Genomic DNA, 144179 nt, shown 5'->3' on the forward strand with positions numbered 1-144179 from the left:
TCCAACTCATTTCATAGTGTAAAAAATAAAGGAATAAATAAATGGAGTGCATTTTGCTCTCACACCTTGCCTAAACTATATTGCAGACACTACAAGATGTTACTGCTAATTTGGAGGCTTTACAGGGAAAAAAAAATTCCAGTTGATTCCCATCATAGCAACATAGCACCAGAGGCATCTTAGGAATTTCAATTAGAGCCTGAAATCACAGTCCACACAGCTGTGGAGCTGGAGAGGCAGGAGCTACAGGCAGGAGTCCCTTCACTCTGGGGTGCAACCAACCTAGATACCAGATATCAGGCGTCAACTGTCTGTCTAGTCAGGGCATCTACTATCAGGGATAAGACGTGTAAATATGTCCTTTGTCCCAGGTGCAATAAATCTGCTAAACTTGCACTCATTGTAAAATGCTGCTCTCATATCTCTTTGCATATTTGTACATTTTAGCACTGTATCTTACTGGGTTTTTTTTGTTTTTTTTTTATCTATTTCCCAGCATGCACTGTTTTATCACCTCTTACATCTGCTTATCATATGGACTCTCATTGTAATGTTGTGTTTGTACTGGGTCACTGAGTGTTTTACTGTTGCCCTGGTGCAAAACCAATTTCCCCTTATTAGTCCAGTAATTTTAGGCCAAAATTGGGGTCAACCTAGGACAGATTGCAAGAGAAGCAAACTCAACTGATTTTGTATCCTCAGTACGTCCTGAGTGAGGGAAAAAAAAGTCCCAAGAAATCCCATTGGTGGAAAGTTTTGAAAATCACCTATTTATGACCACATATTACCAAAAAACAGTTTTTAACACACGGGAAAGAGGTTCAAAATTTTACTTTCAGATATCACTATAAAAATTCACAAGATGATTACACACACAAAGACAAGAAAAAAAGTCAATTACAAGTTCTTTGAATTATTCTGTTTACACATGCATATCACACATTATCTGATTTGATATGCGCTAATAAGGAATATAAGGAATAAATGCCAGAAGAGACATTTAAACAGTGAATTAAAAGGTATATATTATATACTATATATATAGTAACCTTGAATTAAAAGGTTACTATATAACAGTGAATTAAAAGGTTACTATATGTATAGTAACCTTTTAATTCAATGTTTAAATATCTGTTCTGGCATTTATTCCTTATATTCCTTATTAGCGCATATCAAATCAGATAATGTGTGATATGCATGTGTAAACAGAATAATTCAAAGAACTTGTAATTGACTTTTTTTCTTGTCTTTGTGTGTGTAATCATCTTGTGAATTTTTATAGTGATATCTGAAAGTAAAATTTTGAACCCCTTTCCCGTGTGTTTTTTGGTAATATGTGATCATAAATAGGTGATTTTCAAAAACTTTCCACTAATGGGATTTCTTGGGACTTTTTTTCACTCACTCAGGACAAACTGAGGATACAAAATCAGTTGAGTTTTTTTCTCTTGCAATTTGTCCTAGGTTTTTTCATAAAATGACTGGACTATATAGAACAAAGGTCTGAACTGAAATGTAACTGTAATGTAAATGTAACTGAACTCAACATTTCATAGATAATAGTACAGTACAGTTGGGTAACAAATAACTGCATATCAATGCAGCAAATTAAAAATAAAAGAAGAAATACTCTTCATCCTCTTGAACCTTTCTACCCAATGGAAAAATGGCAGGCATCCTCTCATTCAGATAACCCTAACTTCATTATTAAAAAATAGTAACAAATGTCCCCATCATATTGACATTGTTAGTTAAAGCTTTATAAACTGACTTTATCAAATAAAATAAACTAGGATTTTATTTAGAGCACTGGACAGGCTGGAAGGAATTTCTGGCCCAACGCTAGATTTTCAACAGAGCTACCCGTTACACTTATAAAAGCAGAAGCCAGGAGAAATAGTCACTTCAACTCTGATGAAAGCCACAATTCAATTCCACCAGGTTCTACATCAGTGAAACCAAAGAAATCACAATTATCTGACTTCATTAATTCCTTTATTTTAAAAATGAATTCATATTAGCTAATGAAGTGTAAGAGTACAGTGGAATGTGTGCCAGAGTCCAAAGCAAAGCTAACATGATAAGAATGAATGAATACAGCAAAGAGCAAATATATTTCCATTCTTTTTTTAATATATAGGTTTATTGAAAATTAAAGATAGGACAGGGAAAGGACATTATCTGGATGGAAATGGTTTTCAGACATAAGTGTTGTAAAATGAAAAGAAAGACTGACCATACAGAACTCTTATTTTGCTGTGAGCAAAGGCCGTAAAGACAAGCAACACAAGAGATTAGCAGATGACTTGAACAAAGTCAGAGTGATCAGCTGGACTGCTGCTCTGGAGTTGTTTCAGACAGCTGTCTTTTTCTGGGAAAGGTTGATCTTGTCGCCCAGGCTCAAAGCCATGCCCTGTGAAAGGAGGGATGCACATCGGATACATTCCATTAACAATGCTGCTTGATATCCTAATGTCAAAACTACTTATTGCATGGATTCATCTTTTTTTTTTTCATTTGAACAGATTCACTTCACATGGAAATAAATTGAATGTTTTCCTTTAATAACAAAAAAGTGTTTCGTCACATCACTTAGCCATGGGCACATTTTTAACCCGTTTTTACTTTGCAGATGTGTAAGAGTATAAGGAGAGTGGTAATGTGCAGGGGATGTGACCCACCTGACTTTTGGCTCTGATGCGTATATGTCCATTGACAGGTGCGTCGGGCCCCAGGTGGATGGGCTTCTCGATACTGACATTAGCCAGGGCATCTTCTCCAAAGATAGAGCGGGCATACAGGTTGGCAGCCATGAAACCGCAGAAGCCAGATAGTGCCTAGTTTATGGGACAAAGGAGGAGTGAATGTCAGAATACTGCACCATATATGCCACAATTCTGAAAAAAAAAAAAAAAAAACTTATGCATCTAAGAATATGATGCTCAGATAAATAACCAAAGGAAACTAGATATGTATCACTAGTAGCTTTAATCAAATTACTACAAAGACCATGGACCAGGGCAAAAAAGTTTCACATTTGCTGCAACTATTATTTTAAGTCCTGCTAACTCTTAAACTTCAGCTGCCGATGTTCTCTTGTTCTGTGATAGTTGACGTACCTTCTCAGGAGTCAGGCACTTCATGTTAGTGGAGCTGAGGATATGGTGGAGGTATTCGTTCAGATCTGTGATGTTGGTGTTCACTGTCACCTACAATAAAGCAAGTTAGCTTAAGAACCAGCTATTTGGATTTTTGTTCCTTCAAAATATTGCTCTTGTTGTGCATCAATCAATGCAATGCAATCATGTCAATAGGTTCCATTCAGTGTTTCTAAAATGCAGAAGAGGAAGCTGAGAAAACCACACAATGACAAGCCAGATAGACAACTGTGACTCATGATAAACCAATTCCTATGACAACAGACACCGTTTCCTGGCATAAGCTGAAGAGTAAACTGTAAAGTTTACCTTGTTCTCCCACTCAAACTCTGCCCACATCTGTCTGAACTCTGCGTCAGTGCATGACGCTGGCTGGATGTAGTCCATGATGTCAATGTGGATGTCGCTAAGGACAACGCAGTTCCTGTCGCTTGCAGCTCCTGACACGTCATAAACTACAAGATGGACATATGTACATGAACGTTGAGAAAATGCTCTGATGTTGGAGTTAAACAAATATGGCATCAGTGACACTGCTTAATACAACTGCCACAAACAGGTTCTCTTACCAATGTTGCCAAATATAATGCCATTTTCCGTGGATGCCACCTTGACGTTGGCCTTGATGTTAGCAAAATCATGAGGGGCCAGAGTTAGAGGGGAAGGCTTCTCAACCAACTTGAGATCACCTATAGAGTAAAAAAAAAAAAAAATTTGTGAGATGCATACATAACAGCAGTATGGCAATACTAATTTCAGCTCTCGTAAACATATCTTGCGCAGAGGACATTTTTTCCCCAAGAAGGTGCCAACAAGTTAAGACTCACCTAAAGTGGCCAGCTCAAGGGTGCAGTTCTGGAGGGTATCACTGGTTTGGTTGACCACCAGCACATCCAAAACAATGTCATACTGGTTGACATGAACATATGCTTCGGCATAGACTGGGTCTGAGAAGCCTGTCAGTTGGGTCACCTACATTGAAAGAAAATGAATTACACTTGTTTATAAACTGTAATATACAACAACAATACCCTTGAAGTGCTTGATTTCTTTCTCTTCACTTTGTAGCACAGACCAGCGGCTCCTAACTCTCGTCCTCAGGGGCCTGAGTGCTGCTGTTTTCATTCTAGCTGTCTAATAGGGACTGGTTTGTACGTGGGATGCCAGGTGAATGTAATTAACTGCCTGGGGCAAAAAACAGCAGCACTCTGAGTCCAGCCTGAGGACTGGAGCTGGGAACAACTGGCACAGACATGGCTATTGAGTTGCCCCTTTGTGGCAGCTGAATGCTGTACTTTTGGTACCCTCTGTTGGTAGTTTCTTGGAAAAAAAAAAAAAAAAATCTGTACCGCAATGAAATGATTGCAAATGAGTACCCACATAAAATACAATAACAATGGTGTGAGTGGGAACAACAGAGAGAGGGAGAGAGAGAGAGACCCTCGTGTACAAATGCATGTGTGTGTCTCAGCAGCTTCCCTTTGATTAATAAGGTAAGTCTGAAGCCAGAGCTGACCTGACTGTATTTTCTGAATCTGGACTCCAGTTTTAGCGAAGGCAGAGCTACGACACTGTGACCAAAAAGGTTGTATAGCAAATCTTTTCTTTTTGGAAAGTGCAAGTTCATATTTGACTTGTCTACATTCAAGAGGGTCCGCCTAGGAGGCAGCACATCCAAATGACTGACAGGCAAAACATTTGTATTTGGTAGATTTTTAAACTTCAACGGTGCATATAAAAACTTTTTTTTATATATCCTTAATTCAGTCGACTTGGGTGCTGCAGTCTTCTAATGGCAGGGAAAACACTGCGTGGTTTGTGTTTTTTTAAAAAAAAAAAAAAAAAAAAAAAGAGCAGCAACACACAAAATGAAATTCATTCTCAATTTTGTTTAGGCTATTATAGTTGGGGCAATATCACTGACTGAGGATGAATACAAAGCCCCATTTCTTTTAGATACACGGGCACAGACATAATCATAATCAGCTGTTCTTAATCCAGCAAAATGTTTTCAGTTTTTATTTATATAATATCCTCTACTCATTCTCTCTAATGTACAGCTAGTAGTATTGTTTTTTTCAATGTCTGCAATACATTTTAAACAACATCATATAAGCCAACTATTACCCAAAGGTCGGCTACATCATTTGCCCATGCAGCCTTCACAGAGATGCACTGATCAAATGTTTTCCTCACTTTTCTGTCCTGTGGCATTTGCGTTAATCTGTTCCACAGTGCTACCAAGTGGGCCATTCAATGTCTACACGTATTGCTAGCACAGGAGAAAATTTATGGACCCCAAGAAAGTACTTCAGTGCCCTGTTATGAACAGAGTAACCTTTTAAACTCCTTTTGTATTCCCATACCTCTGACAGATTATCCATAATGGTACATACACTGATCTGATATAAGTTAGTAGAGCAATAATAACCTATGCATCCAGTTTTTGCTATTATGCCAGCAAGGGCTCCACCAGCAGACTCAGCAGTACTGAAATACCATGATCAAACGACTAAAGTTCACTATGAAACCCAGCGGTTTGCTGATTTCTTCTTCTTCTTCTTCTTTTTTTGGTTACTAAATATTTATCCTAAATATTTGTAATTGTCAATATATACACTAAGTTAGCTTTGAGTAAACTTCAGCTTTGGAGGATTTATCTGAAGGAGCTCTTGTCCTGTTCACAAGTTAGACTAACATTCAAGGAGCCGAAAATGCTAGGAGTAGTATGAATATGGTTAAAAAAAAAAAAAAAGGGATTAGACCTGATCTTCAAACAAGAAGCACATTTACAGCCGCAAAATTCAGCCTTCCAGTTTCATGCTCATCCATTTTAGCTGAGCAGTTAAGCTGCATTGTGAGATTTCTACTTGTTTTGTTATGTACCTTGTTGAGTTTTGAAGCCAAAGGATCAGCAGCCTCCTTCCTCTGAGTGTTTCCCATGGCAGCGAGCAGACTGAGCTGGAACTGGTCCTCCTTAGAAGTCATCTCATTCTTGGCTGTCAGCTGCATGAAGGAGATGGGGTCGTCGGCCTGCACTGTAACGTTACGCTTCTCAGATTCTTTCTGTGGTCAGAAAAAAAGACAAAAACACAGTCAATTATTTAATTATCCTCACGCGGTTAATGGTTTGGAATAGTTCAGCCTACACTTAGCAACACAACAGCTTAATATCAAACAGAACCTGACCGATCTTAATAGCTCTATCAGCAGCAGGAAGAATGACAGAAAAAGAATGAGTTATATCATGAGACTAATTTAGGGTGTGTAACATTAAGAGACAAGAGTACCTCTTAATATCTGATAAAAACAAACACCATACATTTATTCACTTTAGTCTCACTCATACATTATGCTCCAACATGTTTAGGCTCTGCATACCTGCCAGGAGGTTAAGCACTGAATTCAGCCCTCAGAGTCAAGTGCCATTACCTTCTGTGACAGCTTCTCCTCCTCCAGTCTGACAGTGAGCATGTGTGACAGCGATTTGCGGCACTCCTTGTTGAAAATGTCGTTCATGAGTGGCGAGCACTCTGACAGGACCTTGAGGCACAGCGAGATGCGGTCCACGTCATCGTCTGTGATGGGCTTCTTGGGCAGAGAGGACTTGCCCAAGTGCAGCACGGTGACCATGATCAGCATGGCCTCTGCAACAAAAGACTGAGGCAGACAAGAGGACAGTGTGGATTAGACGAACAGGCAAAATGGGGTCGGCTGTTTTGAAAAAGGAGTTGTCTTTCAGTGAAGCGGGAGAGGTCGACTTACATTTTGTTTCTTTTTGTCTGGAACAATCGCAACATAACGCAAGGCCACTTTAGTCAGTGTGGTGGCCAGGGAAGCTGCCACGTAGAAATCTCCATCCATCAGGAAGCCTCTGAGTGGAGGCCTGGGACAACACAAAACAAGCGTCACTGTGTGAGCTCACTGAACACAATGAACCAAACTCACACACATCCACGGAATGCCATGGCGAAAAAAAAAAAAATAAAACCCTGATCCAAAGGTGCCTTTAATACCTGTCCTCCTCTTTCTTGGAGGGCCGGGAGGAGCTGAGGGCGCTCTGGGTCACGTAGGTGCCCATCTCTGTCACCAGTTTCTGGGCTGGAGCTGCGCTGACCTCATCCTCTGGCTTCACCTCTCCTGCCTCTTTCTTTATCTCGTTCTCCACTATGGGGATCTGAGGAGCCACATCACAGACAGATGTTAAGGTGCTGTTAAGGTTGTGAGACCGTTCCGTAGGCCTTGTTAAATTTATATCTTTCAAGTCATAGACAAACGTACATCTCCCAAGGATCTGCGGACTTCTGTCATCACACTCTGAATATCTTCCTTGGTGCTGCAGTATTCTCCCAAGATCCACAGTGCTCCCCTGTAGATCCTGAAACATTACAATGGTCAAATGTCACAAGATTCAAACACATACGTAATATTCATTAAAAAATGTATTTCATTACACCACTCCTGTCTGATTTTCTCCAATATTGCAAACATTTTTTTTCTTTGATCACCTCAGTACCAGTGTCAAAAATTAGCCAAGTCTCTTAAACACTTTAAAAACATCACCAGACAAAGACCAAATGACTCCCAAGCAAAACAGTAAAAAACATAAATTCAAATGTATTCGGCAATTCATAAATATAACCCAGTATTTTCTTAAAAAAATAAAATAAATAATGGTTATAATGCCTCGGACAGCAGCAACCCACTGAATCAAATGTATTCTGCATGTGATCTGAATGATATCATATACATAGGTCAGCTGCTACTAAGTTCTGAAAAAGTGTGAAGGATCAAAAGTGATTTATTCTTGAAAAGACGTGAGAAAGACGTTGAACTGAAGCAGACAGTTTGCATTTGCATTCATGGAGCAATATTCATCCTAGTTCATTCATTCATATTCAAGAACAAAGACAGCTCTGTAGGTATCGCTGTCTATGACCTTTTATTTCACTTTTCGGTTTCTGAGGAAATGGCCATGTACTGTAACATCCGTTTACCTACGACAACAATCTCGCATGACAGATTAATTGCAGGAGTGAAACAAGTGATTTAATATCAGAGCAGAGCAAATGTAACTTACCTCATGTGAAATACTACTAAAGTGTATAATTACCTTATCATTACCAATATTTCTCTTCTTTCTAATAGTGACATACTTTTTCCCCATAGTGCCTAGAGTGCCTCATTGGGCTTTATCGATATGATAAAAGCGGAGAAGGTGCCCACACAGATATTTGGCTGCCGGCTTCACATTCTCCTTATGAACAAAATGTTGGTTTCTCATTAGTCACTTCAGTACTGAAGCATTAGACTGTCAAATCACTGAATAAATGTTCTAATCAAAGGACAATCCTAAACAACCACAGCAGCAGCACAGAGTTTGACCACAACCGCACCAAATTACACTAGCAAGTCATAGTGGCACCAGTGAGAGCGTTTATTTAAAAAAAAAAAAAAAAAAAAAAAAAAAAGCTAGGTTCCTGCATAATAAACCCAACCATGTGCTTGGGAGGCCTTACTTGACAGTTTTGATGGCGTGGAAAACTTCCAGCATTTTCTCAATGATGAGGGGTCTCAAGTTGTCAAACCTCTGAATGGCCTCCCGCACAAACTCCAGCACATCAGCAGCAGCTGCCTCATTAGTGTCACTTAAGAATTCCATCAGCTGAAATTCAAACACACACACACACACACACACACACACACACACACACACACACACACATACAGAGTCCTTTTAATATAAAACCGACTTTTGGATCTTTCACAAGAAGCTATGAAAATAATCATCTCAACCATATCCTTTACACTGTGTTAATAGGCGGGCTTACCACAGGAATGACATTGGCCGCCATGTCAGGGAAGCGCACACTACAAGAGTGCAGAGTGCGCACCAGCAGCTGCCTGTATTTATCAGTGTCCTCGTGCTCTGTGACGTTGTTGGTCTTGATCACCTCTTTCTTCAAAACAATCACCAACTGAAAACAGACAGATGCCGTTAGACTCAGAGACTCCTGCCTTTCCTGTGCTGGGAACAAGAAACTAAGAGCTAAATTATAGACATGTAACACACCTCCTCAACATTTCGGGATGAGACAAGGTCCAGTGCCAGCTGCAAGGTCTTCTTCCTCACTTCCAGGTCAGGTGTGCTGAGAACACGCAGGATGTCCATGACCAGGTCCTGGTTAAGGAAGCACACATGAAGACAGACTAAGTCCACGTATGTGCAATGAAACGAACAAAGGATTGTGTATCTGTTCTGAATCCTAGGATGTTATTAAGAAAAAAAATGTGGACACGCAATAAATGGAACTCCTCTATTTTTTTCAAGTTCAACTATAATTTTTGCTGGCATTTTTTTCTGAAAGTCATTATAGGCTATGGATGTAAAGCCTGGATTTAAATTTTGGGTTGAATCGTAGAATTATCAAGAATAAAAACAAATAAAAAGTAACAAAAAAGCTCTAAGTTAAATTTGTGAATTGCGGCATCAGACTAAACACAGGCACAATTCAGCATACCTGAAGTACACGCTCATGAGTGGGATGCTCCTTCAGTTCGATGAGACGATCAAGAACAATCAGCTTCACGTTGTTGTCACTTTCCTTGATAATCAGATCAATGTAGCACTGTGCAGCAGCCTGGAGTCAGACAAAGATACAGGATTCAGGAGGAGACGATACTCAGCCACAAACTTTTAACACTATCGGATCCTACACGCGGACTATCATCAAGCATAGTGCAATAATGACACTCGTTTGTTATAACAAGTGAGCCCTGGAACGCTGGTTCAGAGCCCAGAAACATACACAACACTGACAAAACCTTGGTGATATACCTTGATTGCAGTGGGCGCGCTGGAGAGGGTGACAAGAGTGCCGGCAGCCTCATATTTCACGGCTGGGCTGGAGGACTGCAGCAGGTTGTAGATACAGCGGATGAAGCGGGCACGTTCAGAGGGGTTAGCGTGACACACCTAACAGAGCGGAAACATAAATAGGAAGAACACAGACGTCAAACTGGCTGTTCTGGCAGTGTTGTTGTGCTGTGCAGCTTAAATTACACTAATAAATGGGGCTGACTCACTTTGTAGATCAGCTCCACAATAACCAGCTGGAGAATGTCGCCGAAAGTATGGACTTGATCGATACACGTGCTGAGGTAATCCAGAGCTCTGTCCTGTACGAACAAAATTACACCGAGTTAAGTCTTGGAGGAGGACAGGCCATGGCTTGTGGCACACAGCAGCAGTAACAGCAGGAAAGAGACAACAAGCTACAGACCTGATCTGCATGAATCAGCATCATGAAGGCATTTCTCTTACAGCTGGCATCTTTCTCATTGACAAGGAAATCATGGATCAACTCTGGAGCATCTGGGATGAGATGTTCAAAGTTCCTGAGCAACAAGAAAGATAATCAGGTCAGTGTTCTCTTAATGAATGCAGCAAATGTCCATGTTGAAGGGCTGTTTTATTTATCTGAGGCCATTAACCATTAAGTATTAATGGCATGTACCTATAGATGGTGTAAATGGCCAGGACGGCGTTGCGGCGCACGTAGCTGTGTCGGTGCTCCAGGCACGCCCGGATGGCTGGCATGAGAGGCTCCAGCAGCTCAGACTCCTTCAGCTTGCACAGGAAGCGCAGGGTGGAGCCACGGATGAACTCATTGGGGTGCTGCAGGTCCTGAAAGGGGAAGTCAAATTTCACATACTGAGACAACTGATAAACAAACATTTAAGAATATAATAAAATGAAATCATCACTTTCCAGGGAAAGGTGTTTTACGAGCCTGGCTAGCAGGTCAATGCTGTTTTGATGACACAAGCTCAAAATCTGACCTCTGGGCCTGAAACTGATGAGGACATATTGAAAATGGTATGCCGACGGCAGCAAAGTAACCCTGTATGTTTCCACACCTGACCCTCCTGAGGATTTGTTATTACATTTGGGAACTTGTCAGGAACCTGCTATGAGATTCTAAACACTAAAATGTATGTCTCCATTGCCAAGAGGTGTCTTTTAGTGTTTCTCTTTTAATGTTCCACATGAAACGATAACTATGCAAATGGATGGGTTCTTCCATGTGACTGAAGTAACCAAACAAAAAAAAAAAAAAAAAAAAAGAAGAAATCAGCAAACTGATTCACTGGCAAATGCTTGTGTTGCATAATGAGAATAATAACAAGGACTGGCAAAATATCAAGGTAAGTTAATCTCTATTAACGGAACTACAGAAGTACTTGTTAGGAATATTTTGTTTGAAATGGCTAACCTAAGAAATAAGCACCCTTTTCTTAATGTTACACATAGTATTTTATATTCAAAAGTATGGCTTGTAGTAACAAAACAAATCCAAAGATATAGTATGGGATGCACACAGACTTGCTTTTTCTTCTATGTTTTTTTTCCTTCTATTTGCAAACAGATGCCCAAAGTTTCAGGCTCCCAACTTCATCAGGGGCAAAACATGTTTGACGTTGAGGTGCGTCTTTCCCTTTACAGTAAAAACTAATTAATTAATATAGTCACTGTGGTAACACCCAAAACTCTCAACACAATTAGCATCAATCTTATCTGTCTGTCAGGTCTATTACTCAACATACCTTTCTGTAGGCATCACAGACCAAGATCATCTCCTGAAGCAGCTTGCCGTCTGGGGTAGTTTTGGGGACAATCTCCCAGAAAACCAGAAGCAGCTTCTTGATTGTGTGGTCTTGAAGTGGCAAGACGAAGCGAATGATGGTCATCAGCAGACCCGGCAACTTCTCACCATTCAGGATCATGATGATCACCTTTTTCAAGGCTTCTGTCTTTGCCTTGATCTCCCCCTTTTCTGTGGAGAGGTGGTTTATTAGTATGATTGGTACAAATATTGACTTTACTTCATAGCCTAACAATACAATCTGTGAAGTACATCAGGGTCAGCAGGTTTGTGTGAAAACAGGCGGATAGTTACCTAAATCAGCTTTCAGGCTGACTTCAGACGGGGGCTCCGAGTCATTTGGTACATTGATCAGGGTGTAACAAACATTCTCTGCAGCTGTCATGTCGCCGCTGGGTTGGATGCCTCGTAAGAATCCCAATGAACGTCACAGAGTGGAGAGTACCTGTGAAGAAGCAGCATGAGAGTCAGTCAAATGGTGAAAATATTACTCCATCACAAATTTAGTTTGGTGGTTGATATTCATGAATTAATACTGAAATATACATAGCCATGGTATTAAAAATAAACAACTCTGAAGCTGAGGAATGAGAATGTACATGCATAAACCACGTGTCAATAAATCTACTGTGCAGCATCAAGTGGGTTCAAGGAAACACAGACGAAAGCACTGTGCTGTGGTTCTTTTTAAATCCTTCAGAGCAGCACACAAAAACATGCAGAGGTATGGTTTGCAGAACTGTATGATGGGAATTAGATCTCTTTGACAAGAACCAGCTCATATGGCTCGGTTCCTTTTCAACAGCTGCTCAGAAGAGTAACTCTTGTTCGTTTGTTTTTTCCCCAGGGGTTGGGCGGGGGCAGGTGTGCAAAATACAAGCAATTCAGCACCGATATTAAGGTGAGCTTTACCACGGTGATTCATTTTCATTTTTAGCTAATTATTTAATTTTATATAATTTTATTAGTCTGTTATTCTGTTTTATTTTTTATTTATTTGACGTTTGTTCCCATATTAACCCATATGGGCATAAAGAGTTGTTCCTATGCTGCTGAAATATGATCAGCTTTACAGGCACAGAGGCTGTTTAATTAGCCTTTTTTTCTCTCCTTAATGCTCTACTCTGTTTAACTGTAAACAACACAACACTACCAAACTGTCCAGCAGGATAGTGCAATGATGTGCACAGCTGAGGCTTATGACACTACTCATAACAATACTGTGTATTTGCCAACTGTAAAAGAAAAAAAAAATCTAGACAAAAAAAAACAAAGCAAATTACAAATAAGTGAACAATTGCTTAGAGTTTTTTTTTTTTTTTTTTTTTTTTTTTTTTTGCATCCTCTAGTCAGCATCCAAGATCGGGAAATCCACTTGCTATGATGCATATGTGCAAAAAGTATTCATACACTACTCACAAAAAGTTAGGGATATTCGGCTTTCGGGTGAAATTTCAGGATCAACCTAAAATGCATTATAACCTTTACAGGTGAACTTAATGTGACCTTCTGTAAACTTTTGAATGCACATATCCAACTGTTCAATGTTTCAGTACTTTTTGCACAAGTTGCTGTTCTCTAACAAGGAGTTTAACGGCAAAATTCACATCAGGTGTTTGATGCTCCAGCTCATCGAGGTCGTATCATTAGGGAACGGCTGCTGGAGACTGGGGTACCTCAAATGGAGTGGCCTGCACTTTCTCAGACCTGCATCCCATAGAAAACCTATGGGATCAGCTGAGTCGCCGTGTAGAGGCTCGGAGCTCTGTACCCCAGAACCTCAATGTCCTGAGGGCCGCCCTTCAAGAAGAGTGGGATGCCATGCCTCAGCAGACAATAAGTCGACTTGTGAACAGCATGAGACGTCGTTGTCAAGCTGTAATTGATGCTCAAGGGCACATGACAAGTTATTGACACTGACATTTTTTGTTGTGGTATATCCACCACTGTTGTTGGCTTTTGTTTCAATAAATTGTTTGAGATGAGGAAATCACCAGTGTATGCTTCTACTTAAATGCCCTACTTTCATGATATAATATCACTGTAGCGTGAACATTTTACATTTTCCATAAATTTCACCCAAAAGCCAAATATCCCTAACTTTTTGTGAGTAGTGTATGCCACTTTCAACACAAAAATTGTCCTTTATAAAATAATAACAGAAGAGAAAGTGTGCACATCTACATATCTACACACCAAGAATACACAAGGATTTAAGGCTGATTAGACTGCAGGGGAGCCATAGGACCCTTGTTTTTTTGCGCCCATTAAGAGCCTAGCTGCTGTATTTTGAAACAGTTACAGCAAGTAATTGTTTTAACTCCACAATAGAGCAAGCTACAATAACCCAGTCTCCAAGAAATAAGAGCGTGGATATTTGTGGATGTTTCCCAAGTTGCTAAAACAAAGACCATCTTTGTAAGGTTTCTCAGATGGAATAACAAGACTGCCGAGCTCTCTTTACCTGTGCAAAACCAACCACACAGTCAAAGGAAACACACAACAAATGAAGAAAAGTCAGTGAAATAAAAATAGAATGTAATACACACAAGGATGAAAATAAATATGAAAGCCAATGATTGAACTGAATAACTATGGCCGTACCATTAATCCAAGATGACAGCCAGATTAAAAAGACAGGTGTAAAGTCAAAACAGCCTCACCAGTACTTGTATGGGACACATAGGGAACATTTAAAAGATAAGTTGTTAAGGATCTTAGTGATCTGACCGGAACATTAAATGAAAGAAAATCTCTGATGTAGCGAGGAGCATTTAAAGCTTTATAAACAAATGAAAGATCTTTAAAATCAGTTCTTAAAGATACAGGCAGCCGGTGTGGGGTCTTTCAGCAACGGGGAAATGTGATCCACTTTCTTTGATTTAGTCCAGATTCTGGCCGCTGCATTTTGGACCAGCTATGGAGCAGCAGTATTTACAGGGAAATAGGTTTGCAAAGCTTAGCAACTCATCTTACCAAATGTTTTTTCCTGAATTATTGTAATTAACCTATACAAAGCTCAGTTATGACATACTCGTTAGTTTTTCAGTATCTGTTCAAAACAGACGTATTAAACTTCACGATAGTATTTGATCGCGCAGACATTTTCAAGACACTTGCATTGTATTATCTAAATTAAAGATTTAAGTCGATTTTAAAGCCTCAAACTGCCGGCAAACTAAAAGCAAACGCACTTTTTACGAAACCAAAAATTAAAGTTTTGAAGAGCAGAACTTTCAGACTGAGAAAAATGGACATGAAAAGTCAAAGCCCTTATGCCAAAATGAAGAACAGTGAATTCCTGCTGAGCTAACTTGTCTCCGACAAGCTACACATCAGGTGCAGCTCAGTGTGAGCTAACATGTCACGACTGTGAGATTTGTAGCTATATACTACGCAATTTCTTTTGATTGTAAAACAAAGACACTACCCTCACACGCTGAAAATAAGAGGAGAAAGGCGGCATGGTAACACGTATCAACAGTATAATGTCAAGTTATGAAGACAGCGAGCAAATTGGGACATGCAACGTCAACTTTCTCAGACATTATAGCTAGCTGTTATTATAACTGCGCCACCTTCACCTACGCTAGCGCCAAGCATTACATAGTTTAACGTCAATAAAATGCAAACAACGTTTTTATAGCGTGTCGAATAATCTGTTTTATTGGAGCACATATGGATGACATTTCGTTAAAGCAGCTAGCATCCGCTAGCTAGCTAACGTTAACTTAGCGTCTGTCCAGGCGAGAAATGAAATGGAGGACAGGACCGCTGATTAGCAAAACAAATCATTGCGCGCACGGCGGTTAGAAAACAAAGTTACGTACCTGAATGCAAACCTGTTATCTTCTGAAATGGCCTACAATATCCCAGATTTGCTCTTTACATCTGTGAATTACTCAGAAAATCGCCTTGACGAGCCCTCAACTCGGCACTCCACTACTTCCTAGTGACGTGGAGGATTGCTTTCTCAGCCACATCACTACTACCGTGCGCCTGAAGGGCCAAAAACGCGATTGTCACAGCCATCTTGTTCGCACCATTGTGAGCAGTGAGGTTGCTCTTTGTACCTCTTACCAAACCAGACAATACACTTTAACAACACTTTTCGCTTTTTAATACTTATTATAAATGCCAAAAGCTTTCCAAAATGCACACAAAAACATATTTTTAATGACATGAAGGAGATACTAGTTAAAGGGCTTCATTTAAGGCCTAATATACACAACTTGAAAGCACTGTTTTAGTTATTTTGATATTGGGTCCCAGTGTTGTAGTGCACAGGAAATCCATATAATATAGCAACCTAGACATGAAACAGGGCAAATAAACTTGTGTTATTGTAATGAAGTCATTAGTGAGTGATGGTGTGAAAGAGAAGGAAAGACACGCTGAACGTGGAAATAATAAATACTGGGGGGAAAAAAGGAAAACATGTTGCAAGCAGTGTGGTTCATCAAAGATGCCAGGTGTATATGGGAGGTGGAAAGATATGTAGTCATATGCAAACATGAATGTAACTATTTCTCAGTCAAGTAGCTGCTCAAGGCCTGACAATGATAATAATGAGGGAAGTATCATGTGTTGGAAGTACCATGTGTCATGTTTTGACAACAGCAGGCTATGGCAGCCAACAACTATATACAGGTTCCACTTCTAGGAAAACAAATGGAAGTTGCAGATGCAGTGGAAAAAAACACCACACTGGGAATTTGGAAATGAATAAGATGGCTAAGTCCCAGTACATGGAAGACAACAAGCAAGCACATTGTACTGTCTTGACATAAATCAGTAGCACATATACATTAAAGCGGTCATGTATCCATCTGACAGTGGATCTTTTAAAATTTTAAAAGTGCGATCATTATGGTGCACATCATTGGTGTTAAGATAAAGAAAATGTAAATCAGTGAGAAGAGGGAGATGGAGAGTGCTGGTGTGGAGGGGCTCGACGATGGCCTCGGGGTGTCATTCTGTATGAGTTGCAGAAAAGGTAGAGAGCAGGATTTTGCTGGTTGGCAGTGTCAGAGACAGCTGACTGGTCTAGCAGGATGACGACTGAAGAGAAAGAGAAGAGAGAGCAAGGAGAGCAGCACATGCACTTAAATGTAGATGTAATACAATCATATGAAAATGAAGTGCATAAATTATATGCATCAATACAAGACACTGTAGTACTGATACAGTATTATGAAAAATCATATTCACAGCTATTCAACTATATTTCAATTTTATTGTATTTTATTTATTTATTTATTTATTTATTTATTTATTTTGCACAGCCCCAATATGGAGAGACTGGTGTGCATTTCCTGATGGTAGATGGGCTGGTAGGTTTTGAATGTGGCGTATGAGACCTTCAGATGGGGACACTTTGATTGCCATACGGTATTTTGCACAACTTTCCATCCTGTAACAGATCATTTAGAGGTCATGGGAATTTGCTAATCCTGTGTGCATATGTTTTGTGGATTTGGAAAAGTCTTACAGCTGTGGTCCCCGAGGTATACTGTGAGAGCTGCTGTGGGAGTGCGGGGTGCCAGGGTAACTGCTGTGAGCAATTTGGCTCCTCAACACTCTGAGCAAGAGCTGTGTTTGCATTCTTGGCACTAAGTCAAGCTTATTCAAGGTGGGCATTGAACTCCAACAGCCCCTCTCCTGTTTGTCATATCCACCGCCAGGGTATCAAGGTACAGACAAGGTCTGGAGACTGTCCCGTCAAATAATGTCTCTGTTTGTGGATGATGTCATCCTTCTGGTTTCAGTGGACCAGGATGTCTGATGTGCATGGTGACAGTTTTCAGCTGAGCATGACATGTTTGGGATGAGAATCAGACCATGTTTCTTTCTTGGAAAAATATGGCTTGTCTTGTCCAGGTGGGAGGCGAGAAGCTGCCCCCCATGTAATAGTTCAGGTACTATGGCATAGTATTCTAAAGAGAGGAGAAGGTTTGAGACTGTTGGCTGCTTTAATCTAAGCATTTTATGAGAGACCAATGGCACAAAGCAAAACTTCTGACCCTAACCTATAGCCACAAGCTCGGGATATATGGATATAAGGAATGAGATTCATGGAGGTGACTGAAATAAAGTTTCTCTACAGGGTGGATGGCCTCACAGTATCCAGGAGGACTCCTCCAGCAACTGTGAGAGAGAAAATAGTCCCAAACTCTTTCTTACCGAGTGATGGGAAGATTTAGAATACCTCTTACCTTGGCTACTTTTCCTCGGTGGCCAGACAAGACGGTGACACATCTAGACTGCTACACACCCATGTTGATCATCACCCTTCTTCAAACAGCCATGTGTTTAAATACGAGATTATTTGGCATAAGGACTATGTGGTGTCATAATCCTTACTACCTTAGGAGAATGCCGGGATGATTGTGGTGACACCACTGTTACAGTTAAAATGGGTAAACAAATTTCCAAGTAATACTGGTTATGCACTACACATATTATTAAAAGTTAAGTAAAGAGTCTTTTTTACAAGGATACAAGGAAGTTTATTGGTCATTATACAACAGATTGTATAATGAAATTAAGATGTGGTTCCCTCTTGATTGATTAATATTTGTATAATTTTACATGTTTAATGTTACTTATGTAAAGCTACATTATTCCTATTGTCCTGTGCTAATGGTACCACAAGAGTGTTTGTGTATATTTGTGTTTATGTTTACCACTTATTTCACCTACAACCTTAGTATTCCACAGCTTTTAAGATGTGATTCAAAGATGAGACCAATGTAGAGTAACAGTGCAGTGACCCCATTTCCATTTCAAGGTTTGGTTGTGGAGAAGAGAGAGAAACTAGGTCTTTTCTTTAACCACATTTATATCTAACCACACAGATACTGTTTACTTCACACACACAGCTGAATGTGGTGGAACTTAATTCTACAGAAATAAAATAGTAGGCAGTAGAAACCACACAAAACCTAAACCGGTTACATCTCATAAGCATGGGAATTTGCCTTGTCAGGGTAAGGAGTGCACTTATAAATCTTCACTTTTTTCAAGCCTCTGAGAGCATTGAACGTTGCATATTAGGGATGGGACCTACTCCACTTAGCCTGTTGTGAAAACAGCTTTCCCAGAAGAACCCAACTCTGTTTATAGTTGTCTTAGATCTTTTGTCCTGACCAGCTGAGACAAATGCAAGAAAATCCTTACACTTACTAGTCACAAGTTCTGTGGAGAAAAGTAATGGCTGGAGTTAAGGTATCTGCAATGTTTAACTACCTAAAGCTTAACCTCTGCACTGGATCAGATGCATATTATTTTAAGGTCATCTTAATATAGTCTTCATTAAAGTCTTCATTAAAAATTTGTCCGATAAAGATCTTAGAAAGCATTAAATTGAAAGTGTATGACACCTGTAGATAACCTGACGAGAGTTTGAAGAAGTTTGAGCAAATGCAGAGTCGCAATTATTTGTTAGACTTGTCCCGATGATAGGATTTGTAATATCAAAGATGTTAAGCCTATACATGTTCATCTTGGTTTTGATGCCTCTGGTAATGAGCGGTTTTGCCAGCATGTCCCAATCAAAGACCCTCGTATAGCCCTGTTGCACCTGCCATCAGCGAGAGAGCAGTATAATGTGTCAAAAATGCAAAACGCAGAAGATCTAAATGTGCTTGACGATGTGAGGGATGGTAAGAAACAAGTTGCCTTCTTCGATCTCCATTACCTTGTGTCAAGATTAGATGCTTTTGACCTCTTGAATCCTCCTGAATCTTGCAAAAAGAAACACCAACTCCTTGCTGTGTTGCCTTATAAATATGATACTTGTAATTTCTAATAGTGTTTTCTGATTATTTTGTCTTGCAGGAAACTTCCACCCAGCACTCCAGAGCTCATCGTGCTTGGTGAGATGCACATGTGCTTGTGCAGGCACGCTACCCCGCTGTGCAAGAGAGGATTTTATGGAAGTGATCTTTGTGGCAAAGTTTAAATAAAAATCCCTTGTGTGCATGTGCAGGGCAGGACCTTTCAAAAGCGTCACCGAGCAGAAGTGAAACACAGGCACTTGTTTTAGTAAAAATGTGTGTGTTTGATAAGTCCTGAGCATGCAGCTGGATACTAAAGACTTATGTGATCAAGTAAGTGGTGTTAATGAAAACATTTATGAAAACTAATATCTGAGCTCTCACAAAAATGAAATCCAGGACCTTAAAGGATCACAACCTGGGTGCAAACAAAGCAACTCTGCTTTTTATTACAGATTTAACTAATACCCGTCCCTGTGTACCAGTTGCCAAAATTATCCCATGCATACACGGCATATTGTTTTCATCAGATAAACATGGTATTGCACAATTAACACCAACAGAGTCACAGGAAACAAGCCTCACCCATGGCCTTGTTACCAGCTACCAGGTGTGAAAACAGCTGTCAGCCAACCCTCCTGAAGCCTCTACCCCCCGCAGAGAATGCATTTCTGCTTCACCTGAAAAGAGCTGCTCTGGCAAGTGTCAGTTACAAGAATGCACACATCGCCAAGCCAGGAATTCCCCCCATGCATAGAATTTGGACAGTCTCTGGATGATGGAAATGCCAGCCTGGCCTGAGGAACGGTTCCTGTGCACAAAGAAGGCAGGTCCATGCTGCATAGGCTGCCTTTGCCAGGGACCAGCAACCAAATGCAGCAGGATACCGTCGCTCCACACTGCAACACTTGGGAGCAGTGACAGCAGCAGTGACTCAGAAAATGGCCAGCAAGCAAAAACTGTGTCTGAATCAGCAAATTAACTTAAAGTAGCTGCTATGCCACTACCATGGATACCAAAATTTGCTGGAACACTGGACATTTACATTCAGTGTAGGTTACTTGTTTGCAATCCTTTTCTCATTTTCTAGTTCTGACCAAATGCAGGATTATTTTGTGCTCATCTGCTGTTAATTATGTCATATGTGTGGATGGGAAATGTCAATAAGTAGTTAATAACCAAGAAAATCCATGTCAGACCTAATATTAAAGTGAAGTATTTTGCCTCGATTAATTTTGTTCCTTTAGTTAACAAAGTATGCGATTTTTCATAAAAACAGAGACACTGTCTACTACAAAAATAAGACACATAAAAACAATTGGCTGCCCTTCATCTGTGAGAGTTTCACACTTTGGCAATTAAAGTTTTAGACATATACAGCTAGCCCTCGAGGTAATGGTGCTACAGGTGACTATTTGTACTGACCAGACATGTTTACATGCTGTATTTCTGCTGTATACCAGCCTGGTGCATCGTAGTAGTGATGCCCAGCAGGTCATGATGTCACCAAAGTTGACAAGACTCCTCAAATTTCATGATTTGCAGTGATGCATTGAAAAACACTGCTAATTGAGGAGTAACACAAGGGTCAGGAATGCTGTGAGAACAGTGTCCTGGGAACATTTTATTGCGAGAGGCCTCAGCTCTTAGAATATTTTAAATATTTTATGTAATTACACAAAGATGTTCTCAGAAACAAAAGAGCTTTTTTTTAAGGCATCAGAGGACATGATCTTGTCACATATGTTGTACTCACATAGAAAGCCAAACAACCTTTAGTTGCTCACGATTTCACGGCAGGTCCGCTAACCATCTCAGATATTACTATTACCATATTAGCATTAGCTGCCTCTTGATATTATATTTGTCTTCTGATGTCAAAATATTGTGGACAGTGATCACTGCAGCAAAAATGTATTTTTATTGGTGGTTAAAGAGATGTTCAAAAATTCCTTATTATAATGGCAAAAATAAACAAACATTTTACATGTAGAAAATAAAGGGGTGGAAAAGACCATTCACAGATACAGAGAACTGTGTTTGTAAGATGAATGCTTTAGGTATGAGTGGAGCAACAGTTAAGGAGAAACTGTACAATAAATGATGAGTTTTTTTTTGTTTTTGTTTTTTTTTTTCAACTTTTCAGCAGCGGGCAGTAACTTCAGCCTCACAGTTCCATTGGTTCATCTGGCCTCTCTGCAGCAGACTCCTCTTCAGGCTGGGCCACCTGTGTCACCAAGATAAACAGAAACGCACTGTCATCCTGAGCCTTTGTGCATTGATGGAACCATAGCCTTCATGAATTTGATGCACAGCCAAGCAGCTTCCTGCATGCCCACTGTACATTTAAAAACTGAAGGCAGCAGCACCCTCCTGTGGACAGTAAATATCCACCAAAATGACTCAAATGCACATGAATGAACTGAAACTATTCATTCATCTTAATGGGAATGTTTTAAATTTAGTCAACCATTCTGCTCCATTATATCGATTTCTTCATTTCAGCGAATTTACCAAGACAAAGACATTATATAATCCCTAACAGACAAATATTGAGATTACTGGATTATTTTGCATTTTTCACCATGCTTTTTTTTTTAAATAGCTAAACTTGAACAAATCTTTCACAGCAAACCTGATTAAGTGCAGAAGAATATTTTTTAATAGATGTGTAGAATGATAAATGCTTGAGCAAAAGTCCTGCCTGCCAAGACTTTGTCACTGATGCTGCAGTACAGTGAAATCAAAGTGAGGAAGCCACATACTGCTCTCTACTTGCTGTGATTTAGGTGGCTTCTCTCAGCTACAACGGCTTCCTCAATGTGCACAGTACAGCACAGTAGAGAAAATATTTGCTTCATATTTTAAAATAATTAAATATTTTGCTCATATTTGAGTGAATCACTTTGTCATTGGACTGTTTGGAATGACCTAAAACATTAGATATTGATTTGGGAAAAAGCTTACTGGAAAGCTAAAAGTGAGATGTGACATCACTGACCCTTATATTGTCCGGTATATTTTATCTTCCAAGTTAAGAAGTACAACTCTGACATATATCGCTTCACAACATCTGGAATTGACTGCTGTCTGCCTGCCTATCGTCCTGCTCTTATGCTACTTACCCTCCTCTGTGGCCTCTCCTCAAGGCCTTCAAGGAATGGGGCTACGTCATCATCGTCATAGATCGTGAACTCCATATCCTTGCCAACAATCCCGATGGACACATTCTGCAAGAATGGACAGTTTCGAAAACCAGCTCATCAGCTCAAGATTTCACTGCCTGGTTCAATTCAACAGCAAAGTTGTTAAATACATCACTGAGCCGTATCGGCCACTGACCATTGGCTACACATGCTACAGCTCTATATTCTTGAATTATTCATTTAACCTCTGGACTATCCTTTACCTTTGTGGTGAGATCTTGCTCGGTGGGCAGGGTTTCTCTTAGACCACGAAGACCATGTTGCACCAGTTCATTCAGATTACCTTAAAGAAATTAACAAGTCGATTCTTTAAAACTTAAGCTATTTTTATCAAGTGTAACGTTAATAAAACCCTGATTGCATACATTTATAATGTTCTTGCAAACAATAAAGCAGTTTAAATTTGAAATATATCTTAGCACTTTCTTGTAACACTCATGATAACAGCTGCAGGTTCAGCTACTGTGCCAGCAATGAGGGCAAAATGTGGTGAGTGGAAAGGGTTAGTAATAGTCATGTTTATAAAAACACTGGCTAGCAAGCTGGAGTTTTTTCTGATGTGTTACACTGAGTAAAGGATTACAACCAAACGAGTATCACTCTACACAGCATTTTTTTCAGTAACCCCTTTCCATATATTGCCTCCTTCACAATAGCATTTCTTCCATAAACTTGGATGTGGAAACTAGTATCAAAGAATGAATGATGAACAGAAGAGGGAAGAGACAAATGGCCTACAGTCAAGGAAAGTATCCATGTGTCTCTCCAGGTAGGTGCGTGCAGACTGGGAACGGGCTCCTATTGACATGGCCTTGCAGTCAAAGTAGTTGGCAGAAGGGCAGGTCTGAAAAATATGTGGCCCCATATCCTGAGAGAGGAGAAGGGGGAAAAAAAAAACATTAATGCAACTAATTAATATTATTTATGCACATAGAGGAAGACAGGCAACAACTTACATCATATCCAGCAATAAGCAGCCCCACACCATAGGGTCTCCTTCCATATCTCTGTGTAGGTATTTGGGTTTCTGCACGACATGTCAAGGCAATTTGTCTAAATCACAGCAAGAGTAACAACTAATTCCCATAGATGAGAAATTTTCTATGCTGTGGATTTTCATGGTAAAGACAAATGGAAACAAATGCTGGACAACATAGAGCGTGGCTGTGAAAGGATACTGCTCCCAATGAGTGAAACCAAGCGGGACACAGGAAGAGGCTGGTCGAAGACAAATCTAGAGTCTAGGCACTCTTGACGCATGAAGTTGCTTAGGGTGAAAATGTGGCAGAAAGCATTGTTAGTTTGTACGTCTCAGTGATTCATTGTCAGTACGTTCAGTAACACACTTTATCTACATGTTCCATCTTACCAGAGGAGCCTTGCATCAGCAGTGAGGCCAGCAATGGAGATTCCAACATGATTATCTACATGAAGAATTTTCTTTTGATGAGCGGCCAACTCTGACTGAGCTCTCTGTGGAGATGGAGAATACAACTGATATAAAAGCTGCCTGCCACCAAAACATGTATCACCAAGTTCTTTCCCATATATTTTAAAATGTATCAGCATCTAGTCAAAATCAACAATAGGTACCTTCAAGGCGACCAGAACTGCATGAGTGCGAGATTTAAGACCGACTGTTGCAGACCCTTGCTTTACCGCTTCCATTGCATACTCAATCTGATGAATGCGTCCCTGAAAAACAAGAGATATGATGAGCTCACCATAGAATACCTGATGGTTTAAACTGAGTCTGGTCTGGGAATGGTCTTTTGACACTGTGTGAGACTCGTGACTTGGTCCTCTGGCATATAAACTTAGTCCTTACACAGTTTCCTGAGGTTACTGACCAGCACATTGTACACTCGAATGTTATCTCATCCATGTATTGTGTTGCTGCATGTCTGGATCAGTGTCACTGTGGCAACAAGGCCGTCAGAGCAGTCCAAATGTCTTTTTCCCTACCAAGTTCCTTTAGCTCCTCCTGGGGGATTCTGTGGTGCTACCAGTCTCACGGCGACACAGTCCCCGTACCCTGAACCTGTCCTGGGATCTCCTCCCAGTTGGCCATGGTGTTATATCTGCACTGAGAGACACCTGGGGGGCATCCTTGCCACGTGCCCAGACTCAGCCGACTCCTCTCAAGTAAAATACTTCAAAGAAACGCAGCTCCATTTTAAAGTTCTTCTTCTGCACTCCTCACTGAGCTCCCCACCCTAGTGTGGAAGTGCACTGTGAGGAAACACCAGGCAGTCCCTGGACACGGCAGCGTGACTACATTCCCAGTGAGCTCAGAGTGCCTTGGGGTTCACCAGGAGGAGCTGGAGGACGGTGGTAAGGAAAGCATTTCTGGGCTGCTAGGCTTGCACTGTTCCTATCATGACGCTGACCCAAATACATGGCAAGAAGATGGATGATAGACCAAAGTGGGCTAAATAAAACAATGGGGAGGCAGAGAGTGGTCTAAATCGAAAAGTTTCAAGATGTTGCTGTCACTCATTTGCAATTCCTTGCATCTTGCATTGCAACATGACCTTTTCAAAACCTTGGATGCAATCTTAACGATATATCATGAGTCAAGAAGTAACTGCTTAAAAACCTTCCAAAGGAACACATGTATTTTAATGTGACATCACTCACCTGAACCAATGAAAAAAATCAATTAATACCGAAAGTCAGACCTTTCTTACTGTGTGGATGAGTTTATGCGTGCGTGCTATGTGAAAAGGCTGATACTGTACAAAAAAAGATTTTAACAGGGATTCAGGATCATGAATTAACAACCCCGAGACAGTTGGATGCATCTGCAGGATGCAGAGGGTTTCTGGCATGTATTAGCATCATGAGTGACAGTGGAGCAAAATGCAGCACTTTGGAGTGGCAATATGTCAAACTTTTAAACATAGACTCCAATCTCAGGTTGATATATGGCCACTCCAGTTTCCATTCAACCCCAAGTCTGCTCTCATGCTCTGACATCCACGTATTGCATGTGCCAACCAAACCCAAGAAACAGTTTTACATAATACAGCATTAGAGCCTTGGTATTTGCATATGTAGTCCATGCATCACTCATACTTTAAAATTTCCTCTGAACATGACAGAGCTTCATGTCCTAACCAATGTGGCACACACCACAAGGATTTGGGCATGAAACTTACAAGACCTAGCAAAATCATTTTAACAATCAAATCACACGTTTGAATGTCTGTTTTCCCCATCTATCTATCTATATTGCATATGCTCAAGCGGGAAGCCGTTGCACCAGAACCCGTCTTCGACCTGCCGCATCTTGCCACACAGTATGTGGTCAAGAGTTCCTCCAACAGTTCCCAGTGCAAACACTCTCAGATGAATGACAGCAACATCTTGACACCATTTGTGATGGGAGTGGTCATAGATAAGCTGTTGAGCTCTATGGGCTATATTTACCTATGACAGACCTATGTTTCAATGCAAGGCACAATTCCATCCATCCATCCTTTTTCCATATCCACTTATTCCTATACTGGGGTATGGGGGGCTAGATCCACCCCAGCACGAGTGGGTGGAATGCAGGGAAGCACCCTGGACAGTTTGCCAATCCATAACGAGCCATAACATTGACAGACAAACACTCTCACACATCAAAACTTATAGACATTTTAGAGTCTTCAATTCACCTGATCTATTGGTCTTTGGATTGTGGGAAGAAAGTGAAAGGATGGGAGAAGGAGAAGGAGAGGGAGAGGGAGAGGAAGCAAACTCCATAAAGGAAAAATCAAGACTGAAATTCTAACCCAGAGCCTTCTTTCCAGGTAAATATGCATGGTATTAAAAATGAATAATAATCAGCAACTAGAACAATCAGTACATCAACTCTTTCTGCTGTCATCTTCCAACAGTTACTAAAAACAGCACTTGCTATCTGAAGCATCTGGTCACATTGAGCCCTGAGTTTGTCATCACTTTCGCGGAACTGACGTCTTCTTGAACCAAAATTAAATTAATTAATTAAAAATTAAAATAATAATAATAATAATAATAATAAAAATGAAGCGGTGTAAAGATAAGCTGTGCTGTTACCTGAGGACTCCAGACTGTAACGTCGTTGTCATACTGGTTACGGAACTAAGGGAGAGACAAAAGAGATATTTTGATGAAGATTTTATTTTGAGTTAACAAGGCTGCACCAACAACCATGATGCGAGTTAATGAAGAACTCAAACGAGTTGGCTTCTTCTGGTTATAATGAGCAAACATGTAACTAACAGTCACAACTATTCGCCACTTTAAAAACGTACCCTCACCTACACCATCACAGTTATTGAAATGACACTAAATTTGCTCAAGGTTGGTTGCTCTCAGCCACCAGCGGCAATGTTTGTACCAAATACGTCAGTCATGCTAGCTAGCTTGTCGGCTAACGTTAGCGAGCTGCTTACTCATCCGCATTGGACATCATTAGCATAACATTTAACACTAATATTTGCTTGCCAGTCGTGACATACGCCTTTTCAACTTGCCTTGCTTATCATAACAGATTTGCATCTATTACATTTGCTCATAAGTGTACTAAAACAGAGAATATTTTCCTGGAAATCTTACCATTGCTCGCCTGTTAACGGGCTAGCTAACAGTCTCGCTTGTTCACGTTATCCCGATCAGTTTTGTCGACAATCGCTTACTTTGCCCAAATGTGCTCCAGGGGGAAGTAGGCGATCCCAGAGCAGGATCTATCTGATGCACAGAAGGAACAGGGGAGAAATTAGCTTAAACATAAAGTACCATCAAGACAAAAACATTCACCACTTCTACGGGCGTACATGCATTTTAAACTGAACAAACAAACAGCAAATAAGAGCTCTCATAAACACTAAGGGACTGTTGTGAGCGTGGACTAATGGAGCATCTGACCGAGAGGCAATTTAATTTGTTTTTTTTAGAATATGACTTAAATGAAACTTTTAATTAGATTACATTAATATGGACACTAACCGAGCAGGTTTGGAGTGTATGAACAGGTCACTCATTAAAAGGGTGACCATGTGCATCTGGCATTTTTCTGCCTCATAAAAAACAACAACAACAAAAAAAAAAACAATCACGTTCACAGCGAAGCAGCAGCAACAAGAACAAAATCAGCAGCCAGCTAACAAACACAAAGAGGCTCATGAAGAGCTGTCATCATTTGCAGTGCAGCTCGCAGGAGGGTTTGGTTCAGTGCTGCAAAGGCGCTGCAGTTCCAGTTGTCTGCCTGTAGGCGACGACAGAGAGCCCGCTTTCTGTAAAAACAACATCTCACCTTCTTTCTTTAGTCCAAGTGCTGGAGCACGTTTGAGTGACCATGGAGTGCGTTTGCTGTCATGTAGTCGAGCGTTAACACGGCGTGAATAGCAGAAGAGGGAAACTTTAGAGTGGATACGAGGAGCTCCAGTCGAAACATGGCTGCACGGGAGGAAGGAGAGGTCCTGCACGGCAAAATAAGGCACCACGACGGCTCTGGAAGTGTAAACAGCCCGGAGAGCTTCAGGAACGGCTATGTGAAGAGCTGCGTCACCCCTCTGAAACAGGACCATCAAAGGGGATTTTTGTTCAACGTGTGCAGGTTTTGCAACGAAGACATCCTCAATTCAAAAGTGTTTAAAATCTCTGCCCTGTACGTCGGCGCCTTTGTCATTTTTGCAGTTTCTTTTCTCATTTCCAGGAGCTTGCAAAGTGACTCGCTGTGGGATTTGCGGACTTTTTTGTCGGGCTTCTCTCAGTCCATCAGTCCTTTATTCAGCATAGGATGTGCGTTCTTCTTTTTGACGTTTTATCTGAGGAGGGAAAAGAAAGAAAGTAATAAATGCTGGCTCTTGTCGCTGCCAGCATCGTGCTACCTTGGGGACTTTTTGGTTTTGCGGTTTTTGCAATGGGGAGAGGACCAACACCAGATGCAAATGGTGGGCAGGTTGTTATTCGTGTTGGGATGTGTGGGTCTGCTCACACTGATCCCCACTTTGAAACTCAAACACAGTATCCTCATACTGGTTTTCGCCAGCGTTGTGTGGCTGGTTTCCTTCACAAGTTTGAGTGGTCTGCCCGTGCTGGCCCGACCCTTCTTCGCCTGCTTCGCGGGGGTATCCGGCTCTCTGCTGGGGCTCTGTTTTGACCATTACTACCCATCGAGGGACGCGCCGAGTGGGATTTCCAGCGCGGAGGAAAAGGTCCCAGTGATCCGGCCGAGGAGACGGTCCAGCTGCGTCTCACTGGGGGAGACGTCGACCAGCTACTATGGCAGTTGTAAAATGCCTCGCAGACCTTCATTGCCATGCATATCCAGAGAACAGGTAGGTCCTCAATGCAGGTGTCGTCAGATTGTCGTCAGTCGCAAAAGTAGGCCTAATGCTGCTGCCCATGCCCTGTGAGCACATGTGCACCAGGGAGGAAAACACCTTTTAATCTCATAAAGTAGGCTGCACAAAGCAAATCAAACTGCTGAGCCGCGGATAAACAACTCCTCCACACGTCTATCCATGCATCTTCAAAATTAACATTATATTTGCTCACCAGGATGATCAGAGAAAAAAAAAAAAAACAATCACCCAGGCTGTGCAATCAGTGGACCCAATTCATAAAGAATGAGTCACCAATTATCCAAATGTTTAATGTAAAAATGCAGATAATATTCTTGCCACAAAATTGATACTGGGTCTTGTGTGGATAGGCTATTGCAGTACGGTCTGCTCTTGGTAAGAGGCAACTTAAAATGATTTCTACTCTGTTATTAAAGAGGCCTACATGTGTAACAGCCATTATCCAAATTCTGTGTCAAATAAATTTTTCTGAATTTCAGCTAATTTACAAAAGTATGTTGTGATGGCCTACGAATACAGTGTTATAATGAAATATGAACGCTTTAAAGCTGACATAGACCTATAGGGCTTATGATAACCTTGCCCTGTGTTAACAGTAAGATTGTTTTGCCATAATGTTAATGTGACATTTCTCAGTCTATCAGTGGACCAGTTGCACAGATACCAGAAATCCAGTTTTCACCTTCTCATTTTTGTGGCACAGGCCTGAGAATGAGGTCATTAAAAAGTTTTTAAACTGAAATATCAAGGCTACATCATGCTTCCTCAGTTGCATGGGTATTTCCAGCAGTATGGCAAATTTAGTGGCCTAGGTGAAGTCCTATCTGACTTCAGCAATTACGAAGACAAATGATGTAGCACACAAGCAGAGGTGATTCAGTGTCCACAGTTCACGTTGAGTGTGTGTGTCTTTTCTTTGTTGTGCTGCTGGTGCACTTGGGCCTAGTGTGTAAGCCCGCAATAACCAGCCTTACATAAACACACACAGGAAACAGGTCCACTATAAAAGTGATACTACTTTCTGCTGAAATGAAATATTTAAATGTTACCGCTTTGCGTCAGCCGTGTAAGCAAATACCCCCTGTAGTATATCGAGTAATATCCATACAAAATTCAAAATATCAGGTTGCATACACTGTATCATGTTGTGGACTGTTTGGAAAGCTGATGCAAATTGTTGCCCTGCATCACTTTTCAACAATGGACTCAAAAGCAAAAACATGTCTGCACAATGCAGCTCTTCCCTGTGTGATATGCAAACAATTCACACATAATATTTTTTTGTCATTTGTGGTCAGCAATGATAAGAGAAATATTGTCAAAATGTGTAAGCAGTTATACATTTTTTTTTGTTAGCACTTGATTTTCATTAGCAGGGCACATTGAAATATGCCTTTGACTCCTCCAGAAAATAAAAAATATCAGAATGCACAGCTCAGAATTATTAACAATTTTTTTCAATGTCTATAAATATTACAACAGATCATAAGACAATTATTTGACCGTTAATGCCATTTGCTGTAGCCTGACCTGTCACATAACGGCCTTTGCTCTGTAGTGCACATAGTCTTTCTCTGTGGCTCTATATACTGTAACAGCAAGAAATATCAAATGATAATATATCCCGTGAATAAATTCCTCATAACACAGGGGCTCTGGTGGTGTGATTTAGGCTCAAGTCTGACTCAGTCCCCAGATTTGACAATCTGAGATTGCACTTGGAAGAGAAGGAAATTGGCTTTGAGTTGAGAAATGCTTTTTCTTAAGACCTGAGATTTGAGTTTGACTTGTAATATGATGCTTGCTTTGTCTCCCTTGTTATTTGTGGAATTGTAATAAAACTGTAATCAAGGGGATTTATTCTGTAAAATTAGGGTTTTAGTTCCCGCAATGACATTCACATTTGACTTGATTCATGTTGGACTTGTGACTTGACTCGACCCAGTGGAGCTCGTGACTCGTCCTCAGTCTTGACCTGTTTGACAAGGAAATTGGACTTAAATGCTGCAACAATTAGTTGATTGATCAAATCAATTGATCAACAGAAAGTCAACTACAATTTTGATAAATGAATGATCCTTTTATTTATAATTGATTGTGTCATTCATCCAGGAAATCACTTGCCTTTACAGCCTCTCATACTGTACACAGTATTTGCTTGCTTGTCTCTGTTTCAGGTCATTATAAAATAAATGCTTTTATATTATTGAGCTCTGGTAATGTGTGATGGACATTTGTCCTAATTTTTGGAGTTTCGTAAAAAGCAATCAGTAGATTTATAGATCATTGAAATAATCTTTAGCTGCATCCTGTTGGACTGACTGACTTGAAAGTTGTTGTTATGACTTGAGCAAATTTGACTGGAAGTATTTTACACAAAATTGTGCAAATCTGTTCATGACCTCTGTAAGTAAACAGCCACCCTAGAATACATGCCATTGGTGTTGTCACTGTCATCATCATCATCATCATCATCATCATCATCATCATTACCATCGTCATCATTATGTACTGCTTTGTCCTCAGAAACCTTGTATGGTAAAGGCAGCATCTCTATCAACTAATGTGAAACATAAATGTCAAAGTCAAATATTTTTTCTAGGTGTATTTGTTCTGTATAAACACTTATCCTGGACATGATCTGCACCGCAGGTTAAAAAAAAAAAGAAGGTGGCTAATAAGGACAAACAAATTAGATAAAGAGACTACAGTGTATTATACTGACTTTTTGGTATTTGCAAACAGTTTGTAGGGTGTTATAGGGAGTAATATTCACTGGGTAGCACATAATGTAACAAAACTGTCTCAAGTCTTCAGTAGGTTTCTCAAGGTTTAACAAGGAGTCTGATTTGTAACACCAGTATCTGCATCAAGGCTCAGATGCTTTGTTCTCATGGGGAATTATTATTATTATTATTATTATTTTTATAGATACTTGTGTATTACAGGGCTGTCATTATCTTTTTTTTTTTTTTTGGACAATTGGCATCATTAATCAATAATCCCATAATACAGTCAGCAACTGGATAGGCTGTCTTTTCATTAAAATCACCTCTTCTATTTATTGAGGAGTTATCCTTACAGCAATGGCCACACTCTGTGGCAGTGGCAAACAGAGGCACAAAGCAAGATTTTGAAAGAAGGGGTCACTCAGGGTTCAGCGGTGATATCACACATGTTCTTCATTTTACCTCACATTTTGCACACAGCACAGCCATTCCCCCCGCACTACTGTCTGTTAAGAGCACTGATCCTCTGCCTTTAAGCTACAGAGATTGGATTGTTTTTGTTTCCAGGTTTGATTTTCTACTAAGACATGGCATTATTAGTCTGTCATGAACAAGTAAAAACACCTTTACAGATGAAAATGGAGATGTTCTAATCATGCAAAAATAAAATTAAATAAATAAAAAAAAAAAAATCAATATTGATAAATGAGTGATTATAAACTGACATGGAAATCACCCTGATAAACGAGTTAAAAGCTAAATCTCGTGGAAATTATAAAACGGTGATAAAGCCAGGTATTGGGAGGTGAGCCATTGGCTGCTTGTGGCAACAAGAGCCTCATATCTTATCAGGGGTGTTTGGCATTTCAGGTCATGACCGTTTTTTGTAAAGGAATATCATGAGCTCCAGCAGTTCACCAGCAGCTTTTAACCTTCTACTTAATAGCTTTTACACCAATAGCTCAAATGTAAGAAGTCAGATTTAGTTCAGATTTAGTTCTGAGGATTAATCTGATGGGAAATGTTAACTTCTTCTTTGGAGCTTTTTAGAGCTCACAACATGATCCAAAATGTAGGAGCAGAAGGGTGGCTGGAGGCAAGAACAAATGAGAGTCACAAAAATTCCTAACTTGGTGGGTTTTTTCCCCTGCAAAACAAAGAAACAATCAGTGTGTATCCAAGCTCATGCTCGGCTGAAGTTATTCTGCCATAAATACACAACAGCAAAATTGAGAAATTCACTCTTTGTCACTCAGATTACAAACTCTTTGTATCTGAATGCTCTGGACCAGCATGGAGGCAATTTAAAGCACCATCCTATTCATTCCAATGTAAATGGGAGTTTCCCCCGGGCCTGACAGACTGTTGGGGGGAACTGTGCGCCACCAGGACGCTCAATTTTACCAGTTCAGTCCGATTTTGTGTTAGTAGTGAAGCTGAATGATGACATTTGAACCAAGATTTTTAACTGAGGTTTTATTTACTTGTTTTTTTTCTCGTTGAATTATCTCACAACAAATGCCCCACAGCGCATATAGCAAAAGTTGGACAGAACACAGCATTCTGCATTTGTGAAATGGGAGATGGTATCGGTATGGTTGCCACAGCAGACTCGAGAAGTTTGAGTTGTACCTGTAGTCGAGAAAAATTCAAGAAAACAGGCACCGTGCACTGCACTGACTTTCCTGTAGTTTAGTAGTCAGTTCAGTGTGTGGTCGTTTATTTGGATCTTTATCTATATGTGTTTCTGACAGCGAGTCACTGGCTCTGCACGGGGAGTTTTGCCTAGAAAAAAAATTGAGAAAATATAGGCCTATTTCAAGTTTGCAGCTTCTCCACGTTCAGATATTTTTCTATGAATGTGTGAATTCCAACACTCAAGGACTCAGTTGTGTTTTCCACAGCAATACCCTCGCATAGTTCACCAGACGTCACTTACAGTACGTTGACCGTTGGGATAAGGCCTCCGCCAGTTTTTGGCAGGATACACCTCGCCTTCCGCTTCCTGCTGAGCATTAGCATGTTGTTTAATTTGGTCACTCTATCCTGCAGCAAACTTGCTTTTTTTGATGTCAGGTTAGCACAAGAGAGACAACATATACATACATACACAACAGCATTGTAATTGAGGGCAAGTCGTAAATGGTTTTTAAAGTTTAAATAAAGACAATAAAATCAAATAATCCTGTAAAATAACCCTAAAATAAAATAGCCTGTCCACCCCCCAGATTTTTTTAAACAGGGCCTTTTTACAGAACACTGGTTTAAGTGTTATCCTTTTTAAACCTTTGCTGAGGAGGTGAAACCTTTAACAGGGTATGATCGGCCTTGTCATCCATCTGTGGATTAACTCAAAAAGTTCTGGACAAATGCATGTAAAGTTTGGTAGGAAGGTTGGCCTTGGGCCAGTGAAGTTTCTACCTGTTTTTGCCAGGTGGCGTTAAGGGGGCAGGGTCAAGGGCAGGGCTTAGCACCGACAGCGCTCCAAAATACATTCACGTAATGTCATGAAACCCTTTGAGGAGGTTGGCCCTCAGTCCTGGTGGCACTTAGCACCTTTCTACACCAATTGGCCAAAAGGGGGCGTGGCTTATGACAACAGTGTTGCCTGAAGAGACTGTAGCTTGGCACAAACAGCTGTAACTTCCAGCTGAGACTGTGGCGGAGGTCTCCACTCCACCGACTGCCTTCCTGTTCTGCCTGTTTTTTTGTTTTTTTTTTACTTGCATTCGCATTATCAGTTTTGGCGGACCTTTTGGGCTCATTCACTTCTATTCACTTCCAAAAAGACGAGCCTTCTCTGCAGTGGAAATAGGAGGCACCCTCTGCCAGTGACAGCGCAGTCTAGCCAGCTTCCAAACCAAAGCAAGACGCTCTTGCCAGCTTGTAAAATGAAAGGGAAACTCTGGCTAGATTTTACACAATTACATCTTACAGTTGTTGCCATCTCGATTACTGGGAGTACCTTGTAATAACTAGACAGCAATTGTTTCAAAATATTTACTTACCTAATAACTAAGATGCAGGATAGCAATAGCAAATATCTCAAAGGGAGTGAAAGAAATGCGCAGAAACTGTCACGCAGGAATTGTCCTCTCCAACTGATTGACAAGGACAAGTTTCATTTGTTTTATAATAAACTCACCTATTGGTGGATGAAAGTCGGCAAAGTCATTGTGAAATTGAGCAGCAAGAGAAACCGAGTAGATCAATTCAGAAATTAGAAACATACCCTGCGTAGCGTCTGCAGTGTCCCATCTCTCTCATACAGGGAGGCCGTTGTGAACGTCTGACTCAAACCTTGACTTTTACAACTTTGTGAGGCCAGATACGAAGGCTAAACCAAATGAGTCTGAGGTGTGAAATTCATAACTGACAGCGATCGAGTTCAGGCTCATTTTTAATACGGGCCACTGATGCATTTCTGCCCTCCTGTGGCGCAGAACTGTAGAATTAAATACGGACCAAAGACTGCAGTCCTGCAACACTCACACTGCGCCAACCAGCTAGTGGGGCCTCAATGTTACCACCTGCTAGCCCGTCAGTAAAGTCAGTCAATAAATTCACAAAGCAGCACAAAAAAATTGTATAAAATCATTATTAATTATTTTTTTCACTTGTAGGTAATTCACAGTATATATATATTTTGATAAACACGGGAAGAAGATATAGTAGATGTTTGGATCTGCCAAGAGTATCCAACTTGTTTTTCCTTCGGCTTCCCGGGACTTCTAGGTAGTTCTAGATTGCTTTGAAATTGTGGCTCTAAAAGGTTAACTACATATTTGCAAATTTGTATCGGATCATACATTCATTTTGTAACCTTTTCAGTAAATAAGTAAATAAAATTGAAGTAAAAAAAAAGTAAGTAAAAGTAAGTTTAAAAAATGAGTAAGTAAATTAAATAAGTAAATATTAGTCCACTTTTGAGAATTAAAAAAAAAAAAAAAAAAAAAAAACCATATGATTCAAATGCTAACATTCATTTTTACTGATCACATGCAAATTCACAAAGCATGTTTCATTTTCATTTGTCTGTGGGCACAAACCTCACGCCACACTAGACGGTGTATCTGTCCTTTTCTTAGTGGATGTGCTTGTAATACTCTTGGCGGTTTATTAAACAGCAACATGATGATGTAATTCAGACATTGATAATTTAACATTCTAATCATGGAGTTGGTGCTTAATAGCTTTAATTGTTGGGGCTCATATCATGGTATGGCGATAACAGAATAATATCCAAACTCACTTATATTTTTAATACTTTTCCCTATTTATTTAATTAGTGTAATGTGGAAAAATAAACTTCATTCAATTTTAATCTGTGTCACGGTCTCTGACAGTAGGCCATAATGTAAATTTTAAAATGAAAACTTGTTGCGCATACCAGAAGGATTTTATTTTGCTCTGTTCAGCTGTTATGTTTCCTCTCGTTCACCTGCATCATTTGAAGCGTTTCTTTATCAGTCGCAGCTTTGACCAAGTATTTTGTGATCTATTTTAATTACACTTGAACTGTTCAGTTAATTCAAATGGAACCGAACGCATGATGCATTTTTATGTTTATGTTTTTAAAATTAAGCTGTAAACAAATACTGAGAATAATAAGTCAGCGTTCATAATAAGGCTTCTCAATTTTCCACGGTCACATTGTGGGGTAAAAAGAATGCTTTAGGTCTTGCTGAAAATTGAGCACAAATCATAAGCAAACAGTGAAGCTGCTCAGTTTTCTCTGCAGGAATGCAACGTAGCGCGGCTCGACTGTGACACGCTCCGTGGCCGAGCACGTCTCTGTCATAGGTGTGATCCCTGAATGTGTCAGACTGACTGGGAGGGAAAACCCTCCATGGAGCATGCCATCTTACAGTCCTCACTATAAATGAAACAGTGTCAAGACTGCTGCTGATTCATAATTCATGTAACAGGATGCAGTCTATTGATGTGTTTTTTTGTCCCTGTTAAGTTGTTACCACCATCAGTTGCTACTCATGAAGCACAAAATGTGGTATACCTCCAACAACAATGTGGACGGACGACTGACAGCTTTAATCCTTAATCCACGTTTCCCTGACGTCATTTCTCACTTAGCTTAGTCTGCACATTTTTTTTATGTGTACAAAGTAAGCTCCATCTGTTATAAATATTGACGCTGCCAAATTCTCAGAATTGCAATCCCTAATTTAATCCCATATCTCTCTCATTAAGTGCATCTCTTTATTATTGAGTTATTGTCATATTGTCTCTAAACAGGCCGGCTAAATAAGTCAGTGAACCTGGTGTCACAGTGTAAGGATGTTGCAAACTTTTGTCATGTGTTTCAGAGAAAGAACAATTGATTTGTGCCAGTGTGTCTGGAGGATTTTTTTTATTTATTTATTTTTTTAGTATTTTTGGATAGTAAGATTTCTGTCAGTCTTGCACGAGGAAATAGTTTGTCCACAAGGTACTGACATGCAAATCTAATAACATCATAGGTCTCAACCAAATGAAACCTAGTATTCGGTCAACATTTTTGATGAACTGTTTGCCTCTGAAATTCTTTAGAAAAATTCTTCAGATTTTGATGTTCTGTTGTGGGTCATTGCATAATCGTTTATGCAGCCTTTTATACCTTCTCTGTAACTCAGATGGACAGAAGTGTAATTATTCTGTCAACATAATACTCCTGTTTTCCACAGCTCTGATTTTACCATCCAGCCTGCGTGGTAACCTGTTCTGCCCACAATTCATGTTCACATGACTAACAGTTATCTTTCAAATTAAAGAGAATACAATGGAGATAATTGCTTTTTTAAAGAAGGGTTATTGTTTTTTTGGCTTTCACAGCAGGGCTGTACAAAGCTCTACTTCACAAGAGAGACTGTAGAGGCAATCCTGGCAAGGCAGGGATGAATCCACGGAGTAGGCCCTCTTTTTGTGTGGTTACCCCTCCAAGGGGGTGAGGTTAGGATGCAGGCGGGGGTAAATAATGCTCTTAACTAACCTCTACCCACACCAGAACAGAGCAGCAGGCTGCAGAGAGAGAGAGAGAGAGAGAGGTTGGGAGGGAGAGCGGTGAAAAAGCAGAGCAGCTCTCAGCTGTCACGTTCGCTTGCTGTAAAGCCATGTGGAATGATATAACATTGACGTCACAACCCAGTGACGTACCACAGGGTGACTGCAAAGAAGAAAAAAAGCCAACTTTTGCTAATCGCCCAGTAGAATATAGTGTCTTCCTCCAGCAGTGATGAGAGGGGAAGAAAGTGTCTTTCCTCCGACTGTGTGCACCAGAGAGTGTGTTTAGGTGAAAAAGGAACCGCACAGCATTGTGTTTCAGACTGCCTGGATTGCTCATGTAGAAAATCACAAGGAGCCGTGGGCCTTTCCATTTATAAATTATGTTTATTTTTCAAAATAATTGTCTTTATTATGTTAAACTATACATTTTCATTTTTTATGGAATGTTTATTTCTGCTGAAAGCACACAGTATTTTAGTGTCATCTGATATTTTCAAGCCCACATTTATGTAGGAGAACTGACAGTATAAAACAAGTTGTTATGATTACTGTGATTCAACAAATTATCCACAATAAACACTGAAATATTTTAACATAATAGTGGTGGAGAGAGATAATATTGAGTGTAGAATCTCAGAATACAATATGTTTATGGTTTATAAAATGAGGCTTGCGTGAGGTGTTTCTCAGCTCTCTTCTTAAAATGCTTTTCAGCCAGTGTAGAAACACAATTATGTCAGAAAAAAAATCGGTTATTTTATTATTGTTGTGATGAGACAAAAAATGTGACAGTGTGTTTGTTGTGTGTGGGCCAGCAAGCAGCTAATGCACCTCTGTGTTGTGCTGTGTGCCTTCGCAGCCTCTTCAGCTGTAGCGTCTGTGGAGATGAAAGCCTCGATGCATTTAGTGAAATGGCTCATGTTTGATCAAATTCTTCTGCCCAGACTGTCTGCTGGCACTTTGGCTCAGCATTATCAAAAACAAAACCACTGTCTCACCTCAATACATTTACACTGTGACAAGCTGCTGTGCATTTTTCAGTATTAATGGTCCACAGTGCATGGGAACTTTTTCAAGCTGGTGCGAAAATTTGGACTAAGGAGGCAAGTAAATGCATGAACGGTAATCAAATTAAATTAAATCATTAGGGACACTGCACCACTGTCACATCACACATGCTCAGAGTGTCATGTGAACACACAACACACCACAATCTTTTTTAGTTACTAAAATTAAAATTAGATAATGAAAAATTAATGAAAATTCGCACTTTCTAATATAATAATATAGGATATCAAATTATAAATATAAGCAGCGAAGGTGATTTGTTCATAGAAGTGTGGCACAAATGATGCATGAATAAGGGCTTGAATGCAGCTTTAATAGGCCCTAATGCAACCCTTCAGTCAGCTTAATTTTTTATTTAACATTTTATCTTAATTTTTTTTTTTTTTTCAGGTGTATAATTGTGAAAAGGTAAAGTACAGGCCTGCATACATACACACAGCCAAAATGTTAGAAATCTCAAATCATACTGGACACATCATCTAGGGGAAAAAAAATTGAAATAAAAATTCCGAGCACAAGCTCTGCACAAAAAATTGTTTAAATTGACTGTGGCAAGTAGGCAGTAACCCAGAAATAGTTTACAACAATAAAAGGCAGTAAAGACCTTTAATTCTTTCCATTGTTTTTGGAGTGCAGCTGCAATATTAAACTGGTGACTGCCTCTGTGTTTGAGCAACTAATGTTATTACAAGTTAAAGTGTGATTGTGTACCTGTCAGTGGACCGTCAAGCAAACTTTAATCCTTGCATGATCAATGACACGAACAAGCTTTCTCTGTCCATGTGAAACCATACGCAGCGTGACAGCTTTGACTGTCCTGTGGTTTCTGTGGATGTGCTTGTAATACAGGTGTGCATTTTTACAGATCTGCATAATTTTGGGAACCTTGCTCGAGCTGAAATTTTAAATGGAAACACGGTTCGTCACGTTAAGGCTCCTGCCTCGCAGGTCAAAATCCAGTTTCATCAAATGTGATCGAGGCTCAGCTGAAAGACACTGAAGTGTGAAGTAAACCTCAGCGTTGAGGAGGTTGTGTCAGTCGAGACATCAAGACCAAAAAGTGTCCTAGTTTTTTTTACCTCACAGCTCCACATCAATGCCACAAATAGATGGTAGAGCTGAATCAGCGTGTCTGAATGCTCCCTGTATCTGTCACAAACTTTGTTCAGGTGTTGCGGCTGCATTTATAACCAGATTTGAAAAGTTACTGCTCATTTTTAGTCGTTGTTTGAGTTCAAATTTGGCCCCTTCGTGTTGGAAGCAGATGTTCTGCTGAGTGGCTCTCTGATACTTCTGCGAGCAACATTGCTCCCCGTTTGCTTTGTGGAGGGTGAAAACTAGTTTGTGGAGCCGCTGTTATTTTTTCATTGGCAGCTGCAGGACTCGCAGAGTGAAAGGGTTAAGCGGAGCGAGGTGCTGTGTGTTTGGCTGACTGCAGAGTGAAACAGGATGCAGCGACTGCATTGTCAGCCTGCTGGTGTGAGTGCAAACAGATGAGGAAATGCTGGAGCCGGTACTCCAAAACTTGAGTTACCCTGGAAACGGTTTGCGTCATGATCACTAGCAATTAGCTTGCAGCTCTTGAGTTTTCATGATAGGTCTTACAGGGCTTAGCCTAATGACTTCGCTGTCTGAAGAATTGCCCTCAAAACAAACCTCAAAAAAATATGCCTCGATGGTTTTATTTAGTTTCTTCCTTTTAATTCTTTTTTTCTCTTGAAATAGGCTGTATTTTATTTATTATTACTTGAAATGTAATTTTTTTTATGTTAGTTCTCTCATGCTCTGTTTTGAACTGCCATGAGCGTGCAGTGTGCTTCCAGAAGAAATGACACAGAGTCCATTCTTTATTTTCCTCTGAAGAGCCTTGATGTGATGTATGCTCATCTGACCTCATCTATCTGCCGTGGGTTTGCGTGTGTCTGCGTTTCTGTGTGCGTGTGTGTGTGTGTGTTGAAGCCTATTTGTGTTTGCATGGCTGAATTTGTGTATTCATCATGTTGAAGCACATCAACTCAAAGGACAAAATGCTGGATTGGCAAGGGACGTTGAAACGGTTGTTATCATCCAAGTTTGGGCTTATTATGCTCATTTTTGAGGGGTTCTTTTTTTTTTTTCTTTGGTGTATCTACCTCTCATACCCGAGCCTGTATGCACTCAAGAAAAAAATCCCACATACAAAACGCCTAGATAAGATGAATAAAGACAAGCAGTTCCCCAGACTACTGACCAGACTCGCCACACAATCATCAATACCCCTTGGTTTGCAGAGAAAGCAGGCAATTTCATGCACAGCTCATCTTGAAAGATTTTGACCACACCACAAGGTTTCCAACAATGCAAATATTTCAGGTGGCCAAGCTTTTAAGTTCAGGAGGAGGTTGTTGAACCTTGCATGTGCTGAGTGTTTATTCAGCCCAGTGACAGGGTGAGAGTGGAGGGAGGGAGAGCAAGGCAGCCCATGGCGAGGTTTGGATGAGGGGTGGTGTACTTAAATCAGCTTGCTGTGGTATAGATGCTGGAAGCCCATAACCTGCTGTGCAGCGGCTATAGGGAAATAAAGGTGAAAGATGTAAATGGTAGTTTCAGGGGAAAATAGATGTCGATGTTTATCATTTCATCAGAGCAAGTGTTGACATAGATTCCTGCTCATTGTTGTGATGTAACTGTTGCCTCAAATTTTCTAAAGGCTTTTGGTGATCATTTGCGCAGATTATTTATAATGTAAGAGCTGGCATCTTTTTTTAAATACAGGCATCTCGAGTTTTGGGGCCACTAAAACTGCTTACAATTACATTTTTTGCACTGCACCTCACATCTCGCTGAAAAATTAGTCGGTGGGCAAATGTTTTGTCCAAACTTTTATTCACTCTCTCAACCTGCTTTTCTGTCCCTCGTTTTATTCGCTCTCTCTGTCTCTCTCTCTCTGTCTCTCTCTCTCTCTCTCTCCCTTTCTCATCCTCTCTGAATTTCTCTCTGTCTTTCTCTGTGCGTCTCTTTTGAAAACGGTGTCAGCACTGCTGCTTTTACACCAAAAGGCTGTTGCTAAGTGACGGTTGACGTCAGCCGCAGCTACAGAGGAGGGCTTGTGTGTGTTTAGCAGCTGAGGGCAGATCCCACTGAAAAGGGCAAAACTATGAAGCACTATTAGTCACTGCAATGAAAACCCAAACTTCAACCAGCAGGATAGCCATTTCAAATAATTGAGCACAATCAATTCTGAGAGTCTTAGCGCATAGCAAATCTATGAAAGTGGAATGGTGAGGTTTAGGCAAAATTTTTGGAGTGACTGCACCCAGCCAATCCCCACCCCCTTTTCTTCCCTTTTTCTCTACTCTGTCGCTGTCTCTTTTTCTCTCACTTTAACCCCTTCTGCCCCTCCCTCAACACACACACACACACACACACACACACAGGCTCAAATACCAGACCCCCCTCCCGCCTCCTGCTCCTCATAACGTAAGTGAGATTTTGTAGAGAGGGGAAAAAATCAATCACTTGTGTCTGAGGAAGGTCTCTGACTCTGAGAGCTCCCGTGTGGTATCTCCCCCATCCGGCCAAGGTTGTTCTCGCTCTGCTCACCATTGTTCAGTGTAATCAATTCCTTGGAACCTCTCCCTCTCTCTCTCTCTCTCTCTCTCTCTCTCTCTCTCTCTCTCTCTCTCTCTCTCTCCCCTGACAGTGCAAGAAATTTGACCTGTTGTCGTGGACCAAACAAAAAGCTAGTTATCTCCATTTCAGATTAAAATAATACTCTGGCTTTTCTTCTCACAGCTCACAGAAACAGCATTTCACTGTATTATCATTCTTGGTGGAATTAGTGTATTTCTTTGTTGCTGATTTCTGTTTTGCTTTTTGTTTTTTGTCTTGTGTTACATGAGGCAGAATATTCTTGTTGTCATGGGACAAAAGTTAATGAACAATGAAACATTATTTTATCAGTCTATATAGGAGGCAGTGCATCTATTTATGTCCTGGAATTCTTCAGTGTCAGCTTCCTTATTACTTAAAAACCTGCAAACTAGTAGGCTGGAGAGGGGGCCTTTCTGAACTGATCAATGGGTGTGTGTGTGTGTGTGTGTGTGTGTGTGTGTGTGTGTGTGTGCGTGCATGCGCAATGGCAGTTTTTTATGGCCGATGTGGGCTGCTGGTGGAGATAAACTATCGTCGTCAGACACAGGGGATGTCAGCGGAGCAGAGATAGGTGTTTGCAGCAGTCATATGGACTTCACTGATGGTAGAGAGAGCGAGCAGAGGGCCGAACCCCCTCCCCAAACAACCCCAACCACACACCTCCCTCACCACCCCCCTGCCCCCAACCCTGGCAGCTCATGCATAATATGCTGCTCAGATACAGTCGGAAATGTGGCCCACCCTAACTGTCATTGCTGTTGCCCTCTAAACCAAATTGAGCTCCCTGCGAGAGCCCTGACATAAGGTGCTCTGAAGCATGTTTGAAGCGTGACATTTACTGATTGAGGCCCAATGGGCAGCAGGGTGGCATCACGAGTAGGGAGACTGTCCTTCAGCCAGAAGTCCCGGGTTCACGCCCTTGTGTTGGCAAGCAGCTTCCCCTCTGAAGTGTCTTTCAGCGAGACACGCTGTTAGATCTGTAGCCGAGCCTCTGCGGAGGGAGGCAAACCCAAAGAGAATTTCTCCACCGAGTCCAATCAACTATCACAGTGCTAATGTATCTGCACATGATGCAGTCCCTTGAGAGCTTTGGTAGATTAAAAAAATAAGGTACTTACTTCATCTTTATTTTTTCATTTTTTTCTAAAGGGTTTGAGTGCTTTTAAAACATCAGCTAATGGTAATGCTATTTTGCCCTTTGGCTGCAGTGCATTGGATTGACTGCAGCAGTCACTGTGACCCTCCTTTGCCCGTATGTGTCCTGACCCTGTATCAAAGGATCAACCAGATCAACAGCAGACTTGATGCCACACATCAACAGCAGAGGCCCTGGCATGCTGCAGCAGACAGCGGGCGTCAGGCAGTGGGCGCTGCTGCAGACAGCAGAGCGGAGGTGGCATGGATCAGAGACGCAGCATTTCTGTCAAAAGATCAACTCTACTGTGCATAGCCATCATGTGAACATCCTGTAGGCTAATTCACGTTGTGGATTTTGTAGAGATACATGATATTGGATTTTTTTTTTTTTTCTGATACCTGACATGCTGACATTTTCCAACTCTTTTGAGTGATTGCTGATACTGAAAACATCAAGTTTCTCTTGTAGTAGAATTAACATGATTACATTTTTTTTTACATATTACATTATTACATTATTATGTCTACTCTTATCTTGATGGCCCACTAGCAGATGCAGACATAAAATACCTTGCCAAATAAGAAAACTAAGTGAATTAAACTTTGCATGTCACAGGTGCCAGTGAGGAGGGAAACAACACTACTGTCCAATACGACCACTGCAAATATGCTATATCTTATGGAAGCCATTTTGGTAGATGATTTTTTTTTTTTTTTTTTTTTTTTTTTTTTTTTTTTTTTAATCATTTTCCTGTCTCATCCTTCATGATACATAAACCTACAGTGAGTTCACTGTATCAGAAACAAATGCTGTTGAAAAAATTTAATTTACTAATTCACTACTATGATTTCTGGTGGTTGGCTCAGTGTTTCTGTAGATTCCCTTTTCATGAGGAAAACTTTACAGGATTTTGAACGCAGCTCTGGGCTAGTCTGAAACAAAGATGTGTAGAATATAGCTCTTTTGAGAGTGTGATGTGTGCAAATGGATGCCACATGTGTCTCCAGGATCATGACTTCTTTTTAGAGACTGAACACATTGACTATTTTATATCTCTTCCTTTCTCTTAAAGGACCATGCCAGTGATTTTGAATATTTGGCCCATTTACTGCAATTTATCCACATTTTATAATGCAATTTTTTTTTTCTCCTCATGCATCTAAAAGAGGTTTGTACTTCTCAGATTGTAGGATGTACCGGGAGCATGTAGGCCTCACCTTTGCTCTCCTTACCTCTGTTTAGTAAACCTGCTTCAGCTTTGTTTGTGTGACACTGACTCATCTGACAGCCAGCGTGTTCCAGTGTTTATGCCGGGTGACATCTATCTCAGGTGATGTAAGCAGTTTGCTTGGCTTCACATTCATACTTACGGATGTAGATTTCTGGCGTGTTCAGTTCAGCCCTCTGCTCCGAATCGAATCCTGTTGCAGGTTCCCATTGTTAAAAAACCTTTAATGGGGAAGTAACACTGAGTGACAAGACCAGTCACTGCATGCTCATGATGCATTTGTAACGTGTGGGATTTTTCAGTTGACAAATATGTATTAGTTTATATTAATATAGCAATTACACCTTTTAATTAATTAATTACAGGTTTTATTACCACAGTCTTATCTGCGTACATTTGTCACACTATTTTTTTTTTTTTTTTTTTTTAACAGCGATTCCAAATGCAACTCATACATTTTGATTCACAAACAACACCGGCTCAGGGACTTGTGTTTGTTGAATGGATTAATATCTACAAATAAATTAGATATCCTGCATTCAGCTGTTGAAATAGCCCTGAAGTCATGTGACTGGAGCGTCCTGCGATGAAGGTCACTCCCACATAGTCTTTCTGAAATGCTCACGCTAAAAGGCAGGAATATGTAATGTGTTCAAATTCAAATATCGTTGATGCAATCCAGTCTGAGGGCACGGAGGAGAATTAGAGAATATGACATTACATTAGTTTAGGCCTTCCATTGTCAGTCGCAACATTATTTTAGTCAAATGAAATGAGTGTTTGTGAATCTAATCTGTTTTTTTTCTTCTTCTTCTTTTTTTTTCTTCCATTTTTGGCTGATCATATGTGATAATAATCTCCTACAGGCCTGCAGCATAATTTCAATGGATTTCCTTCAAGCCTTGAAAACACTTCTTGTATGAACCGGAGTGCATCCTTTACATTTGGAGCCGTTCCTCCTCCTCCTCCTATCTCTTTTTGATTCATAAAACCTGTAGCCTAGTTTTAAGCGATGAGTCTCTCTCTCGTTCTCTTGTTTGTTGTTCCAACAGCACATTCGCAGTGTTCCTCACTGGCACAGCCTACTAGCCTTATGGCAGGATGCAGAGACAGTCTTGTTTCATTTCCAGGGTCTCCACCACGTGAAATTTACACCCACCCTTGTACAAAGCCTGGCTATGTTATTCTCATAAAACATTAAGTTATTGCTCTCAGACTTTGCAACCAAAACCATTATGTGGCCTCTCACATTGCTGCAGGATACAGCGGCTACAGGTGTCAGTTGCTTTGTATCTACGACACCTGTTGTTGTAACCAGCTCCTGTTATGTCAGGTGTAAACTCTCAGTAGGGCTGTTGTTAAAGCGTGTCCACATAGTGTAGTGTTGCCTGTGGCTGCACTCGCAGGTTAGATCATGTATGAAAAGAGTTTGTGTTAACCGCTTCTATTTGCCAGTTTGCAAGCTGGTCTGTGAATATATTTACATTCTGGGTGAACAGAAATTGGTTAGAAAAGGCGTGAACATTTTGAGAGATTTAAGTTGAATATTTGTATTTTGAACTGATTCTTTATTCAGTGCTGCAAAATTTTGCTTTCTAATTGTGTTTATTAGTCTAATGCATTATTCATGCCTTTTTTAAATCACTTCTACAAAGCTACCGTAGGGCTTCACACCTTGTAAAAAAAAACCAACAGAAATCCAGCCAGAAGCGGCAGACAAAAACAAATCTTGTACTGGTGAGACATTTTGAACAGTACATGCAGCAGCCCCATGATGCTGACCTTTACCTGTGTGATCCAACCCAGGCCTTCACACCACGATCAGGAGAAGAGGACAGAACAAACTGCAGCATGCTGTTGCTATGGAACACACACACTGACATTCACAACGAATTAACCCAGATAACCGAGTTACATTTGGCGCAATCACACTGATATAGCCATTAAGTTATTAAAGTTTCTTTGCCAATGACATTGTTGTTGGTTTTTTATGTTGTTGTTGTTTTTTGTTACCTCCTGGTCACTTTAGCTTTATCCACTGCTGGGGGACTGTGAAATAAAAAAAGAAGAGAAACGAGAAACTGCCTAGAGCCAGTGTTGGTCATTTACTTGTAAATGATTTACTTGACAACAGACCATTTCTCAGTCGTGGTCTCTCTCTTTCTCCCATTCTTTGTCTGTCTCTCTCACTCTCTCTCTACTTCCCTGTTAACTCCTCCCCCCGCCGCTTGGCTCTGATAGATGGCGTCTGTGTTCACATGCTTGTTATTGGCCAGTGCTCCAGGGCTCAGGCGTTAGGTTATGTTTATGAGAGGAGCCTGCACTGATTCCATGATAAAACCAGATGTTCCCTTACAAGGCTTCAAGCCTCCTTGATCTGACTCTCATGTCCATATCAGGTAGAGCCTTCCTGTTGTACTCACGCCTCCACGGCTCCAAGCTTGCTTGCTCTTGGACTCCGTAGTTGACAAAACAGTTGCTGTGAAGGACACACATCAGATGTTTGCACTGTGATACAGAGGCACTATTTTAGTTAGAATGTGATGGGAATATGGAGAGTTTTATGTGAAAGAGTACTCTGTTCATTATTAAAGGGGAAAAGAATCTCCACCAAATCACTTAATTATCAATCTTATCTCAACAATATCTTATGAGCATGAAAATTTTAACTTTCAAAAATCACTAATTATTGCAAAAAAATAAAAATAAAAATACAATAAAATTAAATCGATAAATAAATAAAAAATGGAATGTCTACATTTTTCTAACATAATATGGGACAAACATATTAGTAAAAACTGTATGTCCTGGATCCACTTGGCCAATAGTGGTCAGATTGTGATGGAGCTGGCATTGGTTGATATTGGCAGATTTATGTTCCTTGCAGTAAGCTGTCAGAAAGTAAATGCTCTCATCATGTCACCACAGGCCTATTACAACATTTACTTCCCTTTCTAGCATCGTGGACAGTGCATCCTCTTTTTTTAATTGTTGTCTATCTAACTCAGCGAATATAGGAAAAGTATGTGGAAGACTAATGCCAAAATGGATTAAGTGGACTCTTAACTGTGCTGTATAAATTTAAAGAATTCAATTTGACTTGATTAACTGTGCACAGCAAATCAATCACATTCAAATGTAGCGTATTGGTTGCTTTGCGTTTAAGCCCTATTCTATGGATGCAGGTGCCGTGATCAATAAGTATAGTACTGATTCAAAGGATTTGGAAGTATGATGATTGTAAGTGAAGGGTCTTGGGCGATTGGTCAAGGATTTTGGATGGTGAAAAACAGACAAATTGAACATGGACGAGATTGTAGATTTGTTTTTTCCCCCACAGTTGGGTATTCCTTTTTCATTTCATGGTGCTTTCTTCAACAGTTGTAAAGAACAAAAAATAAACATATATTCATGTGGATGTGATGTATCTTGCCTTAGACAGTGAACTCCAGGGCTGCCTGGCCACAGAATATATTTGCACTCAGATCACCTTTACCACTATTGTTTACTGAAAGGATGATACTCGTAACTTTGCCATGCTTGTTGGACACCCCTGTCGCTGATTTTATCCACTAAGTTCATTATCTTCTATCTTTTATCTTCTCAGTTCAGAGGACATATGAAGCTGATCCGGTTGCTTTACCCGTTTCACGTCGGGTGCGTCACAAGGCCGACGGTCGTTTTAATAATTACTTGTGTTAACAGATAAACCAAGGATCTTTATACGAACATGCAGATCGGCAAATCAGAGCAGGGAGAAAGGAATTTGAGAAGGACCATTCAGAGTATTTACACTTGGGCTCTCTGCCACCACTCTGCAAAGGTCATAGATGCCTATATTCTTGCCAACCTCCTGTGATACGGTTGCATTGCTGTGGTCCAGGTCAACAGCGAGTATTAAGCTCAGATAAAATGTAACCTGCATATAACCCATACAGCAGGCTGCCTACAACTATTTCTAGGGCCGTGATTTATTGAATGGCTTCCAGTAAACTTGTGATAAAATCCCAATCACAAAATTGAATTGAATTAAATTAAGGTTTTAGTGGGTTATTGGTGAAATCACATTTATTTAGCTGTTTTTGGTATACAAATTTGCCATCCATATTTTAAATATTGGTGTATAGAGAGCATAATATTGTGTTTTGATCAGAGAGACATTCTTCTTCTAGGTTTTGAGGATGTTTGGTTCGGGGTGTGTGTGACCGAGGCCACATACATTTAGTGACTGAGGAGGCCCATGTGAACCCCCAGACTTATACCTGCAGTATATCTGTCTGTGTTGGCTGTGGGTACAGAGCAGCTGTGAGTGCAAGGGACTCAGTTCCAAGCACAGCTTCCAAACAAATCCTCAACAATTGTGACCTATTGTCAGGCATTTTTTTAGGATTAGGTTTTTCTCCTCTTTTGGCATTTGTGATGTAATAGATAGCACATAGCAGTGTTAGACAGGAAAGAGTTTGACAGGAGAGATTGAGGGTGGCATTTGGATTCAGATACAGATTTAGTATGATTTTTTTTCTGGCCTTAATAATGTTTAATAATGTTTTAAAAAGAAAAGAGATTAATGTTTTCATTCTTATGAATAGGGGGAAAATGCAACTGATTTGCCAGCTACATTTTTTCAGTATTGGTATGTGCCTACAGAGCTTTGGTATTGAGTACAGCCAAAAGTTATGGGCCATTTGAGCCAGAAACATGCCATTGTGGGAAAAAGTTCATCATTGACGCACTAGGGTTGACCTTACTCAGATTGTGGCATTTTTGTTGTTCCTGCAAACACGTGTTTGTCATTATGCAGCAAGCTCCACTCTGTCTGGCGAGCAGCCAACGACAGAAACTTCAACTGTGTGAGTCAATGCTGATAGTTGTGCTGAGATTTTCTTCTCTAAGTAAGCTTCACATTCCTTTTTGTTTGTAATACACCTTGTCAGTCACCTCCTGAACCCCTTTTAGCTTCAAAACCTCAAGAGTGCAGCAGTACATCTGAGCAGACTAGTCTCATAAGTGATTGTTTTTCTGTAGTCTGGGTTGTGTAAATTTTCTTTCTTTGAATTTCAGACTGCATCAGGAGACTTCAGAGCAGCATGCATGTCTTTTTCATACATGGTGAACATGCAAGTGCATACAGTCCTATACTGTATGTAGCATTTACAATTCTCTTCAATCCCATGAGATAATAAAACACAGTCAGGATGTTAAGCTAATTTATCTGACACAACACAGGTGATGTAAATAAAGTATGCAGGCTTATATTATGATTTCAGCAGACAATCGAAGACAATGTTCAGTTGATCAAAAATAAGAAACTAATTATTGTAAACATAGCAGTGATGTATACAAGTATGTAACAATTTTATTATTAAACAATTCAGCTACCTTGGCTGTACCTGTATTTATGGAGGGTAAATGAATAGAATCATGATATATCAGCTGTAGAGGCATGAATCAGGTATGAATATTCAGTATAATCAGATCAAATCAGTCTTAAGCACACTAAAGCAAATTATTGTGCTGGATCACTAGACCTTCAGTATGCCTGTGAATTGTGAGGTACTCTTCAGAGTGATTTTTGTGCAGTTTGAAGACGTTGGTAGGCGTAGAAATAATTAAAAGAGTGCAAATGTTAAAAATAAATATTACATAATAATGAAATAACATATATGCTGTATGGACACTAAGTCTTACTTGGCATTGTTCCTTCTGAATGTGAACCTCACCCATCGGGTGGAAGCACCTTGACTTGGCCTTTCTAGGCTGTATGAGCAGTCAGATTCCCCGGTAGTCAGAACACACCTTTTAGTCCAACCTTTTTAAACATGGGACCACCACCTGTTTCTGCTGGTCAGAGGCACTGTCTGTAAAAAGACATGACATGTCAACTGTGACACCCGAATGATAGGGCCAGGGCGTAAAACATTTGGGGACAAATATCAACCCCTGGTGCATTGGCTTATTTATCTCAGGGAACTCTGCCATTCAGGTGGGTTCAGGCCCAGAATCTTCCAACATGTTGTCTTGAACAGAGAACGTTCCTTCCACCTTCTAACAGTGTCCCCCTCGAGGTCAGCATGCCCTGACTCAGTGACAGAAGTAGGTGAAATTTGGCCTGTATGCAGCAATTGTTCACAGGACCTACACCTTCAGAAAACACACAAACACTGTCTGGTACTGCAGCCAAATCCAGTTTCAGACAACAATAACCAACAATAACCAACTCAAAAGGAAAACACCTAGAAAGACACGAGGCAAGCCTTGTGCTCAGCAAAGGACTGGCAGTTGATATTGAACTGGTGGGGGAAAAAAACATAAGAAAATATCAAGGTGTTGGGGTCCATAGGTCCCTGTTACTCACAGCCCTGCTTGCAGTGGCGCTACCTACACCCCAGATTTCTACCAGTGTCCTGACTTCCCTTTTTGTGACTCCAAATGGCTTGCCAGAACCTCTTTGGGGCTGCTCAAAAATCATTTCTCATAGCCTCTCTGAACTTGTCCTGCAGCCAGGCCTTTGCTTCTGCAGTTTTGGCAGCTGCAGCCTGTCAGCATCTTTCTGCTGAATCAGGAATCCTCTGTGCCAGCCAAACCTAAGAGGCCTCCACCCTCAGCCTCACAGCCCTCCTGTATCTACCAGCAGGTTCTTGGGTTGATATCATGACAGACACCGACCACCTATTGGCCACAGCTCCTAACAGTTGCTTTCACCACAGAGGATTTGATCAGCATTCATTCAAGCACCATGTTCTCAACCTTCTCCAGGATACAGGAAAAGTGCATTTGGTGGTGGTGATTGAAATCGACCTGGGCAGAGACTTTGAACAGTCATTCTTGGAAGACTCTCCATTCACACTTGGGTTTATCAGGTCTGCCTAGCAGTCTTCTTTGCCATCTGATCTAAGTCACCACCAGATGGTGATCAGTTGACAGCAACCCTTCTCTTTTTGCTTTACCTATTTCCCCAGAACATGTGCCGTCAGGTCTAATGAAACACACACTTTTCTCCTCATATCCCTGTCCCTTGACCTTGTGCAGTCACTTGGCCTCCCTAAGACCTCAGTGCTGGGAGGGGATTTTCCAGCTACCTCCCATGAGCACAGCCGTAATTCACCACTGCAATTCCATGGAGCAAAGCCACTCCCTCCCATTTAGCTGCCACTTTGTCTGTCCTGCAGTCAACCTTGTTCTGACTGATCTTTTCTGCAAGTGGGTGACAACTGGCTGTCAATGCCGCAGACATCAACCTCTAACTTCTCTGCATGAGGGTGATTAGAAAGTGTGTAAAGATAAATAAAAACAAAAAAAGAATCACAAGGAAATCATGGAATAATCATGATTATCTTGTATTTAAAATGTATAATGTATGGGATGCTTGTATATCCATTTGGGCATTATGTACTATGTCACAACCATTATGCCAGACCAAAGAAGTTTATCAGTCAGTTAATGGAGGTCATCCTTCAGAGTCATTACATCAGTAGAGGTGCACATAGTTTTCATCGTTTGTAGCCCCCTAGGACTGTATTCCTTAACTTATTTTGTTTTTAGCTTGATTTTTTACCTGAGGGACAATCTTGATAATGCCAAGTGGTATAAAGTATTATAAAATTAGTTTGTTCAAACCCTGCCCCTTTTCCGCTCGCTGCTAGCTGTTGGTGTTCCCTGCCGCAGAGGTGTTGCCAGACAGAAAACGCCTTCCATGCCCACTTAGGAGACAGGAAGTGTCATTGGCACCAATGGTAATGGGGTAACACGTGTGATCTGCAGTCCAGGGCAGCCCACATACATGAAGCTTCTATCTTTAATTATTGAATACATGACTGCTGACAATCGCAGATTGTCCCAGAGTCAAAAGCTAGTGCCAGCTCCGTACATTCAGTGACCTGTAGTCCCATGACGTGTTTTGTTTACAAGTGAAGAAAAAGGCTGCCTCCATTGCATTCTTCCAGAAAGTGAAAAGGAATGCTGGCTATGTAAACAGGGAACTGAACAATACATGGTGCATGAAACATTTACTATACCTGTGTACCATCGTTTGAGTCCACTCTCACTAGCACAATGGTAACTTCCCTGTGTCCTCAGTGGTTCCTCTCAAGATTTCATCCTTTTTCCCTATTGTCCATGGGTTTTGGTGACTTTTTTCATGCTTGCCAGGAGGGTTCAAGTCAGGGGGTGTCATCCTGTTTTGCTTATTGTAAACTTGTGGGCCGGTAAAGCCCTCTGAGACTGTGAACACAGTGATTTGAGGCTCTAAATAAATTTGAACTTGAACTTGAGCTTTAACAAAATAAAAACGAAGTAACACCAAAGAAATTATCCTTAAGTTCCTTATGTTGTAAGCATAACGACAATTCAAAATGAGGTGATCTTACAGAAACATAAATAGTGAATCAAAAATGAATCTTCAAAGCAAACAGCTGCCCAATATGAAAAATTACCTGTGACTCTTCAGTGCAGCAACTCGGCGACGCTATACTCAGTCATTGTACTTTGTGTTTGGTTGTTTAGTTTCATACTCACACAGGAGCTTTAATTGAGTTGGTGATTGTTTTGTTGCCTACTATCACTGTTACAGCCCTCTCTCATACTGTGATCGTGGCATATAGTTATAAATATGTGCTTCCTACTCAGAAAAACAATTCACATCCTCCCCCTAGTTGTATTTACAGCTTGAGTCCTGCGCTGTTGTAGTTTATTGTTACCTATTTTTACTTGGTAAGCTAGTTAGCCAATCTGTGGGCGTTGAAGGCAGAGCCAAAGCCAACAAATACTCGTACAACAGCTATTTTTGCAGTAACGCTGCTTCTGTTGTCATCAATGCCTGTTGCTGCTTCATGTCGTTGCTGCTGTGGCTGCTGTTTGTAACATCATGAGTTTGCTTCAATATATGAACACATTGCAAAATTGTCCATTGTATCATGAAGTGTAATTTAAAGTTTATTTTTTGTTTATCATATCGAAATTTTTATCGGTATTATTATGTATGATATGATATGGCACACCCCTAGCCGCGAGTATGATGGCTATAGATAGTGTAGTTGTATACAGAGGAACACAGGGACGTTGCTACAAGATATTACAGTGCACACACAGAGCAACACCAGTCCAGTGAAGTGGTAAATGAGTGTGAAAGAGAAGGATGACGTTTTCCACAAGCCCCTTTCCCTAGTCAAAGAATTTTCCATGGTCCTGCCAGGTTGCCCTGACGACACTGGTTATAGCTCCTTCAGCCTTAGGTGGACTGGCCATCTGGAGCACCAGGAGTTTTCCCAGTGGGCTGCTTGACCTGCAGGCTGGCACCGAGACAAGCAAGACCAATACAAAAAGATTTTAAGAATTCCTTGACTGTTCCAGGCCAGTCCTAGAAACCATTGTGCCAGCACCAGGGAAGGCTTCTCTCCTTGGATCACAGGCAGCTGGTTAGCTTGCTAGCCTCTTCCTCTTTCCAACTTTACATTCGTGCATTTGGTGCATTGTGTCTTTCATCACTGCAAGCAGACAATGACAGACTCGTTGTGTTGTGTATTAACGGCAGCTGAATCTAAGTAACAAAAGAACATGGAAAAGCAGCAGACCAAAAAAAATTGTCAGGGGAAAAATGGAGAAAAAATAAATTGAATTGAGGTATAATTGAGGTGCATTTTTAATAAATAGATTAAAATATTGATTTCATGCCTGTTTTTTTGTGATATTTTTACTCTTCAGTATGTTGCTTCTGCAAAAAGTATTTCTGTGTTGTTTGATTTATAAAGTAACACAATTACAGTTACCAAAAAAGACTGTTATTATATTTTGTTATTTCTAGGAGTTTACCAGGAGGACTTGAAGGCAAAATAACACAATCTCTTTATCCAAATTTAAAATTTCAAATCAAATAATTGAACACCATATATGCGGAATGCATTTTACAGATTCAGTAAAAATAGGTTGCATCTGTAGAAATACTTTTTCCACCATGTGTCCATATTGTGAGGGACGGGGCACAGGGTAATGTCTGTGGTTCAGCTGTTCTGGGCCATTCTAGGTCAAAAGTTCAAGGCCACATTTTTAATACCAGTCTGGCCCTGCCTTCAGCCCCCACAGCTCCTGGTGTGCTCCCCACTGGCCTGCCTGAGTTTTGGCTTTGCACTACAGGCCCAGCCGTATCCAGGCCATGTAGATATGTCATGCTACTGGGACACACAGAATGCAGGCCTGTGATCTAGTTAGCTCTCTTTCCTGAACATAGGCTTGAAAGCATCAAACCAGGCTGTCCTCTCTTTTTCCGTCCTAATCATTCACTCTCTTGAATATGAGCTTAAGTGCATGTGTGTGCTCGCAGTGGTTTCATTTCTTCTCATACGTGTCTGACAGCTAGAGCCCAGTCCTCATTATCAGCATGTGCGTCTGCAGAGGGCTGCTGACGCTGTGTGTGTCGCTGCAGACTGACGTCAGCACCGCCCTGCTCCTATCCATACAAATGTCCTGCCTGCCTGCCAGTGACACCTTTTCTCTGTCCCGCACACACTTATTGGCATGTTTTTATCATTTCTAGGCCTGACCCCACCTCTCACACCACAGTGCTACAGCTTAGCTAATATGACACACAGGTGTAACTAACCGGCCAACTAGTAGCTTACAAAGTTTTATTGACTCCTGTTATGAAATATTTACGACTGGTATTGTGTTAAATAATTGTATGCAAAACATTATTTTGTTGAGTGCTATTTGTGACTGTGTGTTTACGTGGGTGCATGTCTATGTGTAATTTTTCATTTTCTCTCTGTGTCTCTCCATTTTTGTATCCGTTTTGTGCAGTTATTATTTTTTTTTTGGCATAACTCCAGGCTTCAGTTCAACCAGGTGACAAACACAGTAACATGGCCCCGCATGCAGGTGTGCACATACAGTGGTGTCTAAATGTCTGAGCCCACTCCTGTTATTTCAACTAATACAAATTCTTTACTGGGTTGATACTTCCTATTGAAGAATATGTTATGTAGAAGTAGAACTGATAAAGAAATGATCATATGAAACTGTAATATATCTGAATATCCTATTTGCACACCATTTGATGAGGTTCTCTCCAAGTGCAGTCACATCATATATTTCATTCAAATATTAACACATGCGTGCAAATACACAGTGTAAATTGTTTTTGGTGTTTTAACAACTAATACCTGATGCTGACCAAATAATACATAATACATGTATTATTAAATAATAATAATACACGAAAGAACTAAATCATGGGAACAAGTTAATTAAATAGTGGGAACGAGTTTTATCTCATGGTTATATATATATTTTTCTTTCCCAGGCTCTGTAGAAAAAAAACTTCTTTGGAAAAATGTTTTCCAGCTGTTTGTAGTGATGTCAAAAAAAAGCCTGATGATGCAGCTGGTACCAAATTATTCTCCTGAGTGCTGAACTACTATGCCATCGCCAAATTGCAACTAAACTGCAAAATTCAAAGAGGGCAGTGCAGCAGAGGCTAGAGAGATTTACATAAACAAACTCATTTTCATCAAAAGCAAGACCAGGTAGACGTAAACTAACCACACTATCTGAAGAGCGGTATATCAAGCTGAACATCTTTATGCGGCCAAACAGCTTCTGCATCCAAGACACAAAGTCAGCTGAACAAAGAAAAACCTGCATCCTGTAAGATACAATTTGCAGACTGCAGCCTCAATTGGAGAGTAGCAGTTTCTAAACTACTTCTTCGATGACAGGTTTACACCAGACAATACCAGAATTTCACTGTTGAAGACTGGAAGGAAGTTTTGTTTACAGATGAATCAAAGTTTGAACTTTACCATTGCAATCGGAGAACTTATACGAGCAGAGGGAGTGTGGAATAGTCAGGTGTGGGGAAGTTTTGCCTATTGGAGAGTTTGTGAATTGCACAGGATCCACTACACATTGACCAAAGAGAAGATACACTCTTATTCTGCAGAGGCATGCCAGCCCTTCTGGCTTAAAGCTGTGTGGAAGAGGAGTTATTTCCAGCAAAACAATGACTCTGAACATGCATCGCAGCTATTCCAGGCCTATTTGAAGTCCAAGGGAGAGTAAGGAGTGCTGACTTGCATGTGTTTCGCACTACATTAGCCAGACCTCGCAACCCCATTCATAACAACTTTTGCAGCATTTTGAAAAGAGGAAAGGCAAAACACACTGAAGATACTCTGTGGGATGCGCTCAAAGAGCGCTGGAATGTGGATTCACAAACTGGAAAAGCTTGTAGAATCAATGTCAGTGCAAGCTGTGATTAAAAAAATGTGCATAGAGAAAATAGTGAGAAATTTTGACTCTCAGTAATTACCAACAAATGTTTTTTGTCTTATTAGTGAGAAATTGTGTGATTTTGTTTGAGAAATACCATCATTATTGTTTACTTATTATTATTATTATGCTAAATCAAGAGCCAGCAGTTCTTGGTAGTGGGCTCAGTGCCTGCTGTTGATGCAGTTTTACACAGAAGTACAGACACACTGGATATATGGCAGACTTGTCTCGCACTTCTGTGTCTGTGTGTTTACAGAGTGCTTTACAAGAAGGCATAAAATCAAGAATAGTAAAACAGGAGGAGACAAAACAGACAAGATGCAGGCAGTCTAACGTTGTTATATATACATGTCCCCACATTATCAGATACAGCCATAATGTAGTAATATAACATTATCAGTAATAAACATGTCCCCACATTATCAGGCTCTGATATTTGCTCTCTTCATTCTAAATGACAGTTATGGTGGTGTGAATTTGAATGAGGTTGTTGTGTAGCATGATTTACTGCCATGAATATTTAGTCTACCTTTCAGTGTCCTCTGTCACTCTCAAACGTTGGAGAGCTGAGAAAGATAGTGTGTGTGTGTGTGTGTGTGTGTGTGTGTGTGTGTGTGTGTGTGTGTGTGTGTGTGTGTGTGTGTGTGTGTGTGTGTGTGTGTGTGTGTGTGTGTGTCCGTGCGCGTGCGTGCGTGCATGTGAATGTTTGCATACACGCATGTGCAGGTGGCTGAGTACCAGCAGCTTCCCTCTGTGTCTGTGTCCACCCTCATGTTATGTTTTCATAACATCGCTGAAATATCAAAACAAAATATCTTCATTGAAAAGTCATGCTCCTGTACTCAGTTTGCTCCTGTGAGTTGGCCATTCATGTCTTGCGCATTTATTGTGCCGAGGTACAATGACGAGCATACTGTAACACCACGGTGAGGCGGTCACAGCTTCTAGACATGCGACGCTGTATCGCGTGTGCAGGAAGGACACCTGTCACTGGACGGGCATGTGTGACCGAGAGGGCCGCTCGAAAAACACCAACGGTCAAATAAAGGCCAACAGCATTTTCTATCGTCATCCAACTCTCTCTTTCTTACTCTTTCATCCCCCTCCTTCTGCCCCCACCTCCAGCCCCCCTCCTCATTCAGCCCTTCTGCATCTCTCCGTAAACAAGCAGACGGCCAACAACTCTCTCCTCCGGCCATCTCCTGCCATCCCGTTGCCATGGTGTTTGGAGCATTGTTTGCTGGCCTCTGTGTCGGGTTGCCATGGCAGGGCTTATTTGCCATATTAAATGTTTGGCAGCATTGTACAGATGCTGATGACAAACGCCCAACATCCCACTTTGATCAGTGAAACAGCTACTAATTAGAGGAGAAGGAATGGAGCCACTGATCTATTTAATGCCCTCAGCCACAGGTTATTACCTGCCGTAGATGCCTGCAAAAATATCAAGTATAATGTGTCGGAAACGTATAACGGTAATGTTAGAACTGGGGGCAATACAAAGAGATTAACATAAATATTTTTGCTAATTTAAATATGGGACGTGGCTTGCCGGTTCGTTATATATTTAGTTTATTAGATCAGGAAAAATGCACTTGTAACACCCCAAAATGGACATATCACCATGCAAAAAGTGCATTTCTGTTTGAATTGATTATAAAACAACTGAATCAAGGTTCACTTTGCATATGAAATTATTTCACTAAATGTATTAAGTTAAATTAGCTTGATTAAATTAATGATATGTCAGTGCCATTATCAGGATTTTGAATCACAAAATATGATATTGAGTCCTCCCTAAATATTTGTTTTAAATTCTTTTCTTAAATTTTGTTTGTATAACGTGATGTGCCATGCCAGTTCCTAACAATGTGATGACTAATTGAAATAAGTTTATCATGACCTCATATTAAATGTGGGCGTTGAGGATGGATGATAATTAAATATCATTGTATATGCGTCTTGAAATGAGATCACATTATGATAATATTATGATATTGTAATATCATGTTAACCAAATTTGTTCTCTAATTTAACAACACCAAGCATAATTACACTCATATTTCTACAAAAAAAAAAAAAAAATGAGCCAAATGAGTTTCCACCTTTGAGCGAATATCATTTAAGTTCCACAGGTTTGCTTTCTCAGTCTTGACATTTCCATGCTGTTGAATGTGACAGGCAACAATTAGTTTATTGATTATTATCATATGTAGTGATTATATAATATTGATTCTTATGATATATAAATGTATTATGATACATACATTTTTTTCCTGACCACCCAGCCCTGGTGCAGCTCTGGGTTGTAGGTTAGGTTTAGTTTGCTGGAGTTGTTAAGTTGGTTAACAAATGAGACTCAGCCTCCTTTGTCTGTCCCCCTTGTGGTGAAGGGTGAGACTACATCATGGCTCTTGGAGGGGAATGTTTACTGCCTGGGTTTAACACGGCAATCTGCTCAGTGTTTCTCTCCATGAAAAGACCTCAGTCAGACCTAAATCCCTCCAGGGTACGTTTTGCCCTCGCAGAATTGTCAGGACACACCGAGGTTGACAGCAAAACGTCGGCCGTGTGTTTGCCTCTGTGGGAGGCAGAGGCCTGCATGTCACCGTGTCTGTCAGTCTGTCAGTCTGTCCGTGTGCAGGTCAGCAGTTTGGTCCACAGCCGTGTGTCTCCAAATGGTTTCGGTGGATCGCCGTGAAATTTGGTAACAACATGCATGTTGCCAGAGGATGAAAGCAGTTTTGGTGACCCCGTGACCTTACCTTTAGCGCCACCAGCAGGCCAAATTTTTAATGTTGCACACTTATATCTCATCAACTATTTTTGCATTTCAGTGAAATTTTGAGACAACCGTCATGTTGCCTACAGGATGAGACTTGTCAAATTTAGTGACTCGTTGACCTTCCCTCTAGCACCACTAGCAGGCCCAGCAGGGCATCAGCCTTAGAAATAATGTGCCTGGTATTGGCTCTGCTGTTAAAAGTGATAGGTTTCAGTTGTTTGACTTTAGTTTATATTGCTGAAAAAATGGTAACAAAGATACGATGCATGTGCTGAGAGAAACAATGAACATTAATAAACCTAAATCACTAGGACACCAGCTCAGGCTATTTTAAATTTGCCAAGCGTTCAAGGTTTAGAAGATTAGGCTATTTCAGGTGCAGCAACACAGTCTTACACAATGTATGCCAGCTTAGACTTTACTCTACACTGTAACTGTAATGTGTGAAAGCTTCTGTTTGGTTACCAGCAGACAGATAGGGTTGAAATGCTGGCGATTGACGTAGTTGGAGCCAGATAAGATCTCATAGCTCCAATGCAGACGTACCATTGTGGTTTCAGTGGTTTGCTTTTCTTGTTTTTCTTTCAGTGAAAGGCCTTAGAGTGCTGTCTCTAAGGGAGCATGCAGACCCATACCTGTAGTAGGAAGTGCATCATGCAGTGCAGGAAATCCGTAATGTAAAGTGTCACTACACCATGTGTGTAGATAATAGACAGAAATGTCTGTCATGAAGCTCTGTCGCCTATACCTTCATTCCAAAGTTTTCAAGCATTGTACTGGAACTGGAGCACAGGTCAAAACCTGTGCACTTTCTGTGTAAATACATTTCATTTGCTCACTCATGCACACACACACACATACACGAGGAGTGTCACAAGAATCAGTACCTTGGTGCCAAGTCAATACCACAATTTTGAAAAGGATGCCAATAGTTTTGTTTTGCTTTTAAACCATATCTTGATGCAGCTTCATGCCTCACTCTGTAAGTGTTTTTTATTCTAATGCAGCCTAGTCTTAAATGTTAAAAAGCTCAGATCATTTTAGTTGATGTCATGCTTACAGGACTGTAAATCAAATTGAAAGCACGTAATCATGCCATTGTATTTATTTCTACAGCAGGACGTTTTATGCTGTTCCTGTAATTTGACATAAATATTTTGAAGGCTACAAGGAAAGGCATTTATTTATCCAGCACAATTTGTATACAAGATAAATCAGTGTGCTTTAGAAGCAACATACAAAAAAGAAAAGAAACACACAAAAAGAAATGAAAAGAAATGCACCAAAGGACGATTAAAAGAAAGAACAACAAACAAAAGAAGATTAAAATATATTACATCTTCAAATATAATATTGAAATGAAACAAAGTAGGTGTAAGTATTGGTATGCAGGCCAATGTTACACTTGTAACTCAGTGTGCCTATTCTGATGTAGCCAATATGTGTAAATATTTGAAAAACAAAGTTTCTATTTACTTGTTAATATTTGTTAAGTTTTTACAAGTTATGCAGAGTTTTAAAATAAAGGAGTGTGTGCTGAATGGGGTTTCTGTTTTTGCAGTGGTATCGAATGAGGTATCAAGAATCATGGAATTTCTGTGGTATTGGTACGAACTACCAAAATTCTGGTATTGTGACAATGTTAGTACACCAACTCTCTCTCTCTCTCTCTCTCTCTCTCTCTCTCTCTCACTCACTCACTCACACACACACACACACACACACGCACGTGCACTGACACAGAATAATGATGGCCTTTGTCTAACAGTTTGTGTATCTCTGTGCTTTACAGATGATCTTGTGGGACTGGGATCTGAAGCACTGGTACAAACCACAATATCAGGTAAGAGGAGTCTTTGTGAACATGTTTTTTTTGTTTGTTTTTTTTTTCAAGGTAAGGAATTCTTCGATGGAGGTGGTGTGTGTGTAGTGTGTAGTGTATAATGCCGTTACCGTACTGTCCAACATTGAGGTTTTTCCAGCTACCAGGCAGCACTCTTTTTATTCAAATTCAGGCCGTCTGCACGTCATGCTTATAACCCTCTGTTCCTAGTGTGATATCTTTGGCAACATGCAAATAAAACTTTGGGAAAACGCACAAAGTATGCATCTAACACAGGCATATGTTAACCAAGAAATTGTTGCCATACCACATTTTATTTGCTGTCTTGACAAGATTGTTAAGTATTTGTATAAGAGGCCTGTATCAAAAAAAAAAAAAGATCTGCCTCACTGTGAAAGTCAGCTAGCCAGCTAGAAAATGTTACCAGTGAAATCTGCCCAGAAAAAACAAGGACTGCACTTTTTGTATTTTGCTGCCATTACATGGTATGGGGTGGAATTTGGTCGAATTGTAGCACAGCAAGCTGCCTGACAAATGGGTGGTGAATTTAACTTGGTTTCCTCTCAAAAGTATCAGCATACTTACATCTTACGTCTGCACGTTGAGCCAAACATACACATATGCACCATCAAAACGCTCAGTGTCTAAATTCAGTGCTCTGCTGAATTTAGCCATACCAAGTGTGAGGCAAACTGACGGGCCCTTTTGATGTGATGACCGTCGGGAGCCAAGAGGGTACCTTCATGCAGTTCAAAATGGAGAGAGATGAATTGCCAATCATTTTCTTCCATCTTAGGCAACCCAATAGTAAATGACAAATCAAAAAAATGCATTCTGGGATTTCACGCATTCTAGGAAGCATCATATTTTGATTTTATTATCTCCCATCCCCTTTTCTTGTTCCTTTTCCTCTATCCCACACACACACACACACACCCCTTTTCCATGATGACCATTAAGTTTTACTGAAGAGCATTCAATACGATCTTATGGTCTGAAAACTATCCCAAGCTCTCGAGCAGCAGAGCACAGTGAAGAAAGTGGACTTGCAAGGTTACATAGTTAATTGTAAGCTTGTCATGTCAACTAGGACCAAAGCAGTGATGTGCTAGCAGTCCTAGCTTGGTCACTTTTTTCCAGCACCTCTTTTCTCCTCTCATGCTTCGCATTTTTTCCATCCCTCAGCCCCTATTAGGAGGCATCAGGTATTTGTTTTTACTCCTGATCTGCCCCGTTGTCTGGGCACCTGACTCACAGCTTAATTGGGGAGTATGTATGTGTTTGTGTTTGTGCGTGTGTGTTCGCACCGCTTTGGTCGCACAGAGGGGGACAAGACCTTTACGTTCTCACTGGTGCTGCAAAATAACCAATATTCTCACAATGTTATTTAAAGAAATCCTTGAGTTATGTGGCCCAATGGACGTGTGGGGGGGTGAGGTCGGTCAGCTCAGTGGGAAGTAAGACGCGTTGTAGTTCATCACAGGAGTGAAAATGGGTTGATGGGAGAGCGGAGCTTATTGGGTGAGGAGTCTCCATCAGCGCTGCGTGCGCGCACACACACACACACACACACACACACACACACACTGCCTCATGAGCCACGTCAATGAGCTACAAAGTGCTTGTCTTGCTTTTCTACCAACACACCCGAGCCAGTCCACTTTGTCACTGATAGCACTGCTCCAGACACACTTTGAGTTACTTAAGATCAGCGGCATGAGCTTAGTGTACTGTCAGTCTGTCTGCTGCGTGTAATTACACACTAACAGTACACTAGTAAATAACACTGACTGGGAGTGTAATGATTCATTCATTGGACTGATGCACCGAGTATAAATCCTGCCATGTCAACAGCATTGATTAGCTGAAATAAATAAATATAAAAATAATATTACATATATTATATCTGTAATAATTATAGATATATTAAATAAGTCATAGAATATATTTTGATATTATATACAGTACAGGCCAAAAGTTTGGACACACCTCATTCAATGAGTTTTCTTTATTTTCATGATTATTTACATTGTAGATTCTAACTGAAGGAATCAAAACTATGAATGAACACATGTGGAGTTATGTACTTAACAAAAAAAGGTGAAATAACTGAAAACATGTTTTATATTCTAGTTTCTTCAAAATAGCCACCCTTTGCTCTGATTACTGCTTTGCACACTCTTGGCATTCTCTCGATGAGCTTCAAGAGGTAGTCACCTGAAATGGTTTTCCAACAGTCTTGAAGGAGTTCCCAGAGGTGTTTAGCACTTGTTGGCCCCTTTGCCTTCACTCTGCAGTCCAGCTCACCCCAAACTATCTGGATTGGGTTCAGGTCCGGTGACTGTGGAGGCCAGGTCATCTGCCGCAGCACTCCATCACTCTCCTTCTTGGTCAAATAGCCCTTACACAGCCTGGAGGTGTGTTTGGGGTCATTGTCCTGTTGAAAAATAAATGATCATCCAACTAAACGCAAACCGGATGGGATGGCATGTCGCTGCAGGATGCTGTGGTAGCCATGCTGGTTCAGTGTGCCTTCAGTTTTGAATAAATCCCCAACATTGTCACCAGCAAAACACCCCCACACCATCACACCTCCTCCTCCATGCTTCACGGTGGGAACCAGGCATGTGGAATCCATCCGTTCACCTTTTCTGCGTCTCACAAAGACACGGCGGTTGGAACCAAAGATCTCAGATTTGGACTCATCAGACCAAAGCACAGATTTCCATTGGTCTAATGTCCATTCCTTGTGTTTCCTGGCCCAAACAAATCTCTTCTGCTTGTTGCCTCTCCTTAGCAGTGGTTTCCTAGCAGCTATTTGACCATGACGGCCTGATTGGCGCAGTCTCCTCTTAACAGTTGTTCTAGAGATGGGTCTGCTGCTAGAACTCTGTGTGGCATTTATCTGGTCTCTGATCTGAGCTGCTGTTAACTTGCGATTTCTGAGGCTGGTGACTCGGATGAACTTGTCCTCAGAAGCAGGGGTGACTCTTGGTCTTCCTTTCCTGGGTCGGTCCTCATGTGTGCCAGTTTCGTTGTAGCGCTTGATGGTTTTTGCGACTTGGGGACACATTTAAAGTTTTTGCAATTTTCCGGACTGACTGACCTTCATTTCTTAAAGTAATGATGGCCACTCGTTTTTCTTTAGTTAGCTGATTGGTTCTTGCCATAATATGAATTTTAACAGTTGTCCAATAGGGCTGTCGACTGTGTAGTAACCTGACTTCTGCACAACACAACTGATGGTCCCAACCCCATTGATAAAGCAAGAAATTCCACTAATTAACCCTGATAAGGCACACCTGTGAAGTGAAAACCATTTCAGGTGACTACCTCTTGAAGCTCATCGAGAGAATGCCAAGAGTGTGCAAAGCAGTAATCAGAGCGAGGGGTGGCTATTTTGAAGAAACTAGAATATAAAACATGTTTTCAGTTGTTTCACCTTTTTTTGTTAAGTACATAACTCCACATGTGTTCATTCATAGGTTTGATTCCTTCAGTGAGAATCTACAATGTAAATAGTCATGAAAATAAAGAAAACGCATTGAATAAGAAGGTGTGTCCAAACTTTTGGCCTGTACTGTATGTAATATTATATATGAGATAGAATACATGTAACATAATTGTATTTTATTAATAATATATGTAATAATAAATATGAAAAATCTAAAAATGAAATTCCCTGACTTTGCATTGAATTTTGATCCCATTTCATGACTTTACTCAGCACTTTATAAACACTGCTTTTGAAAAGTGCTCTTTTGTTTATCTCATTCTACTTTTTAAATGTTTTGCCTTGTTTCTATTGTTCCATTTTATCTATTTTTATTATCTCGTGTTGTTAAGCAGTTTGTAAACATTGCCTTTGAAAACTGGTACATAAATTAAGATGATTACTATTGCTATTGTTGTGGAACTGTTGAATCAAATTACGGTTTACAAATTTTAACTCCAAAAAAACAAAGCCCAAGATTCACACCCCTAACTCTGACACATGAGCAATAAAGGGATTATTTTATGTTTGCATGCCTTGTGTTTGCTATTGGGCTATAAAACTGACAGACATTCTGAATTTAGAGATCTGCTTATGGTGAACAAAGGTTGCTCTTTGACACTGGCCTTGGTTTAACCTTTGTGTTTGTGTGTGTGTGTGTGTGTGTGTGTGTGTGGCAGGGTGCGGTGAGCGGCAATGGCGTGGACCTGTCCGTCATCAACGAGGCCAGGAACCTAGTATCGGAGCTGCTGATGGACTCGTCTCTGTCGCCCCAAACCATCTCCTCCCTGCGCAGCATCTCCAGCCTCATGGGGACGTTCTCAGGCTCCTGCCGTCCCAGGGTCAACCCCTTCACACCCTTCCCCGGCTTCTACCCCTGTGACGAGGTGGATGACTCCATAGAGAAGAGTGACAGGAAATCCCTGAAGGTGTGTTTACAGCGTGGACAGGTATTACCACTGTAAACTAACATGTCTGTGTGCTCCTGAACGTGCTGCCAACATCAACCGTTAAGTCTTTTATGAGTGCTGAAAACAAAATTTCATTCTGCTCTTTCATTCTGCTCAAAATGACTGTAAAATGGCTCTGTGTGTAATTTGCACATTTCCATTTTGTAAATCAGTTTGTGATGTGGTAGAAAGGAGATGAGTGAACAGAAGACAGTCTGCCCAGCTAGGAGGTACGACACTAATCAAGCCAAAGAGATTCTCAGAGGGACAGACAGCGTTGGAAAGACCCTGCTCTAAGAATTTAAACGCCTGAAAGAACAACAAAACAACAGTCATACAGGATACTGTAATTTTTCTGTCATGAAAATACACATGCATTTTTTTAAATGTATTTCTGTGGCGCACCACACTGAGGAAACAGACCAGAATGTGGATCAACCACATATTTTTGTCTGAACCGGAGCTCAGACGGGAACACAGTAACCGAGCCCGACCCGGACCCGACAGGCATTCTTTTCTTTGTATCCGAACCTGACCCGAACCCAAGGTTTTGCTTGTCCTCCATCACCAGGTTACATTTACTGCCTGAAATAGCTTATGTGTTGCCTTCAGTGTCGTCATGTAAACTCCAGCACTGTACAGGAACAGACAGTATGTCCATCATTTTTCACTACTATAAGGCTGGTGTGACCAAACCCGACCCAAAGCCATAGACAGTTTCTACATGTTTGTCCGAACCCGGCCCGATCCATCAGGTCCCAATGGGTCCTGACAGGCCTGAGTCAGGTATCCACACTCTAAAACCCAGATTTAAATGTGCTCCTTTCACAAAGCTTGCTTTACTGTTTTTATTTCTGTGTAAAATGCGGCTCACCACAAGTCAAGTAAAAAGGGTGTGAAGGCTGGATTGTGATTTTTATTGTCTTCCATGTGTCCCAGAGATTTTAGTTGTTGGTTCTTTTAAAGCATAGAGCACAGATCATTTATTTTTAATGATGTCCAAATTATTATCACATATCAAAATGTGGTATAACACCATATAATATTAATTTCTGGGACAACATCTGCTTGACTAGAACTGCCTCAGAATATTATGTAGGGACATGGGAACTATCAGTCTCACAAATAAACATCCTCGTTCTAATACTATACTTTGGAAAGAGAAGTTGAGAGAAGTTTCATCTGTTTTTCATCTAATATGTCACATGAATCACCAGTATTTTTGTGCGTTGTAGCATCCTTTTGATAGTTTAAAGACATCTCTCGTGAATTTTGACCATTATTTAACTGTGTTTGACATGTGGTACCACAAAAAAACACATAATGTCAGCAGCCACCCATGTGAAGTTGATAAAATTGAGGCTCTGGCTGTAACACCCAGGTCAGCTTAAATGAATCTCGATAGTTTGTTTGAATAAAGTAACGGCTGCTCACGGCTGTCCTGTGTGAAAATGGTGTGTGCAGGGTTTGAGCAGCAGGAACAGCCTCCCGACCCCTCAGCTCAGGCGGAGCTCCACCTCCTCCCCGCTCCCTCCGCTCGACTCGGCCTCGTCACGTTGGGAACGCAACAATGGCAAGAGACCCCACCCTGACCTCAACCTGACCAGGTACCAATACAAACGGTCTCAGTTATGTTGGTACTTGTCCCATGAACAGGGCTCCTTCAGGTGCTGGAAAATGCTTGCGATGTGTGTGGTAGCATCTTTATCATAGTAAATCACTGGATCAGTGACACATTTTGAAACTTGAGACTTTGTTGTGTCTTCTTTTAATTTGTGTAGAATGTTCATAACATAACTTTTGTTGTTAATAGCACAATAGCATCTGATTTAATGTAATAAAGAAGTGAAATAATCATTTTGAGTAGCCATAAACAGATGTAAAGTGCTGGAAAAGCTTGAAAATGCACCATGAAAATGATTGAAGGGTGATGGAATTTGATTGAAGAAAAAGTGTACGAACACTGCATGAAACTCAGTGGATTGGAAAGGGTAACTGTAAACTTCACCTCCTCAGTCAAACTGACTTTATTCTGCTTATTCTTTAAAATTGAAAATCAGTATATAGAGAAATAACAAAAAGCTTATAACTAGAGTAAAGCTTTCTTATAAAACGTTTGAGTTAACAAAATGGCCGAAAAGAATATTGCAAATGCAAGATAAAAAGATGAGAGGGGTATGCTGTCAAACAATATTAAAAATATTTCAATAAAGAGCTAAAGAATAACCCCTTTTATATCAGAGAGGGAAGACATGGACACGCCAATATCCGATGTTCAAAAAAAAAAAAAAAAGGACAGGGATCAGCCAGATAGATCAGTATAACCAATAAATCGATATCTGATCAGCGGCTGTGCTCACATCAACAGAGCAACTCAGCTTCTGTTCATACTCTCTGGTCTTGTCCAGGTAAAGCTTGGCGTCCCTGAGGCTATGAATACAACAAATAATGGATTATTCGTGGTTTTTTAATGGAACAGTCCACCAAGAAAAAGTTGGAAAAAGCGATGTCTGACAAGCCCCCGTATTATATCAACCTTTTATTAAAGAACAAGACAAAACATCAGCAATAAACACAAAAATGCAGAAATGTATCTTATTTATGAATCTAAACTCAAACACAAAACAGTTACAAATGTTTATGGTGTACCAGATATTATTGTAAGGATAAGCACTTACAGAATATAGAGGATTTTCCACCTAATTATTTAGTTGCAACATTAAATGTCTATCTGTAGCTTTCAAAAAATAGTTATGAACCCTTGACTTCAGTAAAGTTCCTCTGTTTTGTCTTTAACATCGTTCTAACATGACATTTAAAATGATTTATATTCAGCGATCCAGTTCCTATTGCCTTGAAAATAAGCATTTTACTCAGCAAAATAATTATATTAATGATGTAATTCTTCTTTTCTGTAAGATTGCCCATAAGTACATTGAAAGGTGATGCTAGAAAAGGTGAGTTGCGGAGTTTAGGCTCTGCTGAACAGAATCAGCATTCATTTGTATCAGTGATCCTGCAGATTTTTAATGGCCAAATTGTAAAGTGCTCAACTTGTTTGAAGCTGTCAAACACCTGATCCTGATATGTCATAGGGTTTTCATACTTTATCTGTTTATTACATGTATGTCACAACCCTGTCCTTGTAGTGGAGTGCACCAGGCAGTTTAACCAGGTGACCTGTCAGTCAGACAACACACTTACCTGGTTTACTTTAACCAAGTAATGATGTTTAAATGCATCAGCCCAACCAGGTGACTTGAGTAAATGTGAAGTATTGCAATGCATTCTCCATATAATAGCACATGTGTATGTTGTCTGGACACTGAACTGCACTTTCTGCATTGTTCCACAGGGTGGCAGTAGTGGTCTAGCTGTTTGGCCAGACTGTCTTCTTTGATATGAGGATCATGATGTTTCTTTTGCTGAAGCTGTGCCAGTTGACTTGATAGATTATCTAGGTTTGAGATATAAAAGAAATATGTGTTTTATTTTCATTGTTGCCCCTCCGTGCACTGCTCTGAGCCCCTGTTAGACATTTTTCAAGAAGAATGCGCTGATATAGTTGACTCTGAGAAGGCGTTACAAGAACACCATTCCTTAAATCCAACAGAACTATTTACTTGGCTGTAAATGTTTAAATTCAGCACAGTATTTAGATGAAGTATGAAGGAATTTAATTTAACCAAACTGCTGAGATCTTTTACTGATTCCTGACATCCAGTGGTGAATCTGTGTGTTTTGTGCTCCAGCTCAAGTCTGTCCAATGGGCCCAACGCCAACCTGCTCACTATTCCCAAACAGAGGTCTTCTTCTGTTACCCTCACCTACCATGCGGGGCCCAGGAGAGCGGGTGAGGCCATGCACGACAACATAGATTTACACTGAGGCACTGACTGCTCTAGTTTTAATTACATGTCACGTCTTCTCTCTCTCTTTTCAAATCTCTCCTTTCCTCCTTCTAGGCACATCTCCCAGCCTCAGCCCAGTCACCTCACCCAGCCACAGCCCTCCCGCAGTAGGTACAGGCTCCTCATCCTCCCTTGTCAATCGTTCGCCTGTGGAGTTCCCAGACACAGCTGACTTCTTGACTAAGCCTAGTGTCAATCTTAACCTGCATAAGCCGCTGGGATACACTCTCAGCTCACCTGATTTCCAGCAGGCTTTCCGCAGCGCCACCGTCCCTCTCTGCACCAGGTAAATGGTTAACCTTAAACTTCCACTTACGGCGCGGCAAAGTTAGAGGGAAAAAATCTGTGCTGTGTGGCAGGGTCACATACAGTTCATATGCTGTATCCAAATGTCCCAACACTTCACTGAAACTTTATCACACTTGTACTCAGGAAAATATTCGAACCCAAGACAGCATTTTGTAAGGCTGCACCATTACATCATATGGAAAAAATCCAGATGTATTGCGAATCACTTGATACGCATTACCTTGTAATTCAGCATGACCCATTTGGTATTTTTAGAAACCTTGGAATCCTGTCTAGAACTTAAAATGAAGTTCTATGGGTTTGAACAAAGTTTGGCCACACAATATGCATTTGTGACAATGGATTCACCTGTTAAGAGGTTAAATACCACAAACACTGCTGTTTAGCGATATTCACTCCTCAGTTTCTTATCAATCAGTTGTGTCTTTTGAGCTTGACTTTACTTTTGTCCTGAGTACGAATGACCTCTAAACCAGGCTGTTCACACATGTCTTTAAAAACCCTGAAAAAATTCTTAAAATAAATTCTTGAAAGGTCTAACCAAATATTAAAACATGTTAAATCCAGTTTGTAAATGCAGCATGATGCAATGCGAAATGTCTCTTCTGTACGTTCAGCTTTAGATTTATACAAAATAGCATAACTTTAATAATTTCTGCCTCACTACACACAACAGGACTTCTGTGTCCTGTCACTAGTTAACTCCCTATTACATTCCCTGTTCTCTGTCCTTTTCTTCTACCCTCCCTCCTCGCTCATAGATTCAGAACTTCTACTGTAAGTTTAGCGAAAAATAGTCTACTATTGCCGGCTTTTTTTTTTTTTTTTTTTTTTTTTTAATAGTCTTAAAATGAATTCTGTGTAACAATGGTCTCAAAAGTCTTACATTTGGCTCTGTTACCGGTGTGTTTGACCGTAAGTGGCTGAATGGTTTTAGTTTTATTGAAATTGATCATTTCTGTGCGCTGCAGCTGTGGTCGTCAGATGCTCAAGGGAGTTTCCAGCAGTGATTCAGGGGAAGGTCACCAGCCGTACACCACAGACGCTCAACGCAGGCGCTCAAGTAAAATACAGTCCTTATTGCTTACTTTCTCAAACCATTTGCAGTTTATATATTTTTGCTCACATTGAGCCATTCTAAGTAATGGGTTGCACATTACAGAGTGGCAGCATCACAGTGTCACCCACCCTTAGAAATTTCACTAATGATATCAGTGTGTTGGTTAGTTTATAATTAACTACATTATTCCTCCTGCCTGGAAAGATAATGCTGCCATCTGCTGGACAGCAGCAGTACTACAATCACACAAACACAGACACACACACACACACACACAGGAACACACATGTACAAGAAAACATGTATACTGTATATTTTTTCATAATTCTGACTCTAATGCTGCAATTCCAGGCTAGGCATTGAATGTTCTTACAGTAATTTGATTGATTTACTTATTTGTTTACTTACTTATTACTGTGCTGTGTGTGTTCCCAGCAGGTGAAGGGCTGGAGTTCATGGGAGAGCCTCTGATCAGGGAGGAGAGTGTGGAGGTGGATGTGTCTGGGGAGAGGAGGCCAGATGTGACAGGGAACCAGGGGCAAGCAGAAGAGGAGGAGGAGAAGAGCCCCAGTCCAGACCAGCAGACTCAGGAATCAGAGGTGTGTTTGACCACAGGGCTTTGGCTAACGATATGATAACCTTATACAACACTACAGAGAACTGAGGCACAGCCCAGGGCGAGACCATTTCATTTATGTCAGCTGACACTCTTACCCAGTTCACTTCATGTTCACGCTGCAGGGACTGAACATATGACCTTTCCACTTGGCCATTCAACTATACATGGATTAAGAAATAGGGCTTTCTTGAATTTCCCTAGCAAGCCTCCAGCTGATCTGAGCTGTAGGCTTCTTTTTTTCACTTGACACACCATGAGCTGTTGTTAAAACGTCTAGCTCATCTCAGTTAAGGAGTGTGCAGCAGTTGAACTGGGTCTTTGGCACCACACAAAGCATGTTTCTTTCTGCCCTTTGGATGATGGTGTCTCAAAGTCAGACTCTGCATTTTAGTGTTGTGTGTACATTCACATTCACAAAAATATGTCAAATATTTGCTGTTTGTCTAATTGTCAGGGTGAGGAGTTCAAACTAGATCCTATGCTGGAGGACCAGGACGCTCTCATGGAGAAGATAAGCAGCTGGAACTTCCAGATCTTTGACCTGGTGGACAGAACAGGAGGAAAGACAGGAAGGATACTGAGCTACGTCAGTACAACAATCATAAACTACCACCATTAACTAGAGGTGTAACAATTCACCGTGGCATGATACTTCCCAATGCAAAAATGTGGCGATGTGCATCATCAGATGTCATGATGCACATTGTGGAGGGCTACATTCAGTTTATTAAACATGAAAACAAAACTAACAAATGGCAAAACAATGCAAACTGCAAGTTGTACTAATGGGTGCAGCCCTGGTCAGTATTTGGGGAGAATAAAGTGTCAGTGCACAGTTTAACAAACAACAAACCAGTAAGTCAGCTGGAGGCCTGCCACTGTCTCGTGGCAGCAGCACAGCAGGGCCGTAAAGATATATTTGTTTAATGTTATGAAGACAAGAGGAAAACACTTTAGATTGCTTATGCCCCAGAAATAAAACAAAGAATAATTTTCAATCATATTTTTTCTTAACTCAAATTTTGTTCAAAATATCCTGAAAATATGTAATCATCAACCCTGTATCAAATCGAATGGCGAATTGAGTGAATTGTTACGCCCCTAACAGTAACTGTTGTTTGTGTGATGTGTTTCATATGTCTGGTTTTGCAAGGATATTAAGCTAAGATGGGCATTTTCTAGTTTTGATGACCGAAAATATCCGTACAGCTGATCACCACTTGCTTTTGGGTCCAGTTTGTTTTTTCAGTGTTCAATTGGAAACCAGTGGTTGTTTTTTATCCTGATTTGTGTCTCAAAAAGATGATTTGACTCTGTTTCCCCAGGTGACATACACCCTTTTCCAGGATATGTGTCTGTTTGAAATCTTCAAGATCCCTGTGAGGGAGTTCATGACATACTTCTGTGCTCTGGAAAATGGCTACAGGGACATTCCCTGTGAGTATCAAACTGAGTAGGCTTCAGCAGTGACCTACATGTTACATTTACAAAAACAGCCTTTTTGTGGGAGCATAAATTATGTTTATTAACTCAAATATTTGATGCGTTAACCCAGAATGTTGATGAATTTTAGTTTCACATAGTTGTGGAGCAAACCTGGAATGCGGTTATAACTACACAGTAGGTTGGTTTGTAGTGTTGTGCTACTATTTGGTTACACATCAGTGCTTCTTTACTGACTAAATAACACTCATGCAAACTCTTGTGTTAAAATATTGTTTAAAACACAGATCATAACCGGGTTCATGCTGCTGATGTGCTCCATGCTGTCTGGTACCTGACCACTCGGCCGATCCCTGGGTTCCAGCAGATCCACAATGAACATGTGACAGGCAGTGACACAGGTAAATTGTACTCATAAACTCTTTAGTTTTTATCAAAGTTTATGGATTTTGTTGGCTAAATAAGCAGCATTTAACCAGCAATGCTGCCAGGTAACATTTTAAATTTTGTGTGATCTATCTTTGTGAAGGACTCTTTGAGTAGAAAGTGATTCTAACATACTGTGCACATACGGCAGTACATTATCACTGTGCAAAAACAAGACAGGGTGTCAGTACTGAAGAGACGAGTGCAAATACTTGTAATCAGAAACTGATACAAGACTGATGATAAAAGATTTTCACCATAACCTTTCAACTGATGTGAACTGTTGTAATTGGATCCAAATCAAAAATTGCACAAGAAAATCTTTATTCATAGTTATTCCTAATGGGCAGCTCTAAGCATAATAACCTTGAAAAGATGGCTGGGATAGAAGATGTTGTCTCTCATTGGTTCAACAAATGTTGATGTAGGAAATATTTTTGTCTGATTGGATGTTGTGGATTTCAGAATTTCCTACCAATATGGGATGTGGCCTTTTCTCTGCAGAACACAGATGGTTTGGTTTAAAATGCCAAGATTCCCATGCTTGTCTCTGCTAATGATATTTTAGCTCCAGTAGAAATTAATTAAGGCTTGCTCACTGATGTCTCCCAGAGTGGCTGCCAGAACAGCTGTCATTTTATAAGGAGAGACAGAGAAGGGGATGAGAAAGAGGCAGAAAGAGACAGACACAGTACATAAACGACGGCAGGAGAGAGGATATGTGCATATCAGTATGTATGAGTGATGGTAAAATGATCTCTCTCTCTCTCTCTCTCACTCTCTCTCTCTCTCTCACTCTCGCTCTCTCGCTCTGTAATTGGAGAGCAAAGTCTTAAGTACGATTTTGAATTGTCTTTATTGTGGGATAGACTTAATTATAATGGATTTCACCAGGTTAAGCTAGACCTGTATCTTTTGTGTGATTAGTATAGGCATTGACTTACACAAATGTTTTGTGTTGTGTGCCAGATTCAGATAGTGGGATCTCGCCAGGCAGGATATCCTACGCCTCCTCCAAGAGCTCCTCTATTTCGGATGACAGCTATGGCTGCCTGGCCTGGAACATCCCTGCTCTGGAGCTCATGGCCCTTTATGTAGCAGCTGCAATGCATGACTACGACCATCCTGGTCGCACCAATGCCTTTCTAGTAGCCACTAATGCACCTCAGGTAACCTGTAACATTTAAACTTACTGATAATTGGTAGTGCTGTAGATTATTTTCCAAACTTACTCACACATGCATTGTGTACAAGAAAAACAATGAGAAATAATGTATAAAATAAGTGCTTAAGCAAAATTCCATTTTTTTTCTTAATCAGCAACAGAACACCCACACATGTTAAAACATAATTAAAAAAATATAATGAAGCACCAGTAAACCAGGTGAGTAATTTCACAGTAGGTTCTTATATGATCTCCTAGATGAAGGGCGGTGTGTTGTATAATTGCCACAAGTATACATGAAATGAGATGTTTGGTCCAAAGGATGCATGGAGATAGCACTTCCTCTGTCTGAAATACAAAAGGAATAACTGGCGGATCGGATTATTACCTCTCCTATGCCAAAACAATCTCAGACTCTTTCTTTGACAAACTTTAGTTTTCATAGAGGGCCAGTAAATGTTAAAGCTCCTCTTTATCCACCAACACTTAACCAAACCTGTACCCAGTGCGTCACACCTGGTCTCATTTGTGGATGTCAGCTTAGCTGTGAATAGTTGTGAAGCTGGCTTTTTTCATACTACGCAGACCTACTTGACTTAACAGACCTCACCTGTCCACCAGGTCTCACAGCTTTCCACAGACAAAACAATCATGCTGTTTGTAGAATGTAGAATTTCAATATTAAAAAATGCGTTACTATTTGAAAGCACTTATAAATAAAAATGTTATTCATGATAACAAATCAACAACATTAGCGTCAATTAAAGATGAGAAAGTAAGGACATTCAAGTTAAACAATTCTATAACCATACCACAAAGGTCCTAGGACGTAGTCACATATTAAATGTAGGATTTCTTAAAACAAGATAATATTGTTTCATGAGCAAGACCCACACTATCAACTGAATAAATCTTGAACATTTACTAAACAGTTGTTATTCTGACAGTTAGTTTCAGTCAAGAGCAGATGTTGATGACTGTTTCTGAGATTTGGGTGAAATGTTGACTGCAGTGTGGGGACGACTTCAGAGAAAAATCTGCCCTAGCCCCCAGGCACAGTGAGCCCTCAAAACCTCCCTGTTAACATAGAGATGACTGTGCGTAACAAATATTTTTCAGATGAGAGCAGATGTAGAGACTGGGAAGACCAGTGAGCCATGAGTTCAGTAATGTGGATAAAGATCATATGAAATGAAAGTAGTTTGCTAGCTTTTCAGAAGGAGGTAGAAATCGTTTAAATTTGACATTGAAATGGGGGTCCATTGGATGATTTAACTGGTCATCGTAAGTTTCAAGAAAATACTGTGAGAATGACACATTGAATATGCATGGCTGATGTGTCCGATGGAAGTCCTTCCATCATTTAGACAGTGAATTCACAATATCTGAGGGGGCCAAAGAATTGGTATTCCAGTGGATAATGTGGAGTGAGCGAAAGAGATAAAACTAGTCAAGGTAACAAGAACAAGCAAGGAGAAGCTGAGGTTGAACTAATCGTGAAACAAGGTAGGATTTTCAATCAGGGTATAGGGCACTTAGGCTAAATCTGTTGATTATGGCAAGCTGGGAGTTATTCATTGAACTTGCTAGTGTTGGTCTCATATGTTGAATATTGTCCAAAGGCCTGTGGTTGGATCATTTGGCACATGAAGGACATGGTGGAAGTGGGGTTGCAGTGACTATATTGATGTCCATGACAGTAAAGGTATCAGCCTGAATAAAGTATAGATTTCCTTGATTATTTGTGTCTCCAATAGAATCCCACTTTATCCTCATTTGCTCCTTAGAAAAAGCCTTGTGCCTTACATAATTGGCATCATGCCAGATATCTCTGCCCCCCAACACACATAGTTTCATTCAGCTCTTCGCTATGTACCCAGCAGCCATCCACCCAAACCTGCTGTTCAAATCACATCTGCTAGAGTTTCCTTGACCCAAGCAGGTAACAGCTTTGGCAATGACTCCAAACGTGTCTAGACTTTAATGACCAAAAAGTTTTGTGATTGCCCCCTTCCTCATGGACCATTTACAAAATATTGCACCAGCTCAAAGCAAAAAAAAAAAATATATACCAATACAAACTCATACTAATAAATCCAAGTACTGATGTTACTTTGAAATCCATTGGGAAAAGGCCTGATACTTCTCAGACAGACTTGCCTCCAGCTACAAGAATAGCCCCAAGGTTTTCGACACTTTCACAGAAGCATCATACTGAATACTCCTTAAGAAGTGGGAATGAGGAGGGAGTGGTAGGAATGGAAATGACTGGCTAGGGGGTTCAGTGATTGGATTAGGATTGTACATGTTTTAAAAGGAGCATCAGCTTGGGGATGATGTTCTGACTGATTATCTGTCACAGCCAAAGGATTCTCTGTAACCAACGTCTTGGACCTTGATGATTTCCTTGCCAAGCATGCCTGTTCAGATGATCTATAGATGAAAAGGTCATGGTCAGAAGGATTGAGAGAAATATGATCCATGGGAACTTGGAGGCAAGTAGAGGGCTTTATTGCTCTTGTGGTGATAATAGAATGCTAAAGCTTAGACATGAGCTGTGCGGACAATTTACAGCGTACTCTGCGCAGATGAACAAGAACAAACGGGGATGCAGGGCAGATAGACCTAATGTTTACAGCAATAACAGGTGGAGTTGAGGTGTGGGTCCGCTTCTGAACTTCAGCTAGTTAGCTCCAATAAAATGGCTAATATATAAGCCATCAAAGGGTAATATTTTAATAAGTGAAATACGGTAGAGTTAACATAGATCACATATGGCAAAACCTTCCTAACCCTCAGTCAAAGTAGCTGTAATGAAGTTCCAGTAATAACCACTTTGTTAAACTGCTGAAGCTGCAGATACACAACTTTGTTAGACTTCATCTCCAACAGCAGTAAAAATGTCTGTTGGTGAACAGTGGGCCATCTAGCATCGTGGTTTGCAAACCACAACTAACATTACAGCTCAGTGCCAGCAAAACAGTAAAAACTATACTGAACCTCCTCAAGTGGACTCCAACACCAACAGCTGATGTGCCTCAAGAAACATCTAGAGAGACTCAAAGTCAGCCCTGATCTCCTGGTCTAGTTCTACTTGGCTATAATTAAAATCGTCCAGAAGTGCTCCCTCATCATCTGGTACAGACGTAGAAGCTCTTTCCTCTAATACTGTTCTTAAGTAATTTATTCACTCAACTGCCAAATGCCTTCTAACAAAGACAAAACTGTGTTCCCCCAAGAACGAGATAGAAGAGTAGCAAATATTGCCATTGATGCCTTGCACCAGAGACACCTCATGGTTGTCTGTAGGTCTAAACCACGCAATAATGGAGTCGTTTTTTTCCCTTAATTCCACCCTTTGGCCAACCACATACAATCTGCCATTTAGTATAATGATCAGTGAACCAGTCACACATAAAATACATGTGGAACCACACATAATGGATTGACTGTACAGCCTGTACTTCTCTGAATCAATATGTATTTGTTACATATTTAGTTTTGGTCTATACACATCACACTGTTACTTTCAGGCACACAGTCACGTATAGCAAAGGTGAAAAGGTTAACTGTATGCCCCTGTTTAAATATTGTATTTTCACAACATGACTAGTGATAACACTGATATTGTCTAGGTTGTGTAAAAGTCCCAGGAAAGGGGGTTACTTGAAAAGAGAGGGAACCCTGAACTTATTGATTGTCTGTGATGTTGACAACCACCATATCTGTAAAATGGCTCTTTTTAGTCTAGTCTTCAGGACTGTCTCATGTCCATCTGACTTATTTTAACCCGTTATGCTTCCTCCTACTCCTTTTAACCTTTCTTGTGCGTTATAACCTGCCTCCTCTGTTTTCACTCTCATAACTAAATCCCCTTTTGTGTCTCATTCATTAATTGATTGGTTGCTATTTTTAAAGTCATTGCACATTTTCAAGCACATGCTGGCATGTCATGAAAGATACTTCTTAGCCTGTCCTCTCCCTCTCTTTCACCTCTCGGTTTACCGTCTTGTCCGATATAGGCAGTGTTGTACAATGACCGCTCAGTGCTGGAGAACCACCACGCGGCATCTGCCTGGAGCCTCTACCTGTCCCGGCCGGAGTTCAACTTCCTGGTCAACCTGGATCACGTGGAGTTTAAGCGTTTTCGCTTCCTTGTCATAGAGGCTATACTGGCCACAGACCTCAAAAAGCACTTTGACTTCCTGGCTGAGTTCAATGCCAAGGTCTGAGCTGGAGAAATCCTGAGATATTACTTTGTTATATGATATGATCTGAAGTTACTTTTTTTTGTTGATTACCAGCAAAATATTGACTGAATTGTCTGCTTAGTTGTATTTGGCAGCATGCTAAAACAATGATCAGGATTAGTGTGTCTGGCCTTAGTGTGTTCTTCTGTTAAATCCAGAATAATACCCAGTAGAGTTGGTAATATACGTTTTAGGTTGAAGATTACATTTATCATATGGCATGATTTTCAGTGGAAAAAGAATGACAAGTATGCAGTACTTGTGGGATAAACCTGTCACCAAGTATAATTAGGCGTCCATCTCTGTCTTTTCTAAACAGGTGAATGATGTGAACAGTCCAGGAATTGACTGGACCAATGAGAATGACAGGCTGCTGGTTTGCCAAGTCTGTATTAAGCTGGCAGATATCAATGGACCAGCCAAAGTGCGTGACCTGCACCTCAAGTGGACAGAGGGCATTGTCAATGAGTTTTATGAGCAGGTACAGCATTTACGGTAATGTTGCCCAGGGGTGTTGGATTTACATAATTAATTTAAATATTTAACAATTTAAGGTAAAGTAAAAGGATGGGGTGGACCAGTCCTTTGGCTGTGGGGTAGTTTGGGTTTGTGTTAACTGTGATTTTACTGTATGCTATCCAGGGAGATGAGGAGGCTAGCCTGGGATTACCCATCAGCCCCTTCATGGACCGCTCCTCACCACAGCTGGCCAAGCTACAGGAGTCTTTCATCACCCACATTGTAGGACCTCTCTGTAACTCTTACGATGCTGCAGGGCTGCTTCCTGGCTACTGGATCAATGAAGAGGGTTCGGATGAGGAGGAAGAGGAGGGGCAGGTGGACACAGACACCGATGATGATGAGCTGGAAGAGGAACTACCACCAAGTAAGACATCTGAAAATCAGGGCTTCATCTGTAATGTTATGAATGCTATACAAACGTAAAGAGATTACCATAATCCTAGCTAGGTTTTTGAGACATGTTGATCCACTGGGTCTTTTAGCACATCTCTAAACATTTCTCAAAAGGAAAAACAGAAATGTATTCTTTCTGTCCGCCACAGAAAGGAGGAAGGGCCGCCGCAGGTTGTTCTGCAACATCATGCAGCATCTGACAGAGAACCACAAGGTGTGGAAGAAGATCATTGAGGAGGAGGAGAAGAGCAAAGAGCTTGGCAAACAGCAGCAGCCTGACAACCTTCTCCCCAGCCTGCCGCCCAGCCTGCCCACCTCCCCGTCCGAGGACATTCAGGTGATCCAGGAGGAGGAGGAGGGAGAGGAGCGTCAGTAGCAGGAGGAAGAGGATGTAGGACAGAACATGGATGCTTGGGAAGAGGAGAGGCGGTAAGGGCACGAGTCCCTCAGCCACCGGCTTTTCACTCACATGAACACAAACAGACATGAATATAGAGCAACACACACACAGAGATGACAAACATGCAATTACAACTTACCTTTACCCCTCTCTCACACACACACACACACACACACACACATACACACACTTCGAGAGTTTCACTGTGCTGACACTCAGATGCTTACGCAGTCACATTGTTTTTGGAAAAAAAATGGCCTTACTACTGTGAGCGGATCCTTGCTGCAATGGTGGGAGCCCCACTCCTATGCACTTTCATCCCATGGAGAGCCAGTGCGCCCAGAAAAAAAGCACCAGGACGGAAGAGGAAGGTGTTAGAAGAGTGGAAGAGGTCTAGCAGAGACTTGCCCTCCATGGTAACCTGGCTGTGATGCTGCCTTGAACGCAAAGCGCTTATGTCTCCCTTAGGTACAAACGTAAACCTGTCTATTTAAAACAAGAGATAGAGGAAAGTGACGAAAGAAACAAGCAACACCTTGAAGTGATTGACAACCATTACCAAAGTGAACCGTTCAAACATGGAAAGACAAGTGACTGATACTGTTTCAGCCTCAATGTCAGGTATATTCTTGACTTATATATCAAATGTGCCTGTCTGAACCTTTACTGAGTCCATATTGGCCCTGAGCCTGGGCTTGTGTAGTTCTCTCCCCTTGCTGGTGACACGAAACACTGTATCAGACTCAGTCACAGAGACATTATTGAAATGTTGACTGATTATTAGCATTATATCTGCATCATTTTTGATGCTTTTATTCATGTGTACCACCCGCCTTTTATGTTTTATGTTCTTTTACTCTCTTTGCTTCATTTTGTTTGAGCGTGTGTGTTTTTTTGTGAATGTGATGGAGAGAGAGTGAACGGGAGAATGAGAGCACATTTGTAATTATTTTAGTATGTAATTTGTGTGTATGTCTGTGTGTCTTTTCAGTAATGTTTTTAGTTCCTAATCAGTGAAATGTCCTCTGGTGTTTTAACATGTCGCATTCAGATCAGGAGTGCTGTTTCAATGAAGGGATTCTTTATTTTCATTTTGATTATAAGTATTTTTTTAAAGGTTACTCAGGATTCACGCAAAGTTGAATAATTATTTTGCAAGAATTTATGTCATTAATGTTAAATACTCTTTTAAAACAAAGACAATTAAAATCTGGGTGACTGAAGTAGTTTGTAATCTTTTTATGAACAACTTGACTACAGACAAATTCAAGCAATTGAAATTCTCCTCTGTGCCAGAGGAACATGTGCTGTCTCTCTGCCATTCATAAACTATTTGCATAACCTTTTAACAGGCTCACTGGAGAAACGCTTATCTTGATTGTCAGCAGACTGCAAAGGACATGTTTGCAGCAACACAACATATTGTACAGTTTGGCAATACATGTCACAGAATATTAGGTAAAGTTTTCTTTTCTTTTTCTTTTCGATTCTAGTGCTCTAACCATTGTTGTTAGACAAACAGTACGATCACTAAACATCTATGTTTCAGTCAATCGTCCAACACTGATGTTTAGATAAATTAAAATCCCAACCCATCTCTCTCTCTCTCATTTTTGTTTTTTGCCAAACTCATAACTTGGCCAGTGTGTAAAGAAGGGATCCAGGGTTTCACTTTCACTTTGGTTTTGTTTATATATATTTTATGACATGCCATGAGGCAGGTTGCAAAACTAATAGTTCTCTATTTTTGTCTGTAAGAACTCTAGGCATTCCACTAGCATAAGATGTTTTACGAAAGGGAAGGCAGCATTTCTAGCCTAGATCCTTTATCACATAATTAAATCATTTTCTCTGGAGTAAAAAAAAAAAACAAAACAAAACAAAAAAAAACATTAAGTAAGCAGTGTAAATCAAGATGGTAATATTTAAAAACAAAAAAATAAATATAGGTGTGCACATTTTAATACCAAACAAGTGTTAAGCCTCTGTACAAAAGAGTATGTGCATATAAATATATAAATATATTTTTTAATTAATCAAATGAATGCATCTGTTTTCTACACGCAGCTGACATATTGTACATTGAGATCCTGTAATTACCATTGTGTTTCCAGAGTTTTTATCTACTACTATTTACAGGTGTGGAACTGTGGGGTTTGGTGTTTTATTTTTATTTTTCACTTTGGTTTCAGCCTCTCTCCCTGTTCTGTATCATAACCACTCTTGTAGTCTTCATTATCTCTCTGTCACTGTTGTCTCAGTCGACCCAGCTAGTGCCAAACTTTCCCTCCCATAGTCTGTGGGCTGTGATACACTGAGTGGCAGATACTTCTGGGCTCCAGTGCCGCTCATCGGAGAGAGCACCTTGAGTCAAATATTCCACTAGGCTCAAAGTGACAGTGACGAGAGTCAGCTGGACTCAGGTCAGAGCCGTGTACATTCTGACAACTGTGTCGTCAGCTGTTTCACATGGACCCATGCTGCATTATAGAGCCTCGATAGCTCCCACCCCCTACATCTTCTGGCTCATTAAGTTGTAAAAGTTGATAGATTGTTGGCTTCTCACTGTGTAGCCTCTCAAACCACAGTGTCCTCCGATGTTTGTGCCATAAATACATCTATGAATGGTTGTTACCCCTATGTAGCATCAAGATATGTACGTTTGTCCAATGTAACCATTCACCCTTATCAGCAACGTGGGGGCAACTGATTTTTGTTGTTATTTATAGCTGTCATAAAACACCATCCCTAAAATATCAGTGGTTTCTTGTTGATTTTTATTGGTGTGTGTGTTGTGTACGTTTGTACAATGTGCGTTTTAAACACTGTATTCATTTCTTTGCCCTTGTTACCATAGATACATGAAGGGTAGAAACACTTCACACAGATGCAGTCTGCTCAATTTAATGTAATCGCTGTGTCCACAGCACATAACTTATGTTGAATTGTCAGTGGTGTTCATCACTGTTAGAACGACACATCATGTTGGCAGCCTAACAGAGGAGTGCTTCTTCAGCCCTCTAGATTAAAAATAAAGGGGAGAAAATGGAGGGGGTGGGGGTGATACATGGCTGCTCTGGATATCCTGGGACTTTGAAAGGACAGTACGCTGATGACAGTGCTCCCTGCCTGGGTGCCACTTCTATCCAAGGATTCTGAAAGCCATCATTAAATATGATATTCAAGGATCTTCAAGCTATTAATAGCATTTAAGAGGTATTGCAAATTTTGCACATTTCAGATTCAGGATTTAGCTACAGCTTAACAAAGACAGACTGTTAACAGTAGCTTAAGAGCGACAGACTTTACAAACAGGAAAACAAATATTTGCACCATCGGTTTTGCAATAAGAACAAATGTTAAATTCATACATAAATGTTGTACTTCTTAGTACTGATAAGCACCATTTAGCAGAAACCAGTGTTGCATACAGGTTTCTAGAAATCCACTAGTGTTGAAATGGCCTTCTGACAGAGAGTTTTTCCACAAAGCACAATCCCTTGAGATGGGATCAGTGTTAGTTCAGATGAAATGAAACATGGCCCAAGTCCAGCTCCAACACACAGTGTACAGAACTTTCTTGGAAAGTCTGCTAGTCTCATATCACCCCACAGCTGGAACACTCATTAATCACTGGTCTCATTTATCTGTCCTGAAGCTGTCCTGAGAAGACGGGGTTATGAACCATCATGGAGGTGTACTCACTATCAATCATTGACATATAACCCCAACCCATCACTGAAGCACCAGGGTTCATAGACATTTCATTTTCTGGGCTCAGAGTCACTCTGAGGTACAAAGCATTCCAATAATCTGTGTCACGCTTGATGTTCCCAGGATGTCCAGCTGGGCTCAGCCCTGAGTCTTGGTGCCTGTCCCTGCTGCGTGAAAGTATTGTGCAAACATGCAAATTGCTCAGTAAAAGAATTAAGTGTCAGTTTCATAGAATGGATCAAATGTCCACATGTAGAAATCCACTTTTTTGATTAAGAGACCTTTTAAAAAAATAAATGCGGGCACACATTGCATGGTGGGAACGGGCCAAAGGGGCTGAAAGACTTTGATCCAGAATGGTGCGGTTTTTATGCACCTGGACCATGCGGTTGCCTTTCTGTGCAAAATGTTGGAGTTCAGACTTGAAAGGTTAAACAAGCTGTAGTGTGTGTGTCTGCTTGCATTCTTCTAATGAGGAGTGTCTCTAGAGCTTGAAACTTTCTGCTGCCTGCGTACAGCACAGATGGAGTAGGGCTTGGGCTGTAGCGTCATGCCCAGTTTGGGAGTGAGAGAGGGCACGCTTCCTGGAGGGAACTGGAGATGGAACCTCTGCAGCATGGTGGTGAAAAAGAGAAACATCTCCATTCTGGCCAGTTGCTCACCCAGGCAGTGACGCCTCCCTACAGAGAGACACCGAAACACACAAATACACACACATTAATAATTAATTTAAGTCCTCGAGAGTACGAGCAAAAAATAGGAGTACATAACATCCATTTGGTTGCAGAGCTTCTGGATATCATTGCCCTTTCCAAATTTAGAACCGGCAGAGAATTATGAGTTTAGTCTTGCAGCACCTCATTCTCAGGACCCTGGGAGATTCTTACATGCCAGTTTAAAAGCTCTTAAACCCTAAAAAAAACACGGAAAACTCTGAAGACTTACATTTGTCTTAAAAGAAAAAAACTAAGTAAATTATCATTGATCAGCAACCATTGTGTGGACATTTAATGACTATGTAGCAATTACTATGAACACTAGCATTTGGATTAGGAAAATAAAAAAGGTGTTTAAAAGAAAAAAAACAGAGACTAACCCAAAGAGAAAGGCAGGAAGGCTTCACGTCTGATGAAGTTGCCGTTGCTGTCCAGAAACCTCTGTGGTGAGAAGACACCTGGGTCATTCCAGTACTTCTCATCAAAGTGCACCGAGTACAGGTTTGTGATCACCATGGTGCCTTTGGGAATTGTGTAGCCATTGACTTTGGCATCCTGGGAGGTGGCACGGAAGATGCCAAGGGGAACAATGTTACAGAAGCGCAGGACCTCATGCAAAACAGCCTCCACATAGGGCATCTTCTGTTTGTCGTCCAGTGTGGGGGGCCTCCCGTTAACCAGCACACTGTCGATCTCCCTATGCACCCGCTCTTTGTGGAGGAAAACGGACACCATTAGAGATTCATTCATGATTAATATTACATAAATTGAACAACAAAGAAATGTCCTCTACAATAGGTATGATTCCTTCTCTAACCCTCATTTCACACTTGTCTAGATCAGAAGCAAGCTTTTCTTTCGGGAGGATGCAGCTACTGTAACTGACCTTGTATGTTGGGGTAGAGCGCCATGTACAACATGGCCCAGCGCAGGGTGTTAGTTGTGGTCTCTGTGCCAGCAATGATGAGCTCGCCCACTGAATAGATGAGGTTCTCGTAGGAGTACGACGTACCAGGGTTTCCTACACTCTGTTCCAGCTCATCCAAATAGGCGTCAACGTAGTGCCGTGGTACCTGTGGCACCCTGCCCTGAGAAAAACCCTTGATGACCTGCAGCAGGAAGTCATAAACCTCAGCAGCATTGCGGAACAGCTTCTGGTGTTTTCCAAAGGGCAGATACTCAATCCAGGGGAAGGCATTGTAGAGGAAAGCCCAGCCACTCACTGCCAGCTCCACATTCTCACTAAATATCTCAATCATGTGCTGGAAGTTGCGGTCATCATAAGTAAAACGCTGGCCGAAAATGATCAGGTTGGTGATATTGGACACGGCGTTGGTCACTAAGTGTTTGGGGTTGAAGGCCTTGCCCTTGTGCTCATCAATGGCATCAATAAAGAACATGCATTCTTCTGAGATCTTTCTCTCAAACAGTCTCTGGCCACTGCCAAAGTAACGGAAAGAGTTGCAAGCCAGTTTCCGGTGTTCAATCCAGCCTTGGCCATATTTACAATTGAGAAGTCCTTTGGGCAGAGAAGAAAGACGCGTGAAACAAAAGTGTGATGCATTGAATCATTAGAAGAATGCACCAAAAGTTAAATAGTTAAAGGACCATACCAGTGATTTTGCATGTTTAGCCTAATATCTACTAAAACTTCACACTTCTGTGAATCTTTTCCCAAAGCAAGGAGTCACATTTTAGAACTCCATTATCATGTTTCCTCCCTTTCATCCAGACACTAGTCTCTATTCATTCCACTACGATTTGAAAATGAACTTTCAGAGACTTCAAACTTTCCTCACACCAGTATTCCATCACCATAATAAAGTCATCCACATTCGTTTTCCTAAAAGCAGCAGCACTTTTGTGTTTTGATGACATTTTGAAATTGGGTGGAGTGAAATGGTCCCTCCCAGGAAATAGTCCCCTGGGAAATGTTTGTTTACATGGAGAATTATCAGTTCCGTGGTTTTTGAATGGTGTTGACTTTGTTAGCCACAACCAAAAATTCAAATTTGAAAATTGAGGGATTTTAATTATATGCTGTTTAATGTTTAGTACTGCCAAATGATCCTCAGAAAGGTTTGTTGACATGTAAAATGTGGGTAAATTGTGGCAAATGGGCAATACATTCCAAATCAGAGGTATGGTCTTTTAAAATGCCTTGATTATTATTTCCACAAAGATTAGCATGGAGTGTCATCAAATCCTTACCACCCATTTTGGTCATTTTCTTGAATAAAGGCAGGGATGGACGATCAGCAAACACCTCGCTCTGGTGGTAAAGGCATTCCCTGACGCAGTCATAGCCGTTCAGTACCACAGTCAGAATGCCTCCCAGGTCAAGACTGAAGATCTGAAACAAACATGAGCAGTGAGTTGCATGTTTCTGTCAAGGAAGATTTGTACCACAAATATGAGCTCATTTCAGCATTTCCATTGCTTTAAGCTCATTTAAACAGAGGTTTGGATGAGGGTCATTATTCAGGCGGCAGTTTCTAAAAGGGGGTCAGGGTTTTTGGGGGGGAGTTCCAGGGTGTCCTCCAGCAAAACAAGCATTAGCCTTGTTTATTATCCCTTACATTTCATTTCAGGATAGAGATGTGAGGGATTAAACAGGAATGTTTACCCTGACCATACTGTAGAAATGTCTTTCACTATTATTATCTCCTCACCTACAGTGTCCAGCTCTGCACCAAGTCATATTGTACAACACAAATCTTATCAAATTGCCCACGAGTCCCTCAGATAATATTAAGAAAAGAGGGTCTGTTGCTTGATATGTGGGATTAGGAGCTCTCCGTGTCACAGCTCAAGCACTTCGACGCACCGCACACTGCCAAATCTTTGTTTTATATGCATTTGCATTGACGCAATGAATTTTAAAACGCCTGACAGACTGACTCTCTCTCTCTCTCCCTCTCTCTCTCTCTCTCTCTCTCTCTCTCTCTCTCTGTGAGAGTTTTTCTGTCACGTCTTAGGTAACTGTGTAGACTATGCAGCGCGCACAGACAGCAAAAAAAAAAAAAAAAAAAAAAAACGTATTGCAAATAAAATGCATAAAAGCTATAAATCCGAGCTTTTACCTGCCCGTGAACTTCACTCTGCTTCTTGAGGAAGACGTGCGGCTCCGTGGCCAGAGACAGTATGTTCCCTATCACAGGGATGGGTGATGGACCGGGAGGAAAGCCCGGGGGTCTTCTCTGCTTGACGAGCTGGCGAACCAGTAGGAGACCAAGAAGGCTAATAAGCAAACAGCTCAGCCCGAACAGGGCATGAGCACAGGACACTGACAGCACAGACGGCGACTTAATTGAAACCATCTTCAGTATATCCATCCCATGCGCCCTCGCCCGACTGCTGCCTTTCCCTCCCCAAAAAACATCAGGCATATGTATCATCTTGCACATTTTCTATCCCCCGCCTCTAAAGCTAAGATTGGCCAGAAAGTCACGGTCAACTAGGCTGTGTCTGTTGGTGAACTTTGTTCCACTCTTGAGCAGTAATACGGATTGTGTGGATTTAAAGGTGAAATATAGATGAATGCAAAGAGATGTCCAATTGCACGGAACAAAATCCCAGCATGGCAACAGCAGTTACAGCAACTAGTCAGAGATAGATATATGAGTGAATTGCTTTTATTGTGAAGTAACATAGTAGCCTACACTACATAGTATCTGCCCTCAGCCACTACAGTTGAGATTTGACAGCAAATCTCAAATACAATATGAATAGCACAGAAATTAAAGACAGAAGTACAGAAAATGAAATAACCAAGGCTCCATTTTGTGTTTAGGTAATAATGGTTTTTTGTTTGTTTGTTTGTTTGTTTGTTTACACAAATGTCTTTCTTATTACAGTTTAAACTTATCAGTTTTTTTTGGGGGGGGGGGGTTACCAGAAGAGCAAATACATATTGTACACGCATACATTCTTACATACATTCTTACATACATGCTTACATGTATACTCTCGGGGGGAAAACCCTTATGTTTACAAGAGATAGTAATCGTCAATAAAAGGACCAAGAGCGGCTCAAGTCAAATTGCCCTGTCCAGAAAAAAGCTACCAGTTACCTCCAAGCCCAAATCATTCAGTACAGGAAAAAGTATGTCAGTATGTTTTTAAGCAAATCAACTTTGCCCCAGTAAGCCCCTGGAGCTTCCTTCACCTCAGCATGTCGAAGGTGAGGCCATGCACTACATTTAGAAGTTAAAGGTTAGGTCATGCACTACATTCCAGACTTGCATATTTGTTCAAGAAAAATTGTCTGGCTTGTAGATTCAAACCTTCACTACTACACTTTGAACAAACAGATCTTTGAGTCATGCATGGATGTTTCACAAATGCACAAGACAATTGATTTTCATCCCAAACATCAATTCATAATGCATATATCCTAGATTGGACTGTAGTGCAGTGGTGGTCTACAGCCCATAGCAAATACACACTTGACTTGATTAATATCTGAAATCATGCATTTTACTAGGGGAAAAAAAAAAAAAAAAGGTACTACTCAGCTGATTTTAGTTGTAAGATTATGACCTCAGTTTCCGTCTACCATTTTCCAAAGGTCAGCAGGTCATAGTGCAGAAAGGGTAAAGTCTGCAGACTGGTCTGGTGTGGTGAACTGGAGTTTGTTTACACTAAATAGCCTTCACCTCTGGCAACAGGACTGAAGCCAGACTCATTCAGGCGAGGTTAAATAAGGAAATAAAGGAGGCCAAAAGAGTTTATAGGGAGAAGGTAGAGAAGCTCTTCCAGGAGGGCAAAGGGAGGGCTGCCTGGAAGAGTGTTAAGACACTGGCTGGCCTCCCAAACAACTGATCCCCATCCTACCTAAGAGGAATGTGTGGAGTTTGCAGAGAGCCTGAACAGTGTTTACTGCAGATTTGACAAGCACAGCTTCACAGAGCAGAGGGAGGAGCTGACCACCAACCTCTTATCAAAGGCACTAACACAGAGTTTCATCCAGGGGATGTTGAAAAGGCACTCAGGAGAATAAATCCCAGCAAAGCTGAAGCTGTACATCCTGATAATATCAGCAAACATCTACTGAAGGCTTGTCGAAGGCAGATGGCTGAAGTCCTCTGTCATCTCTTCAGCCGCTCATTGTCCAAACACTTCATACCAGCCATATGGAAATCTTCCACCATCCCTCCAGTCCATGAGAAAAGTAACCCCACCTTTGAGAGGCTTATTCTACCCCAGCTACAGATGGAGGTTTGTTGTCTCACAGACTGACTCCCGTTTTTTTGCAGAGATGTGGATGATGCAGTTCTGAGTCTACTGTGCCACACCCACATGCATCTGGAGAAGCCCAAATCATCTGACTGGATTTTTTGTGGATTTCTCAAGTGCATTTAACACTGTGCAACCTCACCTAATGGGACATAAATTCCTTCAGGTGAAGGTCAGCCCCCACTTCACACACTTCTGTTCACCTTGTACATGGATGACTGCAGGAGCTCAGATCCTGAGATGATGCGCATCAAGTGCTCTGATGACACTTATTGACACCACCAACTCTGATAATTGTAGTGAGGAAATCCACTGTTTTGCGGGGTGGTGTGAGAACAACTACCTGGACCTAGATCCAAGCAAAACCAAAGAAATGCTGGTGGATTTCAGGAGTGTCCATCTCCCTGCCCCAACTCTGGAGGCAAATCACCAGACAATAGAGCTTGCTTAGGAGTTCAAATACCTTGGCACTACCATCAATCACAAGTTCACCTTTAAGACCAATGGTGATCTTATACTCTCCAAGTGCCAGAAATGTCTGATCTTCCTCAGGAGGATGAGGAAGTTCCAAGTCCAGCCATCAGTCCTACAGGTGCTCTACAAAGCTTTCTAGGTACAAGAGAGACGTGGACAAAATCACCATCAACTTTAATTCAGACCTTTCATGATCTTTTATTCCTTTTGAATGCTGTTATACGTAATAGGTTGAGTGAGTACAGATCAGGGCCGGATCACAGGAGCACAGGGCCCAGAGGCACAAACTTCATATGCTTCCTTCCATGATGTTATTGTTTCCTTGAGTTCCGCCTCGACAGACCTTTTCCAGCTTTTTCTAGGTCTTCCTGGCTTTCTTTTCCCCTGTGGATTCCAGGTTAAGGCCTGCCTGGTCGTGTTGGATGGTTTTCTCAAGGTGTGCCTTATCCAACCCCATTTCCTGCATTTAATTTGGGTTTCAATTGGCTCTTGATGGTATTAGCCCAGTAGATTCCCAGGATGTGTCGTAAGCATCTGTTTATGAAAGTTTGCAGTTTGAATTTGAAGTTGCCTTTGTGGTTCTTCATGTTTCTGCCCCGTACAGTAAAATTGTAAAACTGTTTGGCATGTAGCTGATATAATAAACTCATTGCTCAGACAGAGCAACATTTCAAAACTGCAATGTATCCACATGACTTTATTTCTGTCCATAGATCCACCAGGAATCTTCTTTAAAGAAAACATGGAAAACATGCCACACAGCTGGCCACAGGTTGTCTTGTCCTTCATTTTGTCTCTTAGCAGTATGCAGCAGCTTGGTGCTGTCAAAGTTCAACATTCTGTTAAGTTGCCTTAATTTTTTATTAATGCATTATTAATGCGCTAAACTAACCACCAGTAGCAAGGGAAAAAAATTGCCTGCCAGCACCTACCTCTTCTAAAGAAAACAGGCCAACACTGCACTGCTCTTCATCCTCGTCGTCTCCCTAACTGCTGGCTTGCAGGCGAAAACCAACCCCAGAAATTCACTCTCATAGTGGAACGAGTGGCGTTTCACCTCCCTGTATTTCCTTCTACCGCATTTTCATAGCTTCCTATTGGATGTCATGCTATCAGTCTGGCACTGTGTGCTGTCATTGGCAGGGAGCAACACACCAACTGCCCAAAGGCCAATACCCAGAAGAGTCCCTTGCTCCGCAAAACAAGAAAACCCAGGCAGAAGGCAGGGGCTCTGCAGATACACACCAACACACACTTCTAGTGGCTCATAAATGATGATTGATTCTTTATGTTGCTTCTCTCAACCATGCATGGAAAAAAAGAACTAGCGGAGCTGACTTTTGTTGACAGTTGTATGGCGGTTGTTTGGCTACCTTTTTCAGAGTAATTTGGATATCTGGACTATTCTCTAGTATTTCCCTTCATTTTTCCAATGTGGTGTCTAGCTCTCCATTATATAATAACAGTACACCTAGATATGGCTCACACACTGATACAACTGAAACAAACTGAAAATGACCTGGGGCCCCATAACATCACAAAAAAGATATATGTATATTGTTTAATGAGTCAACTCTGAATTCAAGATGTATACATAATCACATCATAACTGTCAGAACTTATACAACGAGGATTGAACCCAATCGCACGACTCCAGACAAGAGTTCAAATGAATAGTCTTTTAATAAGGAAAAGTAACAACTTAAATTCACTATGGCACTTAAAAAAAGTAGCAACAGAAAATCACTCTTAAAGAGGAAATAACTACAAACGAAGGCAAGACAAAGTAGCAAAGAAACATAAAACTTGACAATGGCAAAACAAAGCAAAGTATCAAAGAAAATACAAAACCTGGCATGGCATGGCATGACTTGACTTGACTAGACTAGGAACATCGAGCAAGGACGAACTGAGGTCCAAAACACATGACAAAGCAGGACAAACTGGCACAGGACAAAGGGAAACAAGGACAATATATACACACACAAGGTAATGGGAAACAGGTGGAAACAATCAGGGTGTGGCAGACAATCAGACCATTGGGAACATACAAGAGGAAGGGCAAGTGACCTGACACGAGGAGAGTGGGATATCAAAATAAAACAGGAAGTCACAAGACACTATACAAGAACAAAACCTAACAAAACAAAACATAATTTCTATGACATGACAATAACCAGGTAATGAACAGAGCAGGGGTCCCCAGGGCCTCTCCTCATGTGCCGGATCACTAACCCTTCCCCAGCAGAGATGTACATATTTTCTTAGAAATCCTGGTTCATGGCTTCATTACGAAATAACAAATTATTTCACAATGGATCAGATCAGGTTTTCATTACAAAAGCTGCACTCGCTCTGTGTCTTTATGATTATACCCGTTTCAGTCAAACATTCTTGGTTTTTATTGGTCTTTGGTCTTAAAGCTGTGTCTAACTCAGAGAGCGGAAACCTGTGGCCAATTAGAAGAACAACAGCTGATTTGATATCCCATTAACCCAATTCCAAACTATTAGCAAACTACACTTTAGTACGAGCATGCTGTCCACTTTGCTGGGTGATCAGTTTGTCATGACTGGCTCCTCATTAGAGCATGAAGTTGTTTATCCAGTCATGCCTTCCTGCTGAGGCAGCTGCTAGGCTTTTTGTTTTTTAGACGCCAGAAACGGCCTCTACAGACTTCTCCCAGTCGTTCAGACTTGTTAGGGCTACCTAATGAGGACATTCTTGCAAATGACTTGTCTGCTTCCTGCCAGCTCCCCAGACTCAAAAGCTACTCTGGAAGCATTAAACATATCAGTGAGGCATAATCAAATAAACATGATCTCACTGTTGTATTATCTTGTTAGTGGTTTAGGGTTAATCAAAACATTACTGAGGTGTCCAGGTGGTTGAGACTGTCAAATATAGGTACCATGTACTCATGACTATATAGGTTCAAAATTCAGCTTGTGCTACTCTCTGCTCTGCCATTAAAACAAAATACTTTCAAATACATCACTTGTAGCCCACCATTATCATTACAAGGCTGTTTGAAAAAAAAAATGCAAAAATTATAATAAATTAGAAATTAGAATTATAATAATGATAATAATAATTATAATAATTGCTGTAAATCACTGAATTAATTAATTAAAATATTTGCAACTGAACAGAGGATGCTGCAAAGTCAGGACAAGGATATACCATCAGAAAACTGACAGAGGTAGGGGGTAGTAGGTGTTAAATCTGACCAGAACCAGAAAGTGAAAAAACTGAAAAATCTGAGTGGTGATCATTTTCAAAGCTGAGACGTGAAACAGCCATAATTAGGTTACCATTTTGGGAAAGCATTATTACCAGGGCAGATCAGGTGATTGGTCATTTTTACCTCAGTACACCAAGAATTTTCTCCCATGTGGAACAAACAGGTCAATACTTTTCTAACCCTGCCAAAATTTCACTTGTGGGAATTACCAACTATATTTTTAGTTACTTTTTCTGTCCTGGAGTAAATTTATACCTGCTTTGATCAAAATCTGGAGTTTCATGCAGTTACTGACTGAATTATAAATGCCAAATACCCAGTAAAGGGGTAGAAGAGCATCACTCTTCACAGTAATGTGGGCCCCTTGACAAAAGGTTTGCCTATTTTTGCTGTATTACGGGGAACACAGTGTGACATGTTTGCACTGGTAGGTCCCTGAATTACTGTCGTCCCACAGTAAATTACTTTCCCACCTGAAGCATTGACTGAAATCATGGTGTGCCTGGGCAAAATCAAATTACTGATCTTTGCTGGCTATTCTAATGCCATCTGGTCCCTATTTTAATCAATTACATGATGATAGTTTGCTTACGCACCAGGAGGTCTAGTAATCCTTCTGCAACTACTGGCCCCAGGTGTTCAAATCTTTCTTGGGTTACATTAGCTCTCTAATGGTGAATGTCCCTTCACTAATGGACACTTCACCACATGTTTACAATTCCATGAGCTTCAATGTGCATTTAATGTTCCTTTAAAAGGGGCAGAGTCCAGCAATCTGTAAGCAGCTTTTTTCAGGCCACTCTTCTTAAGGTGCTTGGAGTATCTGTTGTTTATATTCCGCGCAGGTGTGCTTCATTGTTCTGATACTGTAGATGGCTCCTTGCTCACTCTGTTTCTTGACCAATATCCAATCACTCCTGAACTCCCAATGCGGGTGGGACGCTATCCAGCCAACAACCGATCTCCTTGCCACAGACTATATTTACACTCTAAAACCTTACTGGCACTGCTCCATCCACTGGACTGTATCTATGGCACCTTTCTGGATGAGGTCAGTGAAGGGGGTTGTCTGCAAACCGCAAAACTGACTCACTAATATTTGAGTCTTTGGTCATATGCAGGTTGTGATTGCTGCTACTTGACTGTGGCCCAAGTGGTACCGATAGATACTGTACCTCCAGCTGTCTAATTTCATACTTCCATGTGTTGGCCTTGAGCCCCCTGTTTCAGGGTTCTGCGGCTTCCTGTCTGAACACAACACAATATAGATAGTGATGTTATCTAGATATTCAGCAACACGTAAGATAAGAGGTTGCACAATCTGGCCTGTAAATCTTTGATGATTTGCTGATAAAGGATGTCATCGACTGTGGGCCTTGGATAGGCATCAAATACAACATGGACATTGTATTCACTTTAGTCTACCCAGTATAATGCCATCAAGCATGACCACTAGCACAATAGCAGTTGATAGCACTGGTTCCAATTCTGCTTGATTAACGTTGTTTTTTTTCTTTCATATAAAAAACTAGTTTTTGGCCATTTTTGTCTTCATTTGATGATAGTGATGGGAAAATCTGAAGATGTACTGTATTGATGTACCAGAGGAACCCTGGTCTGTTAACAGATACAACTTTTCCACCAACAAAGAACTGCTTCTGTTCTGTTTGGTGCACCAACTTTGGAACCGTTCTTTGTATTTCCATCAAGTATTGACTGGTTCCTGAACGGAAAAGGTGGCTTTCAGGTGGAAACTGAGGAGGTGTGTATTATTCTACAAGATGAAGACAGCTGCCAAGAAAACTTTGTGGTATGGTTAAAAATGATTTCACCAACACTCAACAGAGATTTCCTCACACTTGCATACGTGTCTGCAAATAACAACATGACATAGAAAACATAAAAATAAAACAAAGAGTTTAGAGTTTATGATTCTCAATCTGAATCCTCTCACTCTCAGATTATGTAGGTTAATTATTCCAGCAGGTATGAGGAGTCGGGCTCTGTGCTGGCAGATGGGGTCATCACGACACCATGGTCATGCAATGCTGCATTATTCACTTCTTTTGTGCACGGCCACTCCTTGGTGGTCGTGCACAAAAGCTCCTAGGTTTGCACTTTGGTTCCACAAATGTGGTGCGTTTGAAGAAGACTGAGAGGATATTGCGGTGGCCCTTCGGTGTCCAGTTACTGTTGTTCTGACATTGCGCTCTTCTGTTCTGTTGTTCTGGCACGTGTTCCCACCCACTCTGCTCTATTGACTAATACAATTTGGAATCTTTGTAAGTCTTTCACAGTGCTGCAGTGGTTTTTGACTGATGGCTGCTGGCTATTATGGTGGTTACTTAATAGAACATGAGATCCAGCTTCTATGAGAGAAGAAGGGGTGCTGAAGAAATAGCAAACAAAATACAATACAAAATACCAAAAATTTAAAAACTGAGGATTCTGTCACGGGTTGGTGGAGGACCCAAATGCTGAAGCAATGAGGCTCGGAGCTCAGCAAACAACGAAATATTTAATAAACTTAGGAAATGCAGAAAACACAGGGAACACTTGGCAGCAAGGACAAACAAAACACAATGAACAGACAAGGAACAGCACTCAAAGTAGGACTTAAATACACAAGAACTAATGAGCCAACAAGACACACCTGGGGAAGGGGCTGGAGCACAAGACAGGAGAACACAGAGGATAGGCTGAGGGAAACACTGGGGAGGGAACAGAACAATCAGGGCTAAAACACAACTCAGGACAGGTGTGGGAACTGGGAGGGGCAAATAAGACACAAGTGAAATCAATGACCGAAAAGACAGGGCTGGGCAAAGGAAGCAACACCAAAATACAGGAAAACAGAAAAACAAGAGTCTAACCAAAGTACAAAAACACAGAAAACACAAAACCATGACAGATACAACCATGAGTTGCAATTCCAAATGTGGTTCTGCACAAACCTACCTGTTGCTACCTGTTTCAAAAGCATACTGCATTGCAAGGTGGGAAGATGGGACTTTTGGCAGAGCTTCAGCCATGAACAGCTCTGCAGCCCTTTTCGGAGATGAGACACAGCCTCTTTACTCAGCTGACACACTCACCTGTAAGTGAATGCACCCTGTGAATTAATTATTTTTTTCAAAACCAAGCTAATCCATGTCTATTATCAGGCGATGTGAAAACTGACAGTTACCTGCAACACTGACATTACCCCTTGTATGTTTGTCTGGCATTTCACCAAATATGCACCAAATATGCACCTATACCCCATAAACATTCATGATACTTAAATTAATGTTTGTGCTTGAACCTGCCAGTGGTGGATTATGGTCTGGGAGCAGACCAGGCACACTCAAGTCCAGAGTCCACAAGGGCCTCTCAACTTCCATCATGATACAATTGTTATGGAAATGCCAAGAAACATAAAATTTTTAGCCAATTTTCTGTTATCTTCAAAACAAAATAAACTTTTAGCTGCTCCATTTACAATGAACTGCAGATTTTGTAAATGCCATGAATGTTTGAGCATTTCCATCCAAAAGAGTTGTAATCCATTATAAAGACAGCCAGTAATATGTCCATATCCACGTAATATCAAGCTGTATACTGTCACGGTGTATGGCTCCCATTTTCATGTTTCTAGGACATTTGTTCTTATAATAAATGTACACATTATTGGACTAGAAGATGATCAGTGTGATTTCATTCAATTGACTGTATTTGATTTGAGCTCCTGGCTGGCCTGGATGGGGCTTCCCTCTCTTTGTGAACCTACCCAAGATTCTGTTTTTGTTTTTTTGTTTTTTTTTCTTTTGTTTTGGCTCAATCCTATTTATTTATTTATTCATTATTTGGGGGTGGGCTACGGATGGTTTAGGATGGTTTTCTATCATCTATGGGCCTGTAAAACTCTTTGAGACTGTAATAGTGATTAATAGTGAAAAAACTGACCTTGAACATTACTGACAAACTCCCTGGTATTTTCATCATCATCGTCATCATCATCATCATCATCATCATCATCATCATCAAAAATGCTGCTAAAAATAAGTGACCCGGAAAGTAAAGGGGCTACACCACCTTCCTTATGTAGTACAGCGAATGATGCTACGTCTCGGCTTGCAATTGCCGGTTCCCTCTGAGTTCCAACAGCCTGAGGAAATGATTTTCTGTCCTGACATGTGTCTTCCACCGGTTTGACATGGCGTGAACAACTGAGATGAGTATGGACTAAAAAGGTTACTATATTGACGTGAAAGTTCTGGGGGAGAAACTCAAACTTGAGCCACAGAACGAGACAATTAACATTAAATCACTGAAAATCTCTTGTTAAAAGTAGCCACTCATTCAAATCCTCCGTCACCAGTTTCCGGCAGCACGTGGATCTCTTGGAAACTGATTTAGTGGCTCTGTCTTAGTGCCTGCTCAGTTGTACTAAAAGGCTCATCCACATTAATGAGTTTCCTTGTGACGCAAAAGAAAAGTGGGAGGCAGGATGCTTTATAATACATGATCTAACACTGTTACGTAAAAAGGAATTAGAGGATGGCCAGAAACCAACAGCCCACTATTTGGCTCTGAGATACTGGGTGGACCATTATCCACCACGGTATGAGAGATTTAATCCATGGAGAGCTCACTGGCGTGTTATTCCCACACTGTAAGGACAGAAGAATGAAGTGTACTACATTTGCCATGTCATTTTTATAATTCATGCATATGATTGCCATGCAGAACAGTTTCAATTCTTATATATGTATATATATATATATATATATATGTGTGTGTGTGTATTAAAAAAAAAAGCTTCCATGTGTTTACGGGATGAAGGATGTTGAATTCTACTTTGCACTCTGCACCCCAGGATTTCTCAAAAAGCATAAAAAATGAAATGAACAAAAAAGATTTAGTTTAGACTTAGTGACTTGGGAAGTGGGAGGCATCTGACTTCATCCTGATATTCATGAGGTTAAGTTGTTTATCAGTGTACATGGGCGCATTATCATCTTAGAATATAATAAGGTCATGAGGGAACAGTGTTAAGCCACAGGGCGCACACGCTCCTGTAAAATCGTCTGGTAAAATCGTTATATGACCATGCATAAAAATCACCTAATGACCTATTGGCTTCCATGAGATGGCGGGTTCACCATAACGGTTAACAGTTGGAAACACACATAACGGGTTGATGGTAGCCTTCAGTTTTCGACAATCATGAGCCCATTCAGAGTTAAGAAAACCAGTGAAAGATGACTCATCAGACCATTTCTTTGCATTGCTCAAGGGGTCCAAGTTTTATGCTCTTTACAGTTACTGTAATATGACTCAGCAGTGCACCAAGCTGTCTTTGCAAGTGTGATTTAGAGCTTCATCCTTTGGCATTCTTTGTTTTTCTTATTTTTATAATGTTGTCCAGTCTGTATATGCATGCAAACACTTCCCCATTTTTGATAAGGTCAGATTTTGATTACCCCTAATTAACCCTATGTTTTCTGCCTCAGTTAAAAATGACAGTCTGTCATTCTCTACACACTGCTTTTATAACAATTCAGCACTAATAAATTAAGTCCACATTTTGTGAGCATCATGATTCCAGATGCTGTAATATTAGTGAATGTACAGTAGATGGCTCTGCCTGCAAATCCCATTCCTGCAGAGTATGAGACATTGTGAGTATCAGTGAAATTAGGCTAACTCTCTTTTGTTAACTGCATTGTCTGACAGTCCCACTTGTGCTTTAGTTAATGTATGACCTCACCGCAATTTATGGTATTAAGTGATTCAAATAAATGGCAGGTTTTTGTGAATGGAACACTTTTGTGGCCACTCATTGACGTCATTTGTGTACAAGGTCTATTACTGGCTCGTCGTGACCAATATCAGACTTCTGATTGGTTAGAAGATTGAAGTAAGAGATTTGATTGGCCAATAGACTATGATCGAGCACCCACGCACTTAATACAGAGACCCAAGGGGTACATATATAACACCCTGTGTTGTGGCAGTGCTCAACAGATTCACAACTGAGTCTATAACTTCAATACAATATAATCCTCCTTTGCCAGAAGATCTATACTTCACGGTGAGTAGATGACACACACTTTTACATATTTACTTTTGTTCTTGACATTATGACAGAAACACTCTGCCGCTGTTCAGGACTGCAGGTGTAGTGCCACAGTGTCTGCAGAAGGTGAAGACTGAATCCACTGGATGCTCTCAGTTTTCTGTGTGCTACTAGTTTCTTAGCCAGGGTCATTCAGCAGGGGCACACTGCTTAGCTGGTTTCTCAGGCACAGATGACCTTATCTATAGTCGACTGCAGCTCATTCTGCTAATGGACAGAGCTGCTGTGTTAGTTTCTGGCAAGAGCTTGCAGTGTCAGTATACCACCAATAACTCTTCCTCCTGTATCTGCAGCTTCAGCAGTTCAAACAGCGAGCTCTTACGCAGACAGGCGAGCTCCGACAATTCAGTGCTCTCTCCTGGTAGAACATTGTTTGCTTGGAAGTGAGTGACAGGGAAATTGTGTTAGGATTCATACAGCGGCACCAGATCACATAGTGATAGAAGAAAAAATAATTTATTGAAAACAAAATAGCTATGGGAATTATACAGAGGCTTATGAAGCCATTTTTACAAACAACATAACACATGTTAACATAAAATGTTGTGGACATATGCAACATGTAATGCAAGTGCATTTACAAACTTTTCTTTGCAGACGTTATTTGGGATGGATTGTGTTTTTTTCATTGTTTCATTTTTTTCCCCAGGGAACCATGGTCATGTTGAAGCTCTCGACTCTCCTTCTTGCATATGCGCTGATCATTTGTCAGATGTACAGCTCACATGCAGCTCCATCCAGGTGAGACTTGATGCATCACACCTAAAGATGTAAAACATGAGATCAAATTGTCTCAAACATGCAGAGATTTTACTTATCCCAGCTCCCTCCACAGCACAAGTCTCCAAGCCTTCCACATTATTTATCAATTCAAATCCTTTGGAGAGAATCAAAATTAATCAAACTGTAATGTGTAAAAAATATGTATAGTGCTTGTACTGTGTGTAATATCTCCCCCAAGGGTTTTAATATTCTGCATAGAGACCTCCCTCAGCAGCCTTTTCACAATATTGATATCGCCATAAAGTGCCATTTGGCTACCTGTCAGCTTTTAAAAGGTACAATTTTATCAGATTGTTGTGAGTTTGGCTTGCATCCCTTGCTGAAGACGGAGGCAATTGCATTTATCTGGGCGAGCCACACTATTTTTATCAAGATGCTGGTGCAAAGCCATGGGTAATCAATCTAATCAAGTGTGCATTTCCAGAACTAGTCAGGAGTCCATGTCATATGGAGTCACACTAACAAACGATGAAGCTCAGAGGCTACTTAATGCCATCATCAAGGAGTTCATGCAGATCACCTCACTGCAGCAAGAGCAGCAGACGACTGAGGGAAACAGGTATGACTCTCATTTTACCATTTTTAACACTAAAAATGACCATTTCCAGGTTCTAGTACTGAAGGACAAGTTTTCTCTATCTATCTATCTATCTATCTATCTATCTATCTATCTATTTATCTATCTATCTATCTATCTGTTCATGCATTTGTTTTTATTCCTATGTTGCTTCCAATTAGGCAAAATTAAAACATTTTCATTAATAAGCCCTCAACAGCTGAAAGTTTGCTGTTTATTATAACGATCAAGGTATACAGCTAAATTCCTCTAAACCTGTTCTCTGTCATAAGCCTTCAGTGCATGGACTGCAGTCATTCATTCATTCATTTAATGTTTTATGAGTGTGCCTGCAATTGAGTGCAACAAGTCAAATTAGAGAGAGAAAGGGACGAGAGCATGGAAGGTTGCCATCTTGCTGATGCAAATGAATGAGATGCATGATAAATGTCATTATAAAAAAAAAAAAGAAAGAAAAGAACTGAAACAGCGGCATGCCCATTCATTGACAGGACATCATATCTCTGCTGGGCTTGGTGGCATGCCTTTGAATTGTTAATGAAATATATATTTCTTTTAAATGCATGAGATTTTGGCAACATATTAGCATGTGAATGTTTTATTTTCTTAGTTTTAGATTTGAAACGTATCTGCATGCCCTGGTTACTGTAAGCCTGTTTCTGCATGTTTGTCTCTCTCTCTCTAACAGTCCGGACAGACCCGTGTCTAAGCGCTGCACCGGCCTCAGCACCTGTGTGCTAGGCAAACTGTCCCAGGACATTCACAAACTGCAAACCTATCCCCGCACCGACGTGGGAGCGGGCACGCCTGGCAAGAAGCGAAGTCTGTCCGAGCACTATGCAAACTATGGCAGCTCGTTCAATTGAATTTCGAGAGGCCGCCTCCTCCCCTCCAAGCCCTAATTACATGGCCCATCTCCTCCCTGCTCACTCCCTCTTAACTTTGCTCATCCATGCGTCTCTGTCCATACATGAGATTGTTGATGCATGTGGATCTTGTCTGCTTGACTAACTTCAGAGGAATGCTCTCTCTTTAATTTTGCATTGCTAGAATCTACATTTTTGACAGAGAATTGAACCTTTGGGTTTAAATCAACTGACACAAGCTACAGAAAAATCATTTTAAATCATCAGATTTAGTCACTTTTGCAGTTCTCATTCTCATTATATAATTTCATACAGTACTCAAGAAGTTAAGCAACAAAGACATAAGGACAGCAATTTCCCCTCTCTTTCCAGTAAGATTGTTTCATCATCAATAAACTTTTTATACAAGGAAATATTGTTCTTTTATTCATTTACAAGGCAAAACATGCCTTATCATTAAAAACTGAACTAAATAAAAGGTAAGCATCAATGCCTAATATCCACACTTAAATTATCTGAATATTTCCCTCGTCTTAATTTCTTTGTCTTCAGTCTGTTGTTGATTTTCCCAGTCCTTATGTAAGACAATAATGCATCTGGCAGACAGACCTTGAACATCTCAGTAACTCTCTGTTCCCCTCTTAAAGCAACGTGACAGCACAGAAGCGGGCGTGCAACACGGCCACATGTGTAACCCACCGCCTGGCTGACTTCCTGAGTCGATCAGGAGGAATGGGCCACAGCAACTTTGTTCCCACCAATGTGGGCGCCAAGGCGTTTGGCAGACGGAGGCGAAATAGCCCTGTGTGATCAGCAGAGCGGATACATGGTATTGTTGCTCCCAGAATGATCAGTTTGCTGTGTAGGTTAGAGAGTAATTCAAAGCCCCCATCCTCCAACCAAGCTGAGAATTAGTGGTTGTGGGTAAACGATACACAGTCAAGATTTATGAAATGTAACTGCTTAACTCTTCTCTGAGCTCCTTTGTGTTTTAAAAACTCAAAGAATCTCTGAATATGTTAATGCCAAATCAAATTAAATAATAACCAGAGATACACATTCACTTATTTTTCTTCACACATTTTTTATTGTTACTGAGCAGAAGGCATTTTAAGTGCATTCAGATTCCTATACTAAATTTTAAAAAATCATGAAGCACATTATTGTGGTTACTGTTTGTAACAGTGACATTGATATTTTAAAATCATAACAGTTTATCAGTACAGTAAATTTTACTCTGATATATTTGTGAGAAAATCCTAACATTTCTAATAAACTGTGTTAATAAAGAATTTCAGTTCTTTGGATAAATAATTTTAATTAAAAAATCTCCACTGGAACAAAGTAAAATGCTTGAGAAATTCACAACTGGATGACAGATACTACTACCTCTGTACTGTGTATGCTCATGTGCAAATGTACAGTAGTTTTAGTAAGTGGGGAAAAAAAAACATTTAGTGTGCTAAGTCTTAAAATCATAGTGTATTATTTCACTTATTTTAAGAAAACAAGATTTTAAGACTAAGTGATTCATATGTATTTTTGTGCAGTGACGTGTCAGCAGGCTCTGAGGCGTGGCCACAGTGCTTTCCCTGAGTTTGACCACAGAAAAACTATGAATCAGGTGTTTGATTGACAAGTGTTTATAAATGCAACACTAGTGCAGCAGCGTGATGTGCTTCATTGCAGTCAGTTTGTGTTGTTTCTTTGCACTTATGTGAGCAATACACAGCAGTAGTTTCTCCTTTCGCTGGCTGACACACAGCGCAGTCGGGTGATCCATCTCTTGCCCGATCACAGCACTGAGTGTGACTTACCTTTTGTTTCCTCTCCTTTCAGCACAGAGTGCCTCCTTCAAGTGACAACACTACATCATCATCCACCCAGAAAAAAACCTCGGAATGAAACATCATTTACAAACTATCCTTCCAACACTTGGACTGGTGTCTTGCTTCCAGACCAGTTGCCAGTATTCACTGTTGCTCTATGCTCTTACATAAAAAACCTTGCATTGGCAACACTGCTAGAACAAAATATTCAATCATTGTGGTAGGACAAAAAAACACTTTGGATATTTTTCTGTGCAAACAGGGACGAGAATGGGTTTTGTTGTCTGTCTTGGCCTGAGGCCCGAGCGTTTCCTCTGATCTGCGTTCATGTCCCTCGACATGAAACATGAACGCAGATCAGATCTGTGTCGCAGACTAGAGACCAAGTCACATGTGTTATTAGCGCTACCAACAACACCTGCGATGAATAATGGCTGTCTTGTGCCTTTATGTAAAACATTTCTTTACATTTCATTGTAATACACTATGTGAGTGTGAAGGAAAATGTTTAGGGTTCTGAATATTGTAATAATTGTGAAATGAAAGCAAGAATAAATGTATTTTAGCTACACCTTTTATTGTGTTCATGTTGTATTGAGTTATCTGAGCAGTAAGCACATGCACTTCACCGAATGTGGAAGAGAAAACAAGCTCATGCCCAGAAAATCAAATCATGTCATATGCGACATTACATCACCCATCTGTAAGCAAATGCATATCACATTTAGCTCACAATCAAAATCTGAATACACACACACACACACTCAGGAGGAAACACACACCAAATGAATCACAGATCCATCTATATTTAACTTGGTCAAAATGTTTTCCACAAAGAAAAATTTTGTGGAGCAAGAACCGTGTTCATCTTGAAACCTGTTCAGAGCTGTGCTGCAATACACACTAAACTACTTTTTTTTTTTTTTTTTTGCCTTTTTTCAATTTTATAAACTGACAGGTATGAAATCAGTGAAATTTTCAGCTTCCTAGTGCATATTTAATTACTTTTATTGCCAGTCAATCGAACAGTTATATTTGTCATTTGTCATATATTTATCAGGTCAAGTGTTTGTAGGCCAATGTGACATCCATGATTGAAAGACAATGTGATCAAAACAAACAGAATAAAACAGGACATTGATTAAAAAAAACAAAAACAAAACAAGGCACAGACGGAGAGATCAAACAAGGCCACATAATTAGCCAGAGAAATATATAAACATGGAAAATAACTGAGATAAAGAAATGGAATAAAACAAAACAAACAAACAAAACAAATGAATAGTGGATCGCAGGACAGAGCTTCCTCTGGCAGTTCCACTGAATACAAATCTTAATTTTAGTCTTTTCCTGTCCAGCCCATAACCACCTGCTCTATGTTTTCATTTCCAAGATGTTTGAGAAAGGCACCATTTTACCGTCTCACTCTGTCAGGTCCTGAGCCCCACAAGACATTACTAAAAATGCTAACTCTGAGCTGTCAAATCAAAAACTCTGATGATGTCCTCGGCAAAAATCACAAGGTGAAATGGCTCACTGTCATGCCGGTTCCATGTTTGCACAGTAATCCTCGGTGGTTATCATATAATTTACCCCTCGATTTTCTTCGACATCGCAGTTCTGCTCTCAGTCAAAACTGTGTGAGTTATAGCAAAGCTCATTTTGAGTTGTGCGAAGGGGAGGTGAGGACTTTTTCTTCATTAGTGCTTCTCCTTCATCAGTGGTCAGATTACAAAGCACATACTGAGCTCTTTTCTTTCTGATGTTGGGACCTCCACACCCTGGATCCTTCTTTTTAAAGATAGCAACAGTTTTTCTGACCTTTCTCAGCGGAACATAGGAGGTTCACTGAAACCATTTGTTATTGGCCTAATAGCCCTCCCGGGGATTGTCAGAGCCAACCACATCTCTGGGGTTTCTGTGTAACAGACCCTGAGCTTCACGGTTGCTAGTCTTCTCTAATTGACATGCTTCTTCTCCCATGTCTTTGACCCCTTTCTTCTAGCACCTTTTTTTTTCCTCCTTTCAAAATATCAATTAACCATCTGTACCAGGGGGATGTGCAGCACAGCCCACACGCACAGCATTGTATTAATTGCAGTCTCCGTCCATTCATTCATTTGTACGTCACAGGGGATATCTCACACACAGCTGACTGGAAACAAACAGCCAAACACGACACCCTCCTCGGTGCATTCAACTTGTTTCTGAACTTTATCTGAACAGTCTGTGCAGCATAAATCATTTAAGAGCCACAGCTTGCTGCATGTAAAGGTGATTTTAGAAACTGCACTTGTAGTTTATTCCCCCTGTCGATATCCTGAAGGGAATCTATAAACTACATGTTATTACAGGCAAAATGATTTTTGTTAAAAAGTGAAACATATATGCCAAATTGAAAAAGTGAAACATATATGCCAAATTGATGGCAGTGTTTAAAACATTATCAAAATTAAACAAACAAACAAAAAAAAAGACATCAGTGAAACTCATACAAACTATTAGAGTAAAGTTAGCATTATTAAGATGTGACTTTAAAGCAAGCTGACAGATAAAATGTATGAAATGTACTCAATTTTTCTTTCTCTTTGCATTATTGTTAGGCGTGAACACTGAATTTGAATCCAACTGCAGGACACAGAACACTGAGACAGGGAACTGGTGCCAAAAAAAGGAATTTATTAAGAATTTATTGTAATGACACTTAAAGAAAGAGTCTTTTGCAGGAGTGGTGAGCCGTGAGCCAGACGGTTGCTGAGGGAGAGCAAGCAGAGGAGACAGAGTGAGTCCAGAAATCCAGGGTTGAGTGCGGATCTGGAGTGTGTGGCAGGTGTGTCAGGACTGAGATGGAGGCAGGAGTCAAGCAGAGTACAGAAGACGAGAATTAGTACATGTCTAAATAACAAAGCAGGAGGATAAGAAAGGCTAGAGACAGACAGACACAGAGAGAGAGAAGCTCCTGCTATGCTGAAGCAGAGGCCATGACAATTATAAGACTGTGTCAAGTCATCTTGCTTTTTTCCTGATGTTGATTAAGGGAAGCCCAAAATCTGAAACTGTGCACTAAAATTTGCTTTTATATAAATTAGCCATGTTTATACACATGGAAATGTACACTTTAGTACATAATAAAATAAACTCACTCCAGAAGGGTTGGTCCAAAAAAGACAAAGATGAAAGAAAGGTGTGTGAGTTCTCCTGGGCTGTTTCTTGCATGTGACTGAGGACAAAGCTTAATATAAGGACAGCATTCAGTGGGACTCACTTGTGGTTGGTTGATGTGTAGTGTAAACGTTAATTCCTTGGGTAATGAATTGGAACAGGATGCACATTAAGTCTACTTCAGAGGTGAAATATTGAAATGAAGCCATCATACCAAATGTTGCACACTTGATCAATATATACACAAGAAGTATAGACGTCTGCCAAGGTCGCTGATGGAAGGTACAACCCTGTTTGTGTTAAGCTCCGCCCCCTTTCAGCAATGCCGCTGTCAAAGGACACACCCCTTTCAGCCAATCAGGTGTGAAAGTTGGTCAGTGATGCCTTAACCCGCCTCCTTGAGTCTGTCTGGCCTGGAAAGATAATAACTTCTTTGTTGGCCCATGACCAACCTCCCCGCTAGGTTTTGTGACGTTACATGCATGTGTTGTGCCAAGCCCTGCCTTCTGTTGGTAATATTATCGTCACAGGACGACACTGAGTGCGGAACGTTGGTCAGAGTCTCCTTCACCCGCAACCAGAATTTGGAACCTACAGCCCTCTTTGTGCCAAACCCCTCAAGGCTGATTTGGCCAGAAAAGATCCACTGCCCCACGACCAACCCTCCCACCAAGTTTTGTGCAAATCCGTGCAGTACTTTTTGTGTTAATGAATCAAAGTTAAGTCAAATCAAGTCAGTTTTATTTGACTTGATTTGTCAAGGGGCTTTACAGCAATACAACATCCTTTGTCCTCAGACCCTCACATCGTATGAGGAACAACTCCCTTAAATAAACCCTTTAACAGGGAGGAAAAATAGGCAGAAACCTCAGGGAGAGCAAGACAGGATGATCCCTCCCTGATAGTGGACAGACATGCACAGGATGTTGTGTGCACAGAACACAAGTTAGATAATACAACACTGAAACACACAAACAAAATTATAATTGATCCAGAAGATTTATTATTACAATTTATAAAGTCAAATCAAAGTAAGTTCTCATCACTGACATTGCAAACTAGCCTGAATTACCAGATTTGAAAGAGAGAGTTTAGCCTTCAATGTCACCATTCAATCAGTCAATCAATCAATAAGAAACCATAGATTTTTTTTATTGGAAGTTCTAAGTTTATTGCTTGACTAAATAAAGATTCCTCTAAATTACAAGATGGGTTTCAATACAAGTTTTCTCATTATCCTGGGTGGCAGTCATCTGAGCGTCATGCAAAAACCTCGGTAACTCGCATGTCTTGAACTTGAGCGAGGTTGCCTCGGGTCAGCTTAGGAATATATCTCCTCCAGTCGACACAGTTGTGACAACTTCATTAAGTTCCCTCCTAACTCTGCTTCAGTGACTGCCCAGAGGAGGAGCCCGGGACCTCTGAAGCACCACACTGTCTTGAATGACTCATAGTTTTCCACTTGTTCTACACTGTCTCTTGTCTTTGACCAGGTCATTTTCAAATATATAAAATATCCATGAACCCTTTTCAAATCCACCATGCGCACTGTGTGAGAAACCAAAGTTTTATCACAAACTTTGCCTTGATGCTTGACTTTAATCAGATGTTATTGCTGCATGAACGTAATCCTGGGTAGCAATAAGTGAGCACCATTCAGATTGAGATTCAGACGTCTAATTAATTACATCACACTCACACATCACACATGTAGTCTTCCTGTTTTGTTTATTTCACATTTTGGCAACAAAACCTGTTTTTGCCTCCACAACCCTCATCAGTGTGACCCCAAGAGTGCAACCTTTTAGTTGAAGAACTGGTCAAATTAGACGGTAATGCACCAAGTTCATCAAGTACAGTGGTATCTCCAAATGAGGATTATTCATTAGATTAAAATAACATACATATATAATATAACATTACATTCTTTAAGAACTCTTCTTTGAAAAACTTCTTTCTCCAAAGGTTCTGTACATACAGTAGGCAGTTGAGATTTTATGTTTGTAAGGAACAAAAATTAGGACAAGTAATTAAAAGTTAGGACCCCACCAAGTAGTTGTTAATTATTTGATAATCAATAACCCTAATGTAAAATGTGAATTAACTAATTCATGAAGAACATCTGACAGTCAGTCATGCACCAGACAAACAAACAGGAGGCAGAGAAGGACCACACGGTGATAGACAAAGTTAGACTGGAGGGCTGTTTTAGATGATCATTTCGGCAAAAAAGCTGCCTGGTGAATGCATATGGGAAATTCTAAAAATGCACTTAAAAAGAAATTCGACGCACAGTGATCCCCTCTCTTGCAAAGACACAGTGATAAGTGCACTCCAGCCAGTGGAGCTGAATCAGGCTGGATAAACCTGCACTCTTGAGAGAGATCTTAAGACATCCTTCACCTGTCTGAAAAATACTGGTGCTCAGCCTCTGTGAATCTCTCCCTGTGAATATGTGTTAAAAATGCTAAATATGTTACCAATATCCCATACAGATGATCAGGGGTTGAAGCACCAAAAGTGTTTGAGCCCTCTTATGATTGCTCAGATTGAACTGATTCCTTCTTTCCAGTTTTCTCTACTAAAAGTGTCTGGATCTCCAAACCTGGAAGAACGCCAGCAACCAAACCTGGCAGCTGGATTCACCCACATCTCACCCACCACAAGCAGGCAACAAGACTTATTCCCACTGGTCAGATTTTTTTTTTCTCCAACAAATTTTTCCCAAGTGACGCCAAATTTGCCTAATTTACTTGGTAACCCTCCTGTCTCTGGCTATTACTCTTCTTGCTGATATTCCATATAATTCACCCAGTCAGTGAAAAACTCCTAGTACATTTTCCTGTGTATGATCTTTGCTAATTTCTAAAAGCACTTCCACTGTCAAACCATAAGTGCCGCTATAACAGATTTTATATCTCACAATCAACGTCAGGAATTTGTGTGAAGCATCTTTCACATGTTTTTGGGCCATATACTCTTCATCCTATAAAATGTGATCATAATTGGCACATGATTGCAGTCAAAAAACTTATGATGTGTGTCCTGACTTATAAATCCATAGAGGTGTGTGGAGCCTCATGCACTTGCATTGTATCCATAACTTGACAATCATATGCAGAGTAAACATCATCCTGACAATAATGCCCCAGCTTGGCCTGTGTATTAACTCAAACTGCAGGAAAGTGAGAAAGGGGTAGCATTAGCTTAGTCAGGTGGTCCACTTCTTCTAACCTTCAAGGTTTAGGGTTCAAACTTTACCATATCCCATTTTATATAACCATATTTTTATGTTTTCTTATCTAGTTTCCACTTGTACTTTCATCCAAACAAATGAGATATGATACGATTTCTGATTCTCCTCCTATAACCCATCATCGGCTGAATTGTGTTGATTTTATTTTTATGTTTTATATATGATCAGAAACAGCTTCTCAATATTTAGAAACAACGAGCAAGGCAACAATTTGATGGTCTAAAGTGCTTCAAAAGACAGATGTGTGTTCATAAATTTGTTTCAACACTCTCCCCTGATCATTCACAAATAATGCAGCTGATCAGACTGAGGAGAACGGGGTTACTGTTGGATGTGAGCAGCCATGTGCAAATTCCCAAACAGAGCTAATGAAGGCAATGAAGGCTGGCGTTACAGCTCGTTCGGAGCCTCAGAGGAGCTGTTTGAGATGCCACATCATTTGAGTGTCTGGGGACGAGCATCTGTCACTAACGCCTCATCACCATCTGGATGACAAACTGGGAGTCAATTAAAGATGCAATATCCTACTTTTCTTGTTAAGAACAAGGTTTCAGACTCATTGTGCTACCAAGTTGGTTGTTTGGAGTATCATTTTAGGAAACTGTTGAGTAGATTGGTGAGGACAAGCAAACCCATCAGAGATGACATTTTTATACAAACTGGCTACATAGCGATGCAGTTTAGATAACTCTTAAACAACTCTAACACTGTTAACAATAAGAAAACACACTTTTTATGACAAGTAAGAAAGGTGATATTATAACTGGTGGCATGGATGCCTGGCTGATAATAAAGTCTCAAATTCAAATATAATTTTTTTTTTAATTCTTATGATAGCCAAAGCCAAAGAAACACAAGATGCTACCTTATGTCTTTTTTTTTTTTTTTATTACATAGTACAATTTGTATTGCATGGTGCAATTTAGACCTCGTCTGTTTGTACAAAGCAATATAAGAACAATATGTCCAATCATTTACCTCAGTTGCATCTTTGATGATTTCTTTGCATATTGGCCCCACGTGTCGAGGTGCCTTTAGTGCTGGCTGGGCTTTTTGGACATGCCTCCAGGCACATGCACCTAAAAATGTAAATCTGACAACATGTTAAACCCCACTGCTGTATATGGCCCCCCAAAATATGTTGTACAATCTAGTGCAGTTGCATCAAACCCTCCAGTCTGTTTCCCTCTGTGCTGCAATGCCACCATGTGGCTAAATCTGCATGGTGAAAATGCATGAATATACTATATCAGGGTACATTTGACAGGATATAAACACTAATTATTGGTTTGGGATTGAAGACAACATCATTGTGCATAATGACTTATTCACTGGGAAATTAATGTTTCCCAGCTTCAGCCGCAACACATCAGCATGTGTGGGCCAAGGAGCAAACTTCTCCCTGGTGAAGTTTACAAAACCAGCTTTTGTATGACTGTGCAGTTGTTAGCTTTCTACTCACCCTCCATACAGCCAAAACTATTTTAGAGCTATTTGGTGCTCTCATTACCCACAATATGTGTCAAATTTTTAATACTGGCTTCTGGCACAACTTTAAACCCTACTTTACAGGAAAACACTTGTCTCACCAAGACACACACTTGATAGTGACACGGTAGCACTCAAATATTCTTGGAAAACAAATACCTTTATTTTGGATCACTGAGATAGAATAAGACGGCCCTTTCTTTTTTGCACATCTCTATGCACTGATCTATTAAGTTGCTGCAAATGATAACTTGGGCAATGGCGTGCTCGGGGCGCTGTTAAACCTGTAGTTTGTATCAATAAATGATAAGAAGAAGAAGGTCAAAATTGTTCAATTTGTGCTTCACATTTTCAAGAAGCCTTGCAAACTCTGCAGTCAATCAAATGAACTTTGGATCCAGACATGCACAGTAACTGCAGTGAGTTTCAATGAGCTTTCTTCTGTGTGGCAATATTTTTATCATCTTCCTACAGAAAACATGTACACCAAACACAGCTGTAGTTTTCTAATGTTCCTATGACTATGCTACTTGTGAGTGAGAACTATTGAGATTAAGTACTGCCTTGCTCAAGGACAAATCAGCAGCATTTTTGTAGTGGACTGACTTTGGCATTGATCTATTTTTGTAATGTATTATATGCATTTTGAGGGGTATACTATGATAAAGTTGTATATTCACCGTTTCATTGTTAGACTCTTCAGAATCACACGGTATGATTCCTACATAATGCATGCCAATTGGCCTAATAGATGTGTTTTGCCAAAAAAAAAAAAGAAAGAAAAAAAGAAAAAAGAAAGAAAAATGATGAAAGATACCATAGGACCTGTTTTAAGTGTTAAATAGCTCAACACAAATCTATCTGACCATTTTCGGTTTTGTCCTCATTTTAATTAATAACTTTTACCAGATAACTGATGAATGACGGCTCTTTTAACTGATAACTGTCCTTTCAGTTGTATGTTGAATACTAATCCTCTATATGCTGATAAGATTTGATGCTTGCCAAACACACCCCAACAAGCACACCCGGCTCTGAACGCTGATTCTGCCTGCTTGAAAAGCCTTTTCAATAATACAACACATTCATATTATATTCATAATGTGCTACGGTGAACACCGAAACCAAGTCTGCTGGGTTTAATTTAATGTAATTTCAGGACCTAATTTGACTTCCTGCATGTCAGTGGTAATGAAACTTTTGTATTTGATCTGGATATCCTCCAGTTGAATTTTTCCAAAGACTTTCACGATTTCAAGATGAACTTTGTGCATAGCATTAAACTTAAAAAGGAAAATAACCCCATGGCTTTTAATTGTGCAATGGAAAAATTAGGATTTCTGATATCAAAAGAGGAGAAAGGAATCTGAGTTTTCCAAGATCATTTGTAATAACCTAGAATTATTTTGCTTGTCTTGTTTCCTTCTTTCCCATGTCAAAGCCATTCTGTAGTGTTGACTCTGCATGCTGCCGGCCTGCAGCCCAAATGAAAAGGAAACAACCTTTCAAAGGAAGCAACTTCTTAAAAGGGAGAAAGTGAAATGCTGGCTGCATACGTTCGAAATATATACCAAGAGCCCAACAACACTATAAAGAAGAATTATTCTCTTGAGCAATAGAAAGCGTCTGTCTCTGAAATTTGTAACATCTTTGAAGATCCTCAAGATGGCAGCAAAGAGCCATGCAACTCTGTTATCCCATTTAGTCATACTTTCTGTTTGTGAGCTCTTTGTAAATAACAACAGCAACACCAATAATACTATTTATTAAGTCTTTACTTGTTGACAGATTTATACAAAGCATTATTTATGCTAAGGTTTTTGTTTTCCATTTGTGAAAAAACAAGAAAGAAAAAGAATCCAATAACTTCCAGTAAAAATATTCACATTATCCTGGTTGTAGAAAAGCACCTAAATTCATGTGGCTTGTAAATATATCATTATTAAAGTGTCTTTTATAAACCTGCCTAACACTAAAGAGCAATATGATGTTTGCTTATTACAGATTTTATCTATAATACAAGACCTGGCTCCTCTCGAGTGGGGCATTAAATGATTATATTTTAAATATTTTTATTTATGTTTATATTTCATGTGCTCTGCTGCATAACACAGATATACTTATTCACAGCCGTGGTGCCAATATGTTTATCTAGCCTTGTTCAATTTTATCGCCATATTTATTTCAGCAAGCTTGGCAGATGAAACAGAATCATGTCAAGAAGCCCAATGTATATTCACTAACATTTCAATATTCAGGCCAAACTCAGTTTGACATTGGCAAAGAATACTGAATCATGTACAGTATGTCAGCGTCAACAACATCTAGAGAGCTGAATGAAGGTGAAACAAACACGCAAATAACAAAACTGCATTTTGTCTTTGGATAAGTCATAACAGTTAAACAATATTAATGCTCATGATCCTTGTGGCACTGAGGTTTCTCGCCCTGCGGCTCAGATGCTGCCTTCCTGACACCGCGGTCACCAAAGGCAGGGAATCAAATCCCCTTCAAAACTGCAGTCATCACTGGGGCTTATGTACCATGTGGAATAGATATTTCTAAAGACAACATTAAACAGACTTACCAAAGTCTGCGTTGTGAAGGCTGCCTTTATATAGGCACAGCGATGCCCTGTGTGTACCCTGATGTAAAGCAGGCCCTTTATTCACATATGCATGTCGAGGATGATGATGATCTGTATAACTGTAAATGACAGGGGGATTTATAGAGTATGTTTGATAAAGACGCCTATCTGATATGCTCTTACAAGAGACACACACTGCACACCAGGCCTAATTGTCAGACTTCTCATTAGGGCCATGTCAGGGGACCTCGCTGGATAATGAACTTGTTGTAATGTTCTGGCATTCGTCCTGTTGTGCGAGTTTTTTTTTTTTAATTAATTATTATTACTATTATATATGTCAAGAAAAAAGTTAGGATTTTTATATATGAGCAGTAATCATAATATTCTGGCATAACTGGCTATATGGCCCATGGTTAGTGAAATCATACTGACCAATCTGAAGGAGGTGAGGAATACATGAAGGAAATATTGTGGCCCAGCATGAAAAATCCTCACATATGGATCTGCAAACGCTCTGGCATTTTTCTTTCTTTCTTTCTTTCTTTTTTAAATTATTTTATTTCATGAAAGAGAGAGATAGGATTTGCAAAATGATTTATCTTGTAGTTGATGATTTGAGAGTAATGAGATAATAATGAATTGCTCTGGAGTTAAGGAGTGAGAAAAAATTGGAACAAGGGTCATTTGGGTCACTGGACTCTGATACTGTTAAACTTCCCTGTTTAGTTCTTATTTTATATACTGTAAAAACTCTAACTTTAGTCTATTTCAGAAAATGGTTTTGCCTAAATGGTGAGACTAAATCAACATTAGCAGTGAAACACAGATAGATAGATAGATAGATAGATAGATAGATAGATAGATAGATAGATAGATAGATAGAGAAAGTTTGTGAGTGAGACATGGACATCACTAGATATTTCCAGGTATTTCCAGTTCAGACGTGAATAATAATCCATAATTATGTCATGCTCAGTAATGTCTCCACTTGCAGTGCTGCTGTATATAACACTTAATACTTATTTGTTATTATACACTGTAATCGCATACAAAATAGCATTGGATTTCAAGCTATGTTGACATTTTGAAACCCTAGAGGTGGGGATCACGGCATCTCGCGATACGATACCATAACGATACTTTACCCTTGATAATGATACAAGCAATTCTACGATATACTGCAAGATAATCAGCGCTGATACATCACTGTATCTGTAAATGATGAAGAAAAATGACCCTGGAAAAGACAAAAAAAAAAAAAAAAGTGATGTATTGAAATATCAATTAATTGTTCCACCCCTCTTGTATAGTTTTGTTCGAGGTGTACTCCTCCACATTTTTTCTTCATCTATTACCTACAATGCAATTACACCAAATGCAAATAAATGAAAGAAAAAAAAGCCTTTACTGATATTTTTGGTTTTCCTTTGAAGGAGCACAGCATTAAGGTGCAATTGTAGCTGCACGCTGTAACATGACAGTCGCCCAGTGCAGAGACTTCTCTCTGCTAGAACTGTGTGGTAAGGACACCATTAAACGCCCCACCTTCCCTCTCACACCACACATCAGCCACACCACAGATAGAGGCTCACATGCTGCCCATATTGTCTCCCAGCCACACTTTTAACTTCAAAGCCCTGCTCACCCTTGTGTCTCAGGAGGAATGGGGGCACCATAAGCAGTCGGCCTTCGCTGCTTTGCCATGGTTAACTATCACCGCAGGCTGGAGCGCCTCCCCACGCCTCCTGATACCAGAGCGGGGGCTCGCATCCTGTAGCTCCACAACACACCGCCTTGTGCCTCGACACCACATAACCTGTCCCAGCTGAACAGAAGAGCGCTATGTGCCCCTGACACAAGGCTGCACTTGTTGAGAGTGCTGTGTGCCTAATGACCAGCATAGGTAACCTGTGTGTTGAGGTGGACGGCTCAGAATGGATTTCTCAGTGAGAATCCCCAAAAATGTTACCATAAAGAAAAGCAGGCCTGCTATTACTTTCACTAAAAATAAGTATGTGTGTCAGAGAGAGAGAACAAGTGCGGGAGCTGAATTTCATATCTTTGGAATGATGCACTGAGACTTAAAAAAAAAAAAAAAAAAATCAATGAAAATGAGAATTTCTCTCACCCGGTTAGATTATACAGTTTCTGTATCTGTAATGTGTTTGCAGGGCACACCAGTGCTTTGCCGAGGTCTGGAAACACTGTCATTCCTGTTCTGTATGAAATGGTGCTTTTCATCTCAAAGGAACAATGTGGTGGATTTACTTTATTATGAACAAAGCCTTTGTCTGAGGTGCTCACATACTGAACGGGGGTCCAGAGTCCAGGAGCAGCTTTGAACTATCAGGTCAAAGACATCACAGAACCGGCGCGCTGTTTCGCATTCATGTTGTACCTCACACAGGAGGCCCGTCACATTTGTCCTTTTGATTGTCCTCCATTTCTTTAAAGGCCTGGCTGGAACCATAGGTCATCTGGCGGCTTTTATGTGGAGAAAAACAGACGTTGCGTTCTTATTCTGGCTCTTCACTTTAGGGGAAGAACAACACGGGGGAAAAGGCGTCCACTTGTTAGCATGGCTCCCCGCCACAGCACGCAGAACAACAATTGAAATTCTACTCGGCGGCCAAACAAGAGATCAACTTTAGAGAGGCGAAAGATTTTAATTGAAAGAGAGAAAATGTTTTGCACATATCAATAGAAAGGGGGGCACAGATACGAAATCCACGGCCATGAAATATGCAAAGCAAGCCCACCACAGAGAATAGCTGAAAACACAGGTTCTTTTGATGTTAAGTCCTTTGGTTGTGCATGTCTTCATTCAAGTAGCCTGTGGATATTTTAACCTTCTGTAAAACTTGCTCCAGCACTGCGCTCTCCCTTTCTACATCAGAGCAACGTAGTGCTGCAGTCCTGCCCATGATTTTTATTTCATGAATGCCGTGTTTCTCCTCACCATGGTTTAAGTGTGCCCACCTTAGCATTTCGCTCTCTTTTTTATGACTGTGGACACCAACACTCTATAATGAGTGCTGTTCAGCTATGAATCACTCAGATCCTTTTGCTGGTTCTATTTCCCACACAATATTTTGATGGCCTCTGTTACTTTATGTTGACTATGAACCAACATTGTGCCTTGGGCAAGGTTCACTGCCTTCATTGATAATAAAAGACAAGTTTAAAGTAGTCACGTCCTTCACCAAATATGTGAAATATTAAGGCATCGCAGAGAGGGAGTATCACAGTAAAACACACATACATACATTTTCAGTCTCTCGCTCCATCTCTCTCTCTCTCTCCCTCTCTCAGACACACACCTGCACAAATAATACAAATGGGACTAATAATCAATCGACCCTGGCACACGTATTCTGTGACTGCAGGCTATTATTGCTCGGGCGAGCCTCTGTTGTGCTGTATTGACCGCTGGAGTTTTGATGATAAATCCTCAGATAAGAGGAAGCATAGCAGAGCTGCGAACATCGTGAAGAGCAGATGAAACACAATGTTGCCCGTGCTGGAGCAGATGATCGCGAAAGAGCATCATCCTCGTGCCGTCTTCTTTTATCCTGTGAAACAGTCTCTAGTCGGAGCTGTAAGGACCAGGCAAGGTCCCAGCAGTGGAGTGCACACTGCCTGGTCTTACAGGCTTCACATGCTCCTGAAGAGGAGCTCAGCATTAGTTAGTATTCACTGGACATAACAAGGTCTTTGATGTAGCCAGTATTCTCTTTACTCACCAGGAGCATCAACATTTAATGAGTCCTGATATCAGCCTTTTTAAGAGCTGTGAATATTTCAGATAAAAGCAAATTGTATTCACCAATACCAACAGACCATGAGAGGTGGCCAGAGGTTCATTGTCACCTGTGTGTTCTGAGTGATATACTGGAGCTATGCCTTTGTGTAATGGGATATGTTCATTAAAACAGGCCCATTTCATTCCCTCTTAATCAGCACCACATATGTCATGGGAGGATACTGCCTGCAGCTAAAAACCGGTGCATAATTTATAACTCCAGGTCAGGCTATGCAATGAGCGCATATTATCTCAACAAAGATGCATTACACTCCCATCATTCCATATTTACAATCTCGTCTTGATGTGCAATTCATTTATCACACAATGGTACAATAATGCCCCACGCTACACTTCAGTACGTTAAAATCTTAACATCAGTTATTAGCCTATCAATACATATTTCAATGAGATCTTAATTTAAGCACCTCTCTCCTCTCAGAGCCTTCGACATCTGTCTAACACAATTTGTGTGTGTGTGTGTGTGTGTGTGTGTGTGTGTGTGTGCGAGTGGCAGAGAAAGGGAGAGAGAAAGGAGAGAGAGAGAGAGTGTCTGTGTGTGCAAGAGAGTGTCACAGTGAGCTGTGACACTGCAGGTGTTTAAACTGTAGTGATGTAATTGGTCACAAGGGGAATAGAAACAAGAGCTTCACAGTCCTTGATTTGATCCCTTGGTTATTGATTTCTCAGTCTGCTTCTAACAGAAATAATTGCCACATGTAATGTATTATTCAATTACAAGACACTGCTCTCAAGTTTGGGTTTGATGGTCCTTTTTGAATCACTGAGACCTATAGATAATTCAACACCCCCAGCCCATTAAGCAGCGCGAATATTAAAAGGTATGCGTTAATCCTGCCTATTTATTAGCAACTGTGACATTCACCAGTGCTCAAAGTTTCCCATTTTCAGCCTTTGTATAGTTGAAGGAAGTGGGCTTAACTTTGGTTCAGATTCAGGCATTTTCTGTTATTCCGACTCCTAAATCCATTATAAAGGCAGTCGAGCTAATCTGACTGCACTTTGATTCAAAATCGAAACAGCAGAAAGCACATCACATGACACTGTCTGCATGTTTTCTGCATGCTATGAGAAACCGGACAGTTGTCGTTTGTAACTCAGCCAACTCAGGAAAACTGACAGTAGAGCCGAACAATCACGGAGACTTTTCACTCTGCTGTTTTGAACAATTGAATGAATTGTAAACAAAAGTGGTGCCTTTAATTTTTGATGCACAAATTCCCTGACATGGACGCTTTCATAATAAAAGATCAAACTGTAATGTAATCATGGGTCTGCGTGACAACAGCCTCGGTTTAGGACACCGTTCATCGGTTTTTAGTGTTGTACTCAAAGTTCTGCTCTTTGTAGCACTCACAGGTAAGACGGTATTATTCAGACGTGTTAAAGGCCATTTAGTGCTGTTGCTATGGAAGTGAATTAGAGCTGACACGCTGATATTTTGGATTATTTTTAGACCTCTTTTTCTTGCTGCAATTGATCTTTTTTTGGCATGGAGAAAGGACATGGACAGAGAATCTTCCACTACCACTAAATGCAGCCCTTCCAGCAGATTAAGATTAGTTATAATACTTGTCAGACCTTGGTAAATCCATGGAATAAGGACATTTGTTGCACAGAGACTGGGAATGTCAACCTTTGCTGACAGTACTATAATTAACTATGAGGTGCTTACACTAAGATCTGGGGAGATATTTCAGTGTCAGACTGTTACAATCAGCAGTAATAATTACTTGTTTCATAAACACAAGTTGGAGGTCCCATTTTACAGATTAACTTTACTAGTGGATGAACAAATTAAATAATCACTGACAGAACAACCTAAAAGAAAAAAAAAATCAGCAGGCAAAAAAAGCCAACAGACAGAATGATAGATTTTTTTTTTAAGTGAATGTTTGGGTACAATCATGTCAGCTACCATACTTCATTTCTTCATACTACAACATAAATATTACATGCTTCATGACTGATGACTACTTGGAAAGGTCAGGAACTCTGTTATTTGGCACAATGGTGTGATTGGTATAGTGCTTTGCAAGATGGACAAAATCAAATACCACAAAATATATCTGACTGAATCTTGATCATGTGATGATACTGTAGTGATCACTATTGGTGCTTTGATAGCATATTTACAAAGAAGAGATTTCTGATAAACAGTAGTAATGTGGATATAATGACCAAGAAATACAGAGATAAATAACAGAACAGCTACAACAGTCTAAAAAGTTCAAAAAATCGACAACACTGATGCCATATCACAACGTCATATCACGATCCAAAATCCCAGACGATATCTAGTCTAATATCACAATGCCAATATCATATCAAAATACTGCCCCGCCCTAGTTTGTTGCCATCAAAATAATTTGAACTCCTTTAGGTGTGTATGTGCATGTAAACTGTATGTGAATGTAGGGAAGGCCCAGCGTCTTGTTACTGGTCTTGTGGCTTTTCCTAAATGTTGGTTACAATAATTTGCATGTGCAACTGGTCTACCTGTGATATTGCCTCCATGATAAGTGTGCATCCATATTTTTATATATATATATATATATATATATATATATATATATATATATATATATACCGTATATATCATTTGGGTCCTGGGCTTCTGCTTTTCATGTGGAGATAAATAATTAGCTCAAAGTTAAAGTTTAATGCTTTCTTCATACAGAGCACAAATCCCCCCAAAGAAGACCGATTTACTAAAAAAGACCAGCTGCGCACCTGTTGTTACAAGCTGTCCCATGACATAAGAGGTATTGATATTGATCAGTTTCTATAATGTCTGCAACATAGAACCCGGGGCTTTGTTCAGCTCCAAAGACAGATCAATCCTGGAGTTGAAATCTCTATCTATGTCTCCATTGCTGTGCAGCTCTGTATGACACAGTTTTAATGATCAGCCATCCAGCAACACTTGTTTACAGCTCGGCTTTCCAGTCATGTTCTGTTAATACCCACTCCTGTTAATATTTATCGTCTGTCTTAATTGGTTTGATGTCGCTACACTGACGCTGCTGTCGGCTTGCTTGTTGAACTGGCCTTGGTGTTGTTTCAAAGTCTTTATTATCATGACAGTCAAGTCCTGTTCATTAAAGTTGCACATTCCATTTTCATCAGGATGAAACTGATTCTGTAAATGCAAGGGTGCTGTGGAGGAGTCAAACCCTGCAAGCGATCACAGGGGAGGTACATAGTCTGTATAAATTATAAGGAATATGAGCGCGATCGAAGATGTTAATTGCACCAATGGTTAGTTATGAGGGGAATTGCCATGCATTTCATGCAGGGATAATAAAAATGAATTTTTGAACAAAGGGATCTTAAAATAATATCTAATCTACAGAGAATACCCACATCAAAGGAATAATTCAAAGCTTTGAAATTTATCTTTGTGGTCCGAAATGTTAAGTACTAGCCCTGTGAATATTGTGCTTGATTCAAGTTTGTCAAAGGGAAAAACAAAACCAGAGTTAATTAACAGTTATTACAAGCCTTTTCAACTTTAATTTGACTTTCAAATATTAGCACTTATATATAAACTATGCTTCTGGCATCTGCAAATTAGCTCCAGTATGGCTCCTCTAATTAGGCCTCATTGTGCTCTTGTGAACCCATGGTATCCACACACAATAAAATTAATAATTCAGCAGCGTGACGGGTATTTAAGAACACTCATTAGATTACATTTTAGTCATATTGTATTGAATCCATATACCGCACCTTTGCACTGTGTAGTCAGATTTACAAAGTTAGAACAAAATGAAATGATGAGGTGATTAGGAATAGTGATAATTTGAGTATTTTAATAGCTTTCAGTGGGGTTTCAGGAAGTTCTCATTAAGCGCTGTGCTGTAAAGCCCAGTTCATTTTAGGTTAAGCTTGTATTAGCCAGGCGCTGTATGCTATATTTGTACACTGGGTGTGTGTGTGTCATCATGTATTATTAGGTGAAGCTCGTGCCAACATCAAAACCTGACCATATTTAAAGTTGCTTATTTTTAGACCTTAATATGAGTTAACTGTGTAGACCAAAGCATCCCACTGCATAAATCAGCTGTTCTGCCTTTGATATTAGTTTAGGGGAACTATACTTATATAAATTGCTTTACAGAATACAGGGAAAAACTTCAGTAGTTCCTTCTTCCTCTCAAACATTCAGTAAATAATCTTACATTAATGCATTCATCTTCATATTCGTCTTTGTACAGCGTTCTTGTGTTAAAATGTGAATAAAAGGATTGGATGAGATGAAACTTGCCCTCTCAGCCCTCACAGTTTCCCTCCTCCACCCACTTGCCTTCCTACCCCATCCTTCTGCCATCCCACTCTGTCAACAGTGATTTTGCCTCTTGCCACTGATCAAACGCACCTGCCAAGCCCCGCTAACATTCCGGAGCATGTTCGCTAATTACCCACAAAGCCTTGCAGATTTATGCTCCTAATAGGGGATTAAATTTGCCTTAAATCGGGGGCAGGGTTGTACGGCATTACAATGGTATTTATTTACTCATTTGGGGAAGAATCTCTTGGGATACTGTGCATCATAAATTATTTAAGACAAATAAAGAACTTCTATTTTTTTTTTTTCTTGACTTGGCATAAGCTACTACTCTGAATAAGTGGCTCCCGCCTCTTATTCTTCATTTTTCAAATGGTAAACAAGGGTGGTAAAAAGGGTTGGAGGCATTGTCATAATCATTTGGCATCAGATTGAGGGAGCTCTTGATTTACATCTAAGTTAACAGCACTTTTATCCCATGAAGGCGCTGAATTAACATCTGTGAGATCAACAACAAAGCCGAGCACTGATTATAATCCTCTTGTTTCACTGTAATTAGACAAAAGAGCCTTTTAACTGTACACTTATGGGGGAAATGATACATTAAGTGCCTAACAAATTGCCAATTACTTCTGTGTTTAAACCACTGCTGTTTAAATGAATTTCACTGCAGGACAAAAAAAAAAAAACAAAAAAAAACAAAAAACAAAAAAAAAACTTTGCTATACTATTGCTATACTATCCATCCTCATGTGCTTGTGTGTGTAGTGAAAATATTCGAAGTGATTACTGAAACAAAACAACAACAAAGTCTTGGTATTAATATCTTCTTGGGTAAGCAGAGTGCACATACAGGGACTGAGGGAAATGTGCACATCACAGAAGGTTGGAGTTATTCTGTGATCAGGAAAGGTGCGGTAGATGGGATGATAATAATAATCTATGCAGCCATAAATGTTTATGGCAGCCTGCCTTTAGGACCAATGCAGCCTATAGGCTAAATCAGTTCAACAAAGAACAAAACAAGAGAAATAAATATACTAGGTTGACCATATACTGATACATCGTCAGTAGTAGTAGTAAGCATTTATTTCATCTGACTTAATATCAAATTCGCTAACTCTGATAGATGGAAAAAAAAAACTTGATGAAAGGTGTATTTTTTAGATAGGGCTGCGTGATATGGACAAAATCCAGTATCACAACATGTTCGATCGAATACCTCAATATCAATATTGTGATAACATTGTAGAGACGACTATTGCTGTTTTCATAAGATATTTACATATAGGAATTTTGATAAACAATCATTAGTAAATTGGATAGTACGATCAAGCAGCTAGAGACAAATATTAGAACATCTAGAAGTCTGATGAGTTCAGAAAACTGCATCCCTACTGTAATGCAGCCTTTAAAACCAGGGAAAGGCAACATTTATGCCATATCACAATATTATATCTAAAATCCCAGACGATAGGCCTATCTGGTCTAAAATCATCATAGCTATTTAATATTGATATATTGCTTAGTACCATGCTTAGGGCTGCCAGGCTGTCACTCAATTGCACCACACAACAAACCAGCTAATGTTTTGCTTGCTGCCTATTAGTGCTTAAATGAATACGAATAGTCAGTCTTAACTGGAATGCACAAATAATTTGTCTTAAACAGATCGAATATTATCTAGGTGGCAGGCCTTTTTTTTTTTTTTTTTTTAAAGAACTAGGCCAATTTTGTGTCTTTACACAGCATAGATGTGCTCCAAAACCCGACAGACACAGTGCGGGTTTCTGCCATATGGGTGTGGTTTCTGCTTTATTCCATCTGGTCGGCACAACCACGCACTGCAGCATGGCAAACAATGACACAGAAAGAAATAAATACTTCAATGTACATGACATTTTTACTGGTGAATACTACTAAAAGCCTTAATGAGGTCTATCACTCTGATTGATGCTTGCAAAATGAATTTCATATAGATACACACGGCGTAGTGTCATCAGCGCGTCATAGCTGGGGGGCGGAGTCACCTGGGTGGAAAACATTGGTTTGCTCTCATTGATTCCCATTCATTTAGCGCGATTTTTGAATCCTATTTTCCAGTAAAATATAGATTTTCAAATGAATATCAAAGGCTTACATTAACTCTTTATTGCCAGCCGACAAAGAACAATACCTGACAAAGCTGGCCAAAATCGGAATTGATCGTTGTCCCTATCTTATTAAGGACTGAACAGACGATCCAACCCAATGGCGTCCGGCGAAATTACTGGCTTGCCCCCTTCCATGTTACCGACCTGACCGGGTGGGCACTGCTGCCGGCCTATTAGAGAGCCTATTAGGTACCGGCCGGTACCGCGGCCGGCCCGCCTGATGCCGGCTGCGGTACCTGCCGGTACCTAATAGGCGCTGTTTTTATGTTTGGCAAACGTATGATAGTTTAATTCGTTTTTTTTTTTTTTTTTTTTTTGCGATATTTGATGAGCAAAACGTCACACAGCAGCTCTTGACTACTGTCCGCTCGTTGTTCTCAATGGTCGCTAAGGCTTTGTTTTCCACCCAGGCTAAAACCGGATGTGGACGTTCCCGTCTAGCTCCGTGTGTATCTATTCCTATACCTGAGCCCCCACCCGGGGCCAAGGGGGTTCTTGTCATACGGCACAAAAAGCACCAGCATGAAAACTCTGGCCTGTTTGCATCGTTGTGGATTATTGGAACCCCCCTTAAGGGGGTCCCACCACTCTGACACTGATGTTGGATAGCGGGCGTTTTCAAAAAGCTAGCAGCCCCGTGAGCTATTTTTCTGTTTCCGTTGGTGTTTCTCATAGGTATTAAAGCGTAGAAACATCAGTATTTGGGCGTTCAATCCGCCAGTAAACCAAGAGAAGAGGAAGAAGAAGGATTTGAGCATTACTGACACAAGTTTGCAGCAGCAACAGGTGACATGAGGGATGACTGACGTTCTGTCGCGCTCGTTAAGCTCCGGTTAGCTAGTTCGCTCATGAGTTTTTGGCCACTGGACGTCATGTCCTTTCATTTGGATTAAACTACCATTTGGATGTAATTTTCTTTTTTTGCTGGACTGGATTTGGATTCAAATGGCAGCTATAAGATGAAGACATCATTGGTAAGTTGTTTCATGTTCATTTTTTGTAGTAAAACCCATGGCGTTGTTCTGAAATATCATTAGATTGCTGTTGGTATTTTTCTCTCTGCTCTGCACACCTGTTTCCTGAATCCCTCTTATCAGGGGATGGCGATATGGCCTTAAAATGATATCGTGATATTTTGTGGTATTTGTTGCGTAATAGTATTCATGACAACAGAATGCTAAAATATGTTTAGCCACTTATTTACTTTATATTGGCAGATACACCTAGTACCAAAAAAATAAGTGTTGAAACTTTGTCAGCATAAGAGTAAATTTCCCTTAAAATAGTCATTAAAAAACTAAGTAAAACCAAATAATTTGTTTTCTTAACTTTGTAAACAAAACAGTGTTTGATAGTGAGGTGGCCTTCAGTATAATATATAGCCCTAAATAGTAAAACAAACAAACAAACCCAAAAACAAACAAACAACAAAAAACCTTGACTCTTTAATGCAAATCTAAAGAGCTAGCCATCACAAAAATCTAAACAAAATAAATACATAACACAAAACAATAATTAAACCAAACAAACAAACAAAACAAAACAAAACAAAAAACAACAGAATCTTCATTGTAATAATTTGGCTAAGCTTGGTTGAACCAGTGTAGTTTGTATGTTTTGCTTGTTTACATCTCCAATCAGCTGTTTCTCATAGTCACATCATCTCTTGCTGCCTTCAAATGGAAGTCGTGAGCTTGTGGTTACTACATGGGAAATTACATTCTCGATATATGGTGAACCTGGAGCTTTCAGAAGGTTTCCACTTCTGAAGTCGTGAATACTCAACACAGTGTAACACAGTAAACACGACCCTGGGTGCTTCAAGTTGAACCTGTGATTGTATTGATGCCAGCTTGCACTGTTACAGCTCTCTGTAATACTACCTTTGCACCATATAGGCAAGTTTTAAGTTTTAAGCATAAATATAAGTTTGCCACAAACTTGTGGTTTCATACAGACACTGATACAGGTAGTGGCATTGTGCTATGACTTTGACATGGTCAGATGAAAGCTTACTTACAGCGATGGCATTCTAAAATATGGGATTTTTCAGTAAAATGTTTTTTTATTGGTAGCATTGGATGTAGGAAGCACGATGAAACTGAGAATCTGAAGTCCTTTCTATGCAGAGACAGGTCTGTCACAGTGGCTCCCAAACCGGTCCTCAAGGACCCCCTGTCCTGCAGGTTTTTGTTCCAGCTCTTCTCTTACACACTTGATCCATTTAAGGGCCTCATGCTGATTGGTTGAAACACATTTACCTGAATGGCCATGTATGAAGGTGCATGGGCTGCAATTGGGTCAAGGTGTGCAAGAGTAGGGCTGGAACAAAAAGCTACAAGATGGGGGTATCAGTATGAGTATCAACTCACAGCTCTCATTTATTCGACTTGAAGTCAGTCGCAATATCGAACATGACAGCCTTTGTCATTAATGGTAAGAACGGAATTGTTCTAAAAGTATTTAATTATGTTTTAATGCACAATTTGATATGTACGTATGCAATATGTGAAATACGTTTATATTCCGCCCTGTTTATAGTGATATGTGGAATTAAATAGCTACTTTACTGTCCCTTGGGATTTGTGGGATTGTGAGCTTCAGTGAAGCGCCGTAACCTACAGATACAGAAAATGTTTGTGACATTATCACAGTGAGGAAAAAGAAAGTCTTTCTTTTTCTAACTTTGAGTCTACCTATGGGGAAATTTTAATTACAATTTGAGTTAAAGGGGTTCATTGTAAGGTTACTCAATCGAGTAGATTAATTGAATTGTGGTTTACAGAATCAAGTCAAATTGTTAATAAAAAAAAACAAAAACAAATGGAATTGTTCTAGAATGGGATCGCCCACTAATGCATTGTGAAACGAATGAAATCGTTGTTAAGACAAAGATTCACACCCCCATCACTAGACTTAGTGGTAGACTTGGCTAATCATTTCCAACCATGGCCTTTTTTCCCCTAGTTTTTACATCATGGTGAGTAATCGTGTTTGACCTGTGGTTGTGTATTGGAGAGCAGCTGAACTCAAAATTATATTAAATCATGTTCTTTGAGTACAGTGACACTGCAGTTCCACAGCAATAAGATAATAAGGAAAGATAGACTTGATTTATCTCTGGATGGAGAAATTTGGGTGCTACAGCAACAAAGATTTCAAATAAAGTATAAAAAATTGGGTCCTTTCCAAAGTGCAAAGAGCCTTAACAATAGAACTTGTTGAACACAATCAGTCATCATGATAGCAAAAACAAAGAAAATGAGGCCCATGCAGGTTGAAAACAAGTATAATATTTGCCAGTGAAACAAACTGATGCAATGGGTTTTGGAGCTCGCTATTCACCACCTCAAGCACTGGCCGGCTCAAAATCGTCTACAACTGATTGGCAAGTCAGATTTGTCGGTGTGCAGCCCACATATGCCCCTTTTCCACTAGTACCTACTCAGCTCGACTCGGCTCGACTCTACTCGGTTTAAGAGCTTTTCCATTAGGTGGTAGTACCTGCTAGCAGGTCCCATTTTGGGACCTACTCAGCCGGGGTTCCAAGCGAGCTGAGTCGAGCTGAAAATGTGACGTAAACGCCGTGCAGGCAACTGATTGGACAGGGAGTGACGCGAGCGACTCCTGCACGAAAACAAAACCTGACATTTAAAAAAAAACAAAAAAAAAAAACGGCAACAGCGGCCGTGCACATTGATCGTCAGTGAAGTTGTCAAAGTCGGAAAATGGCAAGCAAACCGCTACCGCGGTCAAATAAAGACGTGGAGACTTTTCTGAGCTTGGTGGCGGCCCAAAGAATCCAGAGGGAGCTGGACGTTGCGCCGCCTTGCTATGACAACTCCACCCACGGCGAAGTGCTACTCAATTGTAATGGAAAACCACCTAAACCGTGTCGAGGCGAGTAGAGTCGAGCCGAGTCGAGCCGAGTAGATACTAATGGAAAAGGGCCAATAAACTGACCAGACTGGCACTTAAACATTTCGGCTGCCGTTCTGCAAATGTGAAGCCTTGGTCTGGAATTTAGGCATTTTATTTTACTCATATTTTACTGTCAATGAACAGGTCAAAAGAGAGGTCCAGTCTTGTTTTTTTTTATCAGCTGAGGATTCTAGGAAAATTGTTGTGTTTATTGTGTTTGTTTCTTTTTTACAATGAATTTGAAAAGGTTATCCATGTATTCATGTCCTCACAGTTGGAGTGCTGCATGTCCTTTGACTTATGTGTCAATAAAAAGTCTTGTCCAGATTGTAGTTGGTACAAAATGCTGCTACTAGGCTCTTAACTGACAAAAAGTGCTGGTGATACCCCCATGTTTGTGTCTCTTCTCTAATAAAGATAAAAGATTTTTCTGATCACTTGTAAGGTATTGCATAGCCTGATGCCCCCTTATATTGTAGATCTTTTTCTTTTATCACTATTTGAACTTGTGAATAGGTGGATAAGACACTTGTGGCAACTCCAGAGTTTAGATTGGAGGTGAAGGGTGACCAGGCCTTTGCTGTTAATGCACATTGACTTTGGTCTTTTAAATACCTCCTCAAAACACACTTTTACTGACCAGCTTTTCTTTAAAGAGTAACTAAACCCCAAATCCAATTCTCCCTGCAGCCTGACCTCCAGTGGTGAAAAGACGTTTGCTTGGTCTTTGGTGGCAGGTGATGTGATTTTACATATTTTGTCATTGTTTATTTTTACTTTAACCCTGAAGGTTGCCAGAAAAATCAGTTTTTACACTTGTAAGTGACAGTGACTCCTTCATTGTTTAGAACCAGGTAATGAGTTTGAATTCTGGTTGACAAGTGAACTGCACACAAAAGGTAAATTGCAATTTTGTCTAGATTATTGTTTGGTGCATGTGCTTTCTTGTTTGTACGGATTTATTCAGTTATGGATGTCATTTAGGCTATAGTTTATTTCGCAGCAGTATTTACTGCAACTGTATTACTGGTTACTGTCTTCAGCAACTGTTGTTTATTTGTTTTGCGGGTCCTATAAACTCTGGTCCTGGGAGCCATCTTGTCCTGGCTCTTGCGACTTCACTTGACTGTATGCAGTGACTGCTGGTGGGCTCCACTTTCCTGTAGATAATTGACCAAACTGCAGAAAGGCTATTTAGTAGGCTGCTAATGAAAGTGATCAGAGCGGCAGATGGATCGATCTTGTGGAATTTCGTGCTGGTGCACTTACACATGAACACACATGCTGGGACGTGAAGCGTCAGAGTAGAAAATGTTCTGTTGTAGTGGTTCAAGCTGCAGTGGTAGTCAGGCTAAATGAAATTTTTTCCTAGTCTTGCTTTCAGTTTTGAGTTTAGAAGGTGATTATAGAGGGTCCAGCAACATGAGTGGACCCTTAATAAAAGTATAACAAATACTAGCAGAATACAATTTTAGAGTAACCCTCTGAGTCCTGTTACCAAGTATAGCTTATAGGTGTTGTCGTTATGTTGACACTGAGATTCAAAATGGAAGGGTTCAACCTGCAGATGGGTCAGAGCTTGGAAACATCCTTAAATTAGCCTGGGGTTTAAGAACTTAAATGTCATGATTTGGGAATGTGCATGTGTAAGTAGGGTTGGAATACAATTACACAAGTGTGCAAAAATGGAAAATTAATTGCAAACCACTTAAAAGCCTTTAACATTATTAAGTACCACACTTATGATACATTATGTGATGTTTTGACCTATTTTGTTTTAAGGTGCTTATTGCTCAATTTTTGCATGTCTTAACACACTGTGTTCTTTTCTTTTGTAAAAGATGCATAGTGTAGGAGCTTACATTGTTCCCAGCTGATGGCTGCCTAGATACCGTGTTTCTTTTATAGTGGTGGAGGTCAGCTCAGGTGATATTTTTCATATAAAAATTGGAGCACATTTATTTTTCTTTAGGTGAGCCCTGCTCCTGGGCCTTCATCTGAGCTTAGTCAGTTTGCATAAGCATCAAAAGTCATTTTTGTCTGAAGAAAGCAATCACTAGGGAGAGTGTTCAATGCCAATCCATTTAAAAGAGAAACAAGTTTTCTTTGAGCCTGCTGCTTTCTGCATGGTTAGCTCCCGATACTGCTCTAATAGAAGGCAGCCCACTCTGTCAGTTCTCGGCGGTGGTAACAGCAGCATGGTGCGGCGAGAGGAAGAATGTGTTGTCGAGGAAGTGCTTGAACGCTCCTCAAAACAAACAAGCCTTACTTTCAGCTGAGCAAACACTTGGTCACCACACCATCGTTAACGGAGGGGAAGAGGGAGGGAGGCGGGTGATAACCCACTTTTAAGCCAATTTCCTATTTCATGCCTTGTAAGACATGCATCAAACACACACACACACATGCACATGCAAATGCACACGCGTGTGCAGCAGTGCAACACCTACTCAGCAATATACTGAGCTGATTGTATGGGCTTGTTGAATTGCTAGATGAAACAAATGGTTTTATAAATGTTTCAAACATGCATTACAGATTGTAGAGCTATACCCATTCTACAAGGAGATTGGATGACTCTTTTGACCAGTTTTGAATGTGGCCAATGTGCAGCACACACGTGTAGCACAGAAAACAACTTGGCTTAGCAAGAGGATGCTGTGAGTATGGGTGTGCCTTCATGCCCCTCACTGGTCTGTGCAGGATGGTGGGAGTCAGCTGAGAACTGATGTTTGATTGGCTTGTGAATCACAATTAAATTCCTTATTTTTCAATTAACTAGTGCACATAAAACAACATTTGAATTTGAATTATTAGGAAGTGGAACTAAATTGAGGGACATCGATGGAAAATTCCAAAAAGGTGATTTATTGTCACACTTTTTTCCTTAAACACTTAACATAATTGTTAAACCTTCAAAATTCGTTTAATTTCAGTTCATGCAAATCTGCATCCTTCCTTCAAGTTCACATTGAAAATTAAAATTTTATCTTTTGTATGATAATTAGTTCTATTTTGCTCACATTCATTTCAGTGGATTTGAATTTAAGCATGTCAAGGTGGATGTCTGTTTGGCATAACGTTATTCTGTTAAGTGGTTTTAAAGGTTTTTTCACCTTGTAGAAAAAAATAATAAAAAGAATGAAAATGGTCTGTTTAAAGTGAAATTTTGGGTGTTTAGCTTAAGAAGTTCTTTAGATAACTTGATGAAAAATTATTTATTATCTTCATAGTAAGAGTTAGATTGACAGATCAGATGTACACTACAGGACGTAGTTTTTTTTTAAAACAAAAAACACAAACACACCCACTTGTAAATGTAAGCACACATTCATGAGTGCACACACACACACGCACACACCAGGGCAGGGGGATTAATCAAATTTAATTTTCAATTATGATTTTGGCTTCCAGCGATTATGAAAACAAGATAACTGAGATAAAACAATTATTGTGGTGCATTCTGTTTTGCAGTCCTGCACTCATTTTGTCTTGTTTTGTCCAGTGCACCCCTTCCCTTTGCGCTGGTGCGCTCCCTAAAAACCCAAATTCACTCTCAGCCAGGTTGTGGTATGTTTATATTTCAAGTTAAAAAGACATTTTTTTAAAGGTTCAGTAAATGCATGATTTTTTTCAAAGTCTCTGATTAATTGTGTCAAATAATCGTGATTTCAGCATTGACCAAAATAATCGTGATTGTGATTTTTGCCATAAATTAGCAGCTCTAATGGGCACGCACGCACGCACGCACGCACGCACGCACGCACGCACGCACGCACGCACGCACGCACGCACGCACGCACGCACGCACGCACGCACGCACGCACACACACACACACACACAGAGGCAGAGGAACAGATTTTTTCAAAGGATGTTGTCAGTAGGAGAATAAGCAACTAAGACACCACATGTCTGTAACCTGCCAGGACCGATCCCCCCAGCCTGTCTTCAAAAGCAAATGAAGAGTCTTAATAAAGGCTGCCATAACATGAGATCTTTTTAAGTGAGACACCCTCCCTCCTTTACCAGTCTACCCCCTGATGGGAAAAAAACCCTCTCTTCACCAATCTCATTTCCACCAATCAATAAACTCAGTCTTCTGAAGACCGCCATGTAAAGCCATCGCTTGCTCCTTTCCTCTCCTCATCCTAAGTTGCACCCAAACATTAGACTCTTATTTATGTTGCACTTTTTAGATGCTGGTTTTATTTACCCAAACAATGTTCTCAAAGAATTACTGATTTTACTGGCAAGTCAATGAACAACTCATTACAACTGTCTTTCTCATAGCTCCTTTGTCCTTCTGTGATAAATAGTCATTCAGTAAGTTATTCTGTGAGATCTTGACAGTGGGGTCTTCTGCATGATTCAAGACTAGGTTTTGGTCAGTTTACAGTTTGTTAGTCAATGGAATGAATGTCCTATCAGTTGCTGGCCTTATATTTTACCAAAATAAATGAAACAAAATAACTTGTTTATGAATAATATTGTGAATACATTAAAGATTCCTGTCATTCAGATGCTCTAAGAATTTTTAGAAGTCATTTTAGAGCGTGTATTGGAGTCACACGGTCTGCATGAGTGTGTTTTCACACTGAAAGAATGTCCTGTGTCACCAAAGACCAGATGGTGGAGCCAAAAACTCAGAAGAGAACAAATGTGATTTCAGATGTGCTCTAATCAAGTCAAGTTTCTTAGCTGATTTGGTGATATGTGGTTTTGGATGTGTGTATGTGTCCATATATGCGAGCATGTACATGCATGTGCATGTGTTTGTACATATGTGCACACGCCCGTGCATCCATCCATGCATGAGTATATACATGTATATGTGTGCATGTGTGTTTACTCTAGACTAAAAAACACTCACTTGAGAAACAGAGAACAGGGCTCATTTTCCAGCCCCATCGGCTGGTTCTGGGCTGTGGATGAATAATGGCTGAATTCAACTGTGCTGAAACAGAAACACATTCCACACACTCTGCAAAGCTAATAGCCAGAGCAAAACAACCACATTTGAACATTTACAATTAAGAAGGCTCAGTGATAGAATATCCGGGTGACTGGTAAGTCATTCCTCGGAGTGAGATAAAATGCTGCTCCTGGATATTGCTGAATGCTTCACAAAACCCTAACTATGTTTTAGATGTGCCTCAACAACACTGGGAAATGAGTCAATTTGACAGGAAAGCAGAATTTTGTTTGCTAGGAGAGAGGATAAGGAATATAAGGCGCTGGCATGTCAAGGAAGTACATTTCTTTGATGACAACACTTACATTCACAAAAGTCAAAGAGTATTACACAGAAAATAATTCCTGGACGAGCACAGTGCCCTCCAGAATTATAGGTACTGTTTTTAAAAATGACAATATCTATGAAGAGGTACATTTTGTATTATGAAATTTAGAAAAAAAGTCTTATTGCCATGTGAGAAAAAAAAATCTTAAAAGGTATAAGTCAGTTATTGGTAGTTTTTTTGTTTTATAAATTTCATCTCTGTTCATTCTATCTGGTTTAACTATCTGGACCATAACACTTATGACATATGCATTTCAGACTTAGCGTATAGTTCTTTCTTTCCTCCAATTTTCAGTGCTCTAGCATTTGAATCTCCATGAGTTTTTACATTTTTCAGGTTCTGCTAGTATTAAGTCTGCTACAGTTTGATCTATAAGGCTGACACAAAAAATGTTAAAATATTGAGGTGCTGAGGGAGCAAAACCTCATAAACTCCCCCTGCTTCCACTGGGCATAAAATTACAGACATATATTTTACATTAAGGTTCTCACCTGAAAATTTCCCCCTACAGGTTGAGTGGAAAAAGAATCCCAGAGTAAATTTTACCCTTAAATAAACTTCCCCAAATTTGAACTAGGGATGTACAGATATGTTTTCGTTTACTATATTAGTTTTGGTACTTTATCCTTTTGTTTGTCAGTCACATAATCACAGTGATAAATAATAAACCTAATCAATATTAGAAAAAAACATTGAGATGCAGAGGTTGAAATTTAAAGGTCTATAACAAAGATCATCACATTGTAAATGGGCCAAACTGTTACACAGTTTTCCACAATAGAAATTATGCTATTTTATTCAGAAGCAATTCTTTAGCTGATTTATACTGAATTAAACATAGCCTCTTTTCCCCTACTACAACAATATGTCCATTTGCCTGAGACCACATGCACAAAACATTAAAAAGCACTCTAAAATGTCCCACTCCAGTTTAATCCCTTTCGATAATGGAATACCATTTTACAAGTAAATGTATCATCTCACAGATCAGTGTATTTAAATTCCCACCACATCATAGATCCAGGAAGATATTCAGGTCGAGCACATGAAGAAACCACAAACAATCAACTTGGTGAAGGCTCTTTTGAGAGAAACATCTGTGTATTCGTTCACCCATGGCCTTTCAAATTGCTATAGCTATCACGAGCCTTAATGGCTTTACCTGGTGGCCCTTCATTCATGGGACTGACGTTTCATGTAGTTGGATTTGGCAGGCGTTCATTCTGCAGAGCATCGGTATCAGACTTCCCTATTTTATCAGCCCCTGGTTAGAGAGCTGGCCAGAAAATAATTCTGCAGCAATTACCATATGTTGTGATTGTGGTTTTGGAGCAACACTGTGACATCTGTGGTATATTGGCATCTGGGGCAAACCTGAAAGAACTTCCCCAGGCTGCATTCCTTCCCTGCATCTACTGAACAGGTGCTCATTACAACGTCACTCTCCTATAGACGGGGCTTGGGCAGACCTCTCTGTTCTTCCCCTGCTAAAGCTTTTATATACACACACACACATACACACAGCATGTTTGTAAAGCTGCAATTACTGACTTAGACAGTGTATAAGGATTCCAGATACAGCATGGCCACGTTTAGGGGTCTACTTCGTACGTGTAGGAGAGGGAGAGTTTTCAATCCTAACAGTAACAGCTGAAGCATTTCTTGTCACTGCAAAAATTGGAAACACTTGAATATCTGTACAGTTTTGCAAATGTGAAACTTATGATCATGGCAATAAAGCCTATCATTGTACATATATAATTTGGAATTTACTAATTGAAAAATATTGCATGAGGCTCAGGGTTGAAGCCATGATAGGCCTTCATCAAACTGTGTGCCCAAGAATATGCACGCACGCACGCACGCACGCACGCACGCACGCACACACGCACACACACATACACACACAGATAGACAGTAAGAGAGAGAGAGACCACTACGGACCACAATAAATGATAGCAAATTGAAAAATGAAACCCACCTTCGGGGATTTCCTGGCATGAACAATCAATTATCTCTTTAAACTTGTAACATCTATCAACATTTGTCACAATCCATACAGCAGAGCAGGTGGTAAGTTAATGCTGCCCGCCAGGGAGGGACCAGGGAGAGCAGCCAGGGGGGCTCCCAGTCAGGGTGGTATGTGCTCTCGTGTTAAGTGATGTCTCACACTGCAGGGCCGTCCCGCTCTGTCATACAGTCACTCAACCCCTCAATGTACATGTCATTATAGCACAGGAGAATGGCAACTGTCACAGAACCCAGCTATCTGTTTGAAAATGGTTCAATGCTCTATGTGTTTGGAAATGCACACTTTGATTTCTTTACTGTATCAAAGGTGTATGGCCTCTGTCCTGTCCCCTTCCTCCCCATCCTCCCCCAGCCACAGCAAACAGCAAATGCAAAGAAAGGCAGCTCATACAATAAATTAGAAACTTTACAAGTCAGGACCTCAACAAGGACCTTTTTCATATTTCAGTGTTCGTCTCTCTGACTTATTACCCATGACATGAACACATGCAGGGGCTTTTAAGTCAATCATTCCAGCAATGTCACCTCTCTAATTCATCGTGGCTGGAGCAATTAATATATTAATCAACCGCATTCATAAAGCATCAGACTCCATAAAGCAGTCACACCCTACTTTGGCTTCTGCATGTAAACATATGTCAATGAGAGTCATTGGGAAGTGAAATAAAATGACAATGGTGTATTATATAATGTCTGTGTCCTGGTCAAAGTTAGTCCAGAGTTAATGGCTATATTGGTCACCCATTTCCAAAGGTTCTTAAACATTTTCCCTCTTGTTTTCGAACAGCGCAACTGGGTCATTCAGTGATGCAGATTCTGAGATGCACAAAATAGTGCTAGATGCCCACAAAGTGGAGGAAAAAAAGAACCAGAAAATATGAAGTGAAACACTGCCAAGATGACAATCTGTTTTCAAGAAGTGTATAATTAGGAGGCCAACACAGTCAAACATCAATAGACCAGCTCTTGGCTCTTCAGAGGAAGGAAACGGAAAGAATTAAACACTTAAAGTATGACCACAGCATCGTGTTTAAATAAATGGGAAGAATAAGTCAATTAAAAAGGAGCTATTTCAGTTCATAAAAGATGGTGTAAACACTGGGTTAGCAGTAGAAGAATAATCAGAATCACATTTTGCACAGCCATAAATTCGTCAAGAGACTGCAGAACATAGGACAAAGACCTGGGAATGAGCTCAAATGCTAGTTCAAGAATAATTAAACTTTCATGGTTTGTAAAATAATTGAATTAGCCATTGAATTACTCTCATTATAGTTTGATTGTACCACAGCCACATTCATTAAAAACACATGGATTCATCCCCATGCATTTGCATTCTCTTCAAAATAATCCACAACTCTGCTGTTGATTCAGCTTCTACAGATAAATTAAGAGTTCAGGGAAATTTTAGTTACTTTAGTGCAAATATATGAAGCAAAGATGGACCTTTGAGCTTGGAGTCCTTCCATAACCTATAGCATCTAATTTCCCTGACATGGAAAATCATCTTTTTAATCGTGCCAGTATGTAGATCTTTATGAACCCTGATGTTAAATGCACTGCTTGTGGGTAAAATCTTAAAAGAGCCTTCGGAAAGTGAGTAAATTTACCAGCTGGTGTGAAAATAAAAACACTGAGTGTACATTTGCTCAACCTTATAATACTAAATAATAATAAAATATTTTACAATAACCAGCAAAGTATTTTTAAGATGTTTTGTAGTCACCCCCCCCCCCCCCCCCCCCCACCCCACCCATATTGTGAGCAAACATTAGCTCTGAGTTCCCCTTTCCTTGCAAGCAGTTCCCTCATATGCCAAAATCCCTTTACAGTGACAAAGGGGAGTATAAAAAAAAGCCAACTGAGCATAGACAAGCTGGAAAATGTTCCCATTCATATTCAACATTCAAATTCATAGCCGTGTGTGTGTCTGCGTATGTGCATGAGTGCTCAGTGATCGCAATGCACCGATTGCTGCTTGAAGTACTGTAGATTGCTGGCTTTGACATTTTCCCATTGTGCACGGAGGTGCAGCAGGCAATAATTAAATATCAGGTGCATAAGCTGCTCTTTAATTTGACATGTGTGCTTGAGGCAATAAACACATGTGGTGCAGTGGGGGCTGCATAATTGCAGAGGAATAAAATATCATATCAAGAGTGAGAGGATCATTGTATCAGGTACCCGATGACAGCTCGTTTGATCATTACGCCAAGGCTAAAGAGGTTGGCTAATTAGTTGTCATTAAAACTCACCCTCTAATCAGGGGTTGCTCTTGCATAAAAAATGTCCCCATCACCAGATGAGTGAACAATGCCCTTAACCCTTTAAGGCCAAACTCAGTACCTACAGCTATTAGCAATGGAAATGACGAAAAAACGAAAAAAAAAAACCCACGGGGACATACTAGGCATGACTGTGCTCTTCTCTATCTAACCTAAACGTTAATATGATGCAATTGATCATTAATACATATGATGATTAATATATACAAATTCAGTTGGGTCTGATTTTAAAATCAGGAACTGTAGATAGGCCAGACATTTCCAATAGCCTATTTAAAACCTTTTTTTTTCTTTTTCTTTTTTTTTTTTATTAGCTTTTAGTAATGACAAATTTGACCGACACAAACACAAATGAATGTAGTAAAACATAGCAATGTTTATTTGAAAGAAAAGGTCACATATCTGACCCAGGGACATCATAAAGACCAGAACCAGAATAAAAAAGAGCACTACTTTGCACTCATTGGATATTAAACACACTGGTTTGGTGTTTGGAAATGGTGGTAAAATAAACAATTTGTCGGTCGCTGCAGGGTTAAACTGGCGGTTTTCATTGTCAGTTGTACATTTCAGGGTTGACAGGGACATGTTTTCAGTAGAGCACTTGTCTACTTGTGACTGTCAATAGCCAGATGTTTTGAAGTGCTACTAGGCGTGGTGGGAATTGTGTCCCATTGGAAGATGAAGATTTTTGAAAGATATCCTGATTGGTGGAATATGTTCCTCACGTTGGTTTTGCTTCCTGACTGCATATAGATTTTAGACTTTGCTTGCGGTGATGTCACTATTTAGGCTAAACAATAACATTGCTATTAACAAATCATTTTTATAAAATTATATTAAAATATTAAAATTGCTATTAAAATAACCTATTTAATTCAAGCTGAGACACTTGCAAGTTGTCTCTAGGCTGGAATAGAAGCTAGGGTGATAAGTGATTCCATGCTGAAATCTTGAAGCTTTTCTTACAGTTCTTTTGAGCTAAGTGAGCTGTGCATAAATCTCCTCTGAAATTTCAAAAATTCCCCATATCTTAAAATCATCAATGCAGCAGTGATATGTGGGTTGATGCCCTAAACAGAATAAAGGCAGAAGACTCAGAAGTAAATCAGTAAATGGAGATAAAAAAAAAAAAAAGAATGCTCCCTGTTCACAGCAGCACAGATGCATTATATCAGTGGAAGTGGGGAATGACTTCTTCAGACAACACCCTGGTGAGAGGGCCCCTGATGTCTCAAGAACCATGGGCTCCTCCTGCCATGACTTTCAAAGATGGCAGAAAGTGCTCCGGTGAGGGACCCATGCATTATTAGCTGACAGCCCCATATAAATAATAAGGTACATAATGCCAAGTGTGAGTGCTTGTGCCTCCACAAGGACCCCTCAACAGGTGCAGCCCCCGTTGCTGCATTTCCATTTTGTTCAACAAAGAGCCTGCCTGCGCGAACAACTTCTGTCTGAAAGCTTTGCCTGATCATTCTTTTATGTGCCACTTCCCAGAATGCACAACATTCACAGGACCTCATGATAATAGGCACGTCGGGACACAGAGAAAGGAGCGAGACGCTTGTCAGAGTGGATACATCCGTGCCTGACCCAGGGGAGATGGCTCAGTGCACGACACATCAGTTACAGGACACCAAGAGACCCTCTCCCCCCTCCTCCTCTCATCGTGAGGGCTAATGGTTGTCAAGTTAGCGAGGGCCCGCACTTGTGTCTAGCCCAGGCCTGTTGTCATGTGAAATCCATTAGAGGTCGCAAGCACACAGGATGGGCGGTCGATTGATAAGGCAGTAGGAGAAGTGAGGCAGAAGCAGGGGGAAGAGAAGGAGCTTTTTCTCTCCCTACTGTACTGTACTCTCCATGAGGACTTGTTAAAGCAAACTGAAGTAGAGTGGAAAATTGATGGAGATGTCTTACATTATGATTGTACTTCTGAGCCATGAGTTGTAAGTTTTTATTCTGAAATGGCAGGAAAATTGAAAATAGTCTCTTGTGTAATCCAGACATCTCAGATGGAGGCTTCCTCCCTGTTTGCAAAGATACAAGTGAAGCCAGGTTGTGTTTTTGTCTGGTTAAAGGCCTGTGAACATGGTCACAGACATGGTCACAGACTCAGTGGTTGGGGGGTTGACAGTCTCTGTCAACCCCCCAACCACCTAATAGTATTTCACCTTACACCTAAAAGACATGATGAAAGGCTGTCTTTGCAGTGTATACCTTTGTTATGTTCCTGGTAATAAAAATAATAATAACAGAACATCTTACAATTTGCCTCTTACTTGCTCTCAATCATATTTTCACTTCACATCACTCTCTTTTTCCATTATTTTTAATTCATGCCCTGTCTCCTCCAGAATCCCCCAACTTCTAAGATAAATCTCATTTCTCAGGAGACATGAAGCTAATTATTTACGCAGAAGGCTGAAATGTCTGTACTTCATCTCTCAAGGAACTGTAGTTTATGTTTTAGCAGTACTACAAACTGTGGAAAACGCCTTAGCTTCAGTGATGGCACACTAAGTCATACTGTGGCTTTCTTAATTAGATTAATTCACAGACAATTTACTGGGGAGCCACTGGACGGTTGAGAGCCAATCCATATGCTACTCATTTTCTGCTTTTTTTTTTTTTTTTTGGCATATTATACTTTTGCGTGAGGAACCCTGCAAATAGCCATCTTTCTGACAAATAAGTCAACACAGCAGCACAATTTATCTCTTCCGTTTCAACTCAGAACACATTAAATATGCTTTTAATTTGAAGTTAAAGTATCAAAATGCCATTATAATGAATCATGCCTTCTCTTTTTTATTTGTTTCATTATTTGCAATATATGTAACATGTATGGATTGTTTGAAGTTTGTCTTTTTGACTGTTTATCTTTAATTATTAGTAGATAAAATGCGATGTAGTAGTGAGTTAATGACACTTAAAGACTACCAGCATGGAAGTTTCATTCTCACTTTACATGCAGACTATTTGTGAGCTCTGACCTGAGCTTCTGCAGTTCTTTGTGAATATGCAATTTTCTGCCTTTTTGTTACTGTACAGACAGAAACTAGTACACTGTCATCACTATGCTGTTTTGAACTGTTAGAAAAGAGTGGGTTAATTTATTGGTTAAGTTATTAAGTTATTAATATAACTTATTTGACATTGTACACTGTCTTCCACCATATTGACTGTTTAGATTTCACATGTAGCCTTGGAAATATTCAACAGTAGTGGCTTATTTTTTCATTCAGTGATATTTTTCATGTTTTTTTCAGTCACTAGTTAATTTCTCAATAGAATTATGTTATACATTTTTAATGTGGGTATTTATGTTTCATTTTATCTTCACTTTAAGGACAAAAAAGGTTTACTTTTTCAAAAGATTTATCTTCCAGCTGCATCTGATGTCAAGCAATACTGACTCTTTGATTATTTGTTCGGATAATTGAAAACCTAGACAACCAGCTGTGCTTTACAATGATAGTGAGTGATTTTTTTTTTGTGATATACAAGCTTTAGCACATATATTTTTTTCCTATAATGGTCCTATGCAAGCCTAAAGAAAGAAAAAATGGTGAACCTTAGGAAAGGGATCTTGGCAAAAATAAAATGAATAAATAACCTGTTAGTATTAGGGTGACCAATATATTGAGATAAATACAGGTGAGAAAAAAAAAACAAAAAAACTAAAACCTGTATATTTGGAGTCACCACAATTCCCAGTTTTCCAATTAACAATTCCAGGGCTTCCCTAATGATCTATTAAAATAAGAAAAAGAAGTTGAGCTGCTGTATTACTCTGTGTATCAGTCTGTGAAATGAGCTATGTAGAGTAAAGGTGCATGTTTATGCTTATGTGTTTGTGAATAATTTTATTTGTTGTGTAAATGTTTGCTTACATGTGTGAATGAGGGCACTTACAGACAGGGCATTGTCTGAAACTGGTGCTTTCCTGGGGTCTTTTTGAAGGGTGGTTACTGAGCTGCCTATGATAATTAAGAGAGCAATGACCTTCTCATTAGAGCCAGGAGGCTGCTTGTTCCCCCTTCTATCCTCATGCATGCCTGCCACAGGAAAATTTTAGTATATCAAAGCAAAAACTCTAAGATATTTATTAAAGCCAAAATTACAAAAACACACAGCAAAACCTTTGAATTACACCCCCTAATATATGCAGAGTCAAATGAATCGTTGTGCTTGCCCCACTGCCCCCCCAACACCCCATCTCATCCTTCTGGCTTGTAGCTTAAATTTTTCATTACAGATTTCCAGGGCTTCAAAGTACCAACTTAGAGCTAATCCCTTTCTTCTCCTCTGTGTGACAAAGACTTGTTTAAAATTGGCCCTTTGTTTGGGGTCTGCCTTACTCTCTGTTACTTCTAAATGTCAAAAAAAAAAAAAAAAAAAAAATCTGGTTTAAATACAGTGCTACTCATCTGGCAAGGCAGATGGGATTGAATAAGAGGAGAGAGCGTGGCAAAGCATGTCTAAAAGGCCTTTAATTAATCTTTGTAATTTTGTTTCATATTTGATGTTCTCTATGAATCATTAGCATCTTGATGTTAGCTAAAACCATTCCACTCTTTAAGCCTCTAAGAGCACATTCATATATTTAATAGTAGAAGAATGGCCTTGGTGTATGCATGCGTGTGTTGGCGTGTGAACTGAATGACAGGAAAGCGAAGAGGTTTTTTGTTTCAAGCAGGCAGGCCCATTTCCAAACTGTAATGAAGTGCTGAACTTTGGTAAACAAAGCTCGCTTTTTGACATGTGTTGTGTGTTTCCTGTGAGGAAGAGAAGGGCTGAGTGAATAGCTGTAATTTGATACAAATCTTGACGCAAGAAAATCCTCTGCTTGGGCCACATACTTAAATATAGTCACTGTTTTTGTCTGGTATTGACTCATTAATATTCACTCAAAAGAAACTCACTTCAGTGACCCACAATGAACCATTAGTGTTAGTGAACATCAGCTAATGTGTAAAATTTTGCCACACATTTCTCACAGCTCATTAGTAAACTATAGAAAATGGCATTAGCCCATGATGTTAATGAGTGGGAAACTGGGAAGGAGTGCCAGTGTAGATGTGTTATCTTCACGTGATAAAAGATAGGGTGCGTTAGTGCCAATCCAGACATAATTCATGGATTGGATATCGGAATATCCATACGATAGACGATACACACAGTGCTGCCTGTAGTATTTCCAGAATATTTCTGTAGTTAATCTACTGCCACTGCCTCTATAATAGTGTGTTAGCTTGGCTGTAGCTGATGAACACAGAGGTTTTCTTCTTTTTCAGTGGTACCTTCCTGGCTGCATTGTGCTGATTGTGGTATAGTGCCACAGTGGACTGTGCCGATATTGCAGTCAAATTTAGAAAATTCTACTGTAGTTGTGTATTGGTCATAAATATGTGCCAGATCTACTCATAAGTTGACAATGCATTGTTGTGCACTTGATTATGTTTTCAAAACATTAAAGCAATTTGCACTCCTACAACTGTTTGTATGTGAAGCCTACTTAACCTACTGTTCAAATAA

The 144179-nt window shown here is 40.2% G+C and overlaps 5 protein-coding genes and 1 long non-coding RNA gene across 8 annotated transcripts in view; 3 read left to right on the forward strand and 3 right to left on the reverse strand.

Moving 5' to 3' along the window:
• Nucleotides 1-2111: 2111 nt before the first annotated feature.
• On the reverse strand, nt 2112-15805 carry copb1 (COPI coat complex subunit beta 1). The gene is made up of 22 exons (XM_030079832.1): nt 15655-15805; nt 12119-12269; nt 11766-11995; nt 10676-10845; nt 10442-10556; nt 10245-10337; nt 9997-10134; nt 9680-9799; nt 9232-9339; nt 8990-9136; nt 8678-8823; nt 7440-7536; nt 7175-7335; nt 6924-7044; nt 6591-6818; nt 6045-6224; nt 3986-4130; nt 3728-3847; nt 3468-3613; nt 3120-3209; nt 2682-2837; nt 2112-2413 (listed from the first exon to the last, which is right to left on the reverse strand). The coding sequence occupies exons 2-22, from the start codon at nt 12207-12209 to the stop codon at nt 2354-2356; spliced, it is 2862 nt and encodes a 953-aa protein (XP_029935692.1). The 5' UTR covers nt 12210-12269; nt 15655-15805; the 3' UTR covers nt 2112-2353.
• A 5695-nt stretch (nt 15806-21500) lies between these two features.
• On the reverse strand, nt 21501-27507 carry LOC115377201 (proteasome subunit alpha type-1-like). Its single transcript, XM_030077034.1, has 10 exons — nt 27396-27507; nt 26874-26918; nt 24402-24503; nt 24178-24281; nt 23987-24075; nt 23765-23835; nt 23547-23676; nt 23012-23091; nt 22728-22832; nt 21501-21829 (listed from the first exon to the last, which is right to left on the reverse strand). Exons 1-10 carry the CDS (start codon nt 27396-27398, stop codon nt 21770-21772), a joined length of 789 nt encoding a protein of 262 aa, XP_029932894.1. The 5' UTR covers nt 27399-27507; the 3' UTR covers nt 21501-21769.
• Nucleotides 27508-27985: 478 nt separating this feature from the next.
• On the forward strand, nt 27986-82741 carry pde3b (phosphodiesterase 3B). Of its 2 annotated transcripts, none has more exons than XM_030077032.1 (16): nt 27986-29119; nt 61784-61834; nt 66008-66256; nt 67742-67884; nt 70030-70130; nt 70243-70474; nt 71469-71560; nt 71996-72156; nt 72631-72762; nt 73502-73613; nt 73907-74020; nt 75015-75214; nt 79233-79436; nt 79780-79941; nt 80103-80346; nt 80525-82741. In XM_030077032.1, the coding sequence occupies exons 1-16, from the start codon at nt 28232-28234 to the stop codon at nt 80749-80751; spliced, it is 3312 nt and encodes a 1103-aa protein (XP_029932892.1). In that variant the 5' UTR covers nt 27986-28231; the 3' UTR covers nt 80752-82741. The 2 variants fall into 2 exon arrangements, with proteins under 2 accessions (XP_029932892.1, XP_029932891.1); XM_030077031.1 differs by having other exon boundaries at nt 27988-29119; nt 71993-72156.
• Nucleotides 82742-84880: 2139 nt separating this feature from the next.
• On the reverse strand, nt 84881-88525 carry cyp2r1 (cytochrome P450, family 2, subfamily R, polypeptide 1). The gene is made up of 5 exons (XM_030077033.1): nt 88289-88525; nt 87417-87558; nt 86092-86724; nt 85586-85915; nt 84881-85169 (listed from the first exon to the last, which is right to left on the reverse strand). Exons 1-5 carry the CDS (start codon nt 88523-88525, stop codon nt 84958-84960), a joined length of 1554 nt encoding a protein of 517 aa, XP_029932893.1. The 3' UTR covers nt 84881-84957.
• An 8567-nt stretch (nt 88526-97092) lies between these two features.
• On the forward strand, nt 97093-102904 carry calca (calcitonin/calcitonin-related polypeptide, alpha). Of its 2 annotated transcripts, XM_030047113.1 has the most exons (5): nt 97226-97258; nt 100576-100665; nt 100932-101023; nt 101490-101624; nt 102331-102904. In XM_030047113.1, exons 3-5 carry the CDS (start codon nt 100938-100940, stop codon nt 102506-102508), a joined length of 399 nt encoding a protein of 132 aa, XP_029902973.1. In that variant the 5' UTR covers nt 97226-97258; nt 100576-100665; nt 100932-100937; the 3' UTR covers nt 102509-102904. The 2 variants fall into 2 exon arrangements, with proteins under 2 accessions (XP_029902965.1, XP_029902973.1); XM_030047105.1 differs by lacking the exon at nt 100576-100665 and having other exon boundaries at nt 97093-97258.
• A 22683-nt stretch (nt 102905-125587) lies between these two features.
• Nucleotides 125588-144179, forward strand: part of LOC115355946 (uncharacterized) — a 172250-nt gene continuing 153658 nt past the window's right edge. Inside the window, exon 1 of the long non-coding RNA XR_003927928.1 lies at nt 125588-126074. This is a non-coding gene — a long non-coding RNA (uncharacterized LOC115355946). The remainder of the gene's footprint in view (nt 126075-144179) is intronic.

The sequence above is a fragment of the Myripristis murdjan genome, chromosome 3 (assembly GCF_902150065.1).
Source record: "Myripristis murdjan chromosome 3, fMyrMur1.1, whole genome shotgun sequence".
Taxonomy (NCBI): Eukaryota; Metazoa; Chordata; class Actinopteri; order Holocentriformes; family Holocentridae; genus Myripristis; species Myripristis murdjan.

Coding starts and splice junctions, on each gene's coding strand:
- copb1 (XM_030079832.1), bottom strand. CDS start 12,209: ATGACAGCTGCAGAGAATGTTTGTTACACCCTGATCAATGTACCAAAT. Junction 10,557..10,675: donor GCCATTTACACCATCTATAG/GTACATGCCATT, acceptor CTTGTTGCTCAG/GAACTTTGAACATCTCATCC. Junction 10,338..10,441: donor TGCTGATTCATGCAGATCAG/GTCTGTAGCTTG, acceptor TTGTTCGTACAG/GACAGAGCTCTGGATTACCT.
- LOC115377201 (XM_030077034.1), bottom strand. Junction 24,076..24,177: donor GCTGATGCAAGGCTCCTCTG/GTAAGATGGAAC, acceptor TTTCACCCTAAG/CAACTTCATGCGTCAAGAGT. Junction 23,836..23,986: donor GGTTTCACTCATTGGGAGCA/GTATCCTTTCAC, acceptor CATGTCGTGCAG/AAACCCAAATACCTACACAG.
- pde3b (XM_030077031.1), top strand. CDS start 28,232: ATGGCTGCACGGGAGGAAGGAGAGGTCCTGCACGGCAAAATAAGGCAC. Junction 75,215..79,232: donor TAGCCACTAATGCACCTCAG/GTAACCTGTAAC, acceptor TGTCCGATATAG/GCAGTGTTGTACAATGACCG. Junction 80,347..80,524: donor GGAAGAGGAACTACCACCAA/GTAAGACATCTG, acceptor TGTCCGCCACAG/AAAGGAGGAAGGGCCGCCGC.
- cyp2r1 (XM_030077033.1), bottom strand. CDS start 88,525: ATGGTTTCAATTAAGTCGCCGTCTGTGCTGTCAGTGTCCTGTGCTCAT. Junction 86,725..87,416: donor GAAAATGACCAAAATGGGTG/GTAAGGATTTGA, acceptor CTCTGCCCAAAG/GACTTCTCAATTGTAAATAT. Junction 85,916..86,091: donor GCTCTACCCCAACATACAAG/GTCAGTTACAGT, acceptor TCCTCCACAAAG/AGCGGGTGCATAGGGAGATC.
- calca (XM_030047105.1), top strand. CDS start 97,220: ATGAGACACAGCCTCTTTACTCAGCTGACACACTCACCT. Junction 97,259..100,931: donor CTCAGCTGACACACTCACCT/GTAAGTGAATGC, acceptor TTTTTTCCCCAG/GGAACCATGGTCATGTTGAA. Junction 101,625..102,330: donor CAGACGACTGAGGGAAACAG/GTATGACTCTCA, acceptor TCTCTCTAACAG/TCCGGACAGACCCGTGTCTA.